Here is a 141,761-nt window from a genome sequence, read left to right as displayed (position 1 = left end):
AACCAAGGAAGTGTATACATATGTGTGTGTGTGTAGAGAGAGAGAGATTTATCTCAAGGAAATGGCTCACGTGGTTGTAGAGCCTGGCAAGTGCCAAGGCCAGGGGTCAGGCATCAGGCTGGAGGCTTCTCCTGTCTCACACAGCTACAGGTGCTGATCAGCCTAAGATCAGCAGGTACGATGGCAGGCCACTGGCTCAGGTCCCAAGAACTGGAGGCCAGATGATGACAAACCAGATGCAGGATACAAAGCAAGCAAGCAAGCTTTGCCAGAAGTCCATACATATATTGCATGCAGGCCAAACCCCCCAAGGAAACTCCCCTTACAACTGATTGGCTGATCACATCAGATCACATCATAGAGAATGACTATATCACTACATAGGTGCCAAATGGGTGAAAATCATGGCCCAGTCAAGTTGACACACAACCTTAGCCTTCACGCATTATAAGCCCATTCATTACCTTAATATCTCTCTCAAATGGTAACTTAAACAAACTATAAATAATTTTATCTGCTCCTCTAAAACTGTTAAATTCTGCTTAAATATACGTTTATCTACTCTACTTGTGCTTCCTAGAAAAGATAAATCTCAGGACAGTCAAATAGACGTTCACACTCTAAACTTGCCTCATTCTAATTTGGCTAATGATCAACACTGATGGCAATCTTATAAAATATTTTTTTGGTGATGAAAATTAATTTATAACACAGCTAAGGTAAGATAATTTGGTATAAATTCCAAATATTCTGGTATGAAAAAATCTTTTACTAATAGGTCATCATACAAAGAAGATGGAATACAGAGAGTCACTCTACCAGAAAGCATTGGTCGACGTTCAACCATTTCAGGAGGTAACATATGATCAGGAACTGATGGTACCCAAGGGGGAAGTCCAAGCTGCACTGAAGGCATTGGCAAAAAACAGGGCTTCACGAATTGACCGGATATCAACAGAGATGTTTTGACAAATGGACGCAGCACTGGAAGCGCTCACTTGTCTATGCCAAGAAATTTGGAAGACAGCTACGTGGCCAACCGACTGGAAGAGATCCATATTTGTGCCTATTCCGACGAAAGGCGATCCAACTGAATGTGGAAATTATGGAAAAATTTCATTAATATCACACGTGAGCAAAATTTTGCTGCAGATCATCCAAAAGCGGCTGCAGCAGGATATCAACAGGGAACTGCCAGGAATTCAAACCAGATTTAGAAGAGGACATGGAACCAGGGATGTCATCGCTGATGTCAAATGGATCGTGGCTGAAAGCTGAGAATACCAGAAAGATGTTTACCTGTGTTTTATGGACTATGCAAAGGCATTTGACTGTGTGGATCATAGGAAATTATGGATAACATTGAAGAGAATGGGAATTTTGGAACACTTAATTGTTCTCATGAGGAATCTGCACATGGATCAAGAGGTAGTCATTCGAACAGAACAATGGGATACTGCACGGTTTAGAGTCAGGAAAGGTGTGCGTCAGGGTTGTATCCTTTCCCGTACCTAGACAATCTATATGCTGAGCAAGTAATCCAAGAATCTGGAATATATGAAGAAGAATGGGGCATCAGGATTGGAGAAAGACTCGTTAGCAACCTGCATTATGCACATGACACAACCTTGCTTGCTGAAAGTGAAAAGGACTTGAAGCTCTTACTGATGAAGATCAAAGACCATAGCCTTCAGTACGGATTACACCTCAGCATAAAGAAAACAAAAATCTTCACAACTGGACCAAGAAGCAACATCACGATTAATGGGGACAAGATTGAAGTTGTCAAGGATTTCATTTTACTTGATCCACAATCAACACTCACGGAAGCAGCAGTCAAGAAATCAAAAGATGCATCGCATTGGGCAAATCCGCTGCAAAAGACCTCTTTAAAGTGTTGAAAAGAAACATGTCACCTTGAGGACTGAGGTGAGCCTGACCCAAGCCATGGTGTTTTCATTCGCCTCACATGTATGCAAAAGCTGGACAATTAATAAGGAAGACCAAAGAAGAATTGGCACCTTTCAATTGTGGTGTTGGCCAAAAGAATGAACAAACCTGTCTTGGAAGAAGTACAACCAGAATGCTCCTTAGAAGCAAGGATGGCGAGACTGCATCTCACAGACTTTGGACATGTTATCAGGAGGGATCAGTTTCTGGTGAAGGAAATCACGCTAGGTAAAATAGAGGGTCAGCAAAAAAGAGGAAGACCCTCAGTGAGATGGATTGACACAGTGATTGCAACAATGGACTCAAGCATAACAATAATTGTGAGGATGGTGCAGGAGTGGGCAGTGTTTCATTGTGCTGTGCATAGGGTCACAAAGGATCGGAATCGGTTCAACAGCTCCTAACAACAACAACAATAAGTCATCTACTCAGATAACTTTGGCAGGAATATGCCATTTGGCTAGAGTCCTAAGAGAATTAATTCTTTTTTTAGTTGTGCTTCAGGTGAAAGTTTACAGCTCAAGTTAGCTTCTCATACAAAAATTTATACACACATTGTTATGTGACCCTAGTTGCTCTCCCTATAATGTGACTGTACATTCCTCCTTTCCACCCGAAATTTCCCATGTCCATTCAACAAAACAAAACAAAAAAAAAAAATTTTTTTTTCTTTATTATTCAACTCTTCTGCCTTCTCATCTTGTCTCTAGACAGGACCTGGCCATTTAGCCTCGTGTATCTACTTGAACTAAGAAGCACACTCACCATGAGTATCATTTTGGGTCTTACAATCCAGTCTATTCTTTGTCTGAAGAGTTGGCTTTGGGAATGGTTTTAGTTCTGGGTTAACAGGGAGTCAGGGGCCACGTCTTCCAGGGTTCCTCCAGTCTCAGGTCATTAAGTCTGGTCTTTTTACTTTGTTGTTGTTGTTAGGTGCCTTCGAGTTGGTTCCGACTCATAGCAACCCTATGCACAACAGAACAAAACACTGCCTGGTCTTGAGCCATCCTTACAATCATTGTGTTTATGCTTGAGCTCATTGTTGCAGCCACTGTGTCAATCCACCTTGCTGAGGGTCTTCCTCTTTTCTACTGACCCTGTACTCTGCCAAGCATGATGTCCTTCTCCAGGGACTAATCCCTCCTGACAACATGTCCAAAGAATGTAAGACACAGTCTCACCATCCTTGCCTCTAAGGAGCATTCTGGCTGTACTTCTAAGACAGATTTGTTCGTTCTTTTGGCAGTCCATGGTATACTCAATATTCTTCGCCAACACCACAATTCAAAGGTATCAATTCTTCTTTGATCTTCCTTATTCATTGTCCAGCTTTCACATGCATGTGATGGGATTGAAAATACCATGGCTTGAGTCAGGCCCACCTTAGTCTTCAGGGTGACATCTTTGCTCTTCAACACTTTGAAGAGGTCCTTTGCAGCAGATTTACCTAATGCAATGCGTCTTTTAATTTCTTGACTGCTGCTTCCCTGGCTGTTGATTGGATCCAAGTAAAATGAAATCCTTCACAGTGTCAATATTTCCTCCTTTTATCATGATGTTGCTCATTCATACAGTTGTGAGGATTTTTGTTTTCTTTATGTTGAGGTGTAATCCACACTGAAGGCTGTCGTCTTTGATCTTCATTAGTGAGTCCTTCAAGTCCTCTTCACTTTCAGCAAGCAACGTTGTGCCATCTGCATAACGCAGGTTGTTCATCAGTCTTCCTCCAATCCTGATGTCCTGTTCTTCTTCATATAGTCCAGCTTCTCCAGTTATTTGCTCAGCATACAGATTGAATGGGTATGGTGAAAGAATACAACCCTGACACACACCTTTCCTGACTTTAAACGAATCAGTACCCTTGTTCTGTCTGAACAACTGCCTCTTGGTCTATGTAAAGCTTCCTCATGAGCACAATTAAGCGTTCTGGAATTTCCATTCTTCACAATGTTATCCATAGTTTGTTATGATCCACAGAGTCGAATGCCTTTGCATAGTCAATAAAACACAGGTAAACATCCTTCTGGTATTCTCTGCTTTTAGCCAGGATCCATTTGACATCAGCAATGATATCCCTGGTTCCACGTCCTCTTCTGAAACTGGCCTGAAGTTCTGGTAGTTGCCTGTTGATATACTGTTACAGCCGTTTTTGAATGATCTTCAGCAAAATTTTGCCTGGATGTGATATTAATGATGTTGTTCTATAATTTCCACATTTGCTTGGATCACCTTTCCTGGGAATAGGCACAAATATGGATCTCTTCCAGTCAGTTTGTTGTACTATGAGGGCTTGCGTGTTGCTGTGATCCTGGAAGCTGTGCCACCGGTATTCAGATACCAGCAAGGTCACCCATGGAGGACAGGTTTCAGCTGAGCTTCCAGACTAAGACCTGGCAGTCTACTTCTGAAAAGCATTAGCCAGTGAAAACCTTATGAATAGCAGCGGAACATTGTCTGATATACTCCTGGAAGATGAGCCCTCCAGGTTGGAAGGCACTCAAAAGATGACTTTGGAAGAGCTGCCTCCTCAAAGTAGAGTCAACCTTAATGACGTAGATGGAGTAAAGCTTTTGGGACCTTCATTTGCTGATGTGGTGCGACTCAAAATAAGAAGAAACAGCTGCAAACATGAATTAATAATCGGAACCTGGAATACGCAAAGTATGAATCTAGGAAAATTGGAAATTGTCAAAAATGAAATAGAATGCAAAAACATCGATATCATGGGCATTAGTAAGCTGAAATGGACTGGTATTGGCCATTTTGAATCAGACAATCAGAGTCTCCTATGCTGGCATGACAACTCGAGGAAGAATGGTGTTGCATTCATCGTCAAAAACAGCGTTTCAAGAGCTGTCCTGAAGTACAACGCTGTCAGTGATAGAATACTATCCATACGCCTACAAGGAAGACCAGTTAAGACAACTATTATTCAAATTTACAAACCAACCACTAGGGCCAAAGATCAAGAAATAGAAGGTTTTTATCAGCTGCTACAGTCTGAAATTGATCGAACATGCAATCAAGATGCATTGATAATTACTGGCGATTGGAATGCGAAAGTTGCAAACAAAAAAGAAGGATCAGTAGCTGGAAAATATGGCCTTGGTGATAGAAACAATGCCGGAGATCGAATGATAGAATTTTGCAAAACCAACGTCTTCTTCATTGCAAATATCTTCTTTCACCAACATAAACGGCGACTATACACTTTTTTATACACATGGACCTTGCCAGATGGAACACATAGAAATCAGATTGACTACATCTGTGGAAAGAAACGATAGAAAAGCTCAGTATCATCAGTCAGAACAAGGCCAGGGGCTGACTATGGAACAGACCATCAATTGCTCATATGCAAGTTCAAGCTGAAATTGAAGAAAATCAGAGCAAGTCCACCAGAGCCAAACTATGACCTTGAGTATATCCCACCTGAATTTAAAGACCATCTGAAGAATAGATTTGATGCATTGAGCACTAGTGACCAAAGACCAGATGAGCTGTGGAAGGACATCAAGGACATCATACATGAAAAAAGCAAGAGGTCATTGAAAAGACAGGAAAGAAAGAAAAGACCAAGATGGATGTCGGAGGAGACTCTGAAGCTTGCTCTTGAGTGTCAAGCAGCTAAAGCAAAAGGAAGAATTGATGAAGTAAAAGAACTGAACGGAAGATTTCAAAGGGCGTCTCAAGAAGACAAAGTAAATTATTATAATGACACGTGCAAAGAGCTGGAGATGGAAAACCAAAAGGGAAGAACACGCTCGGCGTTTCTCAAGCTGAAAGAACTGAAGAAAAAATTCAAGCCTTGAGTTGCAATAGTGAAGGATTCCAAGGGGAAAACATTAAACGACGCAGGAACCATCACAAGAAGATGGAAGGAATACACAGAGTCATTATACCAAAAGGAATTAGTCGATATTCAACCATTTCAAGAGGTGGCATATAGTCAGGAACCAATGGTACCGAAGGAAGAAGTCCAAGCTGCTCTGAGGGCATTGGTGAAAAACAAGGCTCCAGGAATTGGTGGAATATCGATTGAGATGCTTCAACAAACAGATGCAGCGCTGGAGGTGCTCACTCATCTATGCCAAGAAATATGGAAGACAGCTTCCTGGCCAAATGACTGGAAGAGAACAAGTCTTTTTACTAGAGAAAATTAATTTTTAACTATATAAACAGGTCCTTCCTTGAGGAGATGTATCTCTCATTCATTCAAAGACCTCTTTGCTTGTGAATTTGTTGGGGTCTGTGCCTGTCTATTGCGTGATTCAAGTCAGACTATGTTCATCAGACCTAGAGTGTTTCTGCTTATACAAATCAAGTAAGACTTTAATAGGCTGCCCATCTATTTCATTTCTAGGGACACCAGTCAATGAGTTAAAGCCAAAGAGCTCTGAGAGTCAGACCATGCTGATTACTGCTTCAGCTCTGCTCTTCACTGTAATAACTCTGGTCACCTTGTCTTTAAGGATTAAAGGTTGTCGCTTGACCCTTCCAATCCCATCTTCCCATCATCCCCGCTCATTTCAAGGATCCCAGTTCAGTGGCCGCAGTTTCCACTCTTCTTCATAAAACAGCCATGACAGAGTTCTCTGAGGATGCAGAAACACTCCTCTTGGATATATTTCCCACAGCCTTGTTGAAGGCAGTGTCTTCTTGACTTTCCCAGGGGATAAAAATCGGAGTGAATGAGCATGTCTGTGGAGTGTGCAATTAATTTCACTCAGAGAATTTGGTCTTTTTCCCTGGTTAAGGGAGGGAGGCCGAGGGCAATCTCTAAACTCTTGATATTTCCCCACTGATCAGAGTCTTTGTAATTCACGGAGGGTCTCCAGATCACACCTGAGAGTTTATGCTGAAGGGCCAAGAGGGGCCTCTTTGAGAAGACAAAGAGGAGAGATCCCCAAGAGGCTGGTTTTGAGAGAGATTGCTAAAGGAAGGGAGTAACCAAAGGATCTTGAGATATCTGCAAGTTACTCCCAAATGGAGTAGCAAATACATAGATATGGAGACACAGACAAAGCAAATGTGGAAAATGTCCATTGGTAAATGTACATGAAGAATACAGAGAGTTACTGTTCTTTCAACTTATTTTTTGTTGGAATTGTTTTTGGAAAGGAAGGTTGGAGCTCTTGTTCCAGGTACTACTTAGTTCTCTTGAGATGAAAATTCTGAAAGCGAAAGGTCAGGCTTCTAAGATGAGGACGGCAGGAGTGGTGGCGGTTCTCGGTGGCCCAGAGCAGGATGCAGCTCTGGGGGGCTCAAAGCCGCTGAACAACTAACTGCTGCTGGCCTCTCACTTCTCCAAGCCGGGCTAATGCCCGGCCTCTTCAGTATTAAACGCCGCTACAGAAGATTCCTGCGGAGAAGAGACAGGGCAAAAGACTCTTCCCTGACCGGGAATCGAACCCGGGCCGCGGCGGTGAAAGCGCCGAATCCTAGCCACTAGACCACCAGGAAACTGGTTGGCCGCCCCTTTTCTCCCGCCTCCCGACCGAACATCGCTTTGCACCAAACTCGGGGACGCCCGGACGCCTACCTGCCCGGGTGCCGCCCTCTCCTCCTGCGATCGTCCCCGAAGGCCCTTTCCTCCCCGCCTTCTCCAAAAGGCGAGCCAGCCTGCCGCACACCGAGAGCTCTCAGGTCGCCACAAGTCTCGGAGCGAGGTGGCTCTTCCCCGCCCTACCTCAGACCTGGCCTAGACGTGCGCCTTTGCGTCGCGGCAGCGCGTGGAGACGTGGTGGCCGGGACCAGGGCAGGGGGCGAGCTTGCAGGGAGGGGGCGCCCAGGGTGGGTAGGGCGCCGAGCAGGAGCCCCCGAGATGTCCAGCATCAAAAAGGGCGGAAACGGAGACAGCTTGGATGGAAAACTCTTAGAAACGGGCCCCGGGATTGGAATTGAACCCCGGATTTTCCCCCTAAAGCCCGCTGCACCTGCAGTGTTCCCATCCTTCCAAATGCTCAGACAAAAAAACTGCGAGTTCTCCTTGGCGCCGTTCTTTTCCACAGAGCCCACATCTAATTAGTTAGGAATTCGTCTCTTCTTGTCCGTCAGATGTGGACGTTGGCCTACACAGTCCCTCCCTTTCCTGAGCTCTGAATTGGGACCAACGACTCCCCTCATACAGGCGGGAGATCAATTCAAGGCGCGTCCCCGGGCTCGCTCAGACCTTAGGGTTCGAGACCCTTAATCCCAAGGTCGTGGGGTTGGACTGCCTTAGCCCCTTTTCTTTGGCTCTGTCCCTCAAAATCCGCCTGTTCCTGGCCTGTCTTGGAGAGTCAGAGACATGCCTGAGACCCCTCCGCTCGACTCGGAAGACAAGCCTGGCGATCTGCTTCTGAAAGGTCCAAAAGCCGAACCGTTGCCCTCGAGTAGCTTCTGACTCATACCGACCGTATAGGACGAAGTAGAAGTGCCCTCATAGGATTCCCAAGGCTGTGATCCTGGTGGCGCAGTGATTAAGAAGAGCTCGGCTGCTACCCATAAGGTCGGCGGGTTGAATCCACCAGCCCCTCCTTGGAAACCCCATGGGGCAGTTCTACTCTGTCCCACCGGGTGGCTATGAGTCCGAATCGACTCGACGGCAACGGGTTTGGTATTTTGGTTTTTGGATCTTTACGATTGCCACATCTTTCTCCCGCAGAGCGACTGGTGGGTTCCAACCGCCGGCCCTTCGGTTAAACGCAGTCCAGCGCTTTAACTACTGAGCCACCAGGTCACAGCCTTGAAAACCCTATGGGGCAGTTCTACGCTCCACACAAGGGGTCGCCACGGGTCCCGGTCGACTCCATGACAACTAACAACAGGTGCGGGGTGAATAACGAGTAATTAAAGGGCCACCGAGGCTCTGGTCGGAAGCCCCGGGGTGGCGGCGTTCACAGTTCCTGGGTTGTGGGAGCTGGAGAGCCCGAGAGGAGCTTAGCTCTGAAAATGGAAAAGCTAGTGAGCTGCGGGATCCCGAAGCCCGGGTGTGGGCCCCCGAGGACCTTGCTTCCGGCGTAGGCAGCAGAAAACTAAGGTAGGACCTAACCGAAGCCGCAGACTCCTTTGCCCGAAGGGATTGGTGGTGTTTTTCCTGAGGGCTTTCTGTAGCACTCTGTTGCTGGCAGTCGAAACCCAAATGTAGTTGAGTTCCGTATGTTGGACGCCGAAATACTCGGGGACCGCAGGTCTTATGACTTTCATGAATAACTTCTTAGGCAGGGGAAGGCACGCGGTTTCCGTAGTGTAGTGGTTATCACGTTCGCCTCACACGCGAAAGGTCCCCGGTTCGAAACCGGGCGGAAACAGCTTTTTTTGTTTTTCCGGATAGTTAGTTGTTCGTCAATAGACTAAGGACATGTGGAATACACGGTGGAGAGGTGGAGTGTGCTGTGTCATTAGGGGGAGAGCAACTAGGAGTACATAGCGAGATGTGTACAGATATTTACACCACACATCGGGAATTGTTTTTATTAAAATGGTCAGTAACCTAAGCCTCCATTAAGCTTACAGGTTTCAGCGGATTATTTGAGAGAGTATCCATGGAAGTGTTAAAATAAAAAATATAAGTTTAATTGGTGTGAATACGGACTATTGACGCTACGAGTCCCAGATGCAGATTTAGATTTGTTTTCTTTGGTACTGTCACGCAAATCAACCTAATCTGCAAGTGTGCTCAGGGTGGAGGCAATCTGCCAAGTAGAGCTCACAGGAAACACCTTCAAAGACATAATCTCTACTTCATCGTCAGCCTGTGGAGAAGGTTCAGGTGATAAAAGAGGACCTTTAAAACTATCTGGAACTAAGACTAACATTAAGCAGGACTTGCTTGGTACCCCCGTTTCCCAAGAGCCAGATGAGAATTGTGTGCTAGTGTCCCATCTGATTTAGGGCAGAGAAATAAGGTCTGCTTTACGGTGCTGATTAACGGGAGTCCCCCTCCCATGTTTTTTCCCCCTTAGGAGAATAAAAATATTGACGAACAACTAACTATCCGGAAAAACAAAAAAAGCTGTTTCCGCCCGGTTTCGAACCGGGGACCTTTCGCGTGTGAGGCGAACGTGATAACCACTACACTACGGAAACCCCGTGCCTTCCCCTGCCTAAGAAGTTATTCATGAAAGTCATAAGACCTGCGGTCCCCGAGTATTTCGGGGTCCAACGCACGGAATTCAACTACATTTGAGTTTCGACTGCCAGCAACAGAGTGCTACAGAAAGCCCTCAGGAAAAACACCACCAATCCCTTCGGGCAAAGGAGTCTGCGGCTTCGGTTAGGTCCTACCTTAGTTTTCTGCTGCCTACGCCGGAAGCAAGGTCCTCGGGGGCCCACACCCGGGCTTCGGGATCCCGCAGCTCACTAGCTTTTCCATTTTCAGAGCTAAGCTCCTCTCGGGCTCTCCAGCTCCCACAACCCAGGAACTGTGAACGCCGCCACCCCGGGGCTTCCGACCAGAGCCTCGGTGGCCCTTTAATTACTCGTTATTCACCCCGCACCTGTTGTTAGTTGTCATGGAGTCGACCGGGACCCGTGGCGACCCCTTGTGTGGAGCGTAGAACTGCCCCATAGGGTTTTCAAGGCTGTGACCTGGTGGCTCAGTAGTTAAAGCGCTGGACTGCGTTTAACCGAAGGGCCGGCGGTTGGAACCCACCAGTCGCTCTGCGGGAGAAAGATGTGGCAATCGTAAAGATCCAAAAACCAAAATACCAAACCCGTTGCCGTCGAGTCGATTCGGACTCATAGCCACCCGGTGGGACAGAGTAGAACTGCCCCATGGGGTTTCCAAGGAGGGGCTGGTGGATTCAACCCGCCGACCTTATGGGTAGCAGCCGAGCTCTTCTTAATCACTGCGCCACCAGGATCACAGCCTTGGGAATCCTATGAGGGCACTTCTACTTCGTCCTATACGGTCGGTATGAGTCAGAAGCTACTCGAGGGCAACGGTTCGGCTTTTGGACCTTTCAGAAGCAGATCGCCAGGCTTGTCTTCCGAGTCGAGCGGAGGGGTCTCAGGCATGTCTCTGACTCTCCAAGACAGGCCAGGAACAGGCGGATTTTGAGGGACAGAGCCAAAGAAAAGGGGCTAAGGCAGTCCAACCCCACGACCTTGGGATTAAGGGTCTCGAACCCTAAGGTCTGAGCGAGCCCGGGGACGCGCCTTGAATTGATCTCCCGCCTGTATGAGGGGAGTCGTTGGTCCCAATTCAGAGCTCAGGAAAGGGAGGGACTGTGTAGGCCAACGTCCACATCTGACGGACAAGAAGAGACGAATTCCTAACTAATTAGATGTGGGCTCTGTGGAAAAGAACGGCGCCAAGGAGAACTCGCAGTTTTTTTGTCTGAGCATTTGGAAGGATGGGAACACTGCAGGTGCAGCGGGCTTTAGGGGGAAAATCCGGGGTTCAATTCCAATCCCGGGGCCCGTTTCTAAGAGTTTTCCATCCAAGCTGTCTCCGTTTCCGCCCTTTTTGATGCTGGACATCTCGGGGGCTCCTGCTCGGCGCCCTACCCACCCTGGGCGCCCCCTCCCTGCAAGCTCGCCCCCTGCCCTGGTCCCGGCCACCACGTCTCCACGCGCTGCCGCGACGCAAAGGCGCACGTCTAGGCCAGGTCTGAGGTAGGGCGGGGAAGAGCCACCTCGCTCCGAGACTTGTGGCGACCTGAGAGCTCTCGGTGTGCGGCAGGCTGGCTCGCCTTTTGGAGAAGGCGGGGAGGAAAGGGCCTTCGGGGACGATCGCAGGAGGAGAGGGCGGCACCCGGGCAGGTAGGCGTCCGGGCGTCCCCGAGTTTGGTGCAAAGCGATGTTCGGTCGGGAGGCGGGAGAAAAGGGGCGGCCAACCAGTTTCCTGGTGGTCTAGTGGCTAGGATTCGGCGCTTTCACCGCCGCGGCCCGGGTTCGATTCCCGGTCAGGGAAGAGTCTTTTGCCCTGTCTCTTCTCCGCAGGAATCTTCTGTAGCGGCGTTTAATACTGAAGAGGCCGGGCATTAGCCCGGCTTGGAGAAGTGAGAGGCCAGCAGCAGTTAGTTGTTCAGCGGCTTTGAGCCCCCCAGAGCTGCATCCTGCTCTGGGCCACCGAGAACCGCCACCACTCCTGCCGTCCTCATCTTAGAAGCCTGACCTTTCGCTTTCAGAATTTTCATCTCAAGAGAACTAAGTAGTACCTGGAACAAGAGCTCCAACCTTCCTTTCCAAAAACAATTCCAACAAAAAATAAGTTGAAAGAACAGTAACTCTCTGTATTCTTCATGTACATTTACCAATGGACATTTTCCACATTTGCTTTGTCTGTGTCTCCATATCTATGTATTTGCTACTCCATTTGGGAGTAACTTGCAGATATCTCAAGATCCTTTGGTTACTCCCTTCCTTTAGCAATCTCTCTCAAAACCAGCCTCTTGGGGATCTCTCCTCTTTGTCTTCTCAAAGAGGCCCCTCTTGGCCCTTCAGCATAAACTCTCAGGTGTGATCTGGAGACCCTCCGTGAATTACAAAGACTCTGATCAGTGGGGAAATATCAAGAGTTTAGAGATTGCCCTCGGCCTCCCTCCCTTAACCAGGGAAAAAGACCAAATTCTCTGAGTGAAATTAATTGCACACTCCACAGACACGCTCATTCACTCCGATTTTTATCCCCTGGGAAAGTCAAGAAGACACTGCCTTCAACAAGGCTGTGGGAAATATATCCAAGAGGAGTGTTTCTGCATCCTCAGAGAACTCTGTCATGGCTGTTTTATGAAGAAGAGTGGAAACTGCGGCCACTGAACTGGGATCCTTGAAATGAGCGGGGATGATGGGAAGATGGGATTGGAAGGGTCAAGCGACAACCTTTAATCCTTAAAGACAAGGTGACCAGAGTTATTACAGTGAAGAGCAGAGCTGAAGCAGTAATCAGCATGGTCTGACTCTCAGAGCTCTTTGGCTTTAACTCATTGACTGGTGTCCCTAGAAATGAAATAGATGGGCAGCCTATTAAAGTCTTACTTGATTTGTATAAGCAGAAACACTCTAGGTCTGATGAACATAGTCTGACTTGAATCACGCAATAGACAGGCACAGACCCCAACAAATTCACAAGCAAAGAGGTCTTTGAATGAATGAGAGATACATCTCCTCAAGGAAGGACCTGTTTATATAGTTAAAAATTAATTTTCTCTAGTAAAAAGACTTGTTCTCTTCCAGTCATTTGGCCAGGAAGCTGTCTTCCATATTTCTTGGCATAGATGAGTGAGCACCTCCAGCGCTGCATCTGTTTGTTGAAGCATCTCAATCGATATTCCACCAATTCCTGGAGCCTTGTTTTTCACCAATGCCCTCAGAGCAGCTTGGACTTCTTCCTTCGGTACCATTGGTTCCTGACTATATGCCACCTCTTGAAATGGTTGAATATCGACTAATTCCTTTTGGTATAATGACTCTGTGTATTCCTTCCATCTTCTTGTGATGGTTCCTGCGTCGTTTAATGTTTTCCCCTTGGAATCCTTCACTATTGCAACTCAAGGCTTGAATTTTTTCTTCAGTTCTTTCAGCTTGAGAAACGCCGAGCGTGTTCTTCCCTTTTGGTTTTCCATCTCCAGCTCTTTGCACGTGTCATTATAATAATTTACTTTGTCTTCTTGAGACGCCCTTTGAAATCTTCCGTTCAGTTCTTTTACTTCATCAATTCTTCCTTTTGCTTTAGCTGCTTGACACTCAAGAGCAAGCTTCAGAGTCTCCTCCGACATCCATCTTGGTCTTTTCTTTCTTTCCTGTCTTTTCAATGACCTCTTGCTTTTTTCATGTATGATGTCCTTGATGTCCTTCCACAGCTCATCTGGTCTTTGGTCACTAGTGCTCAATGCATCAAATCTATTCTTCAGATGGTCTTTAAATTCAGGTGGGATATACTCAAGGTCATAGTTTGGCTCTGGTGGACTTGCTCTGATTTTCTTCAATTTCAGCTTGAACTTGCATATGAGCAATTGATGGTCTGTTCCATAGTCAGCCCCTGGCCTTGTTCTGACTGATGATACTGAGCTTTTCTATCGTTTCTTTCCACAGATGTAGTCAATCTGATTTCTATGTGTTCCATCTGGCAAGGTCCATGTGTATAAAAAAGTGTATAGTCGCCGTTTATGTTGGTGAAAGAAGATATTTGCAATGAAGAAGACGTTGGTTTTGCAAAATTCTATCATTCGATCTCCGGCATTGTTTCTATCACCAAGGCCATATTTTCCAGCTACTGATCCTTCTTTTTTGTTTGCAACTTTCGCATTCCAATCGCCAGTAATTATCAATGCATCTTGATTGCATGTTCGATCAATTTCAGACTGTAGCAGCTGATAAAAACCTTCTATTTCTTGATCTTTGGCCCTAGTGGTTGGTTTGTAAATTTGAATAATAGTTGTCTTAACTGGTCTTCCTTGTAGGCGTATGGATAGTATTCTATCACTGACAGCGTTGTACTTCAGGACAGCTCTTGAAACGCTGTTTTTGACGATGAATGCAACACCATTCTTCCTCGAGTTGTCATGCCAGCATAGGAGACTCTGATTGTCTGATTCAAAATGGCCAATACCAGTCCATTTCAGCTTACTAATGCCCATGATATCGATGTTTTTGCATTCTATTTCATTTTTGACAATTTCCAATTTTCCTAGATTCATACTTTGCGTATTCCAGGTTCCGATTATTAATTCATGTTTGCAGCTGTTTCTTCTTATTTTGAGTCGCACCACATCAGCAAATGAAGGTCCCAAAAGCTTTACTCCATCTACGTCATTAAGGTTGACTCTACTTTGAGGAGGCAGCTCTTCCAAAGTCATCTTTTGAGTGCCTTCCAACCTGGAGGGCTCATCTTCCAGGAGTATATCAGACAATGTTCCGCTGCTATTCATAAGGTTTTCACTGGCTAATGCTTTTCAGAAGTAGACTGCCAGGTCTTAGTCTGGAAGCTCAGCTGAAACCTGTCCTCCATGGGTGACCTTGCTGGTATCTGAATACCGGTGGCACAGCTTCCAGGATCACAGCAACACGCAAGCCCTCATAGTACAACAAACTGACTGGAAGAGATCCATATTTGTGCCTATTCCCAGGAAAGGTGATCCAAGCAAATGTGGAAATTATAGAACAACATCATTAATATCACATCCAGGCAAAATTTTGCTGAAGATCATTCAAAAACGGCTGTAACAGTATATCAACAGGCAACTACCAGAACTTCAGGCCAGTTTCAGAAGAGGACGTGGAACCAGGGATATCATTGCTGATGTCAAATGGATCCTGGCTAAAAGCAGAGAATACCAGAAGGATGTTTACCTGTGTTTTATTGACTATGCAAAGGCATTCGACTCTGTGGATCATAACAAACTATGGATAACATTGTGAAGAATGGAAATTCCAGAACGCTTAATTGTGCTCATGAGGAAGCTTTACATAGACCAAGAGGCAGTTGTTCAGACAGAACAAGGGTACTGATTCGTTTAAAGTCAGGAAAGGTGTGTGTCAGGGTTGTATTCTTTCACCATACCCATTCAATCTGTATGCTGAGCAAATAACTGGAGAAGCTGGACTATATGAAGAAGAACAGGACATCAGGATTGGAGGAAGACTGATGAACAACCTGCGTTATGCAGATGGCACAACGTTGCTTGCTGAAAGTGAAGAGGACTTGAAGGACTCACTAATGAAGATCAAAGACGACAGCCTTCAGTGTGGATTACACCTCAACATAAAGAAAACAAAAATCCTCACAACTGTATGAATGAGCAACATCATGATAAAAGGAGGAAATATTGACACTGTGAAGGATTTCATTTTACTTGGATCCAATCAACAGCCAGGGAAGCAGCAGTCAAGAAATTAAAAGACGCATTGCATTAGGTAAATCTGCTGCAAAGGACCTCTTCAAAGTGTTGAAGAGCAAAGATGTCACCCTGAAGACTAAGGTGGGCCTGACTCAAGCCATGGTATTTTCAATCCCATCACATGCATGTGAAAGCTGGACAATGAATAAGGAAGATCAAAGAAGAATTGATACCTTTGAATTGTGGTGTTGGCGAAGAATATTGAGTATACCATGGACTGCCAAAAGAACGAACAAATCTGTCTTAGAAGTACAGCCAGAATGCTCCTTAGAGGCAAGGATGGTGAGACTGTGTCTTACATTCTTTGGACATGTTGTCAGGAGGGATTAGTCCCTGGAGAAGGACATCATGCTTGGCAGAGTACAGGGTCAGTAGAAAAGAGGAAGACCCTCAGCAAGGTGGATTGACACAGTGGCTGCAACAATGAGCTCAAGCATAAACACAATGATTGTAAGGATGGCTCAAGACCAGGCAGTGTTTTGTTCTGTTGTGCATAGGGTTGCTATGAGTCGGAACCAACTCGAAGGCACCTAACAACAACAACAAAGTAAAAAGACCAGACTTAATGACCTGAGACTGGAGGAACCCTGGAAGACGTGGCCCCTGACTCCCTGTTAACCCAGAACTAAAACCATTCCCAAAGCCAACTCTTCAGACAAAGAATAGACTGGATTGTAAGACCCAAAATGATACTCATGGTGAGTGTGCTTCTTAGTTCAAGTAGATACACGAGGCTAAATGGCCAGGTCCTGTCTAGAGACAAGATGAGAAGGCAGAAGAGTTGAATAATAAAGAAAAAAAAAATTTTTTTTTTTGTTTTGTTTTGTTGAATGGACATGGGAAATTTCGGGTGGAAAGGAGGAATGTACAGTCACATTATAGGGAGAGCAACTAGGGTCACATAACAATGTGTGTATAAATTTTTGTATGAGAAGCTAACTTGAGCTGTAAACTTTCACCTGAAGCACAACTAAAAAAAGAATTAATTCTCTTAGGACTCTAGCCAAATGGCATATTCCTGCCAAAGTTATCTGAGTAGATGACTTATTGTTGTTGTTGTTAGGAGCTGTTGAACCGATTCCGATCCTTTGTGACCCTATGCACAGCACAATGAAACACTGCCCACTCCTGCACCATCCTCACAATTATTGTTATGCTTGAGTCCATTGTTGCAATCACTGTGTCAATCCATCTCACTGAGGGTCTTCCTCTTTTTTGCTGACCCTCTATTTTACCTAGCGTGATTTCCTTCACCAGAAACTGATCCCTCCTGATAACATGTCCAAAGTCTGTGAGATGCAGTCTCGCCATCCTTGCTTCTAAGGAGCATTCTGGTTGTACTTCTTCCAAGACAGGTTTGTTCATTCTTTTGGCCAACACCACAATTGAAAGGTGCCAATTCTTCTTTGGTCTTCCTTATTAATTGTCCAGCTTTTGCATACATGTGAGGCGAATGAAAACACCATGGCTTGGGTCAGGCTCACCTCAGTCCTCAAGGTGACATGTTTCTTTTCAACACTTTAAAGAGGTCTTTTGCAGCGGATTTGCCCAATGCGATGCATCTTTTGATTTCTTGACTGCTGCTTCCGTGAGTGTTGATTGTGGATCAAGTAAAATGAAATCCTTGACAACTTCAATCTTGTCCCCATTAATCGTGATGTTGCTTCTTGGTCCAGTTGTGAAGATTTTTGTTTTCTTTATGCTGAGGTGTAATCCGTACTGAAGGCTATGGTCTTTGATCTTCATCAGTAAGAGCTTCAAGTCCTTTTCACTTTCAGCAAGCAAGGTTGTGTCATGTGCATAATGCAGGTTGCTAACGAGTCTTTCTCCAATCCTGATGCCCCATTCTTCTTCATATATTCCAGATTCTTGGATTACTTGCTCAGCATATAGATTGTCTAGGTACGGGAAAGGATACAACCCTGACGCACACCTTTCCTGACTCTAAACCGTGCAGTATCCCATTGTTCTGTTCGAATGACTACCTCTTGATCCATGTGCAGATTCCTCATGAGAACAATTAAGTGTTCCAAAATTCCCATTCTCTTCAATGTTATCCATAATTTCCTATGATCCACACAGTCAAATGCCTTTGCATAGTCCATAAAACACAGGTAAACATCTTTCTGGTATTCTCAGCTTTCAGCCACGATCCATTTGACATCAGCGATGACATCCCTGGTTCCATGTCCTCTTCTAAATCTGGTTTGAATTCCTGGCAGTTCCCTGTTGATATCCTGCTGCAGCCGCTTTTGGATGATCTGCAGCAAAATTTTGCTCACGTGTGATATTAATGAAATTTTTCCATAATTTCCACATTCAGTTGGATCGCCTTTCGTCGGAATAGGCACAAATATGGATCTCTTCCAGTCGGTTGGCCACGTAGCTGTCTTCCAAATTTCTTGGCATAGACAAGTGAGCGCTTCCAGTGCTGCGTCCATTTGTCAAAACATCTCTGTTGATATCCGGTCAATTCGTGAAGCCCTGTTTTTTGCCAATGCCTTCAGTGCAGCTTGGACTTCCCCCTTGGGTACCATCAGTTCCTGATCATATGTTACCTCCTGAAATGGTTGAACGTCGACCAATGCTTTCTGGTAGAGTGACTCTCTGTATTCCATCTTCTTTGTATGATGACCTATTAGTAAAAGATTTTTTCATACCAGAATATTTGGAATTTATACCAAATTATCTTACCTTAGCTGTGTTATAAATTAATTTTCATCACCAAAAAAATATTTTATAAGATTGCCATCAGTGTTGATCATTAGCCAAATTAGAATGAGGCAAGTTTAGAGTGTGAACGTCTATTTGACTGTCCTGAGATTTATCTTTTCTAGGAAGCACAAGTAGAGTAGATAAACGTATATTTAAGCAGAATTTAACAGTTTTAGAGGAGCAGATAAAATTATTTATAGTTTGTTTAAGTTACCATTTGAGAGAGATATTAAGGTAATGAATGGGCTTATAATGCGTGAAGGCTAAGGTTGTGTGTCAACTTGACTGGGCCATGATTTTCACCCATTTGGCACCTATGTAGTGATATAGTCATTCTCTATGATGTGATCTGATGTGATCAGCCAATCAGTTGTAAGGGGAGTTTCCTTGGGGGGTTTGGCCTGCATGCAATATATGTATGGACTTCTGGCAAAGCTTGCTTGCTTGCTTTGTATCCTGCATCTGGTTTGTCATCATCTGGCCTCCAGTTCTTGGGACCTGAGCCAGTGGCCTGCCATCGTACCTGCTGATCTTAGGCTGATCAGCACCTGTAGCTGTGTGAGACAGGAGAAGCCTCCAGCCTGATGCCTGACCCCTGGCCTTGGCACTTGCCAGGCTCTACAACCACGTGAGCCATTTCCTTGAGATAAATCTCTCTCTCTCTACACACACACACATATGTATACACTTCCTTGGTTTTGCTTCCCTAGAGAACCCAGCCTAAGACATTTGATGGTGAGAGTGGTCCAGAGAAACAGAATCATAAGGATGAGTTTTCTAAATCAGTTGTCCAGTCTGACTAATCTTAAAGATGCTGATGACTCTGCCTCCAGTAGTAAAGAGGGTGCTGCTAATCCATGGTGTGAGGTGGCAGTATTAATATGCAAATGTCATCACCAATAGGTCAAGTATTGGTGAGAAGCGAGGCCCTGAGTGATCATATGTTTGATAGTTTTCTTCAATTATGTCAGAATGAGAAGTATAGGGAAGCTGCTTGGTTGGTCCTACTTTCTCAGAAAAGTGAAAGAAATAGATGAGCTCAGGGCTTCTGAGTCACAGCTCAAGCACCTCATCAAAGACCTCAAAGTTGCCAATTTGAGGCCTCAAAGAAAACCTACAGTCTTATAGTAAGAGTGGCTGAGTTACAAAGCCAACTGAATTCCCAGACTCAAGTGGTATCTGATGTTAAGGTGATTGGGAAGAATGGGGTCCTGAAACTTGGGATGGGGACCTATGGGCAGATAATCAGGAAGCTGGGGACAATGAGCCCCTAAATTCCATTGAATCCCTACCGAAAACAGAAGCAGCCCTCTTCCTCCCATCTGAAGAGACTATTTCATCTTTGTCTGCTAAGCCACCCTGCCCAGTAAAACCATTATCCCTTCCACCACCATCTGATGAGATTAACCCAGATGTGCCTGAAGCGTTTTTTTTTTTAATTTTTCCTGATGAGTGACTTTTTTATATTATCGTTCCTCTATGCAAACTTCTTCAAACCCACTCAGTTCTGTTTTCGGGTGGAAAAAAAAGGAAGCAGCAATGGTTTAAAATAAAGTAAAAAACTTTCAGAATACTTAAGTGTAGATCTTCCAAGAAAATCTAAAAGGTTGGTTTTTCCTTAAAGTCCAGTTTTCTAGTTTATTGGAATTCTAGTGTTTAAGGGCAAAAGGTGATGAATAAACTAAACAAACACTCTTCTGCATACAGTACCTGCCACCTGCCGTATCTGTAGGCCATTTTACTTTTCTCTTGCCCTTTTGTCCTACAAACCTCAAAGCTCGTGTTGCCATTTCTGTTTGACTGACTTTTGCATGGTAAGTTGGCAACATTTATATTTACGTTCCCTGACACAAATTATTCTTCCGAGGCAGAGCCATTTAAGCATGCCCCCCTCCTTTTGGTCTTCAAATATTTGTCGTTTCAAATGATGATAAATCAAAGTAGTGTCAGCAATTTTTCTGATAAGCTTTAATGCTCTTTAATAACTTGCAAGGGAAGAATAAAAATATGGAATGCTTCACGAATTTGCGCGTCGTCTTTGTGCAGGGGCCATCGTTATCTTCTCTGTCTCCTTACAAGTTTAGTATACGGGCTGCCAAAGCGAGCACTGTGCCTTGAGAGTCTTTGTCTGAGATATCACCTGAGGCGGTGCCTGGGGCATTGTCTGGGACATCACCTGAGGTAGATGGCCTACAAGGCATTGCTGAAAGTTCCCGAGACTCACCCCTACCATCCATTTTTGCTTCCGGATCCATACATAGCCATAAGTCCCAGTGATCCCCAAAGGTGAAGTACAAAGTGTGATCCAGAAGGAGGTATGCTACACTCCAAAAGAACGACTTTCCTTTTCTAATGTGTACAAACAGAAGCCTGGGGAATATGTGTGGGAATGGCTATTAAGGGTGTGGGAAAATGGTGCAAGGAATATAAAGTGCCATCAGCCTGACTTTATTGACATGGGCCCACTAAGCACAGATTCTTCATTCAGTGTTTCAGCTCCGGAGGCTAGGAAAGGATCCAATAGTATATTTGGTTGGTTTGTTGAAGCATGGATTATGCAGTGGCCAACACTAAATCAAGCTGAAGTACCAGACCTGCCTTGGTATGTTGTAGAAGAAAGTATCAAAAGGCCTCGGGAAGTTGGCGTATTAGAGTGGATTTATCAGGTTAGACCCACAGATCCACACATGGAGTGCCAGAGGACATACCTCTTACCACAATGGTGAGGAACAAATTTGTGAAGGGAACCCCAGCATCCTTGCAGACAGTTGTGATTACTATATTATGTAAGTCAGATTTGACAGTGGGAAGTACACTACCTCAATTAAGACACCTATCTTCAATGGGGCTGATTGGACCCCATGGTGGTAGGGGCAGAGCGGCAGTACTCAATCGAGAAAGACAAGGTGGGCATAGTTACCGTAATGAAGAGTGTGGTCAAAGCAGTAATCAGTATAGTCTGACTTATATAGACTTGTGGCATTGGCTACTTGGTTATTTCACTCCCTAGGAGTGAAATAGGTAGGAAATCTACTAAATATTTACTTAACGTGTACAAGTGGAAGAGTTCTAGGTCAACTGAATGGCAGTCTAACTCCAATTGCCAGAAGAGAGTGTCATAGCCCCCAATCAGTTACCAGAATTGACCTAGTTTACAGACCCAGAACCTCTTGAATGAAGGGGCGGGGCTCAGTTCCCTTAAGGAAGGACCCCGCTACACTGCAAAAACTGTATGCTGCTAAGACACTGCAATACAGGAGATCCCTTATGGGGTCTCTTAGTACTAGCATGCTCTGTGATTAAAGTCAATAGGAAACTACAGCAACTTGATTCCTAGATAACTACTAATGGTCCAGACCCTTCAGAAATGAAGGTTTGGGTCACCCCACCAGGCAAAGAACCATGACCAGATGAGGTGCTTGCTGAGGGTAAAGAGAATACAGAATGAGCGGTGGAAGAAGGCAGTTAGTTCCTAATACCAGTTATGACCACATTATGGAAGTGAGGACTGTAACAGTTATGACCATTTCTTCCTTGTACGTGTGCATTAAATATTTTTGCTTTCTTCTCCTATAGCAGATAAGATATAAATGAGGCCAGTGTGTTTCCGTTACACATACGTTAGTTGTATCATGTTAGGCACAGGTATGACTTTGTAATTGTCTTTATTCAGAGATTGTGTATAGTTGGAGGAGATGTGAAGAGGTGCCAAGTTGACAAGGGGTGTGTACTGTGATGGTTTAGGTTGTGTGTCCACTTGGCTGGGCCATAATTCTCAGTGGTTTGGCAGTTACGTAATAATGTAGTTTGGTAGTTACATAAGGATGTAATTTGGTAGTTATGTAATGATGTAGTCATCCTCCATGATGTGATCTGATGTGATCAGCAATTCAGTTGTAAAGGGAGTTTCCTAGGGGGTGCGGCCTGCATCCAATGTATGTATGGATGTTCTGGAAAAGCTTGTTTGCTTTCTCTGGATCCTGCATCTGGCTTATCATTGTCTGACCTCCAGTTTTTGGGACCTGAGCCAGCTGCCTGCTGGCCTACATGCTGATCTTGGGATTGGTTGGCCTCCGCAGCTGGTGAGCCAGGGGCCTGCCATCTGACTTTCTGATTTGGCTTCGTCAGCCCCAGTATCTGTGTGTGTCTGGAGGAGCCTCCTGCCTAATGCCTGACCCATGGACTTGGGACTTGCCAGCCTCTACAACCGTGCGAGCCATTTCCCTAAGATAGCTCTCTCTCTCTCTCTCTCCCTATGTATATATATTTCACTGGTTTTCCTTCTCTAGAGAACCCACCTAAAACATAATGAATTTTCAAATATGGGTGTTGTTGTTGTTGTTGTTAGGTGCCGTCAAGTCGGTTCCGACTCATAGAGACCCCACGTACAACAAAATGAAACCCTGCCTGGTCATGTGCCATTCTCACAATCCTTGGTATATCTGAGCCCATTGTTGCAGCCACCCTGGCAATCAATCTTGTGGAAGGTCTTCCTCTTTTTTTTGTTGACCCTCTACTTTACCAAGCATAATGAACCTTCTGTTTATGCAAAAAGAGCGAGAAAGATTTGACGTATTTAGAAATGTTCAAAGTTGGGTATTGGTGTAATGTATTTATAACAAACGAAAATGCTCACTCAGCATCTGGATCCTTACAGGAGTCTTTTGTGAAATTTGTTTTTGCCAGCTTGGGTATTGGTTGAACAAATAACACTATGGACAATACTGGAGCAAAATTGCTCCATCTAATCGTTCTGATCAGGGCCACAATAGATGGGCCCTGATAGAATGGGAGAAAAATGCAGAACAGAACTCAAACTCTTAAACAGTCCTGACTTACCAGGCCAGTTGAGACTAGAGGACTCCCTGAGACTGTCGCCCCAAGATACTCTTTAAGCCTTGAATAGAAGCTATCCCCTGCAGTCACTTTACCAAAATAACGGATTGGCACAGAAAATAAGCGACAGTTCCCTTGAGTATGGAGCTCCATTAAAAAACCATCTATATGAGACCAAAGGTCAACAATTACTCCAAAGCATAGGTGAGAAGATAAGAGGGAAGGGAAACTAGAGTACAGGAAATTGAAAAACCAGAACAGAATTAGAAAGAATGTTGATGCATTGTGAAAACTGTAACTAATGTCACTGAAAAAATTGTGTAGAAATTTTCAAACGGAAACCTACTTTACTGTGTAAATTTTTACTGAAAAAAAAATAAGATATTATTTTCTAAAAAGTGGTCCATCTATAACAGGTATGCAGGGATCGCTCTGGACCGGTATTGGCCATTCTGAATCGGACAATCATATAGCCTACTATGCTGGGAATGACAACTCGAAGAGGAATGGTGTTCCATTCATCGTCAAAAACAGCATTTAAAGATCTATCCCGAAGTCCAACACTGTCAGTGATAGGATAATATCCACACGCCTACGGGGAAGACCAGTTAATACAACTATTATTCAAATTTATGCACCAACAACTAGGGCCAAAGATCAAGAAATAGAAGGTTTTTATCAGCTGCTACAGTCTGAAATTGATCGAACATGCAATCAAGATGCATTGATAATTACTGGCGCTTGGCTTGCAAAAGTTGGAAACAAAGAAGAAGGCTCAGTAGTTGGAAAATATGGCCTTGGTAATAGAAACAATGCCGGAGATCGAATGATAGAATTTTGGGAGACCAACGACTTCTTCATTGCCAATACCTTCTTTCACCAACATAAACGGTGACTATACACATGGACCTCACCAGATGGAACACACAGAAATCAGATTGACTACATCCGTGGAAAGAGGCAATGGAAAAGCTCAATATCATCAGTCAGAACAAGGCCAGGGGCCGACTGTGGAACAGACCATCAATTGCTCATATGCAAGTTCAAGCTGAAATTGAAGAAAATCAGAGCAAGTCCACAAGAGCCAAAATATGACCTTGAGTGTATCCCACCTGAAATTAGAGACCATCTGAAGAATAGGCTTGACACATTGAACACTAGTGACCGAAGACCAGATGAGTTGTGGAATGACATTAAGGACATCATCCATGAAGAAAGCAAGAGGTCACTGAAAAGACAGGAAAGAAAGACAAGACCACGATGGATGTCAGAGGAGACTCTGAAACTTGGTCTCGAAAGTCGAGCAGCTAAAGCAAAAGGAAGAATTGATGAAGTAAAAGAACTGAACAGAAGATTTCAAAGGGCCTCTCAAGAACACAAAGTAAAGTATTACAGTGACATGCGCAAAGAGGGGGTGATGGAAAACCAAAAGGGAAGAACACGCTCAGTGTTTCTCAAGCTGAAAGAACTGAAGAAAAAATTCAAGCCTCAAGTTGCAATAGTGAAGGATTCCATGGGAAAATATTAAACGACCCAGGAAGCATCAAAAGAAGATGGAAGGAATACACAGAGTCATTATACCGAAAAGAATTAGTCGATATTCAACCATTTCAAGAGGTGGCATATAAACAGGAATCGATGGTACTGAAGGAGGAAGTCCAAGCTGCTCTGAAGGCACTGGCGAAAAACAAGGCTCCAAGAATTCATGGAATATCAATTGAGATGTTTAAACAAACAGATGCAGCACTGAAGGTGCTCACTCATCTATGCCAAGAAATATGGAAGACAGCTTCCTGGCCAACTGACTGGAAGAGATCCATATTTATGCCTATTCCCAAGAAAGGTGATCCAACCGAATGTGGAAATTATAAAACAATATCATTAATATCACAAGCAAGCAAAATTCTGCTGAAGATCATTCAAAAATGGCTGCAGTAATATGTCGACAAGGAACTGCCAGAAATTCAGGCTGGTTTCAGAAGAGGACGTGGAACCAGGGATATCATTGCTGACGTCAGATGGATCCTGGCTGAAAGCAGAGAATACCAGAAGGATGTCTACCTGTGTTTTATTGACTATGCAAAGGCATTCGACTGTGTGGATCATAACAAACTATGGATAACACTGCGAAGAATGGGAATTCCAGAACACTTAGTTGTGCTCATGAGGAACCTTTACATACATCAACAGGCAGTTGTTTGGACAGAACAAGGGGATACTGATTGGTTTAAAGTCAGGAAAGGTGTGTGTCAGGGTTGTATTCTTTCACCATACCTATTCAATCTGTATGCTGAACAAATAATACGAGAAGCTGGACTATATGAAGAAGAATGGGGCATTAGGATTGGAGGAAGACTGATGAACAACCTGCGTTATGCAGATGACACAACCTTGCTTGCTGGAAGTGAAGAAGACTTGAAGCACTTACTAATGAAGATCAAAGATGACAGCCTTCAGTATAGATTGCACCTCAACATAAATAAAATAAAAATCCTCACAACTGTATGAATGAGCAACATCATGATAAATGGAGAAAAGATTCAAGTTGTCAAGAATTTCATTTTACTTGGATCCACAATCAACAGCCATGGAAGCAGCAGTCAAGAAATCAAAAGATGCGTTGCATTGGGCAAATCTGCAAAGGAACTCTTTAAAGTGTTGAAGAGCAAAGATATCACTCTGAAGACTAAGGTGCGCCTGACCCAAGCCATGGTATTTTCAATCACATCATATGCATATGAAAGCTGGACAATGAATAAGGAAGACCGAAGAAGAGTTGACGCCTTTCAATTGTGGTGTTGGCGAAGAATATTGAATATACCATGGACTGGCAAAAGAACGAACAAATCTGTCTTAGAAGAAGTACAGCCAGAATGCTCCTTAGAGGCAAGGATGGCGAGACTGCATCTTACATATTTTGGACATGTTGTCAGGAGGGATCAGTCTCTGGAGAAGGACATCATGCTTGGCAGAGTACAGGGTCAGCGGAAAAGAGGAAGACCCTCAACGAGGTGGATTGACACAGCGGCTGCAACAATGACCTCAAGCATAACAATGATTGTAAGGATGGCTTAAGACCGGGCAGTGTTTCCTTCTGTTGTGCATAGGGTCGCTATGAGTCGGAACCGACTCAGTGGCACCTAACAACAACAACAACAATGACCTTACACGCAAAAAACCCTGAAGAATCCACAAGAAAACTACTGGAACAAATAGAAGAGATATGCATACAAATATCAGTTAGATTCCTCTATACCAAAAAAGAGAATGTGCAAGAGGAAATCGCTGAATCAATACAATTTACAATAGCGTCCAAGAAGATAAAATACTTAGGAATAAATCTAACCAGAGATGTGAAAGACCTATACAAAGAAAACTACAAGTCACTACTGCAAGAAACCAAAAGAGGCCTACGTAAGTGGAAAAACATACCTTGCTCATGAATGGGAAGACTCAACATTGTGAAAAGTTCTGTCCTACCCAAAGAGGTCTATAGATACAATGCAATCCAGATCCAAATTCCAATTGCATTTTTTCATGAGATGGAGAAACAAATCACCAACCTCAGATGGAAAGGGAAGAGGCCCTAGATAAGTAAAGCGTCACTGAAGAAGAAGATCAAAGTGGGAGGCCTCACACTACCTGATTTTTGAATCCGTTATACCGCCATCGTAGTCGAAACAGCCTGGTACTGGTACAACAACAGATACATAGACCAATGGAACATAATTGAGAATCCAGATGTAAAGTCAACCACATATAAGCAGCTGATGTTTGACAAAGGCCCCAAATCTGTTAGTTGGGGAAAAGACAATCTCTTTAACAAATGGTGCTGGCATAACTGGATATCCATCTGCAAAAAAATGAAACAAGACTCATACCTCACACTATGCACAGAATCTAACTCAAAATGCATCAAAGACCTAAATACAAAATCTAAAATGATGAAGATCATGGAACAGAAATAGGGATAACTGTAGGAGCGCTAATACCTGGCATAAACAGTACACAAAACATCATTAACAATGCACAAACACCAGAAGAGAAACTAGATAGCTGGGAGGTCCTAAAAATCAAACACTTATGCTCATCCAAAGACTTCACCAAAGGAGTAAAGGGAAAACCTATCCACTGGGAAAAAGTTTTTGGCTATGACAAATCTGATCAGGGTCTAATCTCTAAAATCTGCAAGATACTGTAAAACCTCAAAGACAAAAAGACAAATAATGCAATTAAAAAATGGGCAAAGACTATGAAGAGGCAGTTTACCAAAGAAGAATTCAGGCGGCTAACAGAAACATGAGGAAATGCTCATGATCATTAGCCATTAGGAAATGTAAATCAAAACTACAATGAGATATCATCTCACTCCAACAATGAGACACCATCTCACTCCAACAAGACTAGCCTTAATCCAAAAAACACAAAATAATAAATGTTGGAGAGGTTGTGGAGAGGCTGGAACCTTTATACACTGCTGGTGGGGATGTACAATGGTACAACCACTTTGGAAATTGATTTGGCTCTTCCTTTCAAAGCTAGAAATAGAAGTACCGTACGATCCAGCAATCCCACTCCTTGGAATATATCCTAGAGAAATAAGAGCCCTCACACAAATAGATACATGCACAGTCATGTTCACTGCAGCACTGTTTATAATAGCAAAAAGATAGAAACAACATAGGTGTCCATGAACAGATGAATGGATGAACATATTACAGTATATTCACACAATGGAATACTACGCAACGATAAAGAACAATAAGCCCTCGAAACATCTCATAACATGGAAGAATCTAGAAGCCATTATGCTCAGTAAAATTAGTCAGTCACAAAAGGACAAATATTGTATGGACCACTATTACGAGAACTCGAGAAAAGTTTTAAACACAAAAGAAAACATTCTTTGGTGTTTACAAGGGTTGGGAGGGAGGGAGAGCGGTATTCACTAACTAGATAGTAGACAAGAATTATTTTAGGTCAAGGGAAGGACAATACAGGGGAAGTCAGCACAACTAGACTAAGCTAAAAGCTAAGAAGTTTCCTGAACACAACCAGACACTTCGAGGGACAGTGTAGCAGGGGTGGGGATCTGGGGACCGTGGTTTCAGGGGACATCTAGGTCAATTGGTGTAACAAATTTTATTCAGAAAATGTTTTGCTCCCCACTTTGGTGAGTGGCATCTGGGGTCTTAAAAAGTAGCAAACAGAGATCTAAGAGGCATTAATTGGTCCCAACCCACCTGGAGCAAAGCAAAACTGAAGAACACCAAAGACACAAGGTAAATATGAGCCCAAGAGACAGAAAAGGCCACACAAAACAGAGACTCCATCAGCCTGAAACCAGAAGAACTAGATGATGTTCGGCTACCACCAATGAGTGCCCTGACAGGGAACACAACAGAGAGTCCATGATGGAGCATGAGAAAAGTGGGGTGCAGAGCTCAAATTCTAGTAAAAAGACCAGACTTAATGGTCTGACTGAGCCTGAAGGGATCCCAGAGGACATGGCCCCTGGACTCTCTGTTAGCCCCAAACTAAAACCACTCCTGAAGCCAACTCCTTGGACAAAGATTTGGCTGGATTAACCACCAAAAAAACCGACTGCTGTTGAGTCGACACTGGATTATAAGACATAAAATGATCCTGGTGAGAAGTGTGCTCTTAGCTCAAGTAGACACATGAGACTAAATGGGGAGCTCCTGTCTGGATGCGATACGAGAAGGTAAAGGGGGATAGGAGCTGTTTGAATGGACAGGAGCTGCTTGAAGGACAGGGGAAATACAGGGTGGAGAAGTGTTCTGTCACATTACAGGGAGAGCAACTAGGGTCACGCAACAATGTGTGTTTAAGCTTTTCTATGAGAAACTGACTTGAATGGTAAACTTTCACTTAAAGCTCAATTTAAAAAGTGTTCTGTCTAAAAGTGTGGTTTTTAGACCTTTTTAGTGCCTCCATTTTGATGAACAGAGATTGTTGAGGTAGTCAAATTTACAATCTTTTCTTTAATGATTAATCTTTTTGTCTATTTTTTAAAAATCTTTTCTTATATTGAGATCACGAAACTACCAACTAAATTTATTTTAAGTTCCATTTCACATCTACGTTTTTAATCCACTTGGAAATCATTTGGTTATTGCGGAGGTAGGGATCAAAATTCACTGTTACCCTTACATGTTATTGAATTTTGTGCTATAATTGTTAAAACATATATAATGTTTTTAATATCTTTGATTTTTAAAATTCCAATTTATTCTACTTTCTGTTTTTCTGATTTTTTAATATGCCAAATAAACTAAAATCTTTTAACGCTTCCAATACTTCGTCCATCATATCTGTAAATATATATGTATTTGTTATTCATTTTTCCTTCTATATTTCTTTTTCTTGTCCAGCTAACATCTCCCTCACAGTGAAGATTCTTGATGGATAAGGCAAGAGAAGGAGACTATTGTAATTCACTCACTATTAACTGAGTTTTTAACAGTGAAACAAACCATAACCAATTTTGTCTTTCTACCTCTTTTTGCAAGTGGTGGAGGAGAAGGATATGAATGTGAAATAGCTGCCTGTGAAACAGAGCTTTAATTGTAGGGTCCTTGTCTTTCCTGCCAGAGAACTTTTATCATTCCTTTTTGGAAACCCTGGTGAAGCAGTGGTTTAGAACTAGAATGCTAGAAACCCTCGGGGTGCGATAGTTAAGAGCTACCATGCTGCTAACCAAAAGGTTGAGTTTAAATCCACCAGGCGCTCATTGGAAACCCTATGGGACAGTTCGACTCTGCCCTGTGGGGTCACTAGGAGTTGGAATCGACTTGACCACAACAGGCTTGGTTTAATGTACTATAGGGTCACTGTAAGTCGGAATTGATCTGATGGCAACAGGTTTATTTTTTAATTTTTGGTATGTTCAAGTAATTAAAGTTCCCAAAAAGGTCAGAAGGAGAAAGAAAAAATATTTAAAGAAATAACAGCTGTCCCTCACATACCCTTTTAACCTGGAACTGAAGCCACTTTTCAGCCGAAAACTAGATTGGCCTATAAAATAAACAACAACACCCATGAGGAATGTGCTCCTTTAACAATCAACTATACAAGACGAAACGGTGAATATTTACACAAAGGCAAAGATGAGACTGCAAGGAGGGGCAGGGAAAGTGGATGGATGAAAACAGGGCAGGTGGGGTGGAAATGATGAGAATGGTGACACATTACAGGGATTGGGACCAACGTCACAGAACAATCTGTGTACAAATTGTTGAATGGGAATCTAATTCGCAGGATAAACTTTCACCTAAAACACTGTAAGACATTCAAAAAAAAAAAAAAGGAATAATGGCCAAAAATTTTCTAATCTTAATGAAAAGTATAAATCCACTGGTTCCAGAAGGTGAATGGATCCCAAGCGTGAGAAACATGAAGAAAAACACACCTAAGCACATCAGAATTCAATTGCTGAAATTCAGTGAAAAAGAGAAAAATCTTAAAAGCAGCCAGAGAAACAAACATGGGCTACACTGAGGAGCAATGACAAGGATTAGAAAGATTTCTGGTCAGAAGCCTTGCAAACGAAAAGACAGTGGAGCAATATCTTTAAAGTACTGGAGGGGGAAAAAAAACACCAAACCTTAAATAATGAAGGTGAATAAAAACATTTTAAGACATAGTAAAGCTGATGAGGATAGAGCAAGACCGGGCAATGTTTCCTTCTCTTCTACAGAGGGTCACGTCGCTATGAGTCGGAACCAACTGGAGGACGCCTAACAACAACAAAGCTGAGAGAATTCATCCCCAGCAGACCCACACCGCAAGAAATGTTAAAGGGGTCCTCCAGGCAGAAGGAAACAGAGTCCAGATGGAAATCTGGACCTACACAAAGGAATGAAGAACACCAGAAATGGTATCCACGTGGGTAAATATGCAAGGTTTTTTCTGATTATTTAAATCTCCTTAAAAACATTTGACCATTTAAACAAAAGTAATAACAATGGACTGCGAAGTTCGTAACATATGTAAAAGGCATAACAACAAGAGTGCAAAGACTGGTAGAAGAGAAATGTGAAGAGGTATAATATCATTTGTAGGACGACAGTGAAAAGTTAAAGATGTAGGAACCCTTAAAATAACCAAAAAATTGGGTTATAGCTGATAAGCCAACAAGGAAGAGAAAATGTAATTAGATAAAAACCCTGTAAACATAGTAATAGAACAATTGCTCTTTGAGGACTCTACCCTATAGAAGTACTTGCACAAGGCGCCAAAGTTATGTGTTCAAGAATGACGACCCCCCCCAGCATTATGTGTAGTCACAAAATCATAGAACCAATTAATTTCCAAAGCACCCATATAGACAGAGTTGAATAATACTACAAGCAACGGGAGAAATTCGTTTGTCAAAAGTAGTGAAGAGGGTAATAATCTCCACTTCCAGGAGTGCACCTACTTGGTTCTCTGGGAGGACCCTGCTTTACGTCCTCCTGCTGTGGACAAGGGACCGCGGCTAGGCGAGGTTATTCTCTGTCTTCACGTGAGAGGATATGCAAAGTAGAATCGACCAAACACTAAATTTTTAAAAGTGAGACACACGTCCCTGGGTGGGCTCGAACCACCAACCTTTCGGTTAACAGCCGAACGCGCTAACCGGTTGCGCCACAGAGACCTGAGCACGCAGTTTTTCTGGTCTCAGTAAAGACTGACTTCTAACTAAGCACCACGCGGTGCCACCCGCTTTCTGCGGCACAATTGCGCAGGCTCCAAAGCCTGAGAAAACCGGACCGGCTGGGGCGACAAATCACGTTGTTCCTCACGTGTGAAACCTGTGCGGCGGGTGAGTCTGAAGCTAGAAGGGCAGCCGAATGGCCTTCGCCCCTCCTTGCTCCTCGTCCGCCTCAGAAGCCAGCGACCCCCAGAGACCCTCGGGTCAGCAACCCCCGCCTGAGCCGAGTGGGGCCCACGACACGCTGAGCCCCGTGGGTTCCGGGACGTCCCTTCGCGTCGCCTGCTCCGCCTTCGCCCTCCCGCCCGCGCCCCGGGACGCCCCCCGCGCGACCCGGTTGTGGTGGGTGGGGCGGGAGCGGGGAAAATAAGCGGGAAAGGGGAACCGTGAAGAGGAGCGGAGGGAAGCAGGGAGGCATGGACGAGGACGAGACCTCCAGGAGGCCCGTGCAGAGACTCAGGCGGGGCCTGGGGCAGAGAGAAAGGTTTTTATGATGTAGTACAATAGGAAGGGCGGAACTGAGAGAGGACACGAAAAGGAGAAAAGCAGGAGGACCCATAGCTGTTCAGGAGCAAAGCCGCGAGAACATTGTGAATGTTTTTATGTCGATACTGTTAAAGGAAGCGGAGGAGCTGACGGTAGGTTTGTGGCTCTCCGCGATCGTATCCTGGTCTGCAATCTGCGTTGTGGCCCTAGCGCCTTCGGTCCGAACCGGAGTCATGGCAGTTTCTGGTCCTTACCTTCGCAATATTTGCTTTGGCTTTTTAATCCCTCCACAGACTGTGACCCTTATCTGCCGGCAGTAAACTGGGCTTAACCTGTGCGATGTGGTTACCAGCATGGAAGGAAACCTGACAGTGCACAAACCTGGGGCCATGTTAAAGGAGAACCCTGGATGTAATGCGTGTCGGAGCAAAAGGTGAAGCTCCAGCTTTTAGTAAGTCTTGTCTGTAACTTCCACTAATTAAAGAGTGTTAACCGTTTTTTTTTTTTCCGGTACAGATATTTCAAATATCAGTGGGGCTCTTTTACATGAAAGCAACAAGATTTTAATGAATTTATAATAAAATCCAGACTCCTTGTCATGGTCAGCATCAGCTTGTCTCCGTCCCCTGAAACCCTAATTTTTATGCTAACGGTAAATTATTGAAACCTGATTCACATAGAATAAAAGTGCTCAAATCTTTACCACACAGCTTACTGAATTTTGACAAATGGAATTATCACCCAGAATAAGTTATAGAAAACTCCCACAATCCCAGCAAGGTTTGTAGAGTCCTTCTCCAGGCCAGTCCCATCCTGCCGAGTCTATCCAGCAGGTCCTGAGTGGCCAAGCAGTTTCCCATCCATCAACTATTCACCTTAAAGTTTGGCTGTACTCACCCACCTGTCAGCTCCTTGGAAGAAAGGCCTGGCAATCTGCTTCTGTAATGATTACAGTCAAGAAAACCCTATGGAGCAGTTCTACTCTGTAATACATAGGGTTGCCATGAGTTGAAATTGACCCCAGAGCAACAGGTTTGTTTTTTGGTTTTTGAGGTTTATCACCAAAGATTAATTTTGCTTCTTGAAATTCACATGAATGAATGTGCACCGTCCCATCTTTTTTTCATGCAACATTGTTTTAGAGATATATCCATGTTGTGTTTATCATCCTTAATTTTGGTGTTACTAATGTTTTTCCAGTGTGTGAATACACCACAGCTGATGAACATTTGAGTTCTTTCTAGTTTCGTGTCTTAGTTATCTAGTGCTGTTATAACAGAAGTACCCCAAGTGGCTGGCTTTAACAAAGAGAAGTTTATTCTCTTATGGTCTAGTAGGCCAGAAGTCCAAATTCAGGGCGCCGGCTCCAGAGGAAGGCTTTCTCTCTCTGTTGGGTCTGGAGGAAGGTCCGTGTCATCAGTCTTCCCTTGGTCTGGGAGCATCTCAGCTCAGGAACCTCAGGTCCAAAGGATGCGCTCTGCTCCCAGCACTGCTTTCTTGGTGCTGTGAGGTCCCCAACTCTCTGCTTGCTTCCCTTTCCTTTTCATCTCTTGAGAAATAAAAGGTAGTACAGGCCACACCCCAGGGAAACCTTTACATTGAATCAGAATGTGATCTAGGTAAGGGTGTTACAATCCTACCCTAACCCTCTTTAACATAAAATTACAATCACAAAATGGAGGACAACCACACAATACTGGAAAACATGGCCCAACCAAATTGATACGTTTTGGGGGGGATGTAATTCAATCCATGACATTTGGGTTAATGTGAAGAAGGCTGCCATGAATATTCTTGTCCAAGTCTTGTGTGTGGACATGTGCATCCATTTGCCTCGAGTGTATACCAGGTACTGGAATTGCTGGGTCATGGAGTGGGTGCAAGTTTAATTTTACATTAGAAATTGCCAAACAGCCCTCTAGAATGGTTTCTCACCAGCAAAGAGAGTTGCAGTAGTTCCACATCCTTCTCAGCACTTGGTGTTCTCTGTCTTGAATGTACCCATCCTGTTAGGTGGGTAATGAAGGGTATCTCATTGGGTTTAAGTTTGCGTTTCCCTCATGAGTAATGGTGTGGAGCATATTTTACTATGCCTTTTGGCCATTTAGAAATTCTAATTTGTGGAGAAAGCCAATTCAAGTATTTTGCCTTGGTTTGGTTTTTTTTTTTATTATTGATTTCTAAGGGTTCTCTATATATTCAAGATTTGAGTCATTTTTCAGAGAAGCATGTTGCAAATATCTTCTCCCAGTCTGTGGCTTGCCTTTTCACTTTCTTGGGTAATTTTTTATGAACAGAAGCTTTTAAATTCGATGAAACCTAATTTCTCTCCGCCCCCCCAATAGTTAAGGTCTATCAGGGCACAGTGGTTAAAATCTCAGCTGTCACCCAAAAGGTCAGCAGTTGGAATCCACCAGCTGCGTCTTGGGCAGTTCTCCTCTGTCCTACAGAGTCACTATGAGTTGGAATCGACTCCACAGCAACAGGTTTTATTGTGTTACTTGAGAAATCTTTCTACCCCATCGAAGATTGTTTCTTTTTGCGTGTAAACCTTTTCATGAGTTTTTATAGTAGTGATCTCATAACAATATTTTGTCCTTTTGTGATTGAATTATTTCACTCAGCATGATGCCCTCCAGATTCATCATGGTGTGACAGATTGATCATTGTCGTTTATCATTGCATAGTACTCCATTGTGTGTATCTACCACAGTTTGTTTACCCATTCATCTGTTGATGGGCATCTGGGTTGTTTCCATCTTTTTGCTATAGTGAACAATGCTGCAATGCATATGTCTAGTTCTTATTTTGCTAGAATATATTCCTAGGAGTGGGATTGCTGGATCATATGATATTTCTATTTGTAGCTTTCTAAGGCTCCAAAATTTTCATCTAGGAACTTTAGACTTTTGTCTTAATTTTAATCTATGACATCTCAAGTTCATCTCCTGACCATAGCAAGCTTGGTAGCTACCGATGCCCTGGCCTCCCAGAAATCCTTTTTATATGGTAAAAACACTTACAATAATTACTTGCTTTGCTCTTTGACTCTTACAGACCTCGTGTTTCCCTTCATGTCCCTCCATATCCCCCCGTCCCTCTCTCCATCTCTCTCCTCTGTCATTCTCTCTCTCTCCTTCTCTGCAACTAAGAAACCCAGAAACACCTGAAAAAGAGAAATTAGACCCAGCCTAATCTGTGTTCAAGAACATAGGTGCCGAGTTGGGAATCTGGTTCTGCCCTCGTATGGCCTTGGGTGAGTGTCTTAAACTTTAAGTGCCTCAATATTTCTATCTACAAGGCTGGGCCAATAAAAAACTCTGCTTCATACTGTTGTTGCCAGATGTACCTGGGTTTGTAACTACTCGATCTATAATGTTATAATCAGTGAATCATCAAAACATTTTCATTGTACTCTGCATTATTTACTGAAAACCTTTGTCCTAATTCTTTTTCACTTTCGTTTTATTTCTTCTAGAACTTCATGTAAGTGGAATCATGGCGTATGTAGTCTTTTGTGTCCAGCTTCTTTCTCTCTGCATAATCTCTGATTTTTATGTGCGTTGTTGAGTACATCAGATGTTTATTCTCCCCACCCCACCCTCTTTTTTCTAATTGCTGAGTAGTATTTCATTACACGGTTATACCAGAGTCACTTTGCTATTCATCTATTAATGAACATTTGGGTTGTTTCCAGTCTTAACCTATTATGAATAAAGCTGCTTTGACCATTCATTCATACCACAGGTGGTGGTGGTTTTTTTTTTTTTTTTGATTGTGCTTTAGGTGGAAGTTTACAGCTTGTTTGTTTCTCATTCAAAAATTTATACGTATATCATTTTGTGACATTGATTGCAATCCCTGCAATGTGACAGCACTCTCTTCCCTTCCACCCCAGATTCCCTGTGTCCATTCATCCAGTTTTTCTTTCCCTTCCTGCCTTCTTGTCTTGCTTTTGGGCAGGAGTTATCAGTTTGGTCTCGTGTATACATATATGTATACATATATATATTTTTTTTTCATTGTACTTTAGATGAAGGTTTACAGAGCAGATTAGTTTCTCATTAAACAATTAATACACGTGTTGTTTTGTAACATTGGTTGCCAGCCCCACGATGTGTCAACACTCTCCCCTCCTTGACCTTAGGGTCCCCGTTACCAGCTTTCCTGTTCCCTCCTGCCTTCCTGTCCTTGCCCTTGGGCTGGTGTGCCCTCTTAGTCTCATTTTGTCTTATGGGCCTATCTAATCTTTGGCTGAAGGATATACCTCGGGAGTGATTTAAGTACTGAATTAAAAGTGTTCGGGCCCATCCTCTTGGAGTTTCTCAAGTCTCTGTCAGACCAGTAAGCCTGGTCTTTTTATGTGAGTTAGAATTTTGTTGTAGTAATAGATGGGCAACATCTATTCGTACTGGGCTCAGTCTGGTGGAGGGTGTGCTAGCTGTGGTCCATTAGTCCTCTGGACAAATCTTGCCCTTGTGTCGTTGCTTTTTTTTATTGTCTCTTGATCCAGACAGGGTGAGACCAGTGGAGCATCTTAAATGGTTGCTCACAAGCTTTTAAGACCCCAGATTCTACTCAGCAAAGTAGGATGTAGAACATGTTTCTTTATAAAGTACATTATGCCAATTGAGCTAGATGTCCCCAGAGACCATGATTCCCAGCCCTTAACCCAGTAAATTGATCGCTTAGTTTCTTTGTGTGTAAACCTTTTCATGAGTTTTTATAATAGTTCTTTCATGCGGTTTTTGTCTTTTGTGATTAACTTATTTTGCTCAACATAGTGCCCTCCAGATTCACCTATGTTGTAAGATGTTTCACAGGTTCATCACTATTCCTTATTGTTGCATAGTATTCCATTGTGTGTATACACCATTGTTTGTTTATCCATTCATCTGTTGATGGGCACTTAGGTTGCTTTCATGTTTTTGCTATTGTGAATAATGCTGCAATGAACATGGGTGTGCATATGTCTGTTCACGTGATGGCTCTTATTACTCTAGGATATATTCCTAGGAGTGGGATTCCTGGATCATATGGTATTTCTATTTCTAGCTTTTTAAGAAAGGGTCATATCGTTTTCCAAAATGGTTGTAACATTTTACATTCTAAACAACAGCGTATGGAGTTCCATGCTCCCTGCAAGCTCTCCAACATGTGTTATTTTCTGTTTTTTGATTCGTGCCAGTAATGGTTTGCATGTCTGTAATGGCTAGTGATATTGAGCATTTCCTCCTGTGTCTGTTAGCTGCTTGAAAGTCTTCTTTGGTGAAGTGTCTGTTCATATCCTTTGCCAGTTTTTTAATTGGACTATCTGTCTTTTTATTGTAGAGGTGTTGGATTTTCCTATAGATTTTAGAGATTAGACCTTTGTCTGATTTGTCATAGCCCGATTTTTTTTTCCCAGTCTGTAAGTACTCTTTTTACTCTTTTGGTGAAGTCTTTTCATGAGTATAAGTGTTTAATTTTTAGGAGATCCCAGTTATCTAGGTTATCTTCTGGTGTTTGTATATTGTTAGTTATGGTCTATATGCTATATATCCTGTGTATTAGCACCTTTAGCATTGACCCTGTCTTTTCTTCTATGATCTTTATAGTTTTGGGTTTTATATTTAGGTTTTGGTTTTTGTATGTGGTGTGAGTATCCTGTTTCCTTTTTTTTTTTTTTTTACAACTGGACATTTTTCCCAGGACCAATTGTTAAAAACGCTGTCTTTTCCTCATTTAATGGACTTTGAGGCTTTGTCGAAGATCAGGTGACTGTAGGTGGGTAGATTTACATCTGGGTTCTTGATTCTGTTCCATTGGTCAATATGTCTGTCATTATACCAGGACCAGGCTGTTTTGTCTACTGTAGCTGTATGGTAGGTTCTGAGGTAATTTTCTGAGACCATCTGTTAGTGAACATTTCAGTTGTTTCCAGTCTTGGCTATTGTGAATAAAGCTGCTTTGAGCATTCATTCATACCAGGAGTGGTTTTATTTATTTATTTTATTGTGCTTTAGATGAAGGTTTACAAGCAGAGTAGTTTCTCGTTAAAAAATTGATATACATATTGTTTTGTGACATTTGTTGCCAATGCCATGACATTTCAACGCTCAACCCCTCTCACCAGTGGGTTTCCCGTTACCAGCTTTCCTGTCCCCTTCTCGATGGCACTGGGTTTGGTTTGTTTTTTTTTGGTAGCTGTGTAGTAGGTTCTGATCAGGTAGCACAGGTCCCCCTACTTTATTCTTTTTCTTCAGTAGTGCTTTTCTTATATGGGGCCTCATTCCTTTCCATACAAACTGAATGATTAGTATTTCCATCTCATTAAGGGACACTGTTGGTATTTGGATCGGGATTGCATTGTATTTGTTGATTGCTTTGTGTAGAATTGACATTTTCACAATGTTGAGCATACCTATCCATGAGCATTGTATGTTTTTCCATTTATGTATGTCTCATTTGGCTTCTTGCAGCAGTGTTTTGTAGCTTTCTTTGTATAGGTCTTTTATGTCCATGGCTAGATTTATTCCTAAGTATTTTATTTTTTTAGGGGCTATTATAAATGATACTGCTTTCCTGATTTCCTTTTCGTAGTTCTCTTTATTGATGTATAGGGATCCAACTGATTATTGTATATTTAGCTTGTATCCTGCCACTCTGCTGAATCTTTCTGTTCCAGTGCTTTTCTTGTGGAGTCCCTTGGGTTCTCTATACATAGTATCATATCATCCACAAATAGAAGTGGTTTTACTTCTTCTTTATCAATATGGATGCCCTTTATTTCTTTTCTTTCCTTATTGCTCTAGCTAGGACTCCTAGCACAATGTTAAAGAGGAGTGGTGATAAAGGGCATCCTTATCTTGTTCCTGTTCTCAGAAGGAATGTTTTCATCTTCTCTCCATTAAGAATGATGCTGGCTGTTGGTTTTGTATAGATGCCCTTTATTATGTTGAGGAATTGCCTTTCTATACCTATTTTATTGAGTTTTTTTTTTTTATCGGGAATGGGCGTCGGACTTTATTGAATACCTTTTCTGCGTCAATTGAGATGATCATATGATTCTTTTCTTTTGTTTTATGTATGTGGTGAATTACGTTGATTGATTTTCTAATGTTGATCCGTCTTTGCATATCTGGTATGAATCCCACTGGGTTGTGGTGTATTATTTTTTTTGATAAGGTGCTAAATTCTATTGGCTAGAATTTTGTTGAGAATTTTTCCATCTATATTCTTGAGAGATATTGGTCTGTAATTTTCTTTCTTTCTTTTTTGATGTCTTCGCCTGTTTTTTTTTTATCAGGGCTATGCTGGCTTCATAGAATGAATTCTGAAGTATCCCTTCCTTTCCTATGTTCTGAAATAATTTGAGTAGTACTGGTACAAGCTTTTCTCTGAACATTTGGTAGAATTCTCCAGTGGAGCCCTCTGGGCCAACGCTTTTTTTTTTTTTTTTTTAACTTTAAGTGAAAATTTACAGAACAATCTAGTTGCTCATTAACATTTAATACAAGTATTGTTTTATGACATTGGTTAACAACCCTACGACATGTCAACACTCTCCCTTCTCAACCTTGGATTCCCTATTACCAGCTTCCCTGTTCCCTCCCCCTTCTACTTCTCACCCCTGGGCTGGTGTGCCCCTTTAGTCCCATTTTCTTTTATAGGCCTGTCTAATCTTTGGCTGAAGGGTGAACCTCAGGAGTGACTTCATTACTGAGCTGAAAGGGTGTCCGGGGGCCATACTCTCAGGGTTTCTGCAGTCTCTGTCAGGTGAGTCAGGGCTTTTTTTTTTTTTAATTATCTTTTCAATCTCTTCTCCTGTTAAGGACATTCAGATTTTTTTTTTACCTTAGTTTTTTTGTGTTAGGTAGGTAGTGTGTTTCTAGAAATTTGTCTCTTTTCTCTAAGTTTTCAAATTTTTCAGAGTATAGTTTTTCATAGTACTCTGTTAAGATTCTTTTTATTTCACTTCAGTCTGTTGTAGTGTCCCCCCGCTTTGCTTCTCATTTGGGTGATTTACATCCTCTCTTGCTTTTCTTTTGTCAGTTTGGCCAATGGTTTGTTGATTTTGCTGATCCTTTCAAAGAACCACCTTTTGGTTTTGTTGAGTCTATTGTTTTTCTGTTCTCTGTTTCATTTATTTCTGCTCTGATCTTTATTATTTCCTTCTGGTTGCTGTGAGTTTCTTTTGCTGTTCTCTTTCTACTTGTTTGAGTTGATAGCTAATGTTTTGATTTTTTCCCTTTCTTCTTTTTTGATGTCTATGTCTAGTGCTATAAAATGACCTCTGAGCATTGCCTTTGCTATGTCCCAGAGGTTTGGGTATGATGTATTTTCATTCTTGTTTCATTTTAGGAAATTTTTTATTCCATCTTTGATTTCTTCTATTACCCAGTGGTTTTTAAGAAAGGTGTCATTCAGTTTCCATGTATTTGATTTTTTTTCCTTGCTCTTCCTGTTAGTAATTTCTGCTTTTATGGCATTGTGATCAGAGAAGATGCTTTGTATTATCTCAGTGTTTTGGATTTTGTTGAGGGTTGCTTTATGGCCTAGGATGTGGTCTATTTTGGAGAATGTTCCATGTGTCTTAGAAAAGAATGTGTACTTTGCTGCTGTTGGGTGGAGTGTTGTATGTATGTCCATAAGGTCAAGTCGGTTGATCGTGGCCTTTAGATCATCTGTATCTTTGCTGAGTATCTTTCTAAATGTTCTGACCTGGGTGGCAGTGAACTGGTATCTTTCCAGCCCAGTGATCATGGCCCATTGGAAAGGAGCAGAGTCCATGTACAGTGAAGAAGGGTGGGGGTGGTGGGAAAGCATGTAACTTTGGTTACCAGGTGCTATCTCCTGTTTGGAGCTCCATGAAGTTGCTTTCCTGTACTCCTTGTCTGTAGTTCTTGGTGGCTGAGGTCCAAAATGGTGAATCCAGGTGGCAATAGCTGGTTTCTCTCTGGCCAAGCAACTGTGGCCCATTGGAAAGAGGCAGAGGCAGGCCTTGTACAGTGAAGAAGGTTGGGGAGTGGGAAAGTGGGTATCCTTGGTTTACTGGGTGCTGTCTTCTGTTGGGAGCTCCAAGAAATTGCCTTCCCGTACTCCCCGTCTTCATTCCTTGGTGGTTGTAGTCCAAGATGGCACATCCATGCTGTGTTCGCTGATAGGGGACCTCAACTCCATAGCTCTCCTTGTTCTCTGTCCTCTCTGAGTTTCTCATTCCATTTGGTGCTTGATCGAGTTCTTTATTCCTTCATTTGATGCTTAGGGTTCTAGGATTGACATTTGTATCTGTTTTACTTAGTTTTCAGGTTCTTGCTGCAGAGGGACGGCATAGTGCTTCTGTCTATAGGGCCATGTCAGCTCTGCCTCCCTTGAGTGGTTTTTGAGGACATACATTTTCATTTCTTTTGGAAGAATACCTCTGTGAATGATTGGTGGCACCATCAATTTTATTAAACTTTATTAAAAACTGCCAAACTGTTTCCAAAGTATTTATACCATTTTATATTCTCACCAACAATGTGTGAGAGTTGTGGTTTTTCTACATCTTCACCAAGATTGAGTGTTTTCAGTCTTAATAAGTTTAGTTATCCTGTAAGACCAGTGACTTATTCATCTGAAGAAGCTTTTTTCAACACAAGCCATGATTCCACCCTCACTAGATGGAATACACAGGATTATATCTGTGGAAAGAGACAATTGAGAAGCTCAGTATCATCAGTCAGGACAAGGCTAAGGGCCAAATGCTGAACAGACCATCAATTGCTCCTATGCAAGTTCATGCTGAAGCTGAAGAAAATTACAACAAGTCCATGAGAGCCAAAGTACTACCTTGAATATATCCCACCTGAATTTAGAGACCAGTTCAAGAAGGGATTTGACGCACTGAACACTAATGATGAAGACCAGAAGAGTTGTGGATTACATCATGGACATGATACATGAAAAAAGCTAAAGGTCATTAAAAAGACAGGGAAAAAAAAAGACCAAAATGGATGTCAGAACAGACTATGAAACTTGTTTTGCATGCTAAAGAGAACAAAAGAAAAGGTGATATTAAAGAGCTGAACAGAGGATTCCAAAGGGTGTCTTGAAAAAATAAGATAAAGTATTATAATGAAATATACAAAGACCTGAAGATAGAAAACAAAGAGGGAAGTACATGCTTGGCATTTCTCAAGTTGAAAGAACCAAAAAAAAATTAAAGCCTCGATTTTCAATATTGAAGAATTTTCTGGGCAAAATATTGAATGGCACAGGAAGCATCACAATAAAATGGATGGAATATTCGGAGTCACAGTACCAAAAGGAATTGGTAAGAGTTCAGGCATTTCAGGAGAGAGCATATAATCAATAACCAATGATACTGAAGGAAGAACTCCAAGCCACAGTGAAAAAAAAAAATTTTTTTTTGAAGGCATTGGCAAAAAACGAGCCTCCAGGAATTGATGAAATACCAACTGAGATGGAACAAATGGATGCAACCCTGGAAGCATGCACTTGTCTATGCCTAGAAATTTGGAAGACAGCTACCTGCTCAACTGACTGGAAGAGATCCATGTTCACGATCATTCCTAAGAAAGGTGATCCAATGGAATGTAGAAATTATTGAACAATATTAATATCACATGCAAGCAAAATTTTGCTGAAGGTTATTCAAAAATGGCTACAGCCATACATGCACAGAAAACTGCCAGAAACTCAAGCCAGATTCAAAAGAGGACATGGAATGTGTGATATCGTTGCTGATGTCAGATGGATCCTGGCTAAAAGCAGAGAATACCAGAAAGATGTTTACCTCTATTTTATTGACTATGCAAAGGCAATTGACTGTGTGAACCATAACAAATGGTGGATAACATTGCGAAGAATGGGAATTCCAGAATACTTAGTTGTGATCATGCAGAACCTGTACATAGATCAAATGAACAGGCAGTCGTTCTAAAGGAACAAGGCAATTCTGTGTGGTTTAAAATCAGAAAAGGTGTGCAGCAGGGTTGTATCCTTTCACTATTCTTATTCAATCTGTGTGCCGAGCAAATAATGTGAGAAGCTCGACTATACGAAAAAGAACTCGGCATCAGGATTGAAGTAAGACTCATTAACAAACTGTAATATGCAGATGTTACAAACATGCTTGCTGAAAGTGAAGAGGACTTGAAACACTTACTGATGATGATCAAAGACCACAAGCTTCATTATGGATTACACCTCAACATAAAGATAACAGAAATCATCACAACTGGACCAATAAGCAACATCATGATAAACAGAGAAAATACTGAATGAAATCAACAATTTCATTTTACTTGGATCAACAATCAATGTCCATTGAAGCAGTAGTCAAGAAATCAATTTTTTTTTTTTTAATTGGATTAGGCCAATCTGCTGCAACAGACCTCTCTGAAATCTTAAAAAGCAAAGATGTCACTTTAATGAGTAAGGTGCACCTAACCCAAGCCGTGGTCTTTTCAGTCGCCTCGTACACATGCAAAAAAGCTGGACAATGGAAAAGGAAGTCTGACTGCTTCTTAGAAATGAGGATGTTGAGACTTTGTCTAACATACTTTAGACCATTGTCAAGAGAGACCAATCCCTGGAGAAGGATATCATGCTTGGTAGAGGGTCAGTGAAAAAGAGGAAGACCCTCAGCCAAATGGGTTGACACAGTGGCTACAGTAATGGGCTCAAATGCAACTTACTGTTCTGAGGATGATGCAGGGAGGACCAAACCCATTGCCTTCGAGTGGATTCCTGTAGGACAGAGTAGGTTTGCCCCATAGGATTTCCAGGGAGTTGCTGGTGGATTTGAATTGCTGGCCTGTTGGTTAATAGTCAAACTCTTCACCACTGTGCCACCTAATTTAATGTTTTTATTAAGAAGTACAAACTATTTTAGAGAAATTTTGATTGCTGAAACATTAATATATTGATACTTTGACAAGGTCAAATAGTGAAGTGCATTTTTTTCCTCAATCATCCCAGGAGGAATAAACTGGGAAAAGGAAACTGTGCATTTATTACTGCATTCTTTTATCCATCAACTCTTACCTCCTTTAATAAAATCAGATATAAAGTGGGCCTAGCCTAGTCCACTCCAATCCATTTGCCACACTGTATCCTGAGTGACTCTTCCACAGCCTGTGTCTGGACATACGTGCAGCCTAAATGCACTTACTGTTCTTATATGCGTTTAGGAAAATGTCTAAATACCTTTATGATCTGTACCCAGCTTCCCTCCATGCTCATCATCTGAATGTCTCCTGACAATTCTCAGATCAACTAGCTGTGAACCCCTTCACATGTCAGGAACTCTCTCACTTCTATGGTTGTGATTTCATGTGGTGCCAGAGAGCCTATGAGCATCCAAGAATAGAGCAAAAGTGAAGCAAATACTGGAGGGAGAGCTGGGAGAGTGCAGGGACAAAACAGAGGAGGTTGGCCAAGATGGTGACACCCTTCCTGGATTTATACAGTATATATTGTGAGTAGTATTTACTAAAACTGTCATTTGCTTAAACCTCCCGATGGTGGATTAGGCCCTTACAGTTTTTTGAGAAGGATTATTTTAGGGTGTTGTTGTTATTGTTAGATGCCCTCAAGTCACTTCTGACTCATAGTGACCCTGTGTACAACAGAACAAAACACTGCCTGGTCCTGTGCCATCCTCACAATTATTGCTATGATTGAACCCATTGTTGCAGCCACTGTGTCAATCCACCTCATTGAGGGTCTTCTTCTTTTCTGCTGACCCTATACTCTGCCAAGCATGATGTCCTTCTCCAGGGACTGATACCTCCTGACAACATGTCCAAAGTATGTAAGACACACTCTCGCCATCTTTGCCTCTAAGAAGCATTCTGGCCGCACTTATTCCAAGACAGATTTGTTCGTTCTTTTGGCAGTCCGTGGTATATTCAATATTCTTTGCCAACACCACAATTCAAAGGCGTCAGCTCTTCTTCGGTCTTCCTTATTCATTGTCCAGCTTTCACATGCATATGATGTGACTGAAAATACCATGGCTTGGGTCAGGTGCACCTTAGTCTTCAGGGTGACATCTTTGCTCTTCAACACTTTGAAGAGGTCCTTTGCAGCAGATTTGCCCAATGCAATGCGTCTTTTGATTTCTTGACTGCTGCTTCCATGGCTGTTGATTGTGGATCCAAGTAAAATGAAATCCTTGACAACTTCAGTCTTTTCTCCGTTTATCATGGTGTTGCTCATTGGTCCAGTTGTGAGGATTTTTGTTTTCTTTATGTTGAGGTGTAATCCATACTGAAAGCTGTGGTCTTTGATCTTCATTAGTAAGTGCTTTAGGTCTTCTTAACTTTCAGCAAGCAAGGTTGTGTCATCTGCATAACGCAGGTTGTTAATGAGTCTTCCTCCAATCCTGATGCCCCGTTCTTCTTCATATGGTCCAGATGAGTTGCGGAATGACATCAAGGACATCATCCATGAAGAAAGCAAGAGGTCACTGAAAAGACAGGAAAGAAAGAAAAGACCAAGATGGATGTCAGAAAAGACTCTGAAGCTTGCTCTTGAGCGTAGAGCAGCTAAAGCAAAAGGAAGAATTGATGAAGTAAAAGAACTGAACAGAAGATTTCAAGGGGCCTCTCAAGAAGACAAAGTAAAGTATTATAATGACATGTGCAAAGAGCTGGAGATGGAAAACCAAAAGGGAAGAACACACTCGGCATTTCTCAAGCTGAAAGAACTGAAGAAAAAATTCAAGCCTTGAGTTGCAATAGTGAAGGATTCCGTGGGGAAAATATTGAAGGATGCAGGAAGCATCCAAAGAAGATGGAAGGAATACACAGAGTCATTATACCAAAAAGAATTAGTCGATATTCAGCCATTTCAAGAGGTGGCATATGATCAGGAACTGATGGTACTGAAGGAAGAAGTCCAAGCTGCTCTGAGGGCATTGGCGAAAAACAAGGCTCCAGGAATTGATGGAATATCAATTGAGATGTTTAAACAAACAGATGTGACGCTGGAGGTGCACACTTATCTATGCCAAGAAATATGGAAGACAGCTTCCTGGCCGACTGACTGGAAGAGATCCATATTTATGCCTATTCCCAAGAAAGGTGATCCAAGCGAATGTGGAAATTATAGAACGATATGAGTCGAAATCAACTTGACGGCAACAGGTTTATCATTAATATCACACGCAAGCAAAATTTTGCTGAAGATCTTTCAAAAATGGCTGCAGCAGCATATCGACAGGGAACTGCCAGAAATTCAGGCTGGTTTCAGAAGAGGATGTGGAACCAGGGATATCATTGCTGATGTCAGATGGATCCTGGCTGAAAGCAGAGAATACCAGAAGGATGTTTACCTGTGTTTTATTGACTGTGCAAAGGCATTTGACTGTGTGGATCATAACAAACTATGGATAACACTGCGAAGAATGGGAATTCCAGAACACTTAATTGTGCTCATGAGGAACCTTTACATAGATCAAGAGGCAGTTGTTTGGACAGAACAGGGGATACTGATTGGTTTAAAGTCAGGAAAGGTGTGCATCAGGGTTGTATTCTTTTACCATATTTAATCAATTGGTATCCGGTCAATTCCTGGAGTCTTGTTTTTCGCTGATGCCTTCAGTACAGCTTGGGCTTCTTTCTTCAGTACCATAAGTTCCTGATCATATGTTACTTCCTGAAATGGTTAAACATCGACCAATTCTTTTTGGTATAGTGACTCTGTGTATTCCTTCCATCTTATTTTGATGCTTCCTGCGTCATTTAATATTTTCCCCTTAGAATCTTTCAGTATTGCAACTCAAGGTTTGAATTTTTCTTCAGTTCTTCCAGCTTGAGATATGCTGAGCATGTTCTTCCCTTTTGGTTTTCTGTCTCCAGGTCTTTGCACATGTCATCATAATACTTTACTTTGTCTTCTCAAGCTGCCCTTTGAAATCTTCTGTTCAGCTCTTTTACTTCATCATTTTTTCCTTTTGCTTTAGCTACTCAACGTTCAAGAACAAGTTTCAGAGTCTCTTCTGACATCCATTTAGGTCTTTGCTTTCTCTCCTGTCTTTTTAGTGACCTCTTGCTTTCTTCATGTATGATGTTTTTGTTATCATTCTACAAATTTTCTGGTCTTTGGTCATTAGTGTTCAACGAGCCAAACCTATTCTTGAGATGGTCTCTAATTCAGGTGGGATATACTCAAGGTCGTACTTTGGCTCTTGTGGACTTGTTCTAATTTTCTTTACTTTCATCTTGAACTTGCATATGAGTAATTGATGGTCTGATCTGCAGCTGGTCCACGGCCTTGTTCTGACTGATGATATGCAGGTTTTCCATCATCTCTTTCAACAGATATAATTGATTTGAGTCCTGTGTATTCTATCTGGTGAGATCCACATGTATAGTCACCGTTTATGTTGGTGAAAAAAGGTATTTGCAATGAATCATTGGTCTTGCAAAATTCTACCACGCATTGTTTCTATTACCAAGGCCATATTTTCCAAATACCAATGCTTCTTTTTTTGTTTCCAACTTTTGCACTCCAATCACCAGTAATTATCAGTGTATCCTGATTGCATGTTCAGTCAATTTCAAGGTGCAGACGTTGGTAAAAATCTTCAATTTCTTCATCTTGACCTTAGTGGTTGGCACATAGATTTGAATAAGTCACACTAACTGGTCTTCCTTGTAGGCATATGGATATTATCCTATCACTGACAGCACTGTACTTCAGAATAGGTATTGACATGTTCTTTTTATCAATGAATGCAACGTCATTCCTCTTCAAGTTGTAATTCCTGGCATAGATTGTCTGATTCAAAATGGCCAATACCAGTCCATTTCAGCTCACTAATGTCTAGGATATCTATCTTTATGCATTCCATTTCTTTTGTGTGTGTGTGTGTGTGTGCTTTAAGTGAAAGTTTACAGTTCAAGTCAGCTCCTCATACAAAACCTTATACACACATTGTTATGTGACCCTAGTTGCTCTCCTCATAGTGTGACAGCACACTCCTCCTCTCTAACCTGTATTTCTCCTGTCCATTCAACCACCTTCTGTCCCCCTCGGCCCTCTCATCTCACCTCTGGAAAGGAGCTGCCCACTTAGTCTCATGTGTCTGCTTGAACTAAGAAGCACACTCCTCACCAGTATCATTTTATGTCTTATAGTCCAGTCTATCTTTTTCTGAAGAGTTGGCTTCGGGAATGGTTTTAGTTTGGGGCTAACAGAGTCCAGGGGCCATGTCCTCTGGGGTCCCTCCAGTCTTAGTTGGACCATTAAGTCTGGTCTTATTACTAGAATTTGAGTTCTGCACCCCACTTTTCTCCTGCTCCATCAGAGATTCTCTGTTGTGTTCCCCGTCAGGGCAGTCATTGGTGGTAGCTGGGCACCATCTAGTTCTTCCAGTCTCAGGCTGATGGAGTCTCTGTTTTATGTTGGCCCTTTCTGTGTCTTGGGCTCATATTTTCCTTGTGTCTTTGGTATTCTTCTTTCTTCTTTGCTCCAGGTAAGTTGGGACCAATTGATGCATCTTAGATGGCTGCTTGCAAACTTTTAAGAACCCAGATGTCACTCACCAAAATGGGAAGCAGAACCTCTTCTTATTAAAATTTGTTTTGCCAATTGACTTAGATGTCCCCTGAAACCATGGTCCCAAGAGCCCCACCCCTGCTACTCTGTTCCTCGAGGTATTTGGTTGTATTCAGGAAACTTCTTAGATTTTGGATTAGTCCAGTTGTGCTGAATTCCCCTGTATTGTGTGTTGTCCTTCCCTTCACCTAAAATAATTCTTGTCTACTATCTAGTAAATACCCCTCACCCTCACTCCCCACCTTAGTAACCTTCAAAGAACGTTTTGTTCTGTGTTTAAACTTTTTCTAGAATTCTTATAATAGTGGTCTCTTACAATATTTTCCTTTTGCGACTAATTTTACTCAGCATAATGCCTTCCAGATTCATCCAGGTTATGAGGTGTTTCATGGATTCATCGTTGCTTTTTATCATTTTGCAGTATTTCGCTGTGTGAATATACCACAATTTGTTTATCCGTTCATCCATTAATGGGCACCTATGTTATTTCCATCTTTTCATTATTGTAAACAGTGCTGCAGTGAACATGGGTGTGCATATATCTATTTGTGTAACTGCTCTTCCAAGGAGTGGGATTGCTGAATCATATGGTAGTTCCATTTCTAGCTTTTTAAGGAAGTGCCAAATCGATTTCCAAAGTGGCTGTACCATTTTACATTCCCACCAGAAGTGTATTAAGTGTTCTAGTCTCTCCACAACCTCTCCAACGTTTATTATTTTGTGTTTTCTGGATTAATGCTCACCTGGTTAGGAGGAGATGGTATCGCATTGTAGTTTTGATCTGCGTATCTCTAATGGCTAAAGATCATGAGCATTTCCTCATGTATCTATCAGCTGCTTGAATGTCTTCTTTGGTGAAGTTCCTGTTAATATCCTTTTCTCATTTTTTAATTGGGTTATTTGACTTTTTGTTGCTGAGCTTTTGCAGTATCTTGTAGATTTTAGAGATTAAACACTGATTGGATTTGTTGTAGCCAAAAATTTTTTCCCAGCTTGTAGGTTATCCTTTTACTTACTGTTTTGGTGAAGTCTGAATGAGCATAGTGTTTGATTTTTAGGAGCTCCCGGCTATCTAGTTTCTCTTCTGGTGTTTGTGCATTGTTAGCAATGTTTTGTATAGTGCTTATGCCATGTATTACGGCTCCTGGTGTGGTCACTATTTTTTCTTCCATGTCTTTATCATTTTAGATTTTATATTTAGGTCTTTGAGCCATTTTGAGTTAGTTTTTGTGCATACTGTGAGATATGGGTCTTATTTCATTTTTTTGCAGATATCCAGTTATGCCAGCACCATTGTTAAAGAGACTGTCATTTCCCGAATTAACAGACTTTGGGCCTTTGTCAAAGATCACCTGCTCGTATGTCAATGAATTTACATCTGGATTCTCAGTTCTGTTCCATTGGTCCATATATCTTTTTTGTACCAGTACCAGGCTGTTTTGACAACCATCGCGGTATAATAGGTTCTAAAATCAGGTAGTGTGAGATTTCCAACTTTGTTCTTCCTCTTCAGCAATGCTTTACTTATCCAGAGCTTCTTCCCTTTCCATATGAAGTTGGTGATTTGTTTCTTCATCTCATTAAAAAATGCCATTGGAATTTGGATCGGGATTGCATTGTATCTATAGATTGCTTTCTGTAGAATAGACCTCTTCCCAATGTTGAGTCTTCCTTTCCATGAACAAGGTATGTTTTTCCACATATGTAGGTCTCTTTTGGTTTCTTGCAGTAGTGTCTTGTAGTTTTCTTTGTATAGATCTTTTATGTCTCTGGTTAGATTTATTCCTAAGTATTTTATCTTCTTGGGGGCTATTGTAAATGATATTTATTTGGTAATTTCCTCTTGGACTTTCTCTTTGTTGCTGTAGAGGAATCCAACTGATTTTTGTATGCTTGTCTTGTATCCTGATGCTTTGCTGAAATGTTTTTTTAGTTTCAGTAGTTTTCTTGTGGATTCTTCAGGGTTTTTTGTGTATAAGATTATATCATCCGCTACTAGAAATACTTTTGCTTCTTCTTTACCAATTTGGATGCCCTTTATTTCTTTTTCTAGCCTAACTGCTCTGGCTAGGACCTCCAGCACAATGGTGAATAAGAGTGGTGATAAAGGGCATCCTTGTCTGGTTCCCGTTCTCAAAGAGAATGTTTTCAGACTCTCTCCATTTAAGAAGATGTTGGTTGTTGGGTTTGTATAAATGCCCTTAATTTTGTTGAGGAATTTCCCTTCTATTCCTATTTGCTGAGAGTTTTTGTCATGGATGGGTGTTGAACTTTGTCAAGTGCTTTTCTGCATCAATTGATAAGATCATGTGGTTCTCATCTTCTGTTTTATTTATGTGATGGATTACATTGATTGTTTTTCTAATGTTGAACCATCCCTGCATACCTGGTATGAATCCCACTTCGTCATGGTGAATTATTTTTTTGACATGTTGTTGAATTGCATGGGCTAGAATTTTGTTGAGGATTTTTGCATACAAGGTCATGAGAGATATTGGTCTGTAATTTTATTTTTTTGTGGTGGTTTTGGTATCTGAGTTATGCTGGCTTCATGGAATGAGTTTGGGAGTATTCCATGCTTTTCTATGCTCTGAAATACCTTTAGTAGTAGTGGTGTTAACTCTTCTCTGAAAGTTTGGTAGAATTCTCCAGTGAAACCATCAGGGCTGGGCTTTTTTTTTTTTTGCTGGGAGTTTTTAAATTACCTTTTCAATCTCTTCTTTCGTTATAGGTTTATTTAGTTTTTCTACCTCTGTTTGTGTTAGTTTAGGAAGGTAGTGTGTTTCTAGAAATTTGTCCATCTCCTCTAGCTTTTCAGATTTGTCAGAGTACAGTTTTTCATAGTATTCTGTTATGATACATTTAATCTCCATTGGGTCTGTTGTGATATTGCCCATCTCATTTCTTATTCAGGTTATTTGCTTCCTCTCCTGCTTTTCTTTTGTCAACTTGGCTAATGGTTTATTGTTTTGTTGATCTTTCCAGAGAACCAGCTTTTGGTCTTTAACTCTTTCAACTCTTTTGCTATTCTCTATTTCATTTAATTCTCTCTAATTTTTGTTATTTGCTTTCTTCTGGTGCCTGAGGTCTTCTTTTACTGCTCTCTTTCTATTTGTTCAAGTTGTAGGGTTAATGTGTTGATGTTGGCCCTTTCTTCTTTTTGGATCTGTTCATTTATTGGTATAAATTGACCTCTGAGCACTGTTTTTGCTGTGTCCCAAAGGTTCTGGTAGGATGTGTTTTCATTCTCATTTGATTCTGTGAATTTCTTTATTCCATTCCTAACTTCTTCTATAAGCCAGTAGTTTTTGAGCAAGGTGTTGTTCAGTTTCCATGTGTTTGATTTTTTTTTTTTCCTTGCTTTTTCTGTTACTGACTTCTACTTTTATGGCTTTAAGGTCAGAAAAGATTCTTTGTAATATTTCAATGCTTTGGATTCTGTTAAGTCTTGCTTTATGGCCTAATATGTGGTCTATTCTGGAGAATGTTCCATGTGCTTTGGAAAAAAGATATACTTGGCTACTGTTCAGTGGAGTTTTCTGTATACATCTATGAGGTCAAGCTGGTTGATTGTGGCATTTAGATCTTCTGCATCTTTATTGAACTTCTTTCTACATGTTCTGTCCTTCACCAAAAGTGGTATGTTGAAGTCTCCTACTATTATTGTGGAGCTGTCTGTCTCACTTTTCAATGCTGTTAGAGTTTGTTTTATGTATCTTGCAGCCCTGTCATTGGGTGTGTAAATATTTACTATGGTTATGTCCTCCTGGTGTACTGACCCTTTAATCAATATATAGTGTTCTTTCTTATCCTTTGTAGTGGAAAGTCTGTTTTCTCAGAAATTAATATTGCCAGTCCTCTTCTTTTTTGATTATTATTTGCTTGATATATTCTTTTCCATCCTTTGACTTTTAGTTTTTTTTTTTTCTTTAAGTCTAAGGTGTGTCTCTTGTAGGCAGCATATAGACAGATTGTATTTTTTTTTCTTTCCCCATTCTGCCATTCTCTGTCTCTTTTGTTGCATTTAGTCCATTTACATTCAGTGTAATTATTGATAGGTATGATTTTAGTGCCGTCATTTTGATATCTTTTTTTTTGTGTTGTTGACAGTTTCTTTGTTCCACTTAATTTTCTGTGCTGAGTCATTTTTCTTGATGCATTTTCTTTTCGTCTTTTTCATTGTTGTTGATTTTGTATTTGCTGAGACTTTATGTTTTTCTTGCTTTTTATGTTGATGTGTAAGATTGTTAGTTTCCTTTGTGGTTACCTTAATATTCACCCCTATTTTTATGAGTTTAAACCAATCTTTAATTTCTTTATATTGCCTTGACTTCCTTTCCATATGAAAGATCTGTGACTACATTTAGTCCTACTTTTTTGTTTTAATGTTGGCATTTTTTACACATTGACATCTCTGTTTCCCTATTTTCAGTGTTATAGCTTTGATTTATTTTTGTGACTTTCCTATCTGGGTTTATATCTTGTTGCTCTGTCCTGTGTTCCAGAGTTGGGTTGTTATCTGATGTTATTGATTTTCTAGCCAGAGGACTCCCTTTAGTATTTCTTGTAATTTTTGTTTGTTTGTTTGTTTCAAATTCCCTGACATTCTGTTTATCTGGAAATGCCCTAATTTCACCATCATATTTGAGAGACCGTTTTGCTGGATATAATTCTTGGCTGGCAATTTTCCTCCTTCAAGACTTTATGAGTTCCCATTGTCTTCTTGCCTCCATGGTTTCTGCTGCGTAGTCCAAGCTTAGCCTTATTAACTCTCCTTTGTAGATAACTTTTCGTTTATTCCTAGCTGCTCTTAAAATTCTCTCTTTACCTTTGGTTTTGGCAAGTTTGATTATAATATTTCTTGGTGACTGTCTTTTGTGTTCTACCTTGTGTGGGTTTGATAAGCCTCTTGCGTAGATATCTTCTCATCTTTCACGATATCAGGGAAGTTTTCTGACAACAAATCTTCAACAGTTCTCTCTGTATTTTCTGTTTTCCTCCCCTGTTCTGGTACTTCAATCGCAGGTTATTCCTATTGATGAAGTCCCACATAACTCTTAGGGTTTCTTCATTTTTTTTAACTCTTTTATCTGATTATTCCTCACATAAGTTTGTGTCAAGTGCTTTATCTTCAATCTCACAAATTCTGACTTCCACAGCCTCAGTTCTGCTCCTATGATTTCCTACTGAGTTGTCTCATTTTGAAACTTTATTGTTAATCTTCTTGATTTCTGTCTGCTGTCTCTCTGTGGATTCGTGCAGCCTGTTAAATTTGTCATTATGCTCTTCTATAATCTTCTTAAGTTCCTCTATTGCTTTGTCTGTGTGTTCCTTGGCTTGTTCTATGTTTTGCCTGATCTTTTTCCTGATCTTTTGAAGAGTTCTGTATATTAATCATTTTTATTCTACCTTTGGTAATTCCAGGAAGTTATCTTCTTCCAGAAGATTTCTTGATTCTTTGTTTTGGGAGCTGGCTGAAGCCATCATGGTCTGCTTCTTTATGTGATTTGATATTGACTGTTGTTTCTGAGCCATCAATAAGTTATTAAATTTATTTGTTTTATGTTTGCTTACTGTGTCCTTCCTTCTTGTTTTGTTTTGTTTTGATAGGCCCAAGTACGCTGCTCACGTGAACTAGTTCCATTATTGGTACCTTTGAAGCTCTAACGTCTTGTCACCTGGTGGTTGGAGCTGTTACTAGGTATGTGAGCCCAGGAGTCCATTTATATTTCTTGTATGGATTCAGCTCAGGTGTCCAGGTAGTCAGTCACCAAGTGTGTGGTGCAGGCTCTCACCTACAGCCCTAGACAGGCAGGGGTGATTGATGTAGGCACAGGTATCTGGCTGCAGTAGGGGCTACGCACTGAGCAAGGCAGGGGCCTGACAGCTGCCCCCGAGTGTCTGGGAGGAAAGCATGTCCCTGTTCCCTAGGGTGTGTAGGTAGGTGGGTTTTGCAGCTGGACTATGGGCACCCAATACTGTTGGCTGTAAGGACTGGGAGGCACCACTTATTCTTGGAAGTCTGTAGTGGGTGGTTAGGTGGTATGGGTGGAGCTACCCCTTATGTGGGTAGGTGAGGACCCTGCTTATTATGCAGAGCGGTGTCAAAGTCATGAAGTTGCCACTTCACCACATAGCTGATGCAGTTGAAGTTAGGCTTCAGGTATATACCCTGTTGTAGTGTGATAATGAGGGCCTATGCTATTGAAATGGGCCCACACAGGTCTATGCAGGGGTCAAAGGCATTCAAAGTCCATGGAACTCTTAATCTTGTGCCTAGGTAATGGAGCTGTGCCTGTCCTGAGTTCCCGGCTTAGGGGAGCTGGCAGATTATTTTTTTCCTGTTTCTTAATTTGTTCCCTCTCTAAGCCCAGGTGAATGGCTCAGGGCACGTGACAGGTCCTACTTCAGGCTCAGGGGATGCGGCAATCTCTGAAGCCGGCCCAGGACGCAATGCAGGGTGGGGAGGGGACAGGTAAATGGGAGAGAGTTTTTTCCCAAAGGGGTGTTTTTTGATCTGTGCAGTACCTTAGACCCATGTACTTATCTTTTGCTGATTGAGCACAGATTTTCACTGGTTCTTGAAGCTTGAGTAGACTCTCCGCCTCTTGGTCTCTCCTGATATGGAAGACGCATCTCAAGCGCCAGTAGTTGCTTCACCACTGGTGCCAGCTGATCTGGCCTGCAGGTTGCCATCTCCTGCTGGGTTGATTCTGGCAACTCCTCGGCGCTTCTGGACCGTCTCTCCCTCCCTCTGCCGCTCAGTTCAATTCTTCAACTTTGCTTTTGATGGTCTGGGCTCTTAGATTGTCATACATTATTGATTCACTTGTTTTTCCAGGTCTCTGTTGTAAGAGGGACCATGGGATGCATCTGACTATTCTGCTATGTTGGCCCCACCTCCTTAATGTGTGTCTTGATTATCTGGTACTTTTCTAACAGAAATACCACAAGTGGATGGCTTTAACAAAAAGAAATTTATTCTCTTACAGTCTAGTAGGCTACAAGTCCAAATTCAGGGCATCATTTCCAGGGAAGACTTTCTCCTGTCCATCAGCTCTGGAGGAAGGTCCTTGTCAACAGTCTTCCCTGGGTCTAGGAGTTCTCTGCACAGGAACCTCAGAGCCAAAAGACATGCCCTGTTCCCAGCACTGCTTTCTTGGTGATATAAGGTCCTCCTGTCTCCCTGCTAGCTTTTCTCCTTTATATCTCAAGTGAGATTGGCTTAAGTCACAAACTAGCCTTGTAGATCTCATCAATATAAGTGCCGCTAATCCATCTCATTAACATCATAGTGATAGGATTTACAACACATAGGAAAATCACACCTGATAACAAAATGGTGGACAATCACACAATACTGGGAATCATGGCATAGCCAAGTTGACAGATATTTTTGGGGGACACAATTCAATCTATGACAATGTGCCAACAACATACCTCAGGTGATGCTGAAAGCCCCAAACTGAAGCCAATAAAAGTGTCAGAGCTTTGCTCACTGCACTCCTGATGATCCTGAAAATGTAAAAGAAATCTGTAGCACTAGCAGGCACAGGGGAAAATGCAGAAGCATCTAAGATCAGGCCACTCGAATATACCACAAGACCTATTCCCAAATACCCCAATATCCTCCAGTAGATAGCTGCTTGGAAAGGCTACCTTCTTCCAGGAGGCCCCCATACCATATCCAATGGCATCACCTCAGACCACCTCATCCCAGACCAAGAGTTCATGATTGGAGGTGACTTTATCCCGCCCATTAACTCACCACAGGAGATAACATCACCATGGACACTCTCAGCATTTGTGACTCCGGTTACCTTGGACACAGACAATACAGTGGTTACTTCCTCAGTCAATCTCTCCCACACTCAGTGAGCATTCTTATCATCCATACGGCCTCCAGCAGACTCAAGTGAGCTACAATGATGCCTACCGGGTCCGCTGAACCAAGAGATGCCAAATCAGTTTTCCTCATTGTTTCCCCCTAAATGGGGTGCATGGCTATGAACTAGGTTTCAATTACTGGTCATGATAATAATAGGAATATTCCGAATCGTTACCTTACTTAAAAAAAAAAAAAGGTTGTCTTAAATAGTTAAGTAACTTAATGCTTTTCGCGTTTAACATTCCTACCATACAAGTGACTGGTCATATATTCAGATTTACGATGCTGAGGCATGACAGAGTCGATTGTCATTAGGCCAACTTGTGGCCTACATAGTTCGCTGCCTCGGCAACCATTAGTTCCACCTAGTTGCCCTTTCACCCAATTTCTGACTCGGCCATTCCTATCTTGTCACACAATCTCTCAACAGTTGTAGTCTCTAACTAGCCCTCCCAGCCATGCCGCATATTGTCTCCTATGATAAAAATCCATTACTATCTTATATCCCGGTCTCTCACCGGCTAGAGTTACTCATTGTCCCTCCTGGCCATGCCCCATATAGTGCCTGTGAATAAAAATTCTCGTTTTGGAAAAATGCAGAGCATAATTTAAAATTCTTATGGAATCCAGACTAAAACAATTTTCCTGAGATATCTTTAATCCTTAAACCAAAAGTATCCCCTGAAGTCTTCTTTAAAAAAAAAACAATAGGTTAGCTTAAGTGGTAAAGAATGTTTGCCTTGAACATTGTGCTTTTTTTAAGGATCTATCTATGTGGAATCAAATTGGCTACACCAACTCAAAGGGTCAGATAGTAAGCTTAGGGGCCAGGGAGTTTATGTTAATGGAAGAGGAACAATTCGGAAGAGGATGGTGAGAATGGTTGCGCAACTTGAAGAATCTAATCAATGTCACTAAGTTGTACATGTAGAAATCCTTGAATTGGTGTGTTTTACTGTGTATATTTTTAACAACAATAAAATTAAAAAAAAAAAAAACTTTTCCCTTTTACCATGTGAAAGCACTAAAAACTTTTAAACTGACTAAAAAGCCTCAGCACATGGTAACCCCAAGACCTCACCATGCTTGCCGTACGTAAGCCCTCTCCAGCATCTCCAACTTGGTGTGTCCCCAGATGCAGCCACCTGTGCAGCCCTGCATGGAGGCATGCTGTAGTTTTCTCTCTGGGACCTGTGAGTACAAAATTATATTTGTTTCTAGGCTTCCTGAGTGAGCCTCAATTTCTCATGCCACACCTGACAGACCACCCATGACCCCCACAGACCTCCTTTGGGTCAAAATTAAAATATGCATTTTATAGACCACACAATATTATCAAAAAAATTAATCTTGAGCTTTAGTTAGATCATGGTCTTTTAGTTTGTCGCAGACACCACCAATTCATGCCTTTTTACAAACTTAAGTCCCTTTCCTGTCTCCTATATGGCTTTGAATCTTTGACCTGTCTCCCCTGCTAAAATACAGATTCCGTAAGGGTAAGGATGGTCCCTGTCTTCTACATCACTTTTTGCCCTCTATTTTAATGTGCCTGGGACATTTTTTTTTTTTTATTAACTTTTATTAAGTTTCAAGTGAACGTTTACAAATCCAATCAGTCTGTCACATATAAGTTTACATACATCTTACTCCGTATTCCCACTTGCTCTCCCCCTATTGAGCCAGCCCTTTCAGTCTCTCCTTTCGTGACAATTTTGCCAGCTTACCACTCTCTCTATCCTCCCATCCCCCCTCCAGACAAGAGTTGCCAACACAATCTCAAGTGTCCACCTGATATAATTAGCTCACTCTTCATCAGCATCTCTCTCCCACCCGCTGACCAGTCCCTTTCATGTCTGATGAGTTGTGTTCGGGGATGGTTCCTGTCCTGTGCCAACAGAAGGTCTGGGGACCATGGCCGCCGGGATTCCTCTAGTCTCAGTCAGACCATTAAGTATGGTCTTTTTATGAGAATTTGGGGCCTGCATCCCACTGATCTCCTGTTCCCTCAGGAGTTCTCTGTTGTGCTCCCTGTCAGGGCAGTCATCGATTGTGGCTGGGCACCAACTAGTTCTTTTGGTCTCAGGATGATGTAGGTCTCTGGTTCATGTGGCCCTTTCTGTCTCTTGGGCTCTTAGTTGTCGTGTGACCTTGGTGTTCTTCATTTTCCTTTGCTCCAGGTGGTTTGGGACCAATTGATGCATCTTAGATGGCCGCTTGTTAGCATTTAAGACCCCAGATGCCACATTTCAAAGTGGAATGCAAAATGTTTTCATAATAGAATTATTTTGCCAATTGACTTAGAAGTCCCCTCAAACCATGTTCCCCAGACCCCCGCCCTTGCTCCGCTGATCTTTGAAGCATTCATTTTATCCCGGAAACTTCTTTGCTTTTGGTCCAGTCCAATTGAGCTGACCTTCCATGTATTGAGTGTTGTCTTTCCCTTCACCTAAAGCAGTTCTTATCTACTGATTAATCAATAAAAAACCCTCTCCCTCCCTCCCTCCCCCCTTTGTAACCACAAAACTATGCGTTCTTCTCAGTTTATACTATTTCTCAAGATCTTATAATAGTGGTCTTATACAATATTTGTCCTTTTGCCTCTGACTCATTTCGCTCAGCATAATGCCTTCCAGGTTCCTCCATGTTATGAAATGTTTCAGAGATTCGTCACTGTTCTTTATCGATGCGTAGTATTCCATTGTGTGAATATACCACAATTTATTTACCCATTCATCCGTTGATGGACACCTTGGTTGCTTCCAGCTTTTTGCTATTGTTAACAGAGCTGCAATAAACATGGGTGTGCATATATCTGTTTGTGTGAAGGCTCTTGTTTCTCTAGGGTATATTCCGAGGAGTGGGATTTCTGGGTTGTATGGTAGTTCCATTTCTAACTGTTTAAGATAACGCCAGATAGATTTCCAAAGTGGTTGTACCATTTTACGTTCCCACCAGCAGTGTATAAGAGTTCCAATCTCTCCGCAGCCTCTCCAACATTTATTATTTTGTGTTTTTTGGATTAATGCCAGCCTTGTTGGAGTGAGATGGAATCTCATCGTAGTTTTAATTTGCATTTCTCTAATGGCTAATGATCGAGAGCATTTTCTCATGTATCTGTTGGCTGCCTGAATATCTTCTTTAGTGAAATGTGTGTTCATATCCTTTGCCCACTTCTTGATTGGGTTGTTTGTCTTTTTGTGGTTGAGTTTTGACAGAATCATGTAGATTTTAGAGATCAGGCGCTGGTCGGAGATGTCATAGCTGAAAATTCTTTCCCAGTCTGTAGGTGGTCTTTTTACTCTTTTGGTGAAGTCTTTAGATGAGCATAGGTCTTTGATTTTTAGGAGCTCCCAGTTATCGGGTTTCTCTTCGTCATTTTTGGTAATGTTTTGTATTCTGTTTATGCCTTGTATTAGGGCTCCTAAGGTTGTCCCTATTTTTTCTTCCATGATCTTTATCGTTTTAGTCTTTATGTTTAGGTCTTTGATCCACTTGGAGTTAGTTTTTGTGCATGGTGTGAGGTATGGATCCTGTTTCATTTTTTTGCAAATGGATATCCAGTTATGCCAGCACCATTTGTTAAAAAGACTATCTTTTCCCCAATTAACTGACACTGGTCCTTTGTCGAATATCAGCTGCTCATACGTGGATGGATTTATATCTGGGTTCTCAATTCTGTTCCATTGGTCTATGTGCCTGTTGTTGTACCAGTACCAGGCTGTTTTGACAACTGTGGCTGTATAATAGCTTCTGAAATCAGGTAGAGTGAGGCCTCCCGCTTTCTTCTTCTTTTTCAGTAATGCTTTACTTATCTGGGGCTTCTTTCCCTTCCATATGAAATTGGTGATTTGTTTCTCTATCCCCTTAAAATATGACATTGGAATTTGGATCGGAAGTGCGTTAAATGTATAGATGGCTTTTGGTAGAATAGACATTTTTACTATGTTAAGTCTTCCTATCCATGAGCAAGGTATGTTTTTCCACTTAAGTATGTCCTTTTGAATTTCTTGTAGTAGAGCTTTGTAGTTTTCTTTGTATAGGTCTTTTACATCCTTGGTAAGATTTATTCCTAAGTATTTTATCTTCTTGGGGGCTACTGTGAATGGTATTGATTTGGTTATTTCCTCTTTGGTGTTCTTTTTGTTGATGTAGAGGAATCCAAGTGATTTTTGTATGTTTATTTTATAACCTGAGACTCTGCCAAACTCTTCTATTTGCTTCAGTAGTTTTCTGGAGGATTCCTTAGGGTTTTCTGTGTACAAGATCATGTCATCTGCAAATAGTGATAACTTTACTTCCTCCTTGCCAATCCGGATGCCTTTTATTTCTTTGTCTAGCCTAATTGCCCTGGCTAGGACTTCCAGCACGATGTTGAATAAGAGCGGTGATAAAGGGCATCCTTGTCTGGTTCCCGTTCTCAAGGGAAATGCTTTCAGGTTCTCTCCATTTAGAGTGATATTGGCTGTTGGCTTTGCATAGATGCCCTTTATTATGTTGAGGAATTTTCCTTCAATTCCTATTTTGGTAAGAGTTTTTATCATAAATGGGTGTTGGACTTTGTCAAATGCCTTTTCTGCATCAATTGATAAGATCATGTGGTTTTTGTCTTTTGTTTTATTTATGTGATGGATTACATTAATGGTTTTTCTGATATTAAACCAGCCTTGCATGTCTGGTATAAATCCCACTTGATCAGGGTGAATTATTTTTTTGATGTGTTGTTGGATTCTATTGGCTAGAATTTTCTTGAGGGTTTTTGCATCTATGTTCATGAGGGATATAGGTCTATAATTTTCTTTTTTTGTAATGTCTTTACCTGGTTTTGGTATCAGGGAGATGGTGGTTTCATAGAATGAGTTGGGTAGTATTCCGTCATTTTCTATGCTTTGAAATAACCTTCAGAAGTAGTGGTGTTAACTCTTCTCTGAAAGTTTGGTAGAACTCTGCAGTGAAGCCATTCGGGCCAGGGCTTTCTTTTGTTGGGAGTTTTTTGATTACCGTTTCAATCTCTTTTTTTGTTATGGGTCTATTTAGTTGTTCTACTTCTGAATGTGTTAGTTTAGGTAGGTAGTGTTTTTCCAGGAATTCATCCATTTCTTCTAGGTTTGCAAATTTGTTAGAGTACAATTTTTCGTAGTAATCTGAAATGATTCTTTTAATTTCATTTGGTTCTGTTGTGATGTGGTCCTTCTCGTTTCTTATTTGGGTTATTTGTTTCCTTTCCTGTATTTCTTTAGTCAGTCTAGCCAATGGTTTATCAATTTTGTTAATTTTTTCAAAGAACAAGCTTTTGGCTTTGTTAATTCTTTCAATTGTTTTTCTGTTCTCTAATTCATTTAGTTCAGCTCTAATTTTTATTATTTGTTTTCTTCTGGTGCCTGATGGATTCTTTTGTTGCTCACTTTCTATTTGTTCGAGTTGTCGGGACAGTTCTCTGCTTTTGGCTCTTTCTTCTTTTTGTATGTGTGCATTTATTGATATAAATTGGCCTCTGAGCACTGCTTTTGCTGTGTCCCAGAGGTTTTGATAGGAAGTATTTTCATTCTCGTTGCATTCTATGAATTTCCTTATTCCCTCCTTGATGTCTTCTATAACCCAGTCTTTTTTCAGGAGGGTATTGTTCATTTTCCAAGTATTTGATTTCTTTTCCCTAGTTTTTCTGTTATTGATTTCTAGTTTTATTGCCTTGTGGTCTGAGAAGATGCTTTGTAATATTTCGATGTTTTGGACTCTGCAAAGGTTTGTTTTATGACCTAATATGTGGTCTATTCCAGAGAATGTTCCATGTGCGCTAGAAAAAAAAGTATACTTTGCAGCAGTTGGGTGGAGAGTTCTGTATAAGTCAATGAGGTCAAGTTGGTTGATTGTTGTAAGTAAGTCCGTGTCTCTATTGAGCTTCTTACTGGATGTCCTGTCCTTCTCCGAAAGTGGTGTGTTGAAGTCTCCTACTATAATTGTGGAGGTGTCTATCTCACTTTTCAATTCTGTTAAAATTTGATTTATGTATCTTGCAGCCCTGTCATTGGGTGCATAAATATTTAATATGGTTATGTCTTCCTGATCAATTGTCCCTTTTATCATTATATAGTGTCCTTCTTTATCCTTTGTGGTGGATTTAAGTCTAAAGTCTATTTTGTCAGAAATTAATATTGCTACTCCTCTTCTTTTTTGCATATTGTTTGCTTGATATATTTTTTTCCATCCTTTGAGTTTTAGTTTGTTTGTGTCTCTAAGTCTAAGGTGTGTCTCTAAGTCTAATGTGTGTCTCTTGTAGGCAGCATATAGATGGATCGTGTTTCTTTATCCAGTCCATGACTCTCTGTCTCTTTATTGGTGCATTTAGTCCATTTACATTCAGCGTAATTATAGATCAATAAGTTTTTAGTGCTGTCATTTTGATGCCTTTTTATGTGTGTTCTTCTCAATTTCATTTTTCCACATACTTTTTTGTGCTGAGATGTTTTTCTTAGTAAATTTTGAGATCCTCATTTTCATAGTGTTTGACTTTATGTTAGTTGAGTCGTTACGTTTTTCTTGGCTTTTATCTTGAGTTATGGAGTTGTTATACCTTTTTGTGGTTACCTTATTATTTACCCCTATTTTTCTAAGTAAAAACCTAACTTGTATTGTTCTATATCGCCGTGTATCACTCTCCATATGGCCGTTCAATGCCTCCTGTATTTAGTCCCTCTTTTTGATTATTGTGATCTTTTACCTATTGACTTCCATGATTCCCTGTTATGTGTATTTTTTTTTTAATTAATCTTAATTTGTTTGTTTTTGTGATTTCCCTATTTGAGTTGATATCAGGATGTTCTGTTTTGTGACCTTGTGTTGTGCTGGTATCTGATATTATTGGTTTTCTGACCAAACAATATCCTTTGGTATTTCTTGTAGCTTTGGTTTGGTTTTTGCAAATTCTCTAAACTTGTGTTTATCTGTAAATATCTTAATTTCGCCTTCATAGTTCAGAGAGAGTTTTGCTGGATATATGATCCTTGGCTGGCAGTTTTTCTCCTTCAGTGCTCTGTATATGTCGTCCCATTCCCTTCTTGCCTGCGTGGTTTCTGCTGAGTAGTCTGAACTTATTCTTATTGATTCTCCCTTGAAGGAAACCTTTCTTTTCTCCCTGGGTGCTTTTAAATTTTTCTGTTTATCTTTGGTTTTGGCGAGTTTAATGATAATATGTCTTGGTGTTTTTCTTTTTGTATCAATCTTAAATGGGGTTCGATGAGCATCTTGGATAGCTATCCTTTCGTCTTTCATGATGTCAGGGAAGTTTTGTGTCAAGAGTTCTTCAACTATTCTCTCTGTGTTTTCTGTCCTCCCTCCCTGTTCTGGGACTCCAATCACATGCAAGTTATCCTTCTTGATAGAGTCCCACATGATTCTTAGGGTTTCTTCATTTTTTTTAATCCTTTTATCTGATTTTTTTTCAGCTATGTTGGTGTTGATTCCCTGGTCCTCCAGATGTCCCAGTCTGCATTCTAATTGCTCGAGTCTGCTCCTCTGACTTCCTATTGCGTTGTCTAATTCTGTAATTTTATTGTTAATCTTTTGGATTTCTGAATGCTGTCTCTCTATGGATTCTTGCAACTTATTAATTTTTCCAGTATGTTCTTGAATAATCTTTTTGAGTTCTTCAACAGTTTTACCAGTGTGTTCCTTGGCTTTTTCTGCAGTTTGCCTTATTTCGTTTGGATTTCTTGAAGCATTCTGTAAATTAGTTTTTTATATTCTGTATCTGATACTTCCAGGATTGTATCTTCATTTGGGAAAGATTTTGATTCTTTTGTTTGGGGGGTTGGCGAAGCTTTCATGGTCTGCTTCTTTATGTGGTTTGATATGGACTGCTGTCTCCGAGCCATCACTGGGAAACTAGTTTTTCCAGAAAATCGGCTAAAAAAAAATGTAGTCAGATCCCTTTCAGAGTTCTCCCTCTGGCTCAGGCTATTCGGATGTTAATGACGCCGCCTGGGGAGTGTGGGGGAGGGATCAGAGAGATAGGAGAGTAGCACCTCAGAATATAGCCAGAGTTGCTTGTCTTGCTTGGAATGACTATTATATCTGAGATTCCCGCAGGGCGCGTCGCCTATGTGTGCTGGCTGTGTGGAGATTGCCCCCGGGGGATCTGGCCCGCTGGAGTCATGGTCAGATCCTCAGCTGCGAGCCCTACGCCCAACGTTAAGTTTCCCCTGCTGGGACGGTGCACTCTCGACTCCAAAATCAGTTGCTGCCTCCCGGGGATTTCTCGTCCTGCCAGGCGCGTCGCCATGCCGCCCCCACGAACCAACTGGGCCCCTTCCCGGGTTTAGTTCAGGTGAGTGGAGCAGCTCCCCGTGCTTGTGCCGTGACCGCGTGTCCCGGCTGGGATGCTGCTCTCCCAGCTCCAAGACCAGTCGCTGCCTCCCAGGGACTTCTCCCACCGGCTGCGTCGCCACGCCGCCCCTGCAAACCAGCTGGGCCCCCTCCTGGGGTTAGTTCAGGGGGGTGGAGCAGCTCTCCGTGCTTATGCTGTGCCTGCACCCAGTCAAAATCCCGGCGGGACGGTTCCCCGGCTGGGCCGCTGCTCTCCCCGCTCCAAGACCAGTCACTGCCCCCCCGGGGACTTCTCCCACCGGCTGCGTCGCCAGGCCACCCGCGCGAACCGGCTGGGCCCCCTCCCAGAGTGAGTTCGGGGGCCAGGGCTGGGCCCCTTGTTTGTGCCATCTGCTCCCCTGGACTCTGCCCCAAATCGGGTGCCGAAGGTTACCTGACTGGTACGCTGGCTCCAGGCTCTGAAAACAATCGCTGCTTCCCCGTATTTGTTTGTTCTGCGTCTCTAAATCTGTGTTTGTTGTTCAGGGTTCGTAGATTGTTATGTATGTGATCGATTCACTTGTTTTTCCGAGTCTTTGTTGCAAGAGGGATCCGAGGTAGCGTCTACCTAGTCCGCTATCTTGGCCCCCAGCCTTGCCTGGGACATATTATGGTGCTCCTGAAATCCTTGTCAAATGAAGGATGGCACAGATGAGCTGCCCTTGTCACCATTATGAATAGCCATTTTCTCCCTTTGATTTTATTTTTAATCTGAAATATTATTGGAGATAAGTATAGGGAAGTGCCCGTTTGGTAGCTATTTCATAATAAAATTTGAAGAAACAGCACAAGATTCTGAATTTTAAAGCAAACTTCTACCTTCTTTTCTACCAATGGACTCATTAAAATATAAATCTAATACAGGTGTGTGTGCTTAACATTCGTTGGGGTAATGTCTGGCCACATACATTTCCGCGGTCCCATAAAGGCCAAACTCGTTTGCCTAGAGTTGATTCTTACTCATAGTACACTATAGGACAGAGTAGAGCCACCCCATAGGGTTTCCAAGGAGCGCCTGGTGGATTCAAACTGGTAACCTTTTGGTTAACGGCAGGGCTCTTAACCACTGCAACACCAAGGCTGTGAGGTTATAATAGAGTTCAGGAATCCTGATGGGAGAACAGGATGTAGCGGCTGTACTTTGCTAAGAGATCCAATCTATCTCTCAGTAGTTCTTTGGTTTTCACATCCGCCCAGACCCAACGGTGGCAGGGGATGGAGTCCCAGGGCCTATCGGTGGCTACCTGTCCCACCGCACTCGCCTCAGGCAGGGACCACGCAGACGCCACCAGAGGGAAAGTTACGCCCCTCCAAGGCTGCTGCCCCACTCGGCCAGGTGCCCTGCACTGACCAGCTGGGCCGAGGCCTCAGGTTCTCTCGAAGTGGAGGCTGCCTAACGATCCAGGCTGCTGCCGTGGCGGGAGGAGGAGCTAGAAAGGCTGTGGGGAAGGAGGAGGAAGCTGAGGAGGAATGGGCAGAGCTGGAAGAGTTTAAAGCCCATTAGTGGGGACAGGGAAGGCTGACAGGGAGGAAGGAAGAGAAAGAAACCTGGCAGCTAGCAGGATGGCGAGTGCGTGCAGTAGCTGCAGGGGGCCAGGTGTGGCTGTCGGAGACAAGCAGCCACCACAAAGGGCCTGCAGCAGTGGAGCCAAAGTTTTCACGCAGTCCTTCGGTGTGGTGGTGGCAGTTCCCTGGCCCCACTGGTGACTGTTCTGCGCGCCTCCCTTTTATATATAAAGTGGTGTTCGTATAGCATACAAATCACGTAAAGTCCTATTTCATAAAATAAATCATGGACATTAAGCAACCCATACTTGTGTTTATATTCTAGAATATTTTGAGAATGTTGCAAAAACGTTCATGGGCCATTCTATTTCTACCCTCAAGGGAGGAACCTCATAGTCAGTGTCCTCAACTCCTCACCATTTTTTAATCTCCAGAGCCTCCAAAATGAATGTGTCTCAAAAGAGTCTGTACTCAATGACAGCACCAAAAGATAAACAGACGACACTGCTGATTATTCTTATTACATCAAACATGGTTCTTAGTATAAAACAGAAATCGTAAATTTATGCCAATTATAAAGCAAAATTAGAGCCCTAGTGGCACAGTGGTTAAGAGCTCGGCTGCTAACCAAAAGATTGGCAGTTCTAATCCACCAGCCATTCCTTGAAAACTCTATGGGCTATCCTCTGTCCTACAGGGTCACTACGCATTGGAATCGACTCGATGACAACATGTTTTTTTTTGTTGTTGTTGTTATAAAAGAAATTAAGATATAGCACAATAAAACAAAACCCCAAACTCATTGAGGTCGATTCCGAAGCATAGTGACCCTATAGGACAGAGTAGAACTGTCCCATAGGGTTTCTAAGGAGCAGCTGGTGAATTCCAACTGCTGACCTTTTGGTTAGCAGCCAACCTCTTAACCACCGTGCCACCAGGGCTCTATAGCACCATCCAAAACCAAAACCAAACCCAGTGCTGTCGAGTCGATTCCGACTCATAGCAACCCTATAGGACAGAGTAGAACTGGCCCATAGAGTTTCCAAGGAGTGCCTGGCAGATTCAAACTGCCAACCCTTTGGTTAGCAGCTATAGGACATAACCACTATGCCACCAGGGTTTCCATCCATAGCACCATAGGTTCATGTATTTTCCAGATATTTCATTTTTTATGTTTTATATTCCAGTGGCACTATGGATAGGCACTCTGCTGCAACCCGAAATCCACCCAGCATCTCTATGGTAGAAAAAGCGAGTAATCTGCTTCTGTAACTATTACAACTTAGGAAACCCTATGGAGCTGTTCTCAGAAAATCCAAGTCCATTTGATTCAGCCACAATAACAACAACACCAGTAGGTAATATCTATTGATTATTCTCCACCAGTTAGTGTGTTAAGCGTTTTAAATGTATAATCTCATTTTATCAACAATTTTCAAAAAAAGGACAGAGTATAAGGACTCAAACTTTTTTGCTTCAAAACATACAACAAAGCTACAGTAATCAAAACAGTGTGGTACTAGTATATGGATGAACCATGGAATTCCTAGGGAAAGAAAATCCAGTCAGAGGAAATATGTAGTGCAAAGGCTATACCAGAAAAACAAACAAACAAAAAAACCAGGCCCATTGCCATCTAATCAATTCTGACTCATAGTGACCCTATAAGGCCAAGTACAGCTGCCATCATAGGGTTTCCAAGGCTGTGATTTTTTATTTTATTGTGTTTTAGGTATAAGTTTACAGTGCAAATTAGTTTCTCATTCAAATATTTATACATAAGTTTTTTTTTCTGACGTTGGCTGCAATCCCCACAATGTGTCAGCACTCTCCATTTTTCCTCCCGGGTTTCCTGTGTCCATTCACCCACTTTTCCTGTCCCTTCCTGTCTTCTCTTCTTGCCTTTGGGAAGGAGTTTCCCATTTGGTCTCATTTGATTGAACTAAGAAGCACTTTCCTCACATGTATTATGGTTTGTTTTACAGGCCTGTCTAATCTTTGGCTGGAAACCCTGGTGGTATATCGATTAAGAGCTATGGCTGCTAACCAAAAGGTCGGCAGTTCGAACCTACCAGGCACTCCTTGGAAACCATATGGGGCAGTTCTACTCTGTCCTATAGGGTCACTATGAGTCGGAATCAACTCAAAGGCAGCAGGTTTGAATCTCTGACTGAAACTGGGCTTCGGGAGTGGCTTCAGTTCTGAGTTAGCAGGATATCCAGGGGCCATAATCTTGGGGGTTCCTCCAGTCTCTGTCAGACCAGTAAGTCTTCCAAGGCTGTAAATCATTACAGAAACAGACGGCCACATCTTTCTCCCACAGAAAGGCTGGTAGAGCCACCGACCTTCGGTAAACAGCCAAGCACTTAATCACTGTGCACCATGGCTCCTTCAGCAAAGGCCATAGGGGAGGAAAAAGATTGCTATTTCTGAAGAATTAAAAAGGAGAAAATATGGTGAGAGCTTTTTGTTTCAGAGCTATATACTTTATCAAAGAAGTTATATGGATGGCAAATAAGCTTAAAGAAATATGCTAAAAATTATTAGGGAAGTATAAATTCAGACCACAACAAGATACCACTGTCACTTATTAATATGACTAAAGAAAAAAGAACTGACTCTTCCAAATGTTGGTGAGAATGCAGACAACAGGAACTTTCATTCAAAGATTGGGATACAAAATGGTGCAGCCACTTTGGAAACTCTGGCCATTTCTTGTAAAGTGAAAGGTACGCTTACCAGAAAACATGGTGATCCCACTCCTAGGTGTTTACCCAAGTAAAGTGAAAATTTATGTTCATACAAAAATCTGCATGGAGTTTTTATAGCAGCTTTATTCATCATTAGCAAAACCTGGAAACAACCAACATGTTCTTCAACAAGTGAATGGATTAACAAACTTTGGTGTATCGGTACCATATACACAACAATAAACAGAGCTCATTATGGACACTAGAACACGAAGAAATCTTAAATGCATTTTTGTAAGTTAAAGAAGCCAGATCAAAATGGTAAATAACAGATGGTCCCATTTATACAATATTCCAGATAAGGCAAAACTATAGAGACAGAAAACAGATTAGATAGTAGGAGTGAGGGAGGAAAGGGGGGTTGAGTACAAAAAGGCTTCAAAAAGGCATTTTTCAGGCAATAGAACTGTTCTGTATGGAATTATATTGATGTTTACATGATTTTAAGTATTTGTCAAAACCACAGAATTATACATCATAAAGAATGGACTATGTTATATACAATTTCCTCAAACCGTCCAGGATATGTGTGTATCCCAGAGTGGGAAGCAAACTATGACAAATGAATCTCTAATTATGGCATAATATCCCTGACAATGGTGAGGAAAAAAGGAGCTAAACTAAAGAACTCTGGAGACCATGCTTTTTCTGGAAACTGTAAGAGTAAATACAAGAAGAACTGCAAAGAAATACTGCTTTAGTTGGTAATTTACTTCTCAGAACAGTATAGCAACTGTAAAATTACACGTTTACAGGAGTTGAACAAATATATAGATAAATTGCAGATAATGGGAACCAAGCTTCTCACCATCATCAGTCAAAGAGCATTTTAATTGGGGGGGGGGAGGCTAGACTGAGAATTAGCAGGGATAAAGAAGGACACTGCATAACGATAAAAGGGAAATTCAGCAAGAAGATATAACAATCTTACATGTGTATACACCTAACAACAAAACTTCAACACATATGAATAAAAATTAAACATGAAATGGAAAAAAAAAAAAATCACAAGGATATGGAAGTCAGCAAGCATATGGAAGACCTGAACTATACCAGCAGCCATCCTGACCTAATTGCCATTTATTAAACACTCTGCCCAACAACAGCAGAAGACACATTATTTCTACGTGCTCATTAAATATTCAGCAAGATAGACTGCATGCTGGGTTATAATACAAACTTTGACAACAGAATAAAATGAATAAATGATTAAGAAAAATGGTTGTATATTCATAAAACACAGAGACTAAAAAATTACTGCTATATGCAACAACATAGATAAAATCTGACAGGCATGTTGACTAGATGGAGTCAGACACAATACACATCATACAGTATTATTCCAATTATATGAAATCGAACAATGGGCCAATTTATCTCTGGCAATAACAGAACACTGGTTATTCCTGGGGTGTCTATCAACTGGGAAAAGGGCATGAGGGAATCTCCTTGTGTGCTGGAAAATTTCCCTAACTTGATGTCAGAGGCGATTATATGAGTGTATGTTGTTGTTAGGTGACATCGAGTTGGTTCAGACACGTAGCGATCCTGTGTACAACAGAATGAAACACTGGTCCTGCGTCATCTTCACAATCGATGCTATGTTTGAGCCATTGTTGCAGCCACTGTGTCAATCCACTTCCTTGAGGGTTTTCCTCTTTTTTGCTGACCCTCTACTTAACCAAGCATGATGTCCCTCTCCAGGGATTGGTCCCTCCTGATAACATGTTGAAAGTAAGTGAGACAAAGTCTTGCCGTCCTCGGTTCTAAGGAACATTCTGGCTGTACTTCTTCCAAGACAGATTTATTCATTCTTCTGGCAGTCCAAGGTATATTCAATATTCTTTGCCAACACCACAATTGAAAGGCATCAATTCCTCTTTGGTCTTCGTCATTCATTGTCCGGCATTTGCGTGCATATGAGGTGACTGAAAGTACCATGGTGTGGGTCAAGCCCACCTCAGCCCTCAAAGTGACGTCTTTGCTTTCTAGCACTTTAAAGAGGTCTTTTACAGCAGTTTGCCCAATGCAATACGTCGTTTGATTTCTTGACTGTCGCTTCCATGGGTGTTGATTGTGGATCCAAGTAAAATCAAATCCTTGACAACTTCAATCTTTTCTCTGTTTATCATGATGTTGCTTATGGTCCAGTTGTGAGAATTTTTGTTTTCTTTATATAGAGCGTATAACCACATGTAAAAATCAATTGCATTGTAACCTTAAGATTAGTACACATTATGCACTTTATTATGTGTGTATACCTGAGAAAAAAGTAAAAACTGTTCAAAACGGTCATTTTCAAAAGTATATCACCTTTTACCTATTGTCTCTCAGGACTAGTACCTTCCTGCCTCTCACCCTGAAAAACGCCTCTCTCCAGGATCCTCAGCTCTTGGAGACATCAGACTGGGTTTGTACAGTCTGTACCCTGTTGCTAGGGTAAGATACTGGATATGCAAGAGATGACAAACCATGAAACTGAAGACAAATGAGGCTTCAGCGATTCTAAAGATGGTCAAATGAGGAGCAAATTCTCTAAAGAACATGGTAAAATTTTCTAAATGGCCACATAATGCAAATACCAACTTTCTCTGCTCCCCAAGGGTATTAGAACTTTTTGACTACTGAACTCCTCATTCAAGCTTATATAAGCATTGAAGAAAGCCTAGGCTTTCCTCTGTAGAGGAAATAAAGGCAGCAGAGGACGGAGCCAAAATCCAAGAGGAAGCCACTGAACTCCACGGTCACCGGGGGGACCCCTCTGGGATTGCGCACGGAACCCCTCCCCTTAGGGAATCCCAGATTCCGGAAGCGGAAGTCAGCTGTCACATTTCTGTCGCTCTCCTGCTCCGGCGTCAGGTAGGTTTTGCATCCGTAGGCGTCCGGCCTGGTCCAGTACCAGGTGCAGCCCACGGGGCTAAGAGTTCTTGCCCCCGCTTTTCTGCGCACTTCTGGCCTCTCCGCCCACCCGGAGCCGCAGGACTTTCTGTAGCCTGGCTCTGCCTGTGGCCTCCCGCCGCCGCCGCCGCCGCCGCCGCCGCCTCTGAGAGTTCGTCCCACCCCGCCGGTGCCGGCCTAGGCCGCGGTTTCTTCCTGCACCGCCGGGTTCTGGACGAACGAGTAGCCGGGCTGGACCACTCTCGGTCCCCTAACAGGTAAAATCGTGTACAGCCTCCCTGCGCAAAAGTGTGATTCTCGGACCAGCCGTGTCAGCTTCACCTGGGAGTCTGTGAGAAATGCGCAGTCACAGGCCTCGTGGAAGCCCAGGGTTGTTGGCCTGAGTCTCAGTGCTCTGCTCCCACCCTTTCCAGTCTGCAGCTCACATGCTCCGCTTTGCTTTCAGTGCTTCCTCAAGGCAGGACTTTTGTTAAGTATTAGTGGTTATAAAAAAAAGTAAGGTTATGGTGAGGAATGTAGCCTCCCGACTTTAATGGTTGGAGCCGTGGTGACGTGGTGGTTAATAACTTGGTTAAGACAGAGGTAGAATTCAGAAACACAGGTTGAAACTAGTAGGTGCATTTAGGACCATATTTGTCCCAAATCCAGGAGGAAAATATTTAGAGGCACATTTCGAGGAATTTCTTTGTCAGTAAGGCAGACATTTTCCTCATGATTGTGTGAGAAACAATATGACCAACCCTAGTTGTCTGCTGTAAGATGTGATGTAGCTGAACAAGCTTAATGTAGGTGATGAAGAATTTACAGAGATCACCCACCCAGTGTTTGCCCAAGACCTAAGGATTAGCCGAGGCAGGACCTGTGCCGCTTTGGACGCTGGTGATTCAACTACAATTCTTACTACAAAAGAACCACACTTCTTAATAGGTTGAAGGATTCTTGGAGCAAAAGTTGTGCATATTCCCACTGCCAGAGCAGCAAATGTTGGGAATGAGGGCAAATGTGTAGTGATAATCAAAATACTTGAACAGTTCCTAGAGGAACAGCCACACTGCAGTGTTGCAAAAAGTACCTCATCTTTTGTAGTAATTATTTTAGCAAGTACTCTTGCTTAAATGTGAAATATGCAACTCTTAGAAAGTCATGATTTATAGTAAATAATTTTGAACGTGAAGAAGCTTAAATTGATGAGTAAATAATTTGTGACAAGTTTTTTAATATTACTAGAGAATATGTTTCTTTTTAAACCACACATAATAACATATAGAGAAATGCAAATCAAAACCACAATGAGATACCATCTCACCCCAGCATTACTAGCATGAATCAAAAAAACAGAAAATAACAAATGTTGGAGAGGCCGCGGGGAGATTGGAGTTCTTATGCACTGCTGGTGGGAATACAGAATGGTACAATCATTTCAGAAAACAATATGCCGTTTCCTTAAAAAGCTAGAGATAGAAACACCATATGATCAGCATCCCACTCCTAGGAATATATCCTAGAGAAATAAGAGTCATCACAGGAATAGACATATGCACACCCATGTTTATTGCAGCACTGTTCACAATAGCAAAAAGATGGAAACAACCTAGGTGCCCATCAACAGATGAATGGATAAACAAAGTATGGTACATACACACAGTGGGATACTATGCAGTGGTAAAGAACAATGATGAATCTGCAAAGCATCTCACGACATGGATGAATCTGGAAGGCATTATGCTGAGTGAAGTCAGTCAGTACCAAAGGACAAATATCCTGAGACCACTAGTATAAAAACTCATGAAAAGGTTTACACACAAAAAGAAATAATCTTTGATGGTAAATGAATAATTTCTAAGGATCAGCCCAAAGCTGGTTCCTATGAGGTGGAAGTTGAAGATGTCCCAAATGTCTAGCTTTTCCAAGCCGCTGTACCACTCTATCATCTGTAACATCAATAGTCCCTCTGGCCTCAGTACTCTCCCTGTGTCTTTGGGTTCCCTAATTTCCTGCAACCTCTGGCAGAACTCACGGACCGTATAAAGGAAATGGTTCACGAGGACTTGGAGGCTGGCAAGTCCCAAATTCGTAGGTCAGGCATAGACATCTCCCCGGCCCTCAGTCTCAGCCCAAAGGCACTCAGCTTTCTCACTTCATTGGCTGGGAAGCCCGCTGCACCATCTCCTGCAGGTCTGTGCTGCAGGTTTCCGCCGCAGGGCTGTCCTTCTGCGGTGGTGGTGGCCTCTCCTCTTTGCTCTGGAATTGGCTCTCTTTTGAGGCAAAACTGACCAATCCTCTTGGTAGGCCACAATTACCCTATCACACAATCACCTGGGTGGGAGTTACAAGACCATGACTATAAAGCCCACACAAAGTAATTAATCCACCACAGGTGGTTACTAGGGAGGGAAAGGGTGGGGAAAACACTAAGTAGACAATAGATGAGTGGTAACGATGTTGAAGGCTAAGACAGCACACACTACTGGTGAAGCCAGCACAACTTGACCAAAGCAAGGTCATGGAAGCTCCATAGACACATCCAAGCTCCCTGAGGGACCAAATTACCGGGCCGAGGGCTATGGGGACCATGGTCTTGGGGAACACCTAGCTCAATTGGCATAACATAGTTTATAAAGAAAATGTTCTATGTTCTACTTTGGTGAGTAGCATCTGAGGTCTTAAAAGCTTGAGTTGCCGTCTAGGATACTCCACTGGTCTCACCCCATCTGGAGCAAGGGAGAATGAAGAAAACCAAAGACACAAGGAAAAGATTAGTCCAAAGGACTATTGGATAAGTACCACAGCCTCCACCAGACTGAGTCCAACAAAACTAGATGGTACCCAGCTACCACCACCGACTGCTCTGACAAGGATCTCAGTAGAGGATCCAGGACAGAGCTGGAGAAAAAGGTAGAACAAAATTCTAACACACACACACAGACCAGACTTACTGGTCTGACAGAGACTGGAAAAACTCTTAGAGTATGGCCCCATGTACACCTTTTTAACTTAGTACTGAAGTCACTCCTGAGGTTCACCCTTCAGCCAAAGATTAGACAGATCCATAAAAGAAAATGAGACTAAATGGGCACACCAGCCCAGGGGCAAGGATGAGAAGGTAGGAGGGGACAGGAAAGCTGATAATAGGGAACCCAAGGTCAAGAAGGGGAGCGTGTTGGCATGTCGTGGGGGTGGTAACCAATGTCACAAAACAACATGTGTATTGTTTGAGAAACTCATTTGCTCTGTAAACCCTCATCTAAAATACAATAAAAAGAAAGCCAACTTGAAAAAAAAAAGTAATAATGTGCAATGAAGGTGATATGTGTATATCAAATATATTGAATGTAAAAGCGACAAGAGGATATCATTTTACATAGGAAAAAAAAATTGGAAAACAGGCATGGTGATCTGCTACTGAAAGATGGCAGCTTTGAAAGCCCTATGGCACAGTTTTACTCTGCACATACAGAGTCTCCATGAGTAGGAATCGACTTGAAGGCAGCTAACATCAAAGAGTTAAGGAGAAGCTGCATATGTCATTTCACAAATTAAGTGTCTAATTTAAGTGTCCTGTTTGAGAAATCATTGCTGACTCCAATGCTATCAGAATAATTTTTTTTTTTTGCTACTTTGAAGTAAAATTCGCAAGATATTTTTTTGTTATGGAAGTAGCCTTTTATTTTTTTCATATTAATAACAAGGTGATCCAGTTACAGTTACCTTTAAGTCCATTCTTTACACACTGCTGTTCCTCAAATATGATTTTGTTTCTCTAGGTGGTCCAGTAGTTAAGAGCTTGGCTACTAACTAAAAGGTTGGCAGTTGGAATCCACCAGCTGCTCCTTGGAAACGATGTGGGGCAGTTCTACGCTGTCCTATAGGGTCGCTGTGAGTCAAGATCGACTTGATGGCAATGGGTTTGGTTTTTTGTTTAGGTTAGTACAGCTTAAGGTTGGCATTAAATCTTCGAAATAACCACTTCTTCCCTTTATTCCCATAGTATCTAAATTTCCCTGCTCGCACACTCAGACCAAGAAATTAAGTTTCTTTCTTTTTTTCCTAATGGTGTCATTTCATGCTATCTTTTTTGTGCGTGTGCCGTAAAATATGCATAACAAAACCTTTTCCTATTTCAACCATTTTTACGTGTAAAATTCAGTAGCGTTAATTATTTTCACAATGTTGTGCAGCCATCACTGCTGTCGGTTTCCAAGTTTTCCCATCATCCTTAGCAGAAACTCGGTGCCTCTTAAACGTTAACTCCCCTCCTTCCCGCTATCCACCCCTGGTCACCATTTGGTCTCTATACATTTGCCTATTCTAGATATTTCGTGTAAGTGGGGTTGTACGGTATTTGTTCTTTTGTGTCTAACTTATTTCACTTAGCATGGTGTTTTCAATCCATGTCATAGTATTTATGAGCGCTTCATTTCTTTTTATGACTGAATAATATCCCATTTTATGGATATACTACATTTTGTTTATCCATCCTACTTTTTGGCTATTATGAATAGTCCTGCAGTGAACATTGGTGTAAAAGTACTTGTTTGCATCTCTGCTTTAAGTCTTTTGGGTATATACTTGTTGGGTACCGTCAAGTCAGATTTCGCTAGGAACCCCATTTAACGGTGTAGACCTGCTCCATGTAATCTTTATGGAAGCTGATTGCCAAGTCTTTCTCCTGTGGAGACTCTGGGTAAGTTTAAACAGACAACTTCCTGGTTAGCAGCCCATGGCTTAAACATTTGTACCACCAGGGCTCCTAGAAACGGAAAATTTGGGATCATATGGGAATTGTGTGTTTAACTTTTTGAAGAACTGCCGAACTGTTTTCCATGGAGGCCGTACCGTTTTATAATCTCACCAAAAATTCTTCCACATTCTATCCCAACTCTTGTTTTCTGTTTTTCTGATAGTAGCCATCCTAGTAGTAGTGAGATGCTAGCTCATTGTGGTTTTGATTTGCATGTTTCTAATGACTAATGGCATGGAGCATCTTTTCCATGTGTTTATTGGCCATTTGTGTATCTTTGTTGGTGAAATATCTAAGTTTCTCCCCATTTTTAAAATGGCTCGTTTGTCTTTCTGTTGTTGAATTGTACGAGTTCTTTATATATCCTGGATAGTAAACCTTATCAGATATGTGATTCCCAAATATTTTCTTCCATTCTGTAGTTTGTGTTTTCACTTTGTTGTAAAGTCCTTTGATACACAAGATTTTTAATTTATGTATTTTGTTGCTTATGCTTTTGGTATCATATCTAAGAATCCATTGTTGAAAAGTAGTTTGTCGAGAAAATAAATGTCTTTTTTTTTTTTTAATTGTAAAACTATTGCATGTTTTAGAAAGTACAAAAATTTGTAGGGGGAAAATGATCATTGAACACCACTTGTAATGTCAGCATCCATAGAAAAATGTGGTGCCTTTTCTTTTTCCCTTTACTTCGCTAGAAATAGACATTCTAGAAGTACTCCTTTTTGGACTGGAGTTTCTCTTGGAGACAGGACTGGTAGTGTGGTACTTCACGTAAAATTCAAACTTTCATTCAGAACTACCACTGAATTTTCCTGGTTCAGAATCTTAAAGAGTTGCCCCTCAGGTAATGTCACAATATCAACTTACGTGTCCTAAAAGCCTAATACATGCTAGAACTGTGCTCTTCCTTCCTTCTAGCTTGAAGCTTCCGAAGTGGGAATGGAGCCTGTTTCAGAGGTCACAGCTTGATTCTTTGTGGCCAGGAGGAGGAGGCAACCTACAGGCTGAGATATGGGCTGTTGAGTACTAGTAGACTCAGAGACCAAACCCTTCCCATAGTCCATCTGGGGCACTAAGGGCTTTGAGATCTAACATGTCCAAGACAGAGCTTTTAAAATCTGACTTGGACAAATCTACCTCTCACTTGGCTTTCCCATACCAGTAAACGGCCTCAGTATCCATTCACTAAAAAAAAAAAAAAATCACGAGATTAGGAGAAATAGTCCAAGCTACTCTGTGAGATCTACCTTATGACAACAGAGCCTGAACTTTCTTCTACTTTTTCTCTTGTCACAAGAGTGTATAATCTTCATCCAGCAGCAAGAGGCATATTTCAAAAATGTAAACCAAGTAAGCTGTCAACCCCAAATAGAATAAAATCCATGTGTTTTACATTGGCTGACAAGATCCTACATGGTCAGGCTTATGTATACCTCTCATCTTCATGTTAGATAAGCTCTTGACACATTGTAAAAAAACTTCTTTAAGGATGTTGAGATTTTCCCTGCCTTTCAGCCTTCATACCAGGTATTTCCTCTGATTAGAAGAAAACTTTTTAACCATAGGAATATGATAATTCTTATAATTCAGGTCTTACTTCAAAATTTACCTCCTCAGAGAGTGCCCCTCCTGCCTCCTCAGTTAGTCCCGTTCATTTCTATGTTTAAATGTCATTGCAGTTTCCAGAATGAGACAAATCCAGTTTGGGCTGACATTAACTTTAATCATGTAAATGCAACCAAGTTGAATTGACTGTTACCTTTGCTTTTACTAGCTCTGTTTCCCTATGTGACAGGCTTCCAGTAAACAAAAAGCTATGAAGCTCTGCATTGTGATGATGGCAGCTTTCACACCCTCTCTCATGTGTTGGTTGCTTAGGGTTCTGATGAGTTCACTAGAGCTGTGATGTCCACTAGCCAGATGTGGCTATTTCAGTTGAAATTAATTAAAGCAGAAAGAAAAAAAATCAGTTCCTTAGTTGCATTAGTCACATGTTAAGTTCTAAATAGCCACATGAGGCCAGTGGCTACCATATTGGACTGTGCAGAAACGGAACGTGCATATCTTCACAGAAAGTTCCATTGGCTAGTGCTGTTCAAGAGTATATACAACAGATGATAACCTGTGTTTGTGATTATTCTGTGTGTATCTTCAGTGATAGGTATCATAGGCCAGAAGGAGCAAGAAAACAAAATATATAGTGTTTGCCCATAGATTTACAGTCTAGCATGAGAGAGTTTTAAATAAATAGTGAAAAAAATGGGGACACATGATTCCTGTAATATAAAAGAACCTTATCTGAGAGTTTTTTTAAACTGAGAGTCAGGTTGGATTGCTTGAAAGGGGAAATTATTTAAGTGAAGGTTCAAAAATTTACTTAGATTTAGCTACATACATGGTTGAGCAGGCCTGATTGCCTGTTGGAGTGCTGGGGGTGGAAAGAGTATCTCAGCTGGGAAAAAATGAGTGTGTAAATCCCTGAGGTAGCAGAGAACCCAGTATCATTCATTCTTTGATGAAAGAGGTGATTGAAGCAGAGAAAACAAAGTGTGAGTTGGGAGGTGGGGTGTCGTATGGACCAGATTAGAGGAGCCATTTGGCAGCAGGTCATTTAGAACTATACTGACTGCTCTGGGCTATGTGAAGGCCAGTAGACAGCCCCTGATGGGCATTAAGCAGGAATAAGTGTGAGTATATTTGTGATTTAAAACGGTTCTTGTGCTCCAGTTCTTGTGCTGCAAATGGATTTTGGAAATGACAACCATGACTGAATGACCTCAAGCAGGAACTTGTTATGAACAAGATAAGGAAGGCTGAGGAGGCCTAGACATGGAGATAATGGAATGATATAATTTCAGTGTAGATGGTTCAAAGGGTGTCAGTTGATAGAATGGTCATTCTTTGAATTAAAGGCTATAGAGCAGTGAATGCTTCTCAAAGTTGAATGTCGGATGTGGATAACCTGGGGATCTTGTTAAATGCAGACTTTGATTTAGCAGGTCTTGGGTGGGGCTTGAGATTCTACATACCAAACAAGCTCCTAGTTTATGCCAAAAATAATAAGTATAGAAATAAGGACGTGAATGAAAATTAGACAGCGCTGTTAGAGAAAAAGGAGCCCTGGTGGTATGTGCTTAAGAGCTCGGTTACTAACCAAAGGGTTAGCAGTTTGAATCCACCAGCTGTTCCTTGGAAACCCTCTGGGACATTCTACTCTGTCCTATAGGGTCGCTATGAGCCTGAATAGACTTGAAGCAACAGGTTTGGTTTTTTGGTTTTTTAAGAGAAAAAAATAAAAGGAATAAAGGGGAGACACCGGTATAAAGATCATGTGTGAGAGAGAGAGAACGTTTACACCGAGACCAAGAAATAGAAGATAGGAGTCAGTTGGGCGGGGGAGTCAGGGAGAAATGGGAACAGAGGCGGGAGATGGCTCCTTAGAGAAAACTTAAAGATTTTCTGATTGATTTACTACAAGGTTAAAAGACACTATTCAGGAATCCTCTCAGATTTCTCAAAAGCTTTAGCTAGAACTGGTGGTGTCATGGTTTGAGAATAAGGGGGAAAAAAAATCTCTAAGGGAAGGAAGAAATGTTACTTGCAAAATCAAATAAAAAAATACCGATCACATTTTACAATGCTATAAATCTAATGGGTTTGGTTTTTTTTTTCTTTTTGAAAAAGCACAACAGAAAGGTTTTAAGTATATATAATTTAATCTAGGAAGCATGATGAGTTCATTGACAAAACTTGAAAAATATGTTCTTCCTGAAAATTCAGCCATGTTAATATCAAATATACATATGAAACCTTTTACAGCCTCAACCTTGGACCCCTGACTGCCTGGAGGAAATCAGGTTGACGTTTTCTAGCCTGTCCAAGCCCAAATGCTTCTCATTCTCTGCTAGAAAGGAGAGGCCTGTGTAGCTGTATGAAGAATGCCAAGAGTGTGCTCTGGAAGCTGGAGCCTTTTCCGCCTTAAATGCAATTGCGCTCAGGGTAGAGCATTGCCTTGAGCCTGGGAGGTAGCTCTGCCCAAGGAAAGAGCTGAAGGCCAAGAACCTGTCAGTCCCTCCTTACTCAACACTGTCTCCTCCCCATTCTTCTTCCATTTCAGGTCCCAAGTGTGGCACAGGGAGAACTAGTCCAGTCTAGACAGCCGGGGACCTAGGGCAACCATCTTGCCCGTCCAGAAATCACAAATAAGGATTGCAGCTGTTCTGACTGGTGTGTGGACCAAACATTATTCACCTGCCTCCAAACTGCCTAGTGACTCTGCTTCCACTCCCATCCCTCTTACTGAAGTGGCTCCTTGGGCTTAGAGAAGACACTCACTTAGATTTCCAGAAGCTGGAGCAAGGAAATGGTGAGCACTGTGGAGAACTGGGCTATTCTTATCACAAAGGGGAGAAGCTCGATATGGAATGTTGGGAGACCAGCTCTGTGATGTGGGCCCTGTGGTTCCTCACTGTGGTACAAAGGTGGCAGAGGAGGCCAAGAGTGTCTGCCCTAAAAGGCATCCTTAGGCCCTGTTTCACTGTCACTGGGCCCTTCATCTGCACACATGTGCTTTTTCAAGATTTGGATGCCAGTGGTAACCTCCTTTATGTGACCTGCAGAGCTAGGCCCGTGGGACGTTAACATCCCCCCTGGGCCTTGCTGCTCTGTATTGAATGGCAGAATCTCCTGAGCAGAGCCTGAAGATGATATAGCTCTGTCTGAGGAGGCTGAGCCCCAGGCCCTCCAGAGCTATCCTTGTCCCATCACTGCAGTTTTTTTTTGCTTTTGTCAGACACTGGAGCCTTTTCTGGTAGTTCTAAAACTATACCTCCTCCTCTGACACTGTTTGATGGCATAAAAAAGGGGGAAAGAGTTGGCAGGCGAAAGAGTTGGCAGGGGAAGGCCAAGACTGTTTACGGGGTCCTGGGTAGGGCTTGGTGCTCCATGCCCCCACCAAAGTCTGGGGCTGGGTGAGTCCTACTGGATCATGCATGTGGTCTCTAGACCATCCTTTTTTGCAGTGGGAAACGTGTCTGCCTTGAGGCTTTCAGGTGTGTGAGAAGCATGAATCCCCAGTATAGGCCCTTATCTCACACCTATGCCTAGGGAAAAAAAACACCAAACCCATTGCCATTGAGACGATTCCGACTCATAATGACCCTATAGGACAGAGTAGAGCTGCCCCAAAGGGTGTCCAAGGAGCAGCTGGTGGATTTGAAATACCAACCTTTTGGTTAGTAGCTGAATTCTTAACCACTTTCCCACCAGGGCTCCACTTAGCTGGTACTAATCCCTATAATTTTCAACTGCTCTCCACACTCCTGAATTAGAATCTAAAATTAAAGTGTTCTCTTTAGCTAGAGAAGCTCAAGATATGTGTATATTTAAGTCCTTGTTGTTATAAGGTGCTGTCGTGTTGCATCTGACTCACAGCAACCCTGTGTACAACAGAATGAAACACTGCCCAGTCCTGCACCATCCTCACAATCGTTGTTATGCTTGAGCCCATTGTTGCAGCCACTGTGTCAGTCCCCCTTGTCGAGGGTCTTCCCTTTTTTTGCTGACCCTCTACTTTACCAAACATGATGTCCTTCTCCAGGGACTGATCCCTCCAGATAACATGTCCAAAGTATGTGAGACATAGTCTCACCATCCTTCCTTCTAAGGAACATTCTGGTTGTCCTTCTTCCAAGGTAGATTTCTTTGTTCTTTTGGCAGTCCATGATATATTCAATAGTCTTCACCAACACCACAATTCAAAGGCATCAATTCTTCTTCCTTATTCATCGTGCAGCTTTTACATGCGTATGAAGCGACTGAAAACACCATGGCGTGGGTCAGGCGCACCTTAGTCTTCAGGGTGACATCTATGGTTTTCGACACTTTAAAGAGGTCTTTTGTAGCACATTTACCCAATGCAATGCGTCTTTTGATTTCTTGACTGCTACTAATTTTTTTTTTTTTTTACTTCCATGGGTGTTGATTGTGGATCCAAGTAAAAGGCTGTGGTCTTTGATCTTCATCAGTAAGTGCTTCAAGTCCTCTTCACCTTCAGCAAGCAAGGTTGTGTCATCTGCATAACGCAGGTTGTTAAGGAATCTTCCTCCATTCCTAGTGCCATGTTCTTCTTCATATAGTCCAGCTTCTCAGATTATTTGCTCAGCATACAGATTGAATAGGTATGGTGAAAGGATACAACCCTGACACACACCTTTCCTGACTTTAAACCATGCAGTATCCCCGTGTTCTGTTCAAACAACTGCTTCTTGATCTAAGTACAGGTTCCTCATGAGCACAATTAAGTGTTCTGGAATTCCCATTCCCTACAATGTTATCCATAATTTGTTATGATCCACACAGTTGAATGCCTTTGCGTAGTCAACAAAACACAAGTAAACATCTTTCTGGTATTCTCTGCTTCCAGCCAGGATCCATCTGACATCAGTAGTGTTATCTCTGGTTCCATGTCCTCTTCTGAATCCAGCTTGAATTTCTGGCAGTTCCATGTTGATATCTTGCTGCAGCCGCTTTTGGCTGATCTTCAGTAAAATTTTACTTGCGTGTGATATTAATGATATTGTTTTATGATTTCTGCATTCAGTTGGATCACCTTTCTTGGTAATAGGCATAAATATGGATCTCTTCCAGTCAGTTGGCCAGGTAACTGTCTACCAAATGTCTTGGCATGGCCCAGCAAGCACCTTTAGTGTTGTATGTGTTCGTTGAAACATCTCAATTGCTAATCCATCAATTCCTGTTGTCTTGTTTTTCGCCAATGACTTCAGTGCAGCTTGGACTTCTTTCTTCAGTACCATCGGGTCCTGATCGTATGCTACCTCCCGAAATGGTTGAACACTGACTAGTTCTTTTTGGTATAATGACTCTGTGTATTCCTTCCATCTTCTTTTAATGCTTCCTGCTTAGTTTAACGTTTTCCCTGTAAAATCCTTTAATATTGCAACTCTAGACTTGAATTTTTCCTTCAGTTCTTGCAGCTTGAGAAATGCAAAGTGGGTTCTTCCCTTTTGGTTTTCTATCTCCAGGTCTTTGTACATGTCATTATAATACTTTGTCTTCTCTAGCCGTCCTTCGAAATCCTTCTGTTCAGCTCTTTTACTTCATCAATTCTTCCTTTTGCTTTAGCTACTCGATGTTCAAGAGCAAGTTTCAGAGTCTCTTCTGACATCCATTTTGGTCTTTTCTTTCTTTCCTGTCTTTTTAATGACCTCTTGCTTCATGTATGATGTCCTTGATGTCATTCGGCAACTCATCTGGTCTTCGGTCATTAGTGTTCAACGCGTCAAATCTATTCTCGAGGTGGTCTCTAAATTCAGGTGGAATATACTCAGGGTTGTACTTTGCCTCTCATGGACTCGATCTAATTTTCTTCAGTTTCAACTTGAACTGCATATGAACAATTGATGGTCTATTCTGCAGTCGGCCCCGGCCTTGTTCTGACTTATGAATCTGAGCTTTTCCATCACCTTTTCACAGATGTAGTCAATTTGAGTCCTTAGGTTTACAGTTTTCACTGGAAGAAAAAACCCAGATCAGTTGGTGTGTTTCTACTGAGAACTTTTCAATTCAATGGATATAAACTTCTCAAAGAGGAATGCCTTCTTTGCTGATATAAAAGTTACTCTAAAGCTTATTTAAATCTTGAGAAAGTTTTTAAAGAGACCTATTACATTTAACAAGCCATGCCAGAACTCCTAATGTGTTAGATATTTTAGCTGTGTTAGAAACATTTTCGTGGCTGAGATAAAATGCATGTACAGACTCTGATATCGCTGGTTCCTGTGTTTAGAAAGAGAGCCCTCATTTATACTTTTGTGATTTCCACAAGTATATTACAGTATTTAATATCAGTTGGGCCCTAAATATTAAATTTAAATGGTTTTGTTATTGGAAAAGTGAATTCTTAGGAAAAATACTTATTATCTCATTTGATTTATATCATGTTAAAAGTTTAATATAGTTTACTGAAATTATGTTTTTCCATTGGATAGCACCTTCACGGTCCAAAAGTGAATACGAACTTTAAAAGTATACTTTATGAAGACACGTTTCTACTCTTGTCCTCATCCAGCCCATCGTTCCCCACCCCCCCTCCCCCCACCGACTTCCTTTTAATAACAGGCTTTATTCTTTTGGAAGCATCTTGGCAGTGTTTACGTAATAGCGGGCAAATAGAAATAGAAATTTTTATTTCCCCTACTATGTTACACAAAAGGTAGAATGGAATTTACACTTACTGTTTAATCCTGGTGGTCACTTTTCACAACAATACATAAAAAAACCAAAACCAAACCTGCTGCCATTGAGTCGATTCCGACTCAAAGTGACCCTATAGGACAGAGTAGAACTGCACCATAGGGTTTGCAAGAAGCATAGGGTTTCCAAGGAGTGCCTGGTGGATTCAGATTGCAGACATTTTGATTAGCAACTATACCTCTTAACCACTAGGGTATCCATAACAATACATAGATAGCTTAAATCTAAATTCTTACAAAACTCCGGAATACTATATATGGTTGATCTTAGTTCTTTTGTTGTTGTTTTTAACCGTGTCACCGTGAATAGACACCTGGATTGTGGCCAATGATTTGCTGTTACAAAACTTGTTCTAGTGAATATAAATGTAAGTTTCTAAGATCCAGGTATCAATAGTTTAGGTGTAAAGCGTCTTCTGAACTAAGACAAGTTAAATCAAAATGAAGGGGTTTCATGTGGCTGTAGAATTACTATATGAAAATTTCATTTCTTTTGTGTTTTAAACAATGTTTTAAACTTTTTATTGTAAAGTGTATCATAAACCAGGAGTGTATAAACTTTTCCTGCATAGTTTACATACTAATTTAAGTCTTGATAATAAATAGACCTGGGTCAGTTTTATGACCTCTCAAGGTGTCCCACCCTGATCTCATCTCCTGGTGATTGTTACTGTCTGTATTTTAGAAGTTTATGGCTATTATTAGTATTGCTATTCTTGCAGCTTTACCACCCAAGTCTTAATCCATAAACTCTATTGTTTAGTTTTGCCTCTTTTGAGCTTTCTGTAAATTTAATTATTAGTCTGTATCGTTCTTCGGGCACTTGTTTTCCTCAGGAATCTTTTGAGTTTTATACATATAGCTGTAGTGTATGTATGTATGTATGTAGTGTATTGTGCTTGTGTATGTATGTTCCCTGTGTTGTATGAGTGGGCCACGATTTACTTACCCATTGTAGAGCTTATAGGATTTGAATGGTCCAAGTGTAATTTTTGCTCTTGTGAGTATTGTTTCTGTTTTTTCTCTTCATTCTCTTTCCAGGCGCCACATGCTCCTGCACAATAATGCTGTAGTGGGGAAAAATGGCTGAGTTGCAGATCCTAGCCATGTTCAAATTTACTATGAGATACTGATGCATTTTATAATTTTTTCCTCCCACAAAGGATGCATATGTATTTTATTCTATCTGTGTATCTAAGGAATAAATTTTTGCTCTTGGCAAGAGTGTGAAATGGTATCTTACTTTGATTTTATGGTGACATCATGTGTTTCAGAGTAGAACTGCACTCTCTAGTGCTTTCAGTGGCTGGTTTTTTGGAAATAGATCACTAAACCTTTCATCAGAGGTTCTTGTGGGTGGACACAAACCACCAACCTTTCAGTTAGTAGCTGAGCATTTGATGCTTTGCAGCACTCAGGGCCTCATTTAGTTGATAACCAAAAAAAACCCATTGCCATCAAGTCGATTCCAATTCACAGCAACTCTATAGGACAGAGTAGAACTGCCCCATATGGTTTCCAAGGAGCTGCTGGTGGATTCAAACTGCCAACCTTTTGGTTAGCATCTGAGCTCTTTAGTTGTTACTACTGCACATACTGAAGTGTTATACTTTCTATCACTGCTCTGCATTGCTTGCTGTGTCATGAATCAACTTTGTATAGTTTGATGGGCCTTTTCCAGGGCTGTGTATTTTTTTCCACTGGTGTATTTGTGTATTCCTACACTGATACTATACTCTGTAATGTATTAGAGCTTTGTAGACAGTTCCCAGCTTACCACAAAGTCCGTTCTAATGACTCTGTCATAAGTTGGTTGTGATGTAAGTCGAATACTTTTTTTTTTTTTAGTTTTCATTATTATTGCCTTTTATTATCAGTATCTTTATAAATCTGATCTTTATTTGTCTCTGGGGACTGGAAACATTGCATATAAACTTACAGATATATCTTAATGCATACACACAATTAAAAAATACACAAATCAAAAATTTAATCTGCCAATGAAGGATTGGACAATATTGGCATTTTGTCAGTTGTGGTAGTAACTCCGTTTATGGAAGGTTCTGGATCATCTGAATTATCCCTGGGAATGTGGGTGGCATTTCTAGTCAGAAAATTAGTGAGAGTTGTCTATATGGTCCTTTTCTTTTGTTCTTCATGTATTTTGTGGTAATATCTCACTGTTCCTCAAATTTGCCTGTTGACTTTAGCAAAGCTGTCAGTGTTTGGGTCCATGTTTTCAAGCAACTGAACCCCCTGATTTAGTTTATAGAACATGCCACCTTATCCTTTCACTGTAAAATTTTTCAACTTCTCTCCTTCCTCTTTCTCAATATTTCTTTCTTCTTCAGCATTTATTTCCTCTTCAAAGTCCAGTAAGTCCTGGTCTGTTAATTCCCCATCTTCATGATCTATGAGCTGTTCATCCGCCATATCAAGTTCTAAATTCAGTGTTCCTGCCATACGGATGATTTTTCCACCAATCTCTTCTATCATATTATCCTGATCAATGCTTGGAGCGTGTTCACATAACTCAGCTATTTTTTCCTTGTCCCCTGAATGCATCTTCCCAAAATTTCCCCTCCAAAAATAAAAAAACCAAACTCATTGCTGTTGAGTTGATTCTGACTCATAGTGACCCTACAGGACAGAGTAGAACTGCCCCATAAGGTTTCCAAGGAGCGGCTGGTGGATTTGAACTGCCAGCCTTTTGGTTAGAAGCCAAGCTTTTAAGCACTGCACCACCAGGGCTACATATTTCCTCAAGGTGCAGTTATTATTCATTTCTCCTCAGCAATTTTGGACATTTGATCAGCTTTTTTTATAGTTCGTATTAAGCTGAATAGTTAAAAATCTCAAAACAACAAACCTATTTGGTGAAGAAATTGTCCAACACAAAAAAGGATCTTAGAGTTGGAAGAATTGAAAGAGGCCACTGACGCAAGAATCTCTTCTAAGGCACCCTTGGCATATTATACAGTTTCTGCACAAATGTCTCTCACAATCAGGCATTTTATCATTAGACAACGCTGGTGGTCAGGGTAGTACCTGTGTATATGGCAAGCATCTTTAACAGATGATAAAGACCTTACTCCCACCCTTAAAGAGAACCCTAAGGAATATGTGCATGAACTTAAATTCATGCTAGCTGGGTAATAAGGTTGAATGTTTTCCTCACAATACCTTTGGTATGAGAGGAAGAAATGAAAACCAGGGAGGTGGGTAGAACCTAAAGATGGAGCAAAGGAGGAGGGAACACCACTAAGGAATGAAATGAATACAGAAAGAAGAGATGGAAGGATAATAAAGATACACTTCTTCCACTGAGCCAGTTAGCCCAGGAGTGTGATTTCAGAGAATCCCAAGTGTTCTACTGTTATAAAACATAAGACTCAGAAACTAAGCTGCATCTTCACATTCCCACACAGAGTTGTACCCCTAGCCCCCGTGATGCCATGTTACCTGGCCCTGACATTGAGGACTAAGATAAGTCTGAGAAGGCAGAGCTGGCTTGCGATTATATTTTCAGTATGTGTGTGTGTGCGTGCAAAAGCATACATGCATTTAGAGTTGGGTGGAAAGGAGACCTGTTTGGGCAGTGGTTAAGTGCTAAGCTGCTAACCAAAAAATTGGCAGTTTGAACCCGCCAGCTGCTCTGTGGAAGAAAGATGTGGCAGTCTGCTTCCATAAAGATTACAGCCTTGGAAACCCTTTGGGGCAGTTCTATCCTGTCCTATAGGGTTGCTATGAGTTGGAATCAATTGGAATGCAACAGTTTTTTTTTGTTTGGCTCTATAGAAATAGTGTACACGCCAGTAATGGGTTCTTTCTGGTGAAATAACATCACGATGAATGTTTGGGCCTGCTGTTTGTAGGTGGGAGGACGTCAGGGTGCAGGGAGGGAGAAGGATATGTAAGTAGCTGGTCCTCCCAGACCAGCCCTGGGATGTGACTCTGATTTTACCATGTCACCTCACAGACTAACAGGGCTCTAGGCCAGGGAGGCTGAAGAAATACACTTAGAAAGGACCAAGCATTTCACTGGTCTCTGCCTGTCCCGTGGATAATGCCCCGTCATCTTCTATCTACCCATTGTGACCCAAGACCCATAATAGGAATGATAAAAGCTCTTCTATGGCAGGAGAGAGAAAGACCCTACAATTAAATCCATATTTCACAGGCAGCTATTTCACATTCATGTTCTTCTCCATCACTGGCAAAAAGAGGTAGAAAAGGCAAAACCTGTCGTGGCTTATTTCACTATTAAAAACTCAGTTAATAGTGAGTAAGTTAAGATAATCTTTTTTTCTTGCCATATCTATCAGGAATCATCACTGTGAGGGAGATGTTAGCCAGGCAAGAAAAAGAAATACATAACAAGTTGTCTTAGTTACGTAGTGTTGCTATAAAAGAAATACCACAAGTGGATGGCTTTAACAAACAGAAGTTTATTCTCTCACAGTCTAGGAGGCTAGAAGTCTGGATGCAGGGTGGCAGCTCCAGAGAAAGGCTTTCTCTCTGTCAGCTCTGGGAGAAAGTCCTTTTCATGAATCTTCCCCCTGGTCTAGGAGCTTCTCAGCGCAGGGACCCTAGGTCCTAAGGACATGCTCTGCTCCCAGCACTACATTCTTGGTGACATGAGGTCCCTCTGTCTCTCTGCTCACTTCCCTCTTTTATATCTCAAAAGAGGTTGACTCAAGATACAACCTAATCTTGTGGATTGAGTCCTGCCTCATTAACATAACTGCTTCTAATCCTGCCCCATTAAGATCATAGAGATAGGATTTACAGCGCATAGGAATATCACATCAGATGACAAAATGGTAGATAATCACACAATACTGAGAATCATGGACTAGCCAAGTTGACATACATTATTGGGGGACACAATTCAATCCATAACAGAAGTGAAAATGAAAAACAAATATACATATTTACAGATATGTTAGACAAAATACTGGAAGTATAAAGAGATTTTAGTTTATTTGATATACTAGAAAATTAGAAAAACAGAGAAAGTGGACTAAATTGAGGTTTTAAAAACAAAGATATTAAATACATTATAAAAACCCAAACCAAACCCATTGCCGTCGAGTCGATTCCGACTCATAGCGACCCTATAGGACAGAGCAGAAATGCCCAGTAGAGTTTCCAAGGAGCACCTGGGAGATTTGAACTTCCGACCTCTTGGTTAGCAGCCATAGCACTTAACCACTGCGCCACCAGGGCTTCCAAATACATTATAAATACTTTAATAATTATAGCATAGAATTCAATAAAATGTATTGGGTTAAGAATGAAATTTGATCCCTACCTCCACAATAACCAAAGTGATTTCTGTGTGGATGAAACACATAGATGTGAAATAGAACTTAAAATGATTTTAATTGGTTTATTCATGATCTCAATATCAGAAAGGATTTTAAAAACAGACAAAAAGATTAATCCTTAAAGAAAAGATTGTAAATGTGACTACCTCAACAATCTCTGTTCATAAAAATAGAGGCACTAAAAAATGTCTAAAAAGCACATTTTTAGACAGCATTTTTTAAAAAATAATATTTTATTCTTTTTTTCAGGGAAAGTTTATGCAGCAAATTAGGCCCCCACTTGACAATTTCTATACAAATTGTTCAGTGACATTAGTTACATTTTTCACAGTGTGTTCAACATTCTCTTTAATTCTGTTCTGATTGTTCTATTTCTAGTACTCTAGCTTCCCTGCCCCTTTATCTTCTCATCTTTGCTGTAATTGTTGATCTTTTGGTCTCATATACATGGTTTTTTAATGAAGCACCATACTCATGGATAATGTCATTTATTTTGTGTGCCAATCTGTTATTTTCCTAAAAGGTGACCTCAGGGGATAGCTTCTGTTCAAGGTTTAAAGAGTATCTCAGGGCAATAGTCTCAGGAAGTCCTCTCGTCTCAACTGGTCCAGTAAGTCTAGACTTTTTAAGAGGTTGAGTTCTGTTCCGTATTTTTCTTCCATTCCATCAGGGTCCATCTGTTGTGGCCCTGATCAGAATGTGTAGACAGAACTTTTGCTCTAATATTTTTCAGAGTATTCTGTGCTCAACCAACATACAAGCTGGCAAAACAAATTTCTGAAAAGGTCTCTCTAAGGATTCTGACACTGAGCAGGCCTTTTCCTTTGTTATAAATACTTTACGCCAACACCCAACTTTGGACCTTTCTAAATATGTCAGATTCTTCTCACTCTTTTTACATAAAAGGAAGGTTCATCATACTTGATAAAGTAGAGGATCAGTGAAAAAGAGGAAGACCCTCAGTGAGATGGATTGACACAGTGGCTGCAACAATGGGCTCAAGTATAGCAACAATTGTGAGGATGGCACTGGATCAGGCAGTGTTTCGTTCTGTCATACATGGGATCTCTGTGAGTCAGAACCAACTTGATGACATACAGAGAGAGAGAGAGAGATTTATCTCAAGGAAATAATTCACTTGGATGTAGAGGCTGGCAAGCCCCAAGTGTCTGGGTCGGGTGTCAGGCTAGAGGTTTCTCCTTACTCATGTAGATTCAGGGGCTGATGATGAACCTAAGATTGGCTGGTCAGACACTAGGTCACTGGCTCCTGGGCTGTGGAGGCCAAAAAATCCCAAGGTCAGCAGGTCAGACAGCAGGCCACTGACTCGGGTCCAAAGAACATGAGGTCAGATGATGACAAGCTGGATGCAGGATCCACAGCAAGCAAGCGAGCTTTGCCAGAATATTCATACATATATTGGACACGGACCATATCCCCGAGGAGACTTCCCTTACAACTGATGACATCCAATCATGTCATGGAGGATGACTGCATCATTAGATAACTGCCAAATTACATCATTACAAAACTGCCAGACCACTGAGAATTATGGCCCAGCTAAGTTGATACACAACCTTAACCATTACAATCCACCCCTTGTCAACTTCGCACCTGTACACGTCTCCTTAAACCGTAAACAACCTCTAAATAAAGACAATTACAAAGTCATACTTGCACCTGACATGATACAGCTAACATCTGTACAAGCAAAACTGCACTAACCCTGTTTACATCTTATATTTTATAAGTGAAGAAAACAAAAATATTTGATGGACACATACAAAGAAGAAATACTCTTCACAATTACTGTTGGCCTTCTGTATCCACCAGTCTGTATCCATTGATCAACCAACCACAGATTGAAAATATTTAGGAGGAAAAAAAGAAAGTTCCAAATGGCAAAACTTGAATTTGCCGCGTGCTGAGCACTACGCTGAGTGCACGCCAGTGAAGTGATGTGTGGGCTCATATGGTTTCTGCTCCTGGGATTTTGCTCTAATATGATTCTGTGTATCTGCCTATGTGTCTGTCCAGTTTGGGGGAAACATTTAGTTATGATACCATCATACCAGGATTGATTAGAGATGACATAGGCAGCTCACTTCACCTTTTCCCTGACAAGTCTTATTAATCTACACCTGCTTTGTTTTTCAGTACAATTTTAGCATCCAAAGTGAAGTTTAGCAGCCTTTTCTCCCTCAGTACATGAGGAAGCCAGTGGGTTCGTGCTCTTTCACAGAGGCCGGTCCTACAGAACTGGAAATTCCCGTATCAGGGTTCAGGTAGTCATGTGGGTGTCTTCTAGGGGCTGTAAATGTGAGAAAATTTTGTAGTGGACCTCTAGAGGGTTGGCGTGTAAGTCTCGGTTTCCTGGCTTCATGGGAAATTTAACAGCTAAACCCTCTATACTCCAACCCCCTTACAGAATTAATTTTTTAGTGGTGAAAACATATAACAAAACCTTTGCCAGTTTATCAATGTTCACATGTATAATCTGGTGACATCGATTACATTCATCATGTTGTAAAATGAGAATTGTAACCTCTTCTCAGTCAGCAAACACAAGGGCATGTTATTCTAGTTTCTACAAAGGTAGGGCTCTTTATCATCTTATAACATTAGAATATGCCTGTGTGGGTGTACGGGCTTATGTTTATTGAGGAGAGCAGTCATTAATAATGGTGTAGAGTTGCCACCAGCATCGAAATTTGAAAATTTTGAGGAAATCTGGATTCTCGTGTTTCCTGTCTCTCACCTGAGCTCTTTTTAACTTTTAAGTATCTTTACCTGTCTCTATGAAAGGGACAGAGAGGATGATAGGACAAGCTTTTGAAAAATAGACTGACATGTAAATAATTATCCAAACGAATATTATTTTTTCAGCAGGTGGACCTGTCACCTCCTGATTTCCTGGAGTTCTTCAAGAAAATATGACCATCTCAGGACCTTGAGTTTGGTAGCTTATTTTTGTGGGCCCCTGATCCTTTCATGGCTATAAGGGACAAAAGGAAAAACTGTTCTGCAGTGTTTCCCAGTTGTTAATACCTCTTCCTGCCTCCTCCTTGTGCTTCATGTTTTGTTGAGTGTTTTGGTGGATCTTAAGGAGGTGAAATTGTTCCCAAGGAAGTGATGATCTGAATTAGAGCATTTCTGTAATTTCTGTGTTTACTAACTGTTCTAGAATATGAAGAGGGAGGAATAAGACTGGAATTGGTGCCAGTCAAGCTGTGGAGAGATGATTTCACTGTATTGAAAGTCTGTGAGACAGGATGTAATCAGTGAGGAAGTAGATGTAGTTAATGAAGGGAAAAGGTTGATGGCTATACCCTAGATTAGAACTTGGTAGAACGTAGAGCCTTGTGTCAAATCCCTATGAATTTTAAGTTTTCCAGGACTGTTAGCCTCACCCTTCATCTTGTATACATTGGAATACATGGTGCCTTGCTGATCAAGAATGTGTGGAATGTTTTAGGACTCAGTGGTCATTGAGGATGTAGTCGTGGTCTTTAGTCAAGAGGAGTGGGCTTTACTGGATCCTGCTCAGAGAAAGCTCTACAAAGATGTGACAATGGAAACCTTCAGAAACCTGGCCTCAGTAGGTAAGATTGGCATACTTTTTAAAATTTATTCCTTTAGTGAACAAAAATACTGTACTCATTGACTTTGTTCTACTATTTGGACTAGGAATTGGAATAAATTATTAAAAACAGGCATGATCCCTTGTTCAATGGAGCTCACATATCTTGGCTTTCTCATGAACATAAAGCTATATGTATCAAATTAACTTTTCATTTATCTTAAGATTAAAAGACTTGAGGCTGTTAACTGATGTAAGCATTGGCTTCAGGGGTCACTTTGGGGCACTGAGGGATTTGTGATCTGGAACCTTATAGAGAGTTTTACTGTGTTTATTACAAGTGTGACATGATTATTTTGCTGCAAATAAACTCATCTTCAGAGATCCTGAAGATCAGAGTGCTGGCTCCATGTCAGGGAAATGCTCATTGCTCTACACTGTCTTCCCTCATGATATGCATTTCTACATGAGCATCATGTCAGCTATACTATTTGTTTCTCCTGAGAAGCAAGGGAAAGTTCAGAGGAGAGTGGAGATAGGACTCATCCAGGGCCAGTGTGTCAGGGAACACCAGGAAAACAAGAATTTTTTTGAAGGCCCAACCCTGCATGGAGGGAATTCAATTTCAGTCAGCCAGAAAAAGTCTCTTTTGATTGAAGAGACAATTTCACAGACACCTGAGCTTACTCTTCTGATTTTATCAATCCTTTCACACCTGTGCTCATGGAGGCCATTTTCCTCTTTTAATGTTACATGTGTATTGTGTCCAGTATCTTTCTACTTAGCTCTTCTAATTACAACTATTTTATATCACTGTCACTCTCAATCTTCATGAAGTATTTCTCAGTAAATTGCTTTTTAAATATTGCCAAACTGCTAAAACAGCGAAATACAGTTGAATCTTTCTTTATTCACATCAGCCTTTTTCCCCTAATAAGTCCTTTCCTCTTTGTTTCATATTTTGAACCTCAATGTGAATCATTGGGCCAGCCTCTCAAAACCTTAATGATGGAGATAAGTTATCCAGTGAACATGTAATAGTGCAATTCATGAAGAATAACACCTGGCCCTCCATGTTAGGAGAAATCTCCAAATTACATGGCAGTAAAGATCAGCATAATAACCAGTGGAGACAGTTGAGGTGAGTATCATTCAAACAAGAGAAAACAGTGCCTCAGGAGAAAGTCCTAAGGTATCGTTAAAATATACATATGTATGTGTACATTTATATGTTTATAAACCTAGCTCTAAAATTACGTGTTCAGATATTTTTCACAATACAATTTTATAAATGTGAATCAGATATTAAGTATTTGAAACATATTTTATTGTACAGAGTTATCAGAAAGCCTCATGTTTTAAATAAACAGTGACAGTAATAATAGTATCTCTGCTAGATGATTTAACCTTGAAACATGAGACAAGTCAGGACAAAAACCATGCACGTTCACTTTGTTTAGTAATGGTAAACCGGGAACAGATTTATTTCCATCACCATGTTGTCTATTTTTAACAGAAGGCATATTGTAGAGAACCTCCCTGAAAGTAATGAAGGCAGTAAGTGTAGAAAAACCATCAGCTGGATTCCACATCTCACTGTGGTAAAAATAAAGCCTCCAGAAGTGAATCCTTTTAAATGCTGTGAGTGTGGAAAAGCCTTCAAGGATTACTCATCACATAAGCATCATACCAGATCTCACACTGGATGCAATACTTACCAGCGTAAGAAATGTGGAGAAGCCTGCACTTGTCCCTCTTATCTAAGTGCTCCTAGGAAAACTCTTACTGGGGAAAAACCTTATAAATGTAAGGTATGTGGAAAAGACTTGATTTGTATCTCAACCCTTGAGAGTCCTGTGACAACAATCCCTGGAGAGAAACAGTGTGAATGTAACAAACGTGGGAAAGATTTTTGTAGTTTTTTATCCTTTCAGGCACATGTGAGAGATCATAAGCAAGAAAGTAAAGAATGTTGTAAAACCTATAGTTCTCCTACATCCCTCATTTTACATAAAAAATTTCATAATGGAGATAAGCCTCATGAATGTAAGGAATGTGGGAAAACCTTTAGTTGTACCTCATCTCTCACTACACATAGTAGAACTCATAGTGGAGAGAAGCCTTATGAATGTAAGGAATGTAGGAAAGCCTTTAGTCAGTCATCACACCTTACAGCACATATAAGAACTCACAATGGACAGAGGCCATATGAATGCAAGGTATGTGGGAAAGCCTTTAGTCAGGTCACATCGCTCAATCAACATACAAGAATTCACAGTGGAGAGAGGCCTTATGAATGTAAGGAGTGTGGAAAAACCTTTAGTTGTACCCCATACCTCACTAAACATATAAGAACTCACAGTAGACAGAGGCCTTATGAATGTAAGGAATGTGGGAAAGCCTTTGGTTGTGTCTCATCCCTCAATACACATACAAGATCTCACAGCGGAAACAGGCCTTATGAATGTAAGGAATGTGGAAAAGCATTTAGTCACGCCTGTTACCTCACTAAACACATAAGAACTCACAATGGACAAAGGCCTTATGAATGTAAGGAATGTAGAAAAACCTTTACTTGTTCCTCATTCCTAACTAAGCATATAAGAATTCACAGTGGAGAGATGCCTTATGAATGTAAAGAATGTGGGAAAGTCTTTAGGCAATCCTCAAACCTCACTAAACATATAAGGACTCACAGTGGAGAGAGGCCTTATGAATGTAAGGAATGTGGGAAAGCCTTTACTTGTTCCTCACACCTCACTACACATATAAGAACTCACAGTGGAGAGAGGCCTTATGAATGTAAAGAATGTGAGAAAGCCTTTAGTCAGTCATCACACCTCACTAAACATATAAGAACTCACAGTGGACAGAGGCCTTATGAATGTAAGGAATGTGGGAAAGCATTTAGTCAGGCCTCGTCACTCACTCAACATATAAGAACTCACAGTGGAGTGAAGCCTTATGAATGCAAGGAATGTGGGAAAGCCTTTAGTCAGGCCTCATCCCTCACTACACATAATAGAACTCACAGTGGAGTAAGGCCTTATGAATGTAAGGAATGTGGGAAAGCCTTTAGTCGGGCATCATCACTCACTCAACATATAAGAACTCACAGTGGAGTGAGGCCTTATGAATGTAAGGAATGTGGGAAAGCCTTCAGTTGTTCTTCACAGCTTACTACACATATAAGAACTCACAGTGGAGAGAGGCCTTATGAATGTAAGGAATGTGGGAAAAACTTTAGTTGTGTCTCATCCCTTACTCAACATACAAGAATTCACAGTGGAGAGAGGCCTTATGAATGTAAAGAATGTGGGAAAGCCTTTAGTCACACCTCACATCTCACTAAACATATAAGAACTCACAGTGGAGAAAGGCCTTATGAATGTAAGGAATGTGGGAAAGCCTTTGGTTGTGCCTCATCCCTCACTCAGCATATGAGAACTCACAGTGGAGAGAGGCCTTATGAATGTAAGGAATGTGGCAAAGCCTTTAGTCATGCCTCAAACCTCACTACACATAAAAGAACTCACAGTGGAGAAAGACCTTATGGATGTAAGAAATGTGGGAAAGCCTTTAGTCAGTCATCACACTTCACTAAACATTTAAGAACTCACAGTGGAGAGGCCTTATCAGTATAAGGATGTGAGAAGCCTTCAGTTGTTTCTCATATCACACTTTATATAAGAACTCACAGTGTAAAGCGGGCTTATGAATGTAAGGAATTTGAAAACCCTTTGGTTGCGCCTCATCCCTCACCTCACATATAAGAACTCACAGTGGACAGACTACTCTGTTACAAGTAGGATGTTTCATTCTTACTGTGATACTTTGAATAGCAAATTTCTGAAAGTCTGTGGTTACAGAACAAAGCAATAGTAACTCAAAGAAGGGATCATTAGAACTACTTCGTGCCTTTGGGAGAAATGACAGTTTCATTGTCACTGCAGGGCTATCTTCATAAGTGTTTGTTAAGTTCTTGGTTCTAGCTAAATTTTACTTAAAGTCTTTGGCTTTTGTAACTAAGGCTGCAGGGAGTAGCCTCAACTAACTGCTGTCTTATATTTTTTTAATGCTTTTATTTATTTTAATCTCATGCAAAAAAATACACTGATCTTGTATTTGATTTTAGAGTGGTTTGTTCTGTTTTCATCTTTAACATGTTTCCTTCCATTCTGTCCTGTTGTAAAGTTAACTTTTTTACCCTTTATAATTAAGTTTCTCATAGGCTGATACTTTGAAAATATTCTGTTTTTTGGTCATACTTTGGCCTACTAATTTTAGCACTCATTGATAATTAACTACAATGATTAGTACTGTGGTTTTAATGAAATAGTATGTTCTGTTCCAATAATTTTTCCTATGTTTATTAATTGGAATCCTAAAAGGAATAGCTTTTCCTTTTCCTTCTTTATGGGTTAAATTATTTATATCAGAGAGACTAATCAATATTACTATATATTTTTTGTTCAAATTTTCACATATTTATTAGGAGCGCTCTTAAAAGTAAGCTCCTGTACCTTTCTGACATGTCCCCATCATAATCTGTACATTACTTTCTGTCAGTCTTCAAGGCTCATCTTGTCCTTTTCCTGCCTCAGCTCTGAAATTAGCCTTTTCTCCAAGAAAACCTCATTCTTTTTATTAGAGAATGATATTCGGAAACAAAGATCTGGGCATTTGGTTTGCTTATATTTACTGGACCCTCAAATTGGACAGAGCTAGGAAATATGTTTGTGAGTATACACACACAAAGACATATTTATACTTATTTCTATATGTATCTGTATGTATTTTTAAAACCATGAGATCATACCCATATCTCTGATTTCAGGGTTTATTTTGGCTTTTCCCCTCACCTTGTTACTCCTTTCTTTGATAGTGAGGCAATGGTGGGATCCTTAGTGTTTATCATAACTGAATCTTGTCAAATGTCTCACATGTGTTTTCTAAAACAAACTAATTCAACATGGTAGGCCCTCTGGTTCTTTAAATGGTATACTCTTACAGCAGACTTCCTTATCTAGAAAGCTGTCTCCTCAAACCTTTATCTGCCTCTTGGAAGGCAAAAAATAAATATAATCCCTTTTCCATATGGATCTCTTAAAATACTCAAATATTGTGACAAGTATTCCTCAGGTCTTATATTTCCTAGGCCAAATATTTCCATTTTTATACCTGGAAAGGTTTGACCTTCTGGTCCCTTAGCTTTTTGTCTTCACTTTTTGAGGACAATGTCCTTGTAGGATTAAAGCCAATATTCAAAATTAGGATATGCTTCTTAATAGTCAAACTAGTCCTACTGGTTCTCAGAACGCTGTCATTCGGTGGATACAGACCAAGCTTGTGTGATCTACAATAATGTTCAGTTCATAACCAAATGAAATATTATAAATGTTTGAAATTTCCTTACTCTCTACCCTATATACTTCTGCTTTTCTTAATTTGGAAAAAAATAATAAATGTGATTTTAAAAAGTTGAGCAGAGATTCCCTAAGAAGAAAGCATTCATAATAAACTTGATTTCTTTATCTTTTACAAAAAGTTCACTGGTAAGTAGCAGGGAGCAGTTCACAGAACTTTCAGAGATATAATGTATCTTGATTTCAGAAAATAATTGGATGCATGACATCACTGTATTCATAGTATCAGGAGTGCACTGAGAAAGGAGAGATGAAAGAATTACATGACTGTATGTTTTATTCAATCAAGAAACAGATGTGGATCAAGCTCTAGCGAGGTAAACAGATGTCTTGAAGAGAGAGTCATTGATTTCAGAGCCACAGAGCACTTCTGGATGACCATAGGTCCATGGAATTGGTTATCTGAAGTGGACAAAGTGGAAAACTCCCAGCAGTGGCATCAGTGAAAGTAGAGGCCAAATTAGTAGATAAAAATCTGTGCAGACCCTGAATGGTGAAGAATTTAGGAGAGAGGGTAAGGATGAGCTAGCTTCCATAGTCATTAATCAGTGGGATAAATAACTGGGAGGTGGGCAAGCAACAGTAATGACGGTGGAGAGACACTGGCATAGTTGAAAGGCAGTAAAAGGAACAAGGAGTTTTACATGAGAGTGGAGGAGGCTCAGCCCCCAGATAGTACAAGGGATTGAGAAGAGTTCTGATCTCACTCCTGGAATCAGAGGCACAAAGAGTGTGAGATACAATTCAATGTGTGAAATAGAATAAAAATTTCCAGAAACAACCTGGAGAAAGAAGACTTTTTCTACCCAAAGTAGATGGTCCACAAACAGAGGTGGAAATTACTAGAAGAAAAGTTCACCCACTTCAGCCTACTTCTTTATTCTTTACTATTTAAGGTATCTAGTGCTGCTATAACAGAAATACCACAAGTGGACAGCTTTAACAAGTGGACAGCTTTCATAGTCTAGTAGGCTACAAGTCCAAATTCAGGGCATCAGCCCCAGGGGAAGGCTTCCCTGTCAGCTCCAGAGGAAGGTCCTTGTCATCAATCTTCCCCGGTCAAGGAGCTTCTCAGGCACAGGAATCTCCAGTCCAAAGGACACCCTCTTCTCCTGGTGCTGCTTTCTTGGTGGTATGAGGTCCCCCCATCTCTGCTCCCTTCTCTCTTTTATATCTCAAAAGAGATTGGGCTAAGACGCAATCTAATCTTACAGATCTCATCAACACAACTGCCACTAACCCATCTCATTAACATTATAGTGATAGGATTCACAACACATCAGAAAATCACATTAGATGACAAAGTGGTGAACAATCACACAATACTGGGAATCATGGCCTAGCCAAATTGATACATATATTTTTAGGGGAGACAATTCAATCCATGACACTTACCATGAGCTTTTTATCCCCTTTTGCTTACCATTCCTTCAGTGTTTTACAGCTTTTATAGCTCTGCTTTATTCTGCAGAGTGTTTGTTTCTTGTACTCATCTTTAAGTTCATGAAATCTTCCTGCTGCTGTGTATCAAATGGTATTAAACTCACCCCCTCTAATTTTGTAATTATATGTTTCCGTACAGAATTCCTGGCTAGCTTCTTTCAAATATGCAGTGTCATTTTTCATTGTTTCCAGTTTTAATCTTTTATCCTCATGACCATAGCTTTTGTGTCTGTTTCTGTTGTCTCTGCTGGTTCATTGCCTGTGTGCCTGATAATGTTGTTCTGTGATAGACATTATTATATTCATTAGTTTTTTTTTTTTTAAACAGTTTTTAATATACAAAATAAAGTACAACTATTCATATATTTGTTGTCTGGGATCGACAACTGTCAGAATGTTACATGTTTTATTTAAAAATTTAATTGAAGATTTAATTTATCTTCTTCCAAAGAGGATTTTTTCTTTTCCATGCCAGTTGTCCAATCTCAGAAACCTTAAAACAAATTCAGAGCTTGAGATTTCCATCTGGATGACTTAGACTTTGAAGTCTCGTGTTATATTTGTATGGCTCCCACTTTTGGGAAGTCTGGGCTCCAACTTCTGCCCCTACATCTGAACCTTGGTACATACCTTTCTAAATGAATCAACCTTGATTAGCAAAATTCATATCAAATGTTTGGCTCCTCTCTCTGATTCCATATTCTTCTGAATTGTGTCCAGCAATTCCTCAATATCTTGCTATTTCTTTAATACTTTTACGTAGATCTATTGTATTTCATCCATAGCTGTTTTTTTTTTTTATCCATACTTTTTAGATGTCTACAATGAAAGACTTGGTCCAGACTACTCATAGTGGAAATCTCCTTTGTCCTTTTACATTAATTAAAATTTAACATATCTGTCTATATTGATCTTTATATATAGATACATATATGCATGTGTGTATACATATATTTATAAATCATAAGATGTGAAATAATCTACCAAACTTTATATAATTGGGATGACAAAATATGCATTTCAAAGGGAAGAGTCAAAATTGAAAGAATTGAAATCTCTAAATTCATCTTTAAAATACAGCTTTTTCCTTTTAAAACCTTAATGGCCCTTTGTTTCTAAGATTTATCTTAAGGTTAATTGTAAAGAGAAATATAAAAGACTCTTTGTCATGGATTGAATTTTCTCCCCCCAAAATATCTGTCAACTTGACTTGGTCATGATTCCCTTGTATGATTGTATGATTGTCTACCATTTTATCTTCTGATGTGAAGATAAATCCTATCATGATGATGTAATAAGATAGATTAGTGGCAATTATACTGGTGATGTCTACAAGATTAAATAGTGTCTTAAGGCAATCTCTCTTGAGATATAAAAGAGAGAAGTGAGCAAAGAGATATGGGAACCTCATACCACCAAGAAAGCAGCACTGGGAGCACAGAACATCCTTTGGACATGAGGTTCCTGCACTCAGATGCTCCCAGACCAAGCAAGGGAAGACTGATGACAAGGACCTTCCTCCAGACCAGAACCAACAGAGAAGAAAACCTTCCCTTGTAACTGGTACCTGAATTCAGACTTCTAGCCTACTCGACTGCGAGAGAATAAACTTCTCTTTGTTAAAAACATTCACTTGTGGTATTTCTGTTGTAGCAGCACTAGAGTATTAAGACATTCTTGATACAAAAAAAGACTGTATCTAATAAAATTCTGTGGCAGTTAAGAAGTATGGCACTGTTATAAAAATACATAAATCTACAGAAATGAAAGCTTGGGATTTAAATTTTTGTTTTTAAAAATCGGAGTAAATAATAAGTAAATGTTGACATGACATCTGGATATGCATTTGAAAAAAATCAATTTACGTATTTACCTATTAAGTTTAAGAAATTCCAGATCTGTTAATATGCACAGGGTAATTTGTGAAACATGATGCTGGTTTAAATCGCTGTTAGTGGCTATCTTAGCTGGGTTCTCTAGAGAAGCAAAACCAGTGAAGCATATGTGTATAGAGACAGAGAGAGAGAGATTTATCTCAAGGAAATGGCTCACACTGCTGTAGAGGCTGTCAAGCCCCAAGTCTGTGGGTGAGGTGTCAGCCTGGAGGCTTCTCCTGATGCATATAACTGCAGGAGCTGATGAACCCAAGATCCATGGGTCAGATGGCAGGCTACTGGCTCACGGACTGTGAAGGCTGACAAATCCAAGATCGGCAGGTAAGACTGCAGCTGCTGGCCCAAGTCCCAAGAACCATAGGTCAGATGCTGAGGAGCCAAATGCAGGATCCAGAGCAAAGCAAAAGCTAGCGAGCTTTGCTAGAAAGTCCACATATATTGGATGCAGGCCATCCCTGCAAGGAAACTCTCTTTCAACTGAGTGGCAAATGGCAGATCCCATCATGGAGGTGATTATATCAGATCTCATCACGGAGGCGATTATGTCATTATACAACTGACAAACTACATCATAGCTGACGAGACACCGAGTATCATGGCCCAGCCAAGTTGACATGCAACCTTGATGATAACAGTGGCCATAACTTAGGAAAATGGAGAATATTATTTTGATTGAAGATTTTTGGAGAAAATTGCACCGTTAAATTAGAAATAGTAACACATAAAGTGACATAGCATAACACCATGCCAAAACTTTAAAAATCACAGCTAAACACTAACCTATCTCCATCTTTCACACCCATATACATCTTCAGTGTACAGACTTGAGTGAATGTCAAAAGTCTCAGTTTCCTTTCTGTCTTCTGAGACTGCAAAGTCACCTCTGTAGTGACCCCCCTCATCTTTTTCTCTTACAGTCTCAGTTTTCACTTTTTTTGTACATCAATGATGCTGGAAAGAGTAGCAGAAGAAAGAGGCCAATATTCACCAACATCTCAGTGGGCAAGAATCCCAAAGCCTGAGTCAAGGGCACATTAGAAATGACAGAATATATATGGTTTTTTATTTTAGAACTTTTAGTATAAAGCAAGAAGAGATTTTAACACTATAGAACATGTCAGCACTTGTGTTACAAAAGATTACCACAGTATTTCCACTTGTATTTGGTTTCGCTTTCTATGCGTGTTGGCAAGAGAAAAAAAACCCAGATAAAATAACTAAATTCTATGGAAACATTTAAAATGAAAGGTGAGGCTTAAGTTAATGGATTAACATGTTTAATAAAGGTAATTTTTGTTTTAACAGTAGTTGATAAGGTTTTCTTCTCTGTTGATGACCTATTTTTTATATACGGACTGGGAATAACACAATTTTACATATTTTTTTTTCCTGCCCAGTCGATATTTCAACAAAGTTTCCATTGCATCCGTTCAAATTTTAAGCAGCTTGGTTTACTATGAGGGGGATTAGTTATAGAAAAAAATTACTTTGAACAGTATACAGGACTGGTACAGATGGGCTATTTCACAACATCGGACAGTAAAATCAGTATCTGCCATATGACCAGTCTCTGTAGACTCCCTAGGCGTCCTCACTGAAGGTGCCTCATATCTTGAGTTAATCTACTCCTCTTGCCCATAGGAATCTTAAATTTCCTCACCGAGTCCATGTCCATAAGCATAGTAATCAGCACAACTTTGGGCTGCAGTATTTTATCTGTTATTTTAGGAATCATAACTGTTCATCATAAGCAGTACCATATTCATCGTAGTCATATTCTGCATAGGTCTCTTGTGCGGGGGGTGGCAGTGAAGGTTTGCACCCAGTTTGGGGAACCCCTCTTGCTCTGGGAGTGAGAAGTCTTCTTTCCCAAAAAACTGGCCCTCAGGTGGTAAGGACTCCCCTGGCAGTTGTTCATTGTGGTGCGTGCACCAACTCTAATGGGCAGGCTGTGATTCCTCCCTGCCCCTGGTTATTGTTGGGGTTGGAACACCTCTTGTACCTAAGGGGGGTTTCCCTTGAACCACTGGAATGGACGCCCGCATTTTCTGAATCACCATTCAGATATGTAATTCCTGGAGCAGTGCCTGCCTGGATTCATGATTATAGTCAGGGATTAAGAAATTTTCATTTCTTCCAAAGCACTTTCCATCCGGGCATGTGCTTATGCTGGCAGGGTAAAAACATCAGTGAGAACATGGAGGTCATCATGTCCTCTGTGTCCTGAATGCCTGTTTGGAGAAGAACTGGTGTTTGCATCAACATTGGGAGAAAAGGACTTGGGGGCACCGATGAACCCGAGAGCAAAGAGACTGTTTCAGCCAATGAATAAATGAACTTTTGGTAGGTTCATGCCAAATTTGGGGCCAGAGACCTGGGACTGGAACAGTTTCTACTGTTTTTCTATACAGGTCTGCTACCTAGTTGGAAAGAGCCTATTTCAAATCATATATTTTTATTTGAGTGATAGAACTTTATAGTGTTGCCTGACATAAGCCTCCTAGGCAAGGCTTCGCACTGGGTGTCTTTTCTGCTTGTTAGCTTTGCCTTCCAAAGAGAACACTGCGCAAACCTATTTTACAACTGATTTTTTCCAAGTTATTCCAGAGACTTTCTGATTAAAGCTCAAAGAGGAGACATTGGTGGTTTAGTGGTCGAAGTCTCTCCTCCCATGAGGGAGATCCAGGTTCAATTCTGGCCAGTGCAGGGGTTTTTGTCCTCCACTCTTCTATGTGTCCAGTGCCTTCTCTGGTGGATTCTCCACTGCACAGACAAGTCAGGTCCTTTTAGGGTTCTGGCCTCCAGAAGCTGCAGGATACAAGAGGAAAGGGGGAATTATGCCCCCGGAGTTAGTGTCAGAGAAAAAGAGCTTAAGGAATTGGTCTAAACAGGGACTTCGCAGGGCTCCGGGGCCGGGAGCGATGCGCGTGCAGTGCAGGAACCACCTGAGGAGATCATCTCTTCAAAGATTGCAAGGGTGTCTGGTGCATGTCTGCAGTTTTTAATATTTGAAACCCAAACCATTTTTTGCTTTTACTAGTTAGTGTGGCAGATCCCTAGACTCACCTTTGATGATTACTTCCAGCTTTAGCCAGAGTTAATAATCTATGGAGGTGGTGAGAGAGGGTGGAATCACAACATCTCTCTGTAGAAAAAAATTGAGGAGGTCGCTGTGCATAAACCAGCTAAGAGGAATGAGTAAACAAGGGAAGGGTAAAAGAATGGAATTGGAAACTCAGGATGGCTGTGATAGGGATGATCTCTGGGTGCTTGTGAATCATTAATTACTAGGTTAAGAGCCAATCATGGTGTCTTAGTAATTTCATTCAACCCTTTGGGTGGCAATGTCCTTTGCGTTGAGAACCTAGAATTGCTTTACTTGCCCAGCTTCCAGTGGTCACCCTTCCTGCACTCCCCACAGACCATTACCTCCTTGCTTCTTTCAAAAGAGGAGCCTGCACACTAAAGGCTGAGTGACTCTGCCCAGCCAGTGGGCACCTTCAAAGCCCATCAGGCTCACGTCTTGAAGCGAGTTGCCCCGTCCTACCTGCCGCACCTCAGAACTGACTCAAAGATGCACTTTTGCCCATGTGGAGAGGTGGCAGAGGAAGCCAGGCAGTGGGCAAGGTTGACAACAGGAGACTGGAGAGGAGGTGCCCTGGCTGAGAAGGATGCCTAGCTAGCATCAAGACCTCCTTACTTCCAACATCAAAAAGGATTCAGACAGAGGTAGAGATGGCGTGGATGGAATGCACTTTGGATCAGGGCCTTAGCATGTGTTGTGGTTGGGCATGTAAACTGAACTCTGATCTTCCCCCTAAAACCTGCTGCTCCTGTGGTTTTCCCATCTTCATTGATGGCAGCTGCTGAGAATTCTCTTTGATGCTGGTCTTTTCTTCTGATTACACTTCCAATTAGTCAGAAATGTGTGATTTCTTTTCAGCCAAGTGTAGACATTGGACTACATGATCTCTCCCTCCCTGATTTCTGCATTCAGCCAAAGGACGCTCCTGATAGAAGCTGGGGAATCAGTTTACCTTGGGACCCTTTGGCTGGCTCAGACCTCAGGATTTGAGACCCTTAGTCTGGGATGATGGGTTTGGGCTGTTGTTTTACCTTTTCCTTGGCGCTAACATTCCCCCATGCAAGAGAGACATACACTGTTGTTGCCAGCCACCTTATTGGGGTGTTGGGACCAGACAAAGAAGAGAGCAGAGAAAAAAATCTCAGTTTCAGCTGTTCCAGAGTGTTGTGCCTATTGTTCAGAGTCCCCAGTCTGAGATGGTACAAGCTCGGGAAACTTGACCTCAGGTTTTGGCTGTTGACAAGTTTTTGTTAAAGTAGGCTGGTAATAGGGTGGATGAAAGAATGGTCTCTATCTTGCACGTCTGCCAAGACTACGTGTATGGGAATATTCTCTGCGGCATCGTTTTTGATAATAAAATAACAGAACCAGTTTATTTTTCAACAATTACATTGTGATACACAATTTTTAAAGAATGGGTTAGATAATAATAATTCAGATGATATTATGGATAAAAACTTATGAATCACTTTACTGAGCACTGAGGGCACCTCTTACATAAATTACCTAATTTAAAGCTCAGAACAGCCCCAGGATACATGTAACCTGGGGTGCAGGGAGGAAGGTTCCCACCACACTTAGGAAACTACCTGGATAGAATGAGGAAGAGGAAGCAGTGAGATGTTTGAAGCAACTGGAAAAACCGAGTAGGGAGGGCTTTCCCCTTCCCAGAAACTCCCAGCAATCCCAGGCTTTGGGGCTTCTTCTTCCTAGCAGATTCTGAAAAGGCCTTCCTGAGCGAAGGCCAGGCAGCATCTCCCCCACTTTGCGTCAGGCACACCCTGTGCCCTTTCTCCTGTGGATGTCTGCCACCCAGCCCAGAGGGGCTGTAAAGAGACCAGTAGTCTGAGGCAGCAGCCTGGGCGTAGAGTGACAGGAGAGGGAATATTTGGGCAGGACATTTCGAACAAGAAGGAGGGCTGACCATACACTTTACTCATGAAAAAAGAGCCAGTAAGACCAAGGAGCAGAGCCCCTTTCCCAGGTGAGGCTACAAGCAGAGGCCGACAGCTGCCCCTGAACCCAAGCCTTTGTGTTCCCACGCGAATGACTGAGGAGCGGGTGGCCCATTCCCATTTACCCTGCTTCCCACCACCAAAGCTACCAGAAGGAAACGCACGGCCCACTCCCCTCGGCCCCACACCGCCAGAGCTGCCTTTCCGTGGCAGGTGGGAGCAGAGTGTTCTGAGGGAGCAGGAGGCAGGCTGGCGAACCTGGGGCTTCTCAGGCAGAGGGTCAGGTGTGGCTCAGCGCGGAAGAAGTCCAGGCTGGTGAGCTGGCGAGCCGACCCATTGGCCTGTGTCCCAGCGTGGAGGCGACTGGTCCCCAAGGCAGGGGTGGGAGTCGCTGTATTGGGAAAGAGGGGAAGTGGGAGAGTAAGAGGAGAAAGAGGGAAGGGAAGAGAAAGAGCAAAGTGAGTGCCGGTGGTCTCCCCCTGACCAAAGTTGAAGCAGAGGCAAGCACTAGATGGGTGGTGGGTAAGGTGGGAATGGTGCTGGACAAACAGGCACCAAAACAAGTTTGAAGATCTTCCCCAGGTACCTATCTAGGTGTCAAGCTTTGAGTGAAACCAGCTATGGTCTGTGGGGAAAGCGTGAATGCATTTCTTAACTACCACCAACTTTGCCCTCGTGCTCTCCACATTTAAGGAATCGCTGGGGGCAGCTTGTCCGAAGCGCAATGGATGAGCCTCCCACTGGGAAAATGAGTGATCAGGGTATCTCCTCTGCCAGGTAAGTGTGGTCTCAGTTCCTGCTGGCACACAGCAGCCTCCTATCTCTTCACTGTAAAAATGATGATCCACCTGCCTGCAATGTGCTCTCAGAGAACTGATTCAAGCTCCAGCCCCCAAATGGAGCCCACAGCCCAGCCAACTACAGCACCTCGAAGCAGAAAGTCCCTACCATCAGCCACTGTGCCATCTCATCTACATACTTCCCAGGCGGGCTCAGGCCACTCCACCTCGCAGGCTGTCGCTCTCCTCTTGGGTTAAAATGGACACAAGACAGATTTGAACTCCCCTTGGGAGTACTGAATGGAAAACAGAAAACTCCTGTGGTGCCTGCTGGAGTCTATGGGGATTAAGGATCATAGCAGTGGTAAAGTTGTGGGACTTTACTGTAGTACCATGGTTGCCATACGCTGGTGTTTCTTTTGCTTATGGCACTGATAATAGTTTTCCATTTATGCATACTTCACCTGCTGCCTTTGCTGGATCAATGAACATCACCTTCCGGCACTGTCACATCTACATTTCATACATCCCTCTATGATCCCATCCAGTGCTCTCCTCCTGCCCACCCTTTTGTTTATCACCTCAGCCACCTCTTCCAAAAGCCTGGTGAGCAGTTAACTAGCAAACAGAGGTGAGGAGGCAGAGCTGATACACCCATATCTAGGGTAGGCACCAGGAACGAATTACCCAATGAGCAAGGTACACACAGGCTTATTTGTGTTTATTTACTACTCTGTAGTGCACAATTTCAGCCCATGCAAAATTGTGCACTGTAGAGTAGCAAGTAAACACAATTAAGGTCGTGAATACCTCACTTACTGTAAGCCCAGGCGTACCTTGCTTACTGGTAAGCACAACATCATGTCTTGGCTTGCCCTCTCCCTCAGCTATCCAGAATTCAGCTGGATCAGTGGCCCTGGAGCAGCTGAGGCAAAGAACATGGTCTTGGGTGTAGCCCAACAGGGGTTTGAATCTCTGTAGGGCTGTGTAAACCTGGTAAGAGGCCTAGTAGCTGTCTAAACTTAATTCTACCTGTGTCGATGTGAACATGAAGTAAGACTGGTGTATTACAAGAAGCTGTCCATCATTACTCGCACCCAATCTCTCCAGACACCTCACCTCCACTGACGATGGAGAACTGGGACTTGATGTGGATGCTCTTCTACTTCTGGTCCTTTGAGCACACCAGACCTCTGAGGATAAAAAGAGACTTCCTGCATGTGGAGTTGGAGAGAGTGCAAAAAGGATTCCCTGACCAGGAAGCATTCCCTGACCATGTTAGAAAGTCTGAATCCTAGCCACTAGATGTCCAGGTATGGACCAGTAAATTGAAATTTGCCTCCAAAACCAGAAAGTGCTGAGAGATGGAAGAATGAGGCAGGCAACTCCAGTGTGATGGCGAAGGAGTTTATTAGGGAGACTTACATATATGGTAGTCCTGGATGAAAAGAAGGACCAAAGCAGATCTCTGCACCCAGCAGTGGGGGGGGGGGGTTAGTGATTAGGGACAATAATGTCTATATGCCAGGGATGTTACATAAGGACTCCTCAGCAAGGTCACATAACAGGGCTTGGAAAGCAACAGTGAACTAATAAAAATTGTTAGGGCAGCTTGTTTGGCCTCGCAAAGCCTTCAGTCCACACCTCAAGGCTGGCTCTTACAATCTGGCATGTTCCCCCTCTTCTACAAAGTCCCTGAGGGCTGTGAGAGAAGGTGTCATTGTAGGGACAGACAGTGTTGCCATAGTTGGAGGCACAGACCCCGCAGCAGTATAGACAATAACAGCAGACAATCCCTACATCCAGGAAAAGACCAACACCCATCAAAATGTCATGCCAACTAGAGGGAAAAGAGGAAAACCAGGCAGCCAAAGCAGACCAGCCATCAGGTGTGTTCAAGGTAAAGACTCTCTCGGCTGCAACCAAGAGGTGTTGCAATCTTACCAACTTGCGGGTGATACTCTGAGTCCAGGAAGAGGTGATGTTGTGCCCCCCTCTCTTGTTGTCTTAGTTATTTAGTGCTGCTACAATAGAAATACCACAAGTGGATGGCTTTAAAAAACAGAAATTTTTTCTCTCACAGTTTAGGAGGCTGGAAGTCCAAATTCAGGGTGCCAGCTCCAGGGGAAAGCTTTCTGTTTCTGTCAGGTCTCGGGGAAGGGTCTTGTCATCAATCTTCCCCTGGCCTAGGAGCTCCTCAGAGCAGGGACCCCGAGTCCAAAGGACACACTTTGCTCCTGGTTCTGCTTTCTTGGGGAACCCTGGTGGCCTAGTGGTTAAGTGCTATATCTGCTAACCAAAGGGTCAGCAGTTCAAATCCGCCAGGTGCTCCTTGGAAACTCTATGGGGCAGTTCTACTCTGCCCTATAGGGTCACTATGAGTCAGAATCGACTTGATGGCACTGAGTTGTTTTTTTTTTTTTTCTGCTTTCTTGGTGGTGGGAGGTCCCCCTGTCTCTCTGCTTGCTTCTCTCTTTTATGTCTCAGAAGTGATTGACTCAAGATACAACTTCATTTTGTAGGTTGAGTCTTGTCTCATTAACATAACCACCTCTAATCCTGCCTCATTAACATTATAGAAGTAGGATTTATAACACATAGAAAAATCACATCAGATAACAAAATGGTGGACAATCACACCATACTGGGAATCGTGGCCTGACAAAGTTAACACAGATTTTTGGTGGACACAATTCGATCCATAACACCTGTTATGCCCCAGTTAGTTAAAGAAACTTTCATGCCCACTTCCCCTCCATGTCTCTCACTGGAGAAGGAGAGTAGTCCACAGACTCAGCAGCTGCTTTTGCTGTGAGCCCATTCTAGGAAGAGGGTTGGCAGCCCTGAAGGGAAGAAAGCAGAGTAGGCCATACCTATGGTTGGAAAGACAGGTGTTTAGTAGGTACCAAGTGGGGTAAACCTTCCCCTTCTATTAGAATCACACTGGTGGCTTCACCTCAGTTGGTGAGAACAGTGGCTGTTTGGGGCATTTTTCCTGGCTGAGTATAACATATGTACTGCCCTGGGGAGGTCATAAGCCGGGTTGTGAGTAAAGTCATCCATCTGGTGTATTCCAGAATAGGAGGCCCACTTCCGTCCCTTGTGGTATAGCTGTTGTTCCTTTTAATGTGAAGTGTGACTGCCAAGGCCCTCTGTGCAGTAGGATGGTGGGCTACCACCTTAGACCAATCAGTTCTCCTCCTCCAGAGGGATGAAGTAACCAATCCACACCAGTGCCAATAGATGGCTCCATTTCCTGGCACCAGGTCCTGGGGTGTCTAGAGGACCATGCTGTTATGTTCTAGCAACAACATTGGTGGATATGCTTCCAAGCCTGTGACATCACTTAGATCATTGCTGGAGGGTCACTTGGGGCTCCTAGTCTGGTATTCAGGGCTAAAGCCCTAGTGGGAGCCAACTTTGTCAACTTCATAGCCTCAGGCAGCACCTTGGTCCACCTTGCCAGGGAATCCTTGCCTGTAAGAGTTCATATTTGTTGTTTCGGGGCACTGTTCTTCCTTTCCACCAGGCCCACAGCCTGGGGTTGTAAGGCAGGTGATATGCCATTCTACCTCATTCTCAGCTGCCTAATCATGCACATTGTGACCTATAAAGTGTGTTCCCTGATCACTATCAACCCTTCCAGGTATTCCATACATAACTCTCAGTTTTCGTAACTGCTTTATTGTAGCAGCCTTGCTTGCTTGTTTATACAGGAACGCCTGTGTAAAGCCAGTGACAATGTGTACACCAATGAGAGCGTACTTTGCTCCTTCAATGGGGGGAAGGGGCCGTATATAATACACCTGCTAGTCCATCACTGGCTGTGTTCCCTTATGTATCTTCCAGGATCGTGTGGCAGACACCTTGGGCATTGACTTGAGCACACGAGCCAATTTTGTACAGCACCCACCAGATCACTATTCTTTACTGCTATGCCTGCCTCTTTGGCTATTTTCCAACCAACATGGGCACTATGGTGTCTGCTTTTCTGGTGAACTCAATGGGCAGCTTCCCCTTTGAGATACACCATTCTAACTTGTGCTATAGCATCCGCTTCTTGGTTTCACAGCAGGGAAAGAGGTGAATGGGCTGCTACATGAAAAAGAGGTGAGCATCTGGGGTCTAGGGGCAATTCCAGGTGTCCTGCCACAAGGCTTTCCCCACAGGACTTTACCCACTATTGTCCATTACTCATTATGCCGTTGGCCTACCCGCATAGTTAGCACACAGGCTCAACTGTCCCAACACAGGGTTAAGGGCTAGGGTTCGTGGGTGATGACCATTTGCATGGCCCTTAATTCAGCCCATTGACTGCTTTGCCCTGAATCAATTTCAAACCAAATATATCAGTGGAGGCTTACACAGCCACCACCATCCTCAATGGTGGCATACGCTTATTACCCCAATCCCAAGAGGCACACTTTTTGCCAGTCGATAAGAGTGGTCCCAAACACTGGGCCACATGGGGAATAAATGCTCTCCAATACCCCCAATCGTCAAAAATGAAATGGAACGCATAAACATCGATATCCTAGGTATTAGTGAGCTGAAATGGACTGGTATTGGCCATTTTTAATTGGACAGTCATATAGTCTACTATGCTGGGAATGATAGCTTGAAGAGGAATGGTGTTGCATTCATCATCAAAAAGAACACTTCAAGATCTATCCTGAAGTACAACCCAGTCAGTGATAGGATAATATCCATATGCCTACAAGGAAAACCAGTTAATATGACTATTATTCAAATTTACGCACCAACCACTAGGGCCAAAGATGAAGAAACAGAAGATTTTTATCAGCTGCTGCAGATAAGAGGTGGCATATGGTCAGAAACCGACGGTACTGAAGGAAGAAGTCTAAGCTGCTCTGAAGGCATTGGCGAAAAACAAGGCTCCAGGAATTGATGGAATATCAATTGAGATGTTTCAACAAACAGATGCAGTGCTGGAGGTGCTCACTCATCTATGCCAAGAAATATGGAAGACAGCCAATTGACTGGAGGAGATCCATATTTATGCCTATTCCCAAGAAGGTGATCCAAGCGAATGTGGAAATTATAGAACAATATCATTAATATCACATGCAAGCAAAATTCTGCTGAAGATCATTCAAAAACAGCTGCAGTAGTATATCGACAGGGAACTGCCAGAAATTCAGGCTGGTTTCAGAAAAGGACGTGGAACCAGGGATATCATTGCTGATGTCAGATGGATCCTGGCTGAAAGCAGAGAATACCAGAAGGATGTTTACCTGTGTTTTATTGACTATGCAAAGGCATTCGACTGTGTGGATCATAACAAACCATGGATAACATTGTGAAGAATGGGAATCCCAGAACACTTAATTGTGCTCATGAGGAAGCTTTACATAGATCAAAAGGCAGTTGTTCGGACAGAACAAGGGGACACTGCATGGTTTAAAGTCAGGAAAGGTGTGTGTCAGGGTTGTATTCTTTCACCATACCTATTCAATCTGTATGCTGAACAAATAATCTGAGAAGCTGGGCTATAAGAAGAAGAATGGGGGATCAGGATTGGAGGAAGACTCATTAACAACCTGCGTTATGCAGATGACACAACATTGGTTGCTGAAAGTGAAGAGGACTTGAAGCACTTACTAATGAAGATCAAAGACCACAGCCTTCAGTATGGATTACACCTCAACATAAAGAAAACAAAAATCCTCACAACTGGACCAATGAGCAACATCATGATAAACAGAGAAAAGGTTGAAGTTGTCAAGGATTTCATTTTACTTGGGTGCACAATCAACAGCCATGGAAGCAGCAGTCAAGAAATCAAAAGATGCATTGCATTGGGCAACTCTGCTGCAAAGGCATCTTCAAAGTGTTGAAGTGCAAAGATGTCACCTTGAAGACTAAGGTGCACCTGACCCAAGCCATGGTATTTTCAATCACATCATATGCATGTGAAAGCTGGACAATGAATAAGACCGAAGAAGAATTGATGCCTTTGAATTGTGGTGTTGGGGAAGAATATTGAATATACCATGGACTGCCAAAAGAACGAATGAATCTGTCTTAGAAGAAGTACAACCAGAATGCTCCTCAGAAGCAAGGATGGCGAGACTGCCTTTTACATACTTTGGACATGTTGTCAGGAGGATTCATTCCCTGGAGAAGGACATCATGCTTGGCAGAGTACAAGGTCAGCTGAAAAGAGGAAGACCCTCAATGAGGTGGATTGACACAGTGGCTGCAACAATGAGCTCAAGCAAAACAAGAATTTTAAGGATGGCTCAGGACCAGGCAGTGTTTCGTTCTGTTGTGCATAGTGTCACTGTGAGTCAGAACTGACTCGATGGCAAGGAACAGCAACAACAACAATACCCCAAAAGACCCACGAAGGCCTGCGCTTCCTTTGGCATCCCAGGGGTAGGGTAAGCTTGTATTTTATTGACTATGGCTTCAGGCAATACACTGGTCTTACCCAACCAGACAACCCCTAGGAATTTTACCAACATACCCCACCCCTGCACCTTGTGTACATTTACAGCCCATCCTCTCCCCTGTAGATAATGATTAGGGCATCTAGACACTCCTGTGGAGCCCTAATGGCACAGTGATTAAGAGATTGGCTGCTAACCAAAAGGTTGGCAGTTTGAATCCACCAGCCACTCCTTGGAAACCCTACAGGACAGTTCCACTCTGTCCTACAGGGTCCCTGTGAGTCAGAATCAGCTTGATGGCAACGGGTTTGGTTTTGGTTTAGACACTCCTGTAACAGAGTATCATCATCAGCAGTTGACATGATGTCATCAACGTAATGAAACCAGTGGAGAGTATCAGGGAAGGGGAAAAGACTAGATCTCTAGCAACCATACCTTGGCAAATAGTGGGACTATGTAGATATCCTTGGAGTAGAACTTGGAATGTCCATCATTACCCCTCCCAGGTGAAGGCAAACTGGTCTTGGGCAAATGGGGCTATAGGGATGTTAAAGAATGCATTGGCCAGATCTAACACAGGATGATACACGCCCAGGTCTCTACTAACGGTTCCCAACAATGAAGTTATGTTCGGGGCTGCAGCATAGGAGGGATCACCTTGTTAAGTTTCCTGTTGTCCACAGTCATATTCCAGGACCCATCCGGTTTCTTCACAGGCCACACAGGGCTATTAGAAGCACTGTGGACTTCCTGGATGATACCCACTCTTTTCAATTCCAAAATTGTTTCATTAATTTCCTTATGTCCTGTGGGGATCTTATATTACTTGATGTTTACCACTCTTCGTGGTAGGGGCTCTGGTTACCATGTGTCTTAGTCATCTAGTGCTGCCATAACAGAAATACCGTAAGTGGATGGCTTTAACAAAGAGAAATTTATTTCCTCACAGTGAAGTAGGCTAAAAGTCCAAATTCATGGCGTTGGCTCTGGAGGAAGGTCCTTGTCCTCAATATTCCGCTGTCCGAGGAGCTTCTCAGGTGCAGGGACCCCAGGTCCAAAGGATACTCTCTGCTTCTGGTGCTGCACTGTTGGTGGTATGAGGTCCCCAACTCTCTGCTTGCTTCCCTTTTATCTCTTGAGAGATAAAAGGTGGTGAAGGCCACACCCCAGGGAAACTCTTTTTACCTTGGGTGTTTACCTCTCTTACCTTGACCTGAGTGTGGGTGGTGTTACAATCCCACCCTGATCCTTTTAACACAAAATTACAATCACAAAATGGAGGACAACCACTCAATACTGGGAAGCATGGCCTAGCCAAATTGATACACACATTTTTGAGGGGGACATAATTCAATCCATGACACCATGCCATATCCCCCCTCAGGACTGCCTTTGCCACCATCACAGTCAGAATTCTCCCACAGACATGGTCAAATCAGTCCCGTAGGAAATATAAGCTTGATACAAGTTAGAGGGAGTATATCCTATTTGTAATTTCAGAAGCATCTGGCATATGCAGATTGACTTTCTGCCGTACCCACAATTGCCAAGGAGGGGTCCTTGAAACTGCTCAGGGTGTCCAGAGATAAGGATGCAGCCTGCCCTCACCTGCTGCTTGTTTTTTCTTCACCACTGTATGGTGACCTCTACATGGGTCCTCCAATCCCCCTGTAGGGCCCTGACCTGTGAGTGACCTCGGCCCCACTCATAGCCCTGAGGGATAGAAGGGGTCCACTCAGTGGCAATGGGCACTTCCCTTGGAGGGGCAGTAGGACCCAGAGGGTGATATTGGTGCTCTGGTTTCAAATTCCTCCTAAGGCTAACTGCATTTGATTGCTTATCTATCTTGTCCTCTGCTGTTCTGGCAACCACTAGGTCCACCCACATCTGCCTTGGGGTTACTTTCAAACCATCTCACAGGTTTCTCAGTCTTTTCCCTCTTCCCACAGCTCACACCAGCTTCTCTCTAGCCTTCTCAGTTTCACCCAAATTAGCTACAGCTGGTCCCACCTGGGAACCCCTCCCCCACCCCACCTCCCTGGTGCCATAGTGGTTAAGAGCTATGGCTGCTAACCAAAAGGCCAGCAGTTCAAATCTACCAGGTTCTCCTTGGAAACTCTGTGAAGGCAGCTCTACTCTGTCCTATAGGGTTGCTATGAGTCAGAATCGACTTGACAGCAATGGGTATGGCTGGTCCCACCTGGCACACTGTCTGGCCCACTAAGGGAGTACCAAAGGCCACCAGCCATGCTGTACCAGGAAGGCTTAGCTGTCGTCAGGACTCTAGTTTTCATTTCTGTAGTAAAAAGTTCATTGTCTGCCCCCCAGAAGTGATTGGCATAAATGGTGTGGCGCATACCTAACTCCTGAATTAGCTGCTGTAACTCCTCTAAAGAAGACCATTTCACAACCATGGTGGGAGGATCCACCTCGTTCCGCCACACCCTTCCACAGCACAAGATGAGGGAGTGTATGCCCTTTGTGCTCTGAGCTGCATATTAATGCTGTTGGAGGGCGGTGGGTGGGTGGTTATACTGCTCATTTTCTCTGCCTTGGCTTCATTTAAAGAGACACTGTCTCCCTTGATATCCCAAAGATGTAGTAACCAAGTTGCAATAATTTCTTTCCCTTTCTGCTGAAATTTCCCACACAACTCAGTGAGCTCAGTGATGGTGTATTCCCACATTGTCATGGAACTGTCTGGCAGGATTTTTTATCTGGGGTCATTGGGTTTCCAGGTAGCTTTCGAGTAATGAGCAGCCATGCTCAAAGAGGCCGCTCTGCCACAGCTAGACTCCTCCTCCACCATCATTGCCACATCTGATTAACTACTTGATCTGCTTTCTCATGGATTTCATATTTTCACATCCCAGTCACCTCTCATCAACATTGCCCTAAGCTTTGCCTTTGGCACTTTCCTTTTACCATCTTTACATACCTGCAGGCAAGTGTCTCTAATTGCTCATCCTGCTCTAGATGCAGCTACTTAATATGTCAGTCATTGCCACACATCTCTTTCTAACTGCAGCTGTTTTGACTTGTGCTTCAGCAGCTAGCTGGGTGTCGGCTGCCAGCCAAAATGCCTAGAGCAGGGTCCATCCCACGGCTGCTACTACTCTCCTAGCTTCTTTTCCACACTTATGAAGTCACATGTCTTCCACACTGTGCTTTGCCACTTGTCGTTTTCAGGGCATTCTTGTACTCATGTGGCAATTTGCATACATCCACGATATGGGCCAACCTTCCCACATGGGGGTCGCAGGCCAACCCAGGATTACTCCTACAGATGCCTCACTCCCACTTGTCATTTCCTTGGTCTTGTGGCTGGCTTTCCAATTGTCCAGCCATGGACCAGTGCCTTGAAATTTGCCTCCAAAATTGTAGATTGATGAGAGACTGAAGAAACAGGCAGGCAACTCCAGCATGGCAGTGAAGTAGTTGTTTAGGGAGACTTACATATGAGACCATTCCAGGTGGCTGCAGGACCAAACAGATCATCATACCAGCAGTAGGGGATGGAGGTTTTATGATGGCTAGGGACAATAGCATCTACAAGCTAGGGATGTTTACATAGGGAAGCCTCAGCAAGGTCACATAATAGGGAATGGAAAACAGCAGTGGAATAACAGAAACAGCAGTGAACTAATGGAGAGCATGAGGCCACCCATGTGCAGCCTCACAAAGCCTGTTTCCCCTTCACTAGACCACCAGGGAACTGCACTTCTACTTCTCTGATACCTCAAGGAGTGAGTTGTCCCTTCCTGGCAGCACTTCAGAACTGACTTAGAGATATGTCTTTGCATGGCAGCAGCATGTGGAGAGAGTTATGGGAGCCAGGGCAGTGGACGAGCTTGCCACCAGGAGGCAGGTGGGATGGCACCCAGGGTAAGAGCACCGAGATCCTGGTATGTCCAACCTCAAAAATGCACTCAGACAGATGCAAGTATAGAGACAACCTGGACAAAAAATTCTTTCGAGCAAACTCTAGACCAGATGTTTCCCCTACAACCTGCTGCACCTGCAGTTTTCCTATCTTAGTTGATGGAAACTCTATCCTTTCGTATACTAAGACCAAGAAATATGAGAGTTCTCTATGATGCCCAAGTTTTCCTTTGACCCAAAATACAATTAGTCAGGAATTTTTGTTTTCTAGTCCATCTATTGTGCACATTGATCTATGTCAGGGTTTCTCAACTTCAGTACTATTGACATTTTATATCAGATAATTCTTTGTTGTGGAGACCTCTTATGTGTATTGCCCCAGTCGATCAGAGGCCAGTAGAATCTCCTCCACCCTCACCATGACAATCAGAAAGTCTCCAGACATCATCTAATGTCCTGAGGAGGGGAGAAAAATTCATTCTCTATTAAGAACCATTGAGGAGGTGGGACCAAGATGGCAGAGTAGTAAGACACTTCCTGTAGTCCTTCTTACAATAAAGACCAGAAAAAACGAGTGAATTGATTATATATGATAATCTAGGAGCCCTGAACACAAAAGACAAAGTTGAGGAGTCCGACTAAGTGGCAGGGGTAGGGAGAGACAGTTCAGAAGCAACGGAGATTTGCCAGACCTGACCTGGTTGGCACAGTGCAGGCTGGATGGGCCAGTGCATGTGGCCTGGTGGTACCACCCATTCCATCTAGCCACCCATGACAGGGGTCTGAGAATTAGTGGTGTCTCCCAGTCCCTCCAGCCAATAGCACTGGATGCTCAAGGACCCACTATGCCCTCTAGGGGGCAGAGACATGCCCTCCACCCAGGCACTTGGGGGTAGCCATCAGCCCCCTGCCTTGCCCCACACATAGCCCTCCCCCCACTGCACTTAGATACCTGTGCCTGCTCCAAAACCCATAGGCAGCCCTGCCTGCCTAGGACTATAGGTGAGAGTCTGCACCACACACTCGGTGACTGATGGCCTGGATACCTGTGCCACATGCCCACAAGAAAAGTGAACAGACTCTTGGGCTCACACACCTAGTAGCTGCTCTGACCACCTGGAGAAAGGATGTGAGAGCTTCAAAAAAGCCAACAACCAAAGTAGCTCACACACTAAGCCTACTTGGCATATCAAAACAAAACAAAAAGTCAGAATACAGTAAAAATAAATAAATAAATATAATAACTTCTTGATGCCTCGGAGACAACAGTCAATAACAAATCACATAAAGAAGCAGGTCAAGGTGGTTCTAGCACACAACCAAAATACTGGAGGAAGATAAGGCGATGGAGCTACCTGAGAAAGAATTTAAAAAACTAATATCAGAGCTCTTCAAGAGATCAGGAAGGAGATCAGGCAAACCTCAGGCCAAGCCAAGTGTCTTAGTCATCTAGTGCTGCTGTAACAGAAATACCATAAGTGGATGGCTTTAACAAAGAGAAATTTATTTCCTGACAGTAAAGTAGGCTAAAAGTCCAAATTCAGGGCATCAGCATGAGCGGAAGGCTTTCTCTCTCTGTAGGTTCTGGAGGAAGGTCCTTGTCCTAAATCTTCCCCAGTCAAGGAGCTTCTCAGGTGCAGGGACCCTGAGTCCAAAAGATGCGGTGTGCTCCTGATGCTCCTGTCTTGGTGGTACGAAGTCCCCAACTCTCTGCTCGTTTCCCTTTCCTTTTTATCTCTTGAGAATTAAAAGGCGGTGCAGGCCACGCCCCAGGGAAACTCACTTTACATTGGATCAGGAATGTGACCTGGGTAATGGTGTTACAATCCCACTCTAACCCTCTTTAACGTAAAATTACAATCACAAAATGGAGGGCAACCACACAATACTGGAAATCATGGCCCATCCCAATTGATACCCATATTTTTGGAGGATATAATTCAATCCATGACACCAAGGAACACCCAAACAAAACAAAAGAAGGATTTAGGAAAACAATACAAGAACAAAACAACGAAATAAATGGGCTACTAGAAACCACACAGAGACAGCAACTAGAAATCCAAAAGATTAACAATGAAATTTCACAATTAGATGACTCAACAGAGGGTCATAGTAGCAGAATTGAGACAATGGAAGTCAGAATTAGAGAGATGAAGATAAATCCTTTGACACCAATTCATTTGAGGAAAAATCAGAAAAAAGAATTTAAAAAAATGAAGAAAGCCTAAGAATTATGTGGGATACTATCAAGAGGAAAAACCTACCAATGATCGGAGTACCAGAGCAGGGGGGATAACAGAAAACACAGAGAGAATTGTTGAAGATTTGCTGGAAGAAGACATCCCTGATATCATGAAATATGAGAAGATACCTATCCAAGAAACTCAACAAACCCCATACAGGGTAGACCCCAAAAGAAAGTCACCAAGATATACCATAATCAAACTTGCCAAAACCAAAGACAAAGATAGACTCTTGAGAGGGGCTAGGGATAAATGAAAAGTCACCTACAAAGGAGAACCAATAAGACAGCTCTGATTACTCAGTAGAAACCATGCAGGCAAGAAGGCAACGGGATGACATATATAAAGCCTTGAAAGGAAAAAAATTGCCAGCCAAGAATTACATATCCAGCAAAACTGTCTTTCAAATATGATGGGAAAATTAGGTTATCTCCACATAAGCAGAAGTTTAGGAAATTTGTAAAAACCAAACCAAAATTACAAGAAATATTAAAAGGAATCCTCTGGTTAGAGAACCAACAATATCAGACAACAATCCAAGACTAGACCACAAGACAGACTGACTAGTTATCAATCTAGATAGGGAATTTACAAAAACAAATCAAAGCTAAAAGACCAAAAATAGGAAGCCAGAGAGGTCAATATGTAAATGATGACAATGTTGAGAAAAAAAAGAGGGAATAAACATAGTCATAGAACTTCCATATGGAGAGAAAGTTAAGATGATATCAAGAAATAGAAGATTGGTTTAAACTTAAAAAAGTAAAGGTAAATTTCAAGGTAACCACAAAAAAGCTAAAAAATCTATCCATCAAAATAAAAAAAGAAAAAGACTCAGCAAACACAAAATCGACAATAATGAAAAAAAATGGAAAAAATACATAAAAAGAACTCAGCACAGAAAATTAATTGGAACAAAGAAACTGGGAACACCACAAAAACATTGAAATGAGAGCAGTTAAACTCATACCTATCAATAATTTCATGAATGTAAAGGCACAATGCACCAGTAAAGAGACAGAGAGCAGTAGAATGGATTAAAAAAAGATCTATGAGAGAAACGCCTCAGACACAAAGACATAAACTAAAACTCAAACCCAGAAAAACCAAAAAACTAAAACTCAAAGGACAGAAAAAAAATATCAAGCAAACAACAACCAAAAAAGAGCAGATGTGGCAATATTAATCTGTGATAAAATAGACATTAAAGCAAATCCACCACAAAGGGTAAGGAAGGACACTGTGTAATGATTAAAGGGTCAATATACCAGAAGGACATAACCATAATATATATGCACCCAATGACAGGGCTCCAAAATACACAAAACAAACTCTGACGGCATTGAAAAGAGAAATAGACAGCTCCATAATAATAGTAGGAGACTTCAACACACCACTTTCAGTGAAGAACAGAACATCTAGAAAGAAACTCTATAAAGATACAGAAGATCTAAATGCCACAATCAATCAACTTCAGCTCTTAGACATATATGGAACACGCCACCTAACAGCAGCAAAGTATATATACTTTCCCAATGCATATGGAACAATCTCCAGAACAGACCACATATTAGGCCACAAAGCAAACCTGAACAGAATCCAAAACAATGAAATAATACGAAGTGCTTTTTCTGCTCATAATGCCATAGAAGTAAAAATCAGTAACAGAAACAGCAAGGAAAAAGAAAAAAAAAGGTCAAATACATGGAAACTGATCAACACCTTGCTTAAATACCACTGGGTTATAGAATAAATCAAGGATGGAATAAAGAAATTCATAGAACCAAGTGAGAATGAAAACATATCTTACCAAAACCTTCGGGACACAGCAAAAGCTGTGCTTAGAGGTCAATTTATAGCAATAAATGCACACATACAAAAAGAAAAAAGGGCCAAAATCAAAGCCCCCTGTTTGAAATTCCTATCTCCTTTAACCTCATTGGTATGCACCAACATTTTTGCTTGCCCACACATTTTGACTTGCCTACTCACCTAATGTTTTAGCTTAGATATTAAACATACTTTTGTTAATAGATAAGACACTCTGTAAATCTTGCTTTCTGTGTGACTTGATGATGTGTCAGAATATATATTTTTAAATGTTTTATTTTGTCTTTCTGCTTCCTTTTTTTAAATATAAATTTCAAATGGGTCTTTGTTCATTGGAGCACTTCGCACTTTTACTGGGACTACGCTGCCTGATTCTTGAATCTTTCTGAAACCTAATAAATTCTTCAAACTTAATTTTAACTTGGTAGAATTTTCTTTTAACAATGCAAATCTTTGGAATTTTGTCTTTGAGAGTACGGATGGGGAAAACAAACTGTCTTCAACACCAAAAATTGGCAGTAGATTTTTTTTTCACATTTGAGAAGTAAACTGGTGCATATATTCTGATGATCAATCTGAAAGCAACCTAACAATATTTAATAAAATTAAATAGATTACTACTATCAAGTAAACTTCTACCCATGGCAACCCTGTGTACAACAAAATGAAATGTTACCCAGTCCTGCATCATTCTCACAATCACCAGCATGTTTGAGTCTGTCATTGTGGCTACTGTGCCAATCCATCTAACAGAGAGTCTCCCTCATCCTCATACACCCTCTGCTTCCCCAGATGTAGTGTCCTCCTTTAGCAATTGATCCCTCCTGATGACATATCCAAAGCAAAAGTGTTAAACAATGTTCTGCTGTGATCTATAGTTTTTTGTTTTTGTTTTTTTGGCTGATTTTCTGAAGTAGATTGCCAGGATTTTCTTCCTAGTGTGATTTAATCTGGAAGCCCTGCTGAAACCTGTCCACCATAGGTGAACCCTGCTGGTGGGATAAATACCAGCATCACAGCAACATGAAAGTCACCACACTACAACAAACTGACAGATGGGTGGTGGCTAGTAAAGTTAAGTGTGTAAAAATGCTGTGTCCCAGCCATCTTGTTCTTGTGCATATACCAGAAAGAAACAGTTGCATAGGTCCCATAAAGGCACAGGTATGGAGATGATCATTGTACTATTGTTTGCAGTGTCTGGAAGACAGGGAAAAATTAGCTGCCTATAATTATGGGGATAGATAGATAAATGTAGTATAGGTGTGCTATGCATTTCTATACACCAATGGAAAAATGATCTAGGTTGATTTAAAGACATAGTGCTGATTGAAAAAATTAAGAAATGGAGATTTATAGATTAACTAAATGCATTAGCTGGAGTTCAGTTTAAGAAACAAATCACTTGAAGGGATTTAAATTAATAATTTCTTTCTATGAGGCAGAGGTTGAAGATGTCCCAAATGTCCAACTTTTCCAAAGTGCTATACCACTCCATCACCTCTAACATCAACTCCTCCTCCTCCCCTAAGTACTCTCCCTCCCATCTTTGGGTTCTGTAATTCCCTGCAACATCTCACAGAACTCACAAACCATCAAAGAAATGACTTACATGGTTGTGGAGGCTGGCAAGTCCCAAAAATGTGGGTCAAGCGTCAGGCTGAAGGCTTCTCCTGATTCACATGGTTGCAGGGGCCGATGAACCCAAATCAGCAGGTCAGACAATAGGCTGTTGGCTCACAGATTGTGGAAGCTGGTGAATCAGGTCAGATGATAGGCTGCTGGCTCAAGTTCCAAGAACCAGAGGTGAGATGACGACAGGCTAGGTGCAGAATCCAGAATGAAAGAAAGAGCTTTGCCAGAGCATTCATACATACATTGGATGCAAACCATACTCCTCAAGGAAACTACCCTTACTTGAGCAAGGCAGTGCAAGGCTGTGACTCAAGATATAGCCCAACTTAGTCCTGCCTCATTAACACAACAGGAAACTCACTCCCAAATGGGATCATAGCCTCAGGCATAGAGGCTAGGATTTACAATGCCTCACAAAATGGAGGATGACTACATCATTACATAACTGCCAAATTACATTATTATGTAACTGCCAAACCACTGAAAATCATGGTCCATGTTGACACATAACCTTAACCATCACAGGTTCCATACACCTTATGTGCATCAGCAACAAGCTGTCCAAACCTCTTGGTGAGTCACGAACACCCCATTTGCACAGTCCCACCCATTCATTGTGTGGGAATCACAAAGACTATGGCTAGAAGGGCCATATTAAGTAATTCACTGCACCACAGGCCACCCCCAGGCTGTTCTAGCCATTGGTCCTTTCACACTTGAAGGATTAACTTCCCCTTCCCAATCAACTCACCAGTCCAAAACAGTCATTAACTATCAGTCCTTCAGTAGGGCAAAGGGTTCTCAGGGTGAGGTTAATCAATACCTGTCATTCAGGTCTACTGCAGGTATTCATCTGATCTGGTCAGGTTCTCCAAAAGTTGTCTTGGCTTCACCCTCTTTGGCCTCTAATAAAATTTAACTGAGAGAAGATTATCCTCTTGCTCTGAGTTTCTCTGAAGGTATCAGGATAATGTTAGGTTTTCCCCACCGCACAACCCATTTATTCATTCTTTTTACCTTTAGCTATTATTTCTCCTTCCTTCCATTTGTCATTTATTTTTACCCAAACTTTTCCACCTTGGGAAGGGACATCAGGTTCAGCTGCTTTGCCAGTCCAGATTGCTGGTAGCAAGTGCTTCCCCTCAGTGCATTCTCATTCATAGGTACGACATTAGTGAGCTATCTCAACCACTAGGCAATATGGCAGTGTTCACTGTCAACTCCCAATTTTGCCAGATGGGGGGAAGGTACAATCCATCCCAACAGGCCCTTGGTGATTCTGGTGTACCACTTCAGGGGGAGAGATCACCCCTGCTTCCAGCACCCACAGCTGGATCCCTGGTCCTTAAACTGCAGCTTCTAGCAGGAAAAAGAAGCAATTTTAGGTGATGTGGGAAAGAACTGTACAGTGGCACCAGCATCTTTCCCCACCCCCTCTTCCCCGAGTCCCCCAGAGAAGCGTAGGAATCTGTTCAGTGGTGATCTTCCCTTTAACCACCTCATGTTGAGTGTGAGCACACACTCATGAAGGTGTGTGAGCCACCCCTTCATGCCTTTATCTCCCTCATTTTAGATAACATATATTTCAATTGTCCATTCCAATTCTCTACCAAACCATTACTCTGAGGGTGGTATGCAACATAGTATTTCCATTTAATGTGATGTTTCTTGGCCCACTGTTGCATCCTGTGGACTGTGAAGTCTGTTCCTTGGCCTGATGAACTGTAACGCAGTGGCCCAAATTGGTACAGTATCTTTTGTTCCAACCCCTTAATGGTTTTTCTGGCATTGGCAGCTGTCATTGAATATGCAAAGCCCAGTCCAGAGTATCTTTCCTGTGAGGACATATTTGTAGCCACCTGGTGTCACCAGTATCATTGGTCTAATATAATCAACTTTCTAGCTATGTGCAGGGGCTTCCCCCTGGGGAATCTGCCCCATAGCCAACCTCTGTCTTTCTTGCTAGCAGACAGGGCAGTCCTTATCGGCATTTTGTGCCTCGGAGGGTGCAAAAGGACTGTGCCTAGATTCAGCTCATCTCTGCATTGCTGCAGCACCCCATGTCTGCTCATTTTGTGGACCCAATAGACCACCTCAAGTGAGTGTACTGACACATACACTTGCTGATTCCAATTGCCTCCCGATCCAGGAAAGGGGTTCCTCTGATGGACATCAACATGTCTTACTCTAATGTGACCTCTAAATTTCCAGAGTGCTTTCCATAAGTTCATGCCCTACACGGGTGTCTCCTTAACAGTCCAATTTTCCATCACCCATTTGCTTGACCATACAGCCAAGCCATTGGCCACTGCTCATGAATTGGTAAAAATCCAAACATATGGGCTCTCACCATTGCCCAATTCTTCCATCATGGCTAGGAAGACAGCATACAGTTCAGCCCACTGAGCTGAACTGTTCTTTCTTACATTCTTCAGTCAGGATCTTTCCATCTGCTAGTCTTACTGCAGCAGTTTTCCACATCAAATGTTGCCCATATACCCTGGAACTGCCATCAATGAACCAAGCAGCCTTATATTGGTCAGCAAAAAGTTGTTCATATGGCACTGCCCATGTAGTGATGGGCTGGGCTCTGAAAGCTTCTCAGGTGGCTCCAGGGTGTGATCTATGGGAAAAGAGGTTACCTGCTTGTGGATATAGTGGGTGCCTCCTTGCATTCCTCTGATAGCTTGTCCTTGTTTGAATCTTTCCATTTTATTATGGAACTATTTTGGGTACCACCTTCCTTACTGGAGTGTTTCTCTGGCATCACCCAAGATATTATGGGTATTTCAGTTCTCATAATGATTTTGTCCTGCTGTCATTGAAGCAGTCTCAATCAACACCCAATTGTAGGTAAGTAATTGTCTTTCAAATGGCATATATCATGCTGCAACATCTGGAAATTTTCTAGTCCAGAATCCCAATGGTCACTGTATGGCAGAGTTCTCAGGTTTTTGCCATAAGTTCCAGTCTACATAAGCATGTGGGACAGATACCTTCAAAACCATGTCTGAATGTGGATCATAAGGGCCTAAAGGCAGGGAGAGTGAGACACCTTTCTGAAATTCAGATATATCCTGTCTTGCTCTGGCCCCCAATCAAATGCAGTGGTTTTATGGATGGAAGCCAGCAATACTACCAGATGTGGAATATGCATTCTCCAAAATCCAAATAGACTAACAAAATGTTGGGCCTCCTGTTTAGTTTGGGGGGTAGATAGCAACAGCAACTTATTTTCGGTTGCCTTTTTTTTTCAGAATGTCATGGGTGTCTTCTGCCCAAGTTATTCCCAAGGATTTCACTGTTAGGGCATGGCCCTAGATTTTTGCTGGATTTCTTAACCAGCCTCTGTTGGTCACGTGGGTCACCACTGTTTTCAGATAAACCCTAGCCTGTTCTTCGGTGTTTGTATTAACATAATATTGTCAAAGTAATGTATCATTACACTTGAGATCTTTACGTAGTCTAAGTCTCTTCTAACCAAACTTTGACAGTAAACCAGTGAATTCAAGTAACCCTGTGGCAATACAGTGAAAGTAAATTGGGATCCTTCCCTTATGAAAGAAAACTGAGGCTGGCTTTTTTCTGAGATTAGGATAGAGAAAAAGGCATTTGCAAGATAAATCACTGAGTACCAGTCTTGTTTAGCTGCTTTATTTTCTGCACTGTTGACACCATGTCGGGAACAGCCAAAGCCACAGGTCACACTACTTTATTTAGACTTTGATAGTCTACTGTCAGCTTTCTTGAGCCATCTGACTTTTTCATGGGTCATACGGGGCTATGATACAGAGAATTTGTTGACATCAACACTTCAGCCTTTTGTGTGTCTTTAATCAAAGGAGTAATCTCCTTTCATCCACCAGGCATCACATACTGTTTCCAATTAAAAACCTCAGTGGGTTCAGGCAATTCTAATGGTTCCCATTTAGTATGTCCAATCAATGCTGGCCTAAGGGCAGACTTACATGTTTTCAGTTTTACAATATCAGGTAGACGGAGTGTCCCCAATTAGACATAATATCCATACCAATAATACTTTCAGGTAAGGGAGATGCAACTACGTCACACTAGATCTGTTTAAATCTTTCAATTCTCACTCAAAATTTCACCTTAGTCCCTTCAGTCATTGCATCCCCATCTCCCCCGGTCTAACCTTAGGCCCCTTCAAGATTTTGTTGGCAGGTTTTGGGATTACAGTACATTGGGGTTCTGAGTTCAGGAGCTCGAAGAAGGTCTCTTGCCCACCCCTGGGCTATTTCAACCACACACCTGCTTATGACCTCATGCCCCTTGCTGGAGGCTGGACCAGAAGGCCCTGGCCCTCTCATCAATCTTTATTTTGATCAACTAGCTGAACGTGTGCTTCAACTGGTCCCATCACTAAATTCCTCCTGACTGAGGTGAATGGAATGCATTGTCTAGGCCTCTTCAAAGTTGGGGAACCAACAGGAGTTTCCATTGGTCCACCCAACCTCCTATAGTGCTGCATTAAAATCTTTGTCTCAGCTCCATCAGTGTCTTCTATATTCATCCCATTTTTGTAACCATTCAGAAATCTCTGTTCTGCTGGCATAAGTTCTTTCCCTTTTGCCCCTCCCCATTCTCCCATGAATCACCCTTATGTTTCTTGCATCTGTAAGACCCATGTGGGGAAGGTGTACCAACAGATCTGACAAGGCTTCTCAGATTGTTGTTTTGTTTTGCAGTAGCAAGTTTACATGGGCTGTCCATGTAGAAGGGGCCCCCTTGATTACCATATCTGCCATGACCTGTGTAAGGGGATACTCATTGGATGAATACTCCAATCACCATAAAGCCATTCCAGCATGGCTTGCATAGGCAGCACATCAGTTGCTTCCTCTGGAGTGTTCCATTGGGTATTTAGAGGGGAAGAGGGGGCAGTTTCCCTTCTCAGAACAAACAAATCTCACTGCAAGTTTTATCCAGCCTACCAGGCTGGTCACCATCTCTGGGTTAACCTGCTGTGTAACCAGACCCTGTATCACTATTTGTGACTGCTCCATAGGGAGCTATGGGTCTTTCATCAACTCAAACATACTTTTCCATTCTGCAGCATTCAAAACTAAATACCCAACCCGTTGCCATCAAGTCAATTTCAACTCATAGCGGCCTGATACCACCCGTAAATTAGTCACTCTCACAGTCCATTTTAGTAACAGTGCCTCAGGAAGCTGACAATATCAATCTACAAATTGAAGCAACCCCTTTACACTATATTCCTTGGTTTCAGTACATTCTTGGTTTTGCCTGTTCCTCTCCCAGGCTACTTTCTTGGTGACCAATGGCTGTAGGGATACTTTGTGTTGTTCCAACACGATTTTTCCTTTCTGGTTTGGCCCTGAGTTTGGCCCTGAGACTAATGATCATAGCTCCAACAGGACAAGATCTAGGCTTGGTTCAGTGCTACAATCTGCCCCTACATTCTTTTCCCCTGCCAGTGAAGCTATTATTGATAACAGCAACCAAGGAATTTTATGTCTCACCCTTTCCTTATCACTTTATATTTCCATACACATCCAGCTAGCTAATTCCTCAGAACTTAGATCCACCACTGCTAAATCCCATGAATAGCTTTTAGCTTGGGTAACAGATTGCACCATAACAGCTGCTTCAATCCATGGTTTTTTTTTATCCCACCCAGAAACCAAAGTTTTCTCATTCTCTTATTTATCATCTTTTTTCCAAAACAATATATTCCAGAGAATCTAGGCCATTGCAGAGAATCCCACTATTCCGACACCAAATAAATTCATAATTTCTTTTAGAAGGATCAGCACAAAGCTGGTTTCTATGAGACAGAGGTTAAAGATGTCCCAAATTTTCAACTTTTCCAAAGTGCTGTACTACTCCATCATCCCTAGCATCAGCTAATCCTCCTCCCTCTCAGTACTCTCCTTCCTGTCTTTGTGTTTCATAATTCACTGCAATGTCTCACAGAGTTCATGAACCATCAAGGAAATGACTCACATGGTTGTAAAGGCTGGCAAGTCCCAAATTCGTAGGTCAGGCACAGAGGTGTAGTGAGGGAGGGGACAAAGGGGGGAACTTTCCCCCAGGCACAAATCCAAGGGGGCACCAGTGGCATCACTAGGAGGGTGCAGGGGTGTGGACAGCAATAGGTGTTGCTGTCATAACGTGTGACACCACATGGTCCAGCGATACATCCAAGACCAAACTATGCAGGACTTGAGCTGCTCCAGAAAGCCTGTGCCTGCTTCAGCCAAGTTTCAGAGTTGCTCTCTGTAGCCGGCTCTCACTGTCTTCCTGGATGATTCACCTGCCCAGAGGCATCACTTGTGTTCACAGCATCACTGTAGCAACAGTGGCAGGGGCACCCACGGAGCCTGCCTGTCAATCTGCCCACTGACTTGGACTCAGGCACAGCCGGAAATCACTTGCAGGTCATGAGCATGTTGGGTTTCCCATTTTCATCACCACTATCAATGTCTATTCATCTTGAAATTTGAGGGGTGATACAACTTAGAGACTGGGTGCTCAAATTGGGGGGCACAATTTAGAGATTTGTTATCTTCGTGATGCCCCAAGTCAGGTGTCAGTATGGAGTTTTTTCCTGACTCATGTGGTTGCAGGGGCTGATGAACCCAAATTGACTGGTCAGGGGATAGGCTGCTAGCTCACAAAACTCTGGTGAATCAGGTCAGACAATAGGCTGCTGGCTCAAGTTCCAATAGCTGCATGTCAAATGATGATGGGCCAGGTACAGGATCCAGAATGAGAAAGAGCTTCACAGAGAAATTCATATATATATATTGGATGCAGACTATATCCTCAAGGAAATTAACCTTACCTGAGCAAGGCAGTGCAAGGGTATGACTTGAATAAGTGTGGCGGGAGGGGAAAGTGTGGTGACTGCAGTAAGCGTGGTGATTTGAGTCACACCCTCTCTTAAAGTGGTGACTCAAGATACATCCCACCCTAATCCTGCCTCATTAACATAATGGACAACTCACTCCCAAATAGGACCATATTCACAGGCATAGAGGCTAGGATTTACAACATATCACAAAAGGGAGGATGACTACATCATTACATAACTGTCAAATTATATCATTACATACCTGCCAAACCACTGAAAATCATAGCCCAACCAAGGTGACACATAACCTTAACCATCACAGGTTCCATGCACCTCATTTGCATTAGCAGCAAGTTGTCTGTCTTAGTTATCTAGTTCTCTTATAACAGAAACACCACAAGTGGATGGCTTAAACAGTAGTTTATTCTCTCAGTTTAGGAGGCTAGAAGTCTGAATTCAGGGTACCAGGTCCAGGGGAAGGTTTTCTTTCTCTGGCAGCTCTGGAGAAAGTCCTTGTCAGCAATATTCCCCTGGGTCTGGGAGTTTCTCAGCATATGGACCCTGAATCCAAAGAACATGCTCCTCTCTGCTCTTCCTGCTTGGTGATAATGGGATACGTCTCCTCTCTGCTTGATTCTCTCGTTTTGTATCTCAAAAAAGATTGACACAAGATACAACCTAATCCTGTAGATTGAGTCCTGCCTCATTAACATAACTGCCTCTAACCCTGCCTCATTAACGTCATAGAGGTTAGGATTTACAACACATAGGATAATCACATCAGATCACAAAATGGTGGACAACCACACAGTACTGGGAATCATGCCCTAACCAAGTTGATACACATATTTGGGGGACACAATTAAATCCATAACACTGTCCAAACCCCTTGGTGGGCCAGAAGCACCACACTGCACAGCCCCACCCAATCATTGTATGGGAGTCACAAAGATTATGGTTAGAAAGGCCATACTGAGTAATTCACTGCACTGCAGGATTTAATTCAGCCTTGGAAGAGCTGGAGGACCAGAATTTAGGTGGAAACACTAGTCTAGGGAGTTCAGTGACTTTTCTCCCTTAACCTGTCATCCAAAGTTAAGGAAGCTTTAACTGCTGCCAACACCAGAGCCTCACACATCCATTAAACTAGTGACTAGAAACTAGAATAAAACTGGCAGCCACAAGTGTCTATAAACACACATGGTTCTATAGCCTTGTTTGCCATCAGCAACAGCAGCAGGAATGTTAGCTCTCACTTCTGCCAACTCTCTTGATTGCTTTGAACTGGAAGAACCTACTTTTTAACCAGTATCTAAGGTGGAGAGGAGTCTAAAAAGTAAAATTTGTTAGCTCTCCAACTTTTCAAATAGAAGAAGGGTGAAGTAGATTTTGTATGAACCAACTCACATTTGTTTTGAAAATCATAAACACTAAGGAGTCACTCCTCATTCCCTGTTTTCTGTCTCAGTAGATATGCCTAGTCTGGATATTTTATATAAATGTGATCATAAAACGTGTGACCTTTTGTATCTGGTTTCTTTCACTTAGCATGTTTTCAAGGTTCATCTATGTTATAGCATTTATCTGGAATCCATTCCTTTTTATGGCTTAATAATATTGCATCACATGGATAGGCCACATTTTATTTATTCACCCATTGACGGAGATAGTGGTGATGGTGGCACAACATTGTGACTGCACTTAATGCCACTGGTTTGTACACTTTAAAATGATTAAAATGGCAAATTTTATAGTATGTGTATTTTACCACAATTTTTTAAAAAGACCACTACATATTTTTCAAAGACACACCCTTATTTACATATATAAAAAGGAAATGGAATAAAAGGACAGATGGTGTCATGGATTGAATTGTGTTCCCCCAAAAATATGTGTCAACTTCATTAGGCCATGATTCCCAGTATTCTGTGGTTGTCTTCCATTTCGTGATTGTAATTTTATGTTAAATAGGATTAGGGTGGGATTGTAAGACCACCTTACTCAGGCCACCTCCCTGATCCAAGGTAAAGGGAGTTTTCCTGGGGTGTGGCCTGTACCACCATTTATTTTTCAAGAGATAAAAGGAAAAGAAAGCAAGCAGAGAGCTGGGGACCTCATATCACCAAGAAAGAAGCACCGGGAGCAGAGCGTGTCCTTTGGACTCGGGGTCCCTGTGTGAAGACGCTCCTAGTCCAGGGGAACATTGACGAGAAGGAGAACAGTGAAAGAATGTCTTCCTCTGGAGCCGATGCCCTGAATTTGGACTTTTAGGCTACTTTACTGTGAGGAAATAAATTTCTATTTGTTAAAGCCATCCACTTGTGGTATTTCTGTTATGGCAGCACTAGATGACCAAGACAATGGTAAACCCCTTACAGCATGTGCTCCCGGGGGTGGTGAAGGGAATGGGAGTGGGATAAACAGAAAATAATGAAAGACAGTAAGAATGAAAGAGCCTCACTCAGAGCACCTGCTTTTCTTGAACTAAGAAGTATCATTACCTTCATCCTATGCACCTGAGATTTAAGAAAATCTATTAACTAATCAGGGACATGGAATTTCAAAAATAATATAGGAAAACAGAAAATTATATCCATGCAGACCAGTCTTCTGAAAAGAGTAAGGAAAAGATTTTTAAAAATACAACAAGGGGGTGGAAATGAGACTATGTCAGAAATTCCCAGCACAAGACTAAATACTGTCTTAGTCATCTAGCACTGCTATAACAGAAATACCACAAGTGGACGGCTTTAACAAAGAAAAATTTCTTTTCTCACTGTCTAGTAGGTTACAAGTCCAAATTCGGGTGTCAGCTCCAGGGGACGGCTTTCTCTCTCTGTAGGCTCTGCAGGAAGATCTTGTCCTCAATCCTCCCATGGTGGAGGAGCTTCTCAGGTGCAGGGACTGGGTTCAAAGGACACGCTCTGCTGCTGGTGCTGCTTTCCTGGTGATAGGAGATCCCCCACTCTCTGCTTGGTTCCTTTTCCTTTTACCTTTTGAGAGATAAAAGGTGGTGCAGGCCACACCCCAGGGAAATTCCCTTTACATTGAATCAGGAATCTGACCTGGGTAAGGGTGTTACAATCCCACCCTAATCCCATTTAACATAAAATTACAATCACAAAATGTAGGACAACTACAGAATACCGGGAATAGTGGCCTAACCAACTTAATACACATATTTTGGGGGGACATAATTCAACCCATGACATTCCACCCTTTGGCCTCCCAAAAATCACATTCTTGCAACATGTAAAACATATTCATCTCATATCATAGCAAAAGTCTTAGCTCCAAGTCCAAAATCCAAAAATTCCTCTTCATCTGTGAAATCTAGAATACAAGTTATAGACATTTCCATTATAAACGGGAGAAACTGAAGGGAAAGAATGCATAACAGGCACCACGCAAGTCAGCAGAACGGATTACATTAGCCCTAGGCTTTGAAAATAATCCTCTGTTCTCTGAGACAATTTATACAATAACCCTGCCCTCTAGCCTCTAGGTATTGGCCACACTCTCTGGTAGTGGGAGCCCCTGGGCCCTGAGCTTCAGCTCCGCCTTCAGACCCACTGGGACAGCAGCTCTGCTGCCTTGGCTTTAGGTGCACCATTTTCCTTTTCCATCTGCGTGGCAACTCCACCCTTAGAAACACCAGAGGCCATGGCTCCACCTTTTGAAACACCTGAGGTCACAGTCATGCCTTTTGAGACAGAGGCAGCTCAGCTTCTTGTGTTCTTTGTCTCTTCAGCTCCTATTTCCTGGTTTCTTGGCCTCTCCCACTCTTCAGGCTTCACACCCACATCTGCCCTGCTATGGCAAGTGTTCCAAAGCTCTGTAGCTCCACTGGTAAGTGCCTGGAGGCATCCCACTCTGCCAGGAAGCCTCCTGAACACTGGCACTCAGCTCTCTGGCTCCATGGGTCAGCAAGCCTATCTCCACCGATAAGTGCCCAGAGGCACCCCACTCTGCCAGGAAGCTTCCTGTGCACAGGCACCCAGCTCTCTGGCTCCGTGAGTCAGCTCCAGCACCATGTTGTGTTGGTCTCCTTGTCATGCTGTTGTTTCCCTGATGTTGCCGCTTCCCTGCCACTGCAGGTTCTCCTGCATTGGTCCTCTGCCACTGTTGCAACTCTATTGGTTCACAGTTTCAAAACCGCTTCCACATTTATGTATCTCGTAGAGTAGTACCCCACTCTCTCAGTACCAAATTCTGTTGTAGTCATCTAGCGTTGCTATAACAGAAACACCACAAGTGGATGTCTTTAACAAAGACAAATTCATTTCCTCACAGTGAAATAGGCTAAAAGTACAAATTCAGGGTGTCAGCTCCAGGGGACGGCTTTCTCTCTGTTGGCTCTGAAGGAATGCCCCTGTCCTCAAGCTTCCCATGGTCTAGGAGCTTGTCAAGCGGAGGGACCTCGGGTCCAAAGGGCTCGCTCTGCTCCTGGTGTGGCTTTCTTGGTAGTATGAGGTCCCCACCTCTCTGCTTGGTTCCCTTTCCTTTTATCTCTTTACATTGGATCAGGATTGTGATCTGGTAATGGTATTACAATCCCATCCTAATCCTCTCAACATAAAATTACAATCACAAAATGGAGGACAACCACAGAATACTGGGAATCATGGCTTAATCAAGTTGATATACACATTTTTTGGGGGACATAATTCAATCCATGACAGTTGGTTTGATTTGTTTTTTACTCTAATCAAAGACTCTTTCTCTGTCAGCTCTGGGGGTGAATGCATACTTAGCTTGGAGGGAAGCAGGGTACAGATTTTAAAGGTATTAAGACATTTTCCTAAAGGAGTATAAGAACAGTAAGTGCATTTAGGCTGCATGTATGTCCAGATATAGGCTGCTGAAGAGTTACTCAGGATGCAGTGTGGCAAATGGATTGGAGTGGGCTAGGCTGGCTGTAGGAAGGGCTACTTCATATCTGGTTGTGTTAAAGGAGGTAATAGCTAATGGATAAAACAGTGCAGTAATAAATGCACAGTTTCCTTTCCCCAAATTATTTCTCCAGGGATAATCAAGGAAAGAAATGCACTTCCCTATTTGACTTTGTCAAAGGATCAATATATTAATGTTTCAACCACCAAAATTTCTCTAAAATAGTTTAATATCAAAACATGTTAAATTAGGAAATTGAATTCTCCTAAACAATTCAACATTCATTACACACTTTAAATAAAATGTCCATATAATAGAATGAGCCTTTGGCTGAAGAATTGTTATATCCTTGGCATTGGATTTCAGTAAGGATGTTGACTGACTACAGATCATATTGAAGATGGGACTGGAATGGTGAGGGGTCAGAATTGGAGAAACTGAGAATTTTAAGACTGGACAAAAAAATAAAAACACCATATATTGGGATGACATCCAACTTCAAATATTTGAAAGACTTCAGAGAGGGGAGTGTTGACAGGAGTGTTTTGTGACAAGAATGTTGACAGGAGTGTTTTGTGACACTCCTGGAGCTGAATAGGGAACAATTGTGCAGCGTGCACTCATCATCATCGCTATGAGTCGAAACTGACTCAACAGGAGTGGGTTTGGTTTTGTTTTGGTGCAGAGTGCAGGACGTCAGATATTGGCCATAATACAGGTACCTGACCACGAGAGTTATCTAATGATGTAATTGGTGATTGTGAGTGAGCTTCCTTCACAAGATATAAGAAAATGCATGATATGAAAAGATTCTTGCATCATTTGCCACTTTCAATGCTTCCAACTCTAAGATCTATTTTTGTTTGACAATTCCTTCACCAAACAGGTTTGTTTAAGATATTTTACTACTTATATCAATAGAAATTATCCTAAAGACTTATCGAGTATTCTAAATTGCTGAGGAGTTTTGGGTAATAAGATTGGTGAGACATTGGATAGATTGGAGATGGTAGAATCAGGGAAAGTAGTTAAAGGAGATTGCATGAATGCAGGCATCAGTGATGAGAGTCTGATAAAAGTGTTACCAGGAAAACTAAGTGGTAATGGGTATATGAAAAACATTAAAAAACAAACAAACCTGATTAAGAATGAAGATGTTTGGACAGAAGGAGAGAGAAGAGCCCCTATAGCTTGTGGAGCAGACCCTAAGGGCCATGTCTCCTTCACTTGAGCTGATGTGAGCCTATTTGGTTTCCTTCGTTAGCCTACTTTGTGAGAATATATATTCATTTCATGGTAGAAATATAAATATGTTTGATTATGGAGTATTGCCCCAGACACCACTGGAGAGATGTGTAAAATAAGAATTGTGTATTGTATTACCTCCCTAACAAACTGCAGGTTCTCATGCTGAAACACTACTGGCCCCTAAGATCCTAATAAGAGATTTAGACCTCTACTACATTATTTACAGTTGCAAGTACCCATTGTGTAAAAATAAACAGATATATGTATGTATATATCAGTTAATGGATGGAGAAATGATAAATTTAAAAAAATATACAGATAATAAGTTAAAAATGTTCCAGGGCCCTGAAAAATTCACATAATCTCATTCTTTGTCCTTAGTTGCCCAGGTTTCTATTTTCATAGTTCACAGAAGCCTTGAGGCCCTACTTTTTCTTCCCCTTTTACCCTTTTGTCCCTACCTGTGGGTAGAGATCTCTACTTGTGGGTAGAGGTCAACAACTTTCTCTCCTATCCCCTTTGGCCTCTCTACAACCTTCTTTTTAGGCCAGAGGATTAAGGATAACACTAATTGAAGAACAGATGTGGCCTCATCTGCCAACCAAAAGCCTTCTAGTCTCAAGTGGGTTATTTTCAGCCCAGGAAAACTCCTGCCTGGGTACCTGCCATCTCAGTATTCCCAGGCACAAACAGGAATGGTGACATCTTCTGGGTCACTGAGGTCAGTGTGGTGTCACTGACAGGCAGGGCTCAGCAGTTGGCTAGTTGTGGTGGCAAAGCCAGGCTTGGCCCTTCATCAAACATCTGGAAATCAGTGGCCACTTTTCCAAGGTAGAGAAGAAAAATGGGATGGGGGTCCTCAGTTTGTGTGTAGGTCAGCAAGTAGTGTGGTTGGAAGAGAAAATGGGGCCCCGTCAGGATTATCTCAGAGCTCAGTCTGGCTCTTAGAATGTCAGAACCTGTTGCATTTTCACTGGGGATTTAAGCCCTATTTTATCCCACTCACCTTATGGTGCTCGACTCTTATTATTGAAAAAGAAAAATAACAAAAACATATCTCCCAATTGACAAATGTTTACAAACCTGTAAAATGCCCTCAGCCGAGTTGGGTACCAGACTTAACATTTGCTGAGTGCCTGCTGTGTGCGGTGCCCACCTCAATGTCCATTCCTGTACAGTATCGTTCCCAGGCTGCACCTATGTCTCAAGGGAAGTTTCCTATGATCAGTAGCCGGAGGAAGAGTTAACTTGGGCCTGGTTTACAGATGGTCATGTGTGATATTCAGGCACCACCTCAAAGTGGACAGCTGCAACACTACAGCCCCTTTCTGGGACAGCCTTGAGGACAATGATGAAGGGAAATCCTCCCAGTGGGCAGAACTTTGAGCAGTGTACCTGGTTGTTATTATTGCTAGAAATAAGAAATGGCCAGATGTGCCACTGTGTACCAACTCATGGGCTATGGCCAATGGATTAGCTGGATTGTCAGGGATTTGGAAAGTACATGATTGGAAATTTGTGACAAGGGAGTCTGGGGAAGAGGTATGTAGATAGGTTTCTCTGAGTGGGCAAAAAACTTGAAGGTATTTGCATCCCATGGAAAAGCTCACCAAACAGAGACCTCACACCAGCAGAGGGGGGTTTTAATAATCAAGTGGATAGGATGGCTTGTTCTGTGGCTACCAGTCAGCATTTTCCCCCAGTCACTCCTGTCATTGCCCAGAGGACTCAAAAACAAAGAGGCCATGACGATGGGGATGAAAATTATGCATGGGCTCAGCAATATAGACTTTCAATCACTAAGGCCGACCTGGCTGTAGTCACTACTGAGTGCCCAATCTTCCAGCAGCAGAGACCAATACTAAGTCCCAGATACAGCAACATTCCCCAGCGTGATCAGTCAGCAACCTGGTGAAAGGTTGATTACACCTCTTCCATGGTGGAAGGCTGTATTTCTTTCTTACTGAAATAAACACTTACACTGGTTATGAATTTCCCTTCCCTTAACAGAAAGCTTCTGCCACAACTGCCAGCTGTGGATTTACAAAATATGTTATTGGCAGTGATGGTATGCCACACAGCATTGCATCTGATGAAGGAACTCACTTCATGGCAAATGAAGTGTGCAAAACGCCCATGTGCTATTCAGCATCCTGTCCTTGCAGCTGACCCAAAGTGAGGTGAAGAGCTCAAAGGAGCCATTGAACACTGCTCCATCCATTTCCGGGACTGCCTTTGGGAAGAGTGAGTTGTGGCATTTGGACGTAGAAATTTATTTATGCCAAGAACACCCACAGCCTTCTCCCGGGAACATTTCTAAGCACTTTCTGTGCCTGAACAGCTTTCACCCTCATAACAACCCCACAGGATGTATTTCGAGTCCTGTCATCATCACTGGAGTCCCTGGGTGGTACTGTGGAAGAAAGACCTGGTGGTCTACTTTTAAAAAGTCAGCCATTGAAAACTCTATGGAGCAGTTCTACTCTGACTCACATGGGACTGCCATGAGTTGAAACAGACTCCGTGGCAACTCGTTTTTTTTTTAATCATCATCACCACTTCACAGATGAAAACCTCCAGACTCAGAGAGGATTAGTGACTTCACAGAGGGTCTGGATTCAGAGCCCTTGCCTTCCACCACCACTCTCAGATTTCGCTCCTGTTTGCTGCCCCCTCCTCGTAAGCCTCTCTTCTTTACATCTTCTTCATATACTGACAACTTATTTCTTGCTGCCTCCTGTCTTAGTTATCTAGTGCTGTTATAACAGAAACGCCACAAGTGGATGGCTTTACCAAACAGAAATTTATTCTCTCACAGTCTCAGAGGCTAGAAGTACAAACTCAGGCACCAGCTCCCAGGGAAGGCTTTCTCCCTCTGAGGGCTCTGGGGAAAGTTCTTTGTCATCGATCTTCCCCTGGCCTAGAAGCTTTTCAGCTCAGGGACCCCAGGGTCCAAAAGATGCGCTCCACTCCTGATGCCTCTTTCTTGGTGATCTGAGGTCCCCCATCCTCTCTGCTTGATTCTCTCTTTTATATCTCAAAAGAGATTGATTCAAGATGCAACTTAATGTGTGGATTGAGTCCTGCCTCATCAACATAACTATAATCCTGCCTCATTAACATCATAGAGGTTAGGGTTTACAACACATAGGACAATCACATCAGATGACAAAATGGTGGACAACCACACAATACTGTGACTCACGGCCTAGCCAAGTTGATACACATTTTGGGGGGATATGATTCAATCCATAACACCTCCCAAACCATTTTCTCTCATCCATAATGTGTTTGGCGTCTGTTGATGATTTAGGAAGATAAACGTTTGGAAATGTGTCCAGATTACTTGAGAAAATCTCAGACTTTTCTCATTTGATGCTTTATATGAGTCCCTGGATAAGGACAAAGGATGATTGGTCCTTCTTTTAATCTCTTCTGTTTCACAAAGACCTACATAAGGGTGGATAACTGAACATGCACCCCAAGATTTCTTCCTCTCACCATACCCTAGTTTCCCAGGGAACAAGGCCAGTTCATGGAAAAACAATTTGACTACATTTGAGGCAGACAGTAGAGCAATACTTCTGTTTGAATTGTGTCTCCCAAAAATGTGTGTTGTAAATCCTAACCCTTATATATGTGGGGAAACCCTGGTGGTGTAGTGGTTAAGTGCTACGGCTGCTAACCAAAGGGTCAGCAGTTTGAATCCACCAGGCATTCCTTGGAAACTCTATGGGGCAATTCTACTCTGTCCTATAGGGTTACTATGATTGGAATTGA

General features: G+C 42.0%; 1 protein-coding gene, 6 non-coding genes and 1 pseudogene across 14 annotated transcripts; 3 read left to right on the top strand and 5 right to left on the bottom strand.

The window, feature by feature from the left end:
- Positions 1-7,341: 7,341 nt before the first annotated feature.
- Positions 7,342-7,413, bottom strand: TRNAE-UUC (transfer RNA glutamic acid (anticodon UUC)). Its single transcript has one exon. It is a non-coding gene; the product is annotated as a tRNA-Glu (tRNA).
- A 1,756-nt stretch (positions 7,414-9,169) lies between these two features.
- On the top strand, positions 9,170-9,242 carry TRNAV-CAC (transfer RNA valine (anticodon CAC)). Its single transcript has one exon. It is a non-coding gene; the product is annotated as a tRNA-Val (tRNA).
- Positions 9,243-9,947: 705 nt separating this feature from the next.
- On the bottom strand, positions 9,948-10,020 carry TRNAV-CAC (transfer RNA valine (anticodon CAC)). Its single transcript has one exon. It is a non-coding gene; the product is annotated as a tRNA-Val (tRNA).
- A 1,756-nt stretch (positions 10,021-11,776) lies between these two features.
- On the top strand, positions 11,777-11,848 carry TRNAE-UUC (transfer RNA glutamic acid (anticodon UUC)). The gene has a single exon. It is a non-coding gene; the product is annotated as a tRNA-Glu (tRNA).
- An 8,644-nt stretch (positions 11,849-20,492) lies between these two features.
- Positions 20,493-20,599, bottom strand: LOC126074124 (U6 spliceosomal RNA). The gene has a single exon (XR_007516932.1). It is a non-coding gene; the product is annotated as a U6 spliceosomal RNA (small nuclear RNA).
- Positions 20,600-31,912: 11,313 nt separating this feature from the next.
- Positions 31,913-31,986, bottom strand: TRNAN-GUU (transfer RNA asparagine (anticodon GUU)). Its single transcript has one exon. It is a non-coding gene; the product is annotated as a tRNA-Asn (tRNA).
- A 92-nt stretch (positions 31,987-32,078) lies between these two features.
- LOC126073528 (zinc finger protein 420-like) lies at positions 32,079-98,730 on the top strand. 8 transcript variants are annotated; one of them, XM_049880286.1, is made up of 6 exons: positions 32,100-32,154; positions 32,823-32,980; positions 81,345-81,593; positions 94,306-94,432; positions 95,401-95,551; positions 95,927-98,730. In XM_049880286.1, the coding sequence occupies exons 3-6, from the start codon at positions 81,591-81,593 to the stop codon at positions 98,052-98,054; spliced, it is 2,409 nt and encodes an 802-aa protein (XP_049736243.1). In that variant the 5' UTR covers positions 32,100-32,154; positions 32,823-32,980; positions 81,345-81,590; the 3' UTR covers positions 98,055-98,730. The 8 variants fall into 8 exon arrangements, with proteins under 8 accessions (XP_049736244.1, XP_049736243.1, XP_049736240.1 ...); XM_049880288.1 differs by lacking the exons at positions 32,100-32,154; positions 32,823-32,980 and adding exons at positions 72,451-72,740; positions 93,717-93,789; XM_049880287.1 differs by lacking the exon at positions 32,823-32,980 and having other exon boundaries at positions 32,079-32,154.
- A 5,697-nt stretch (positions 98,731-104,427) lies between these two features.
- Positions 104,428-117,820, bottom strand: LOC126071411 (KH domain-containing, RNA-binding, signal transduction-associated protein 3-like; annotated as a pseudogene).
- Positions 117,821-141,761: the final 23,941 nt, after the last annotated feature.

The sequence above is a fragment of the Elephas maximus genome, chromosome 3 (genome assembly GCF_024166365.1).
Source record: "Elephas maximus indicus isolate mEleMax1 chromosome 3, mEleMax1 primary haplotype, whole genome shotgun sequence".
Lineage (NCBI taxonomy): Eukaryota > Metazoa > Chordata > Mammalia > Proboscidea > Elephantidae > Elephas > Elephas maximus.
This window is presented reverse-complemented; position numbering and strand designations above follow the sequence as displayed.

Excerpts from the sequence above, each read along its gene's own strand:
- LOC126073528 (XM_049880287.1), top strand. Across the intron at positions 94,433-95,400 it reads CAGAAACCTGGCCTCAGTAG|CCTCTCAAAACCTTAATGAT; the intron begins GTAAGATTGGCA and ends TCATTGGGCCAG. Across the intron at positions 95,552-95,926 it reads AACCAGTGGAGACAGTTGAG|AAGGCATATTGTAGAGAACC; the intron begins GTGAGTATCATT and ends TATTTTTAACAG.